At 40.8% G+C, this 144,179-nt stretch overlaps 1 protein-coding gene across 5 annotated transcripts; it reads left to right on the top strand.

Annotated features, from left to right (window-relative positions):
- The first annotated feature begins 28,438 nt into the window (after window positions 1-28,438).
- LOC121673408 (BEN domain-containing protein 5) lies at window positions 28,439-121,749 on the top strand. 5 transcript variants are annotated; one of them, XM_042046693.1, is made up of 6 exons: window positions 28,439-28,459; window positions 104,641-104,774; window positions 106,425-106,800; window positions 112,929-113,077; window positions 117,527-117,740; window positions 121,551-121,749. In XM_042046693.1, exons 2-6 carry the CDS (start codon window positions 104,670-104,672, stop codon window positions 121,709-121,711), a joined length of 1,005 nt encoding a protein of 334 aa, XP_041902627.1. In that variant the 5' UTR covers window positions 28,439-28,459; window positions 104,641-104,669; the 3' UTR covers window positions 121,712-121,749. The 5 variants fall into 5 exon arrangements, with proteins under 5 accessions (XP_041902627.1, XP_041902625.1, XP_041902624.1 ...); XM_042046691.1 differs by lacking the exon at window positions 28,439-28,459 and adding an exon at window positions 90,710-91,010 and having other exon boundaries at window positions 106,425-106,794; XM_042046690.1 differs by lacking the exon at window positions 28,439-28,459 and adding an exon at window positions 90,714-91,010.
- The last annotated feature ends 22,430 nt before the right edge of the window (window positions 121,750-144,179 follow it).

The following is a 144,179-nucleotide window of genomic DNA, read 5'->3' as shown; positions in this document are numbered from 1 at the left end:
CAGGCCTGGAGTACTAATGCTGTCTGATAATCAACTCCCATCTTTCTGCTTTACTGAGCTGCTGTGCAGTTCACTCCATGTAATACATTTTCAGATCATTTGAGGATAGATACTACCCAGAAGCAAAGGACTATGAGAGTATTATCTGGTGCTTTGTATGTCCAAGAAGTGAATTCCATTTCCTGGATCAGACAAAAATGAAACCAATATCTGAGCCACTGTATTATCTATACACAAATTCAGAATGCTCTGATCTCTCACCCTCAGAACATGACACAAGATCTTTCCTTAACTGTTGTGGTATTAAGTTGATTAGAGATATTTTATCTAAGACTATCTCTGGACTCCAAAGCTCAGCAGTTAGAGCTTTTGCCCAGTTTCATTTACTTTAATCCTGCTGTTCCAACAGAACTTCATCAGAGGGTCTTCTCTTTCTCACATTTTGTAGAAAATAGAGCTGAGCTGTAAAAGAGCATTTTATCCCAGCAATTCAACCCCAGTCCAATTCATTTGATTCCAGTCAGAATTGCATTGAACACTGATCAGCAAACATTTCTAAACACTAAGCAGTAAGCAGAAAATACAGCATGAAGTCAACAAAGAGGATGCTTTCCCTGTGCATTGGATCAGAGATTTTTACAGAATTAAACTTTGTGGGTAGGTTCTTCACTCACACCTTTCTTCACACACACCTTTCTTCAGCAAACAAGGAGGAAAAGAAAGAGTATGACAACTGCACAAATGGAGCCAATCAAGTTGAAGAATTATCACAACAGTCTGAGAACTGAAGTGAAACACAGTTTGAAATGAGGTATGAGACCTTCAGCTGGTATAAATCAGCTAATGCTATAACACCTGAAGAGCTGGCCAAACATCCTTGGACTAGGATAGGGTAAAAAATTTTGTGCAGAATTTCCAGCAAACTGTATTTCTTCACAGCAGCTATTATTATGAAAAGGACAATTAAAGGGGAGGAGTGGCATGTTAATATTAATAATATAATATAATGCGATAAATATAAATTAATCCTAGAATATAGGCTATAAATGTTTCATTGCCATGAATCTAAGAAGTAGGATGCATTTCAAGTAGAATGCATAGGAAAAACAATTACACAGATGCATGTACATTATTGCATTGCAAGGAAGTAAATGAAAACCTTAAATTATTACTAAATAGCTACAATACTTTCCCCCCCTTTTTTTTTTTTTGGTTTTTTTTTTGTTTTGTTTCGTCAGGAATAATGACTATGTTTATGTCCCAAAGGAAGGCAAATATGTGTTAGTCAGACTGCTGCTTCAGGACTGAAGTCTATGACAGTATTTTTAATAAAATACAGACTATTTAATATCCGCTTTTTTGTGTCTGCACAACTTATAATTATTGCCATCAGGCGAAAAAGGAGCAGTAGGGGAAAAGAAAACAGTGAAAAAATCTTTCCTCATCACTAAAAAATGGTATGAAAAGATAGGCAGGACATATTAGAGACAGTGCTTGGATTCAAGTGACTGGAGTGAATTGTACAAATACTGTGAGACAGTTAAACCTCAAAAAAGTCTTACAAAACCAGCATTACCTCACAGGAGATGCAGCATTTGTAAGATCTAAAGCCTAAACCAAAACCAGTTGCAGCCTGCAGGCCCCTTTGGAGCCCGGACTGTGCAATTACAGGTACTGCAGACGGTGGAAAGCTGAAGGCACTATTTATTTTTTGGTGGCAGACCAAAAGTACTCACACGGATTTAAAAAAAAAAAGTGCCTCTTATTTGCTTTGGTCTCTGTGTGCCCTCCACAGCACATTCTGTGGTTGCTTGGAAATGGACAGGTTTTCAGAAAACTGACTCCAAGTTCAAGGGCCAAATTCTCTGTTGGCACAACTCCACCAACACTAATGGTGTTAAGCCAGCAGAAAATTTGGCTCAAAATGCTGTCTGATCTACTGGTCTGTCCACAGACTCCAAGAAGCTCAGAAATTTTCAGCACAGTTTAACTCAGGGTAGCTAGAATAGAGTATGGGCTGTGGTTTTTGTCATATGATCAACATTAGAGCTGCTGCAGGGTACGGAGTAGAAACACATTTATCTGTGTAACTAACCATTCCCTGTTGGAGGACTTGGCTCAAATTTGTAGGAGCTATGGAGTCAGGAGTTCAGTGGCCAAATGCTATTTCTATTCCCTTAAAATAGACCCCAGAAAATCCCAGTCCCAGGAGTTCCTTTTTGCTCTGTGGAAGTCTCTTCACATGACATTCCCACTTAGTCCAAACCAAGGCACACTGACAGCGCTGTGGTAGGAGTGGGCAATCTGCAAGATAATCTGCCCTTTCCATTTCAGGTTATATTGCCAGACTAATTTATTTCAGAAATACTGCTTTGCTTCTTTCAGGGTTTTTAAGGAAAATGTTTGTTGGCTCTCAATACTGAGAGATGATTCAACAATTGGTATTTGTCACTTTAGTGTGCATTTTGTTTCCTTTCAGATTGGTTTAATGAGATGGGTTAGCTTCTGTTTCAATTTGATGATCATAAAATGTACTTCTTACATAATTAAAAAAAGAATTTACAAATATATTTTAAAAATGGCCATTTACAGATTTATAGACAGTAACTGGAACCAGTTTAATTGGCTGGCATTGCCTGTTTGCTGGATACAAATGGATATGAACCTCCTTAATGTAGAGTAAACAAGTCCTCCAGTATAACTGACATTGGATATTTACTTGGAGAGACATTCTGATTTCAAAATCATTCTCAACAAATACAGTTGTTTCCAGATAATTGAGACTGCAAGTTGCCACCCATACTGTTTATTTTGTTCTGCCTACAATTTCCTCATCAAAGAATGTTGCCCATCTAGATTGATACCCTTGTCCCAGACCTTTTAGAGAAATCCTGTTTCCTTTCCTGCTTTCAGTGCTGTCCAGCTTTTCAGTTTTATCTAACACTTCTATGAAATCTCTGAGCTCAGTTTTCACAGAAGCAGAATAAAGATTTTTTTTGTGGTTTAGGTTTTGTTTTTTAGTTTTTTGGGGTTTTTTACTTCTACAGCCACAGGCTTAGAACATATTTTATAGAAGCATTGGTAACCCTCTCTCCAACTAAAAGCAGGCACTGCTTCTCTCACAGTGTTCATGCCAATGTGGGCATACACTCCAAAGGCCTCTTTACTAGAAGGACTGATGTGAGAAAAGAAAACTCAGTGGTTTTCACAAGCAAGCCAGAGCTGGCATGCTCCCAACAAATGCTTTCACTGGCGCTGGTGCCCCATAAACACTGAATTCGTTTTCTCATACCAGGCTATTTATGATTCTCATGTGAGGCATGGCAGTCATTCATCTTTCTCACAGGACAAGCAAACAGGGCATGACCAGTACTAACACTGAGCATGTTGTTACCATTACTCAGAAGTAGATTTATTGGCATTGTATCTTTCAAAGTAACAGGAGGTAGCTCAAAGCCTTCCTCCTACAGCAGCTGTTTAGTAAAACTACCCTGCCCTAGTTGCTTTCATATTTTAATCCCAAATCAACCATAGTGGGGTGAAAGAGGAGAAGCAGCACTACAGGGAATACAGAGTTGCATGGACAGCAGTGAGATGGAGAGCTGACTTCATACCTTTCAGATACAGCCAATTTTGTTGACACTCTGTCTAGCGCTACAGGGATCCAATTCTGCATTCCCTCCCTCAGCCAAGGCTGCTCTTTATTTCTGAAACATATCTGTGACTCCAGGAGAACATGCTAATGTGTTGTCTTACTGGGGAGAATTATTCTTGTCTGACCTTATCAATTAGAGTTGGATTTCTTCAGGAATAGATGAAGACAAAAAAAAAAAAGCACATCTACAGGGCACTGTACTCCATCCTGTGCTTGTTGTTTACAAAAGATGAAACTAACAGTCCTTTGGGGGAAATCTGTTTCTCTTATTTTAAGAAAATCCCAGTGACCATTTCAGCTTTGATGCATATCCTGTAAAGTGAGATGGATCCCACGTAGTGTGACTTGCCAGACTGCCATTTTCAAAACATATCTAGAAAGTTCTTCTGCAAACTTAGTGTTTGAGAGAATAGAGATGGCCAAGAAATGCTGAAATCCTACTGGCTTCAGAAGGGCACAAATCCTCAATTTGTATGGTTTTCCTTCAGGTGTTTATCTACCTTTGCCTGCAGCTACACAAACTACAATAACTTTGTGCTAGCATTTGTATTTTACTGATGTCTAGTATCTCCTAGCTCGTTTTCCTAATATTTCTTCTTTTTAGTATAATAACCCAGGAGAAGTTAATTTCGGTTCCAGCACTAAAATTCCATGGTGGAGACACAGAACTTTTGGGTGAAAATGAGAGAATACTTTTGCCCCAAATTAGCTGAAATTCCTGTTCAGTACAATAAAGTCACTTCATCCCTGGATTTCTTGCAGGGGCTTAATTAACAAAGAAGCTTCCCCACCCCAGCCATTATATGGAAAAAAATTAACATTGTGCTTTTCATTGCTCATGAGCTGCTTCCCAGCAGATTGCTTTCTTCGTATACAAGTGCAAGCATCACTAACATCAGGCACACCTAATTCTACTGGTGGAGTTATGGTCTGGTTTTTATCTGTTTCTGGAAGCTGGAGATATACCTGTATGTATGTATTTGTTTGGTTTTATGGTGTACCTCCCTCCTGGGTCAGTCCTGCCTGTTCAGTGTGATGGAGCTGTTTTCTTTTACTTTGTACTTGTTCTTGTGAAAGCAGAATAACATGTGAGGCTCACGTTGAGCATGCATGGACCTGATGACTGGAAGGTTATAGCTCATTCTGTCAGAGTTTACTCCTCTCTCTTGTTCTCCACTGTGACTGAATGTTTTTCCCTCAAAGCCACAGAAGCATCATGACAGATCCACCTTCATATGTCTTTGTCAAAAGTTTTGCTAGTTACTGAGCTTACAAACTTATGCTGTGTTTGTAGCACACCTACATTCTGGTACAGCAGCTTGGGTTTTCCTTTCTTTTGAGGGGAGATTTTTCCAGGTTTTTAAATGACTAACAAATTTTTTGTGCAAGATCTGCTTATGCATCTCAACTTTTCTTCTTGCCTGTGCATCCAAGGAGCACAAAGGAGCCCCTAACCTCAATGCTGAGCAGGTGCCACATGACAGAAGCTCAGCAATTGTTAGATGCTGGTGCTAATGAATACAGGTATCTGGTACAGGCAGCAGTGCTGGATTTCAAGCTGCTGGAGGGTGATGACTTTACAGGCACAGAAAGAAGATCAGAAATTACAAAAACACTTCCATTCCGGACTGTTGCGAAGGACTCTTGTTTCTTTCATGCCTAATTCAAAGAATTTACCTTGTTGGATGTGTGGCAATGCTTGTATCAAGAGTTCTTCCTGTCCCTTCAGGAGTCTCGATCCCTTATATTTCTTCAGATGTGTTCTTCAAGCTTTGTCTTCTCACATACCTGAAGTTAATTGGATTTCAGAGGATAAACAGAACAAAATGTTCAACCCTTAACCTCCTTTTCTTTTCTTATCTCTCGTAGAAGTTATGTCCATTAATGCTAACTGGCTTTCTGATTCAGAAAATCAGCTTTCTGGAATGGTATTATTTACAAGGTTATATTTAGTACCATTTGAAATTCATCTGACTTGTTTTGCTTGTTAGTTCTGCTTATGTAATGTGGTTTAAGTATTTCAAAACTCCTTTTCCTATTTTTAGATTTTTCTTATTCTGTAGCATCTCTTGCTAAAGGGACTTAAACTAGAAATGGACGTTTCTGCCTCCTTTCTTTAATACTGTGTTGAGAATCTTCCTACAAAGATTAAGTTTAAAATACCTAATCCAGAAGGGAGTATCAGCAGCTGGATGGCTCAGGGAAGTAGCTGTCCTCATGTGCCTTCCAGTCTTTACAAAATTTAGGGTGAAATTAATTTCATCTGATGACAAACCATAGTTAAGACCTTGTTTGAGCAGCCAATTTGGCCTCTTTCTAAATTGCTAGTGTGTGCAAGGAAACTCTAAAAGATGATTCACTCTCCCTAAGACATTTATCCAAGAGAAGTAAAAAGATTCATCCTATAGAAGGGATTTCATCTGTCCATTGATATTAACGAGAGACAAGATAGCTAACTTATATTAGATGATTAGTTTCTACATATCCAAGGCTGTGAACTTCAGTAAGTCCTATGACACATGGAATATTTATATACAATACTACAAAAGTTGCTCACAATGCAAATGTGTGCACCATTATGCAAATCAGTGCACCAAATTGCTTCTGAGCAAGAAATACAGCTAAGCTTCACTTGGGCTGCCTCAATAATACCAAGTTTTCGGTGGCTCTGGCATGGCAGCAACTTTCGAGGGAGAAGTATGAGTTGTAGCCTTATCCCAAGCTCAGGAGCTTTAGTCTCCAGTGGACGTTTATCTCTTGCTGAGCATAGCTTTCCACCCATGTAGAGTTCACTGTAAAGATGAACAGAAAAATAAAAGTGTTGATTCCTGAACAATGCTGAAAAATCTTGGCACCTCTGTGTCAAGCCTGAGTGTGCTGAGGCATCTTGAGAGGCTGATCACCTCGGGATGACTGCAGGTGCTGAGGATGGCCCAGAGCAGAGGCCTCTCGTGTGTTCTGAACTGCTCCCCAAATTGCCTTTCCTTGCACTACGAAAATGGAGACTGGCCAGCTAAAAGTGAGCCCCTAAAGCCAGATGCTGTCAGTGCAGCTGGATTCCAGTTCCAACAGCGATTGGATTCATCATTTGGTGTTGCTTGTAGTTTACAATCTAGGGGTACTTTGTGGGTCTTGCTTCCAGATACTTTCTGAAGATGCAGGTCTAGAACCATTTATGTCAAGTGAGAATTTCTCCTGCAGTCTTTAAAGAGGTATAAGGACAATTTATAAAATGTTTATTAAAAGTAGGTGCCTTTTTTCCTTTTTATGCCCAAGAAAATTCTTACTGTTCAATCTCTTTGAGTAAGTATTTTAAAAATAGCCTGGTTGTAATATATTCTATGTGTACTTGGGATCAAATGCAATTTCTTCTTGGAGATTTATATGTAATTATTTTATCCAGGCTCCTTCCCCCTTTAGCAATCTTAACGGTGCCCAAGGTTACTTTAGACCAACATTGATAAAATTCATTCTCTGATTAAAAAAGAGTCTGATATCAAAACTCTATGTACACTGTAGACTTGTATTGTTATAGAGTCCTTATTGTCTTGGGTTCATAGGCTGCAGTCTTTGGAATATTGATTTACTCTACATCTTTCTGTATTCTCTTTCCCTCTCTGCATTTTAAAGAGTGTTCATAAACCATCATTTTATTGATGCCATTTGAATACCAAAAAAATTGCAAATTCTTCTAAAAGCAGTAGATACCAGGAATGCAGCTATTGCTCAAAGAGTTTCTTTAATGTTCCCTGTTTGTTAGCAAAGAAAATAAATAAACCCCCTAGTATTTTGGGATCATCTCTCCTTTGAAACACTTAAAAAATATCATACTATCTGTTCTTGCCATTATATTTATTAGGGAAACCATATAATGTCTAGAACAGGTAGAGCACAGTGTGAGGTTAATTCCTTTAGATGGTAAACTAGTAACTTGCTGAAGATTACACAAGAAGTTCATGGCAAAACCAATAACAGATAACTGGTATTTTAGACATGGTATGATCTGCTGCTGCTATAATGAGCCCAAAGTGTCCTGTGAGGGAACAAGGATATTGTTCAACAGTGAGAAGAAAGAAAAAGCGAGGACTGTTTCTGTTATCTTCTGTCACTAAATCAGGATTCTCTTCAAGCTGCACTGTTATTAAATTTAAATGAAACTAATTATTAGAAACTGCAAGATTTTTTTTTTTCTTGGAATTTAATGAATCTTCACTTAGCCAGCCCCACCCACAAAAGAACAACCACTGTTTTAACAACGCTGGGAAGGAAGCAGTCGAGTGATATTGCAGATTTAAAGTGCAGGATTGAAATTGCAGGTCTGGAATTTTAGCAGACTTCAGCACCACTAATACATTTACTGGGATTTAATGTGTGAGCGCACTAAACACAGAATGTGTGAAAGAATAATTCAGTCACAGAGAAAAGGACCAAACAAAAATATCAAAAAGTTGTTGAATTTCTTAAATGGCCAGCCTCTGCTGAGCTCCCTGTTGAATGGATGAAGTAGGTCATAAAAAATTCCCTTCCTACAACAATGCTCCTACCCAGGGAACTGAAAACTTGCGTCGAAGTGTTTTGTTGCCACTGGACAGATCCATGGAGGGGGAATTAAATGCTGAATGCATTGAGAAAGGGACTGGATGGTCCCACAGTAGTGCAATGCTGCCAGCTGGGCCAGTCACAGCATCTCTGGTTGTTCAGTAGGGCTGTCCCAAGCCCTTGGGACCAAAGCTCTTTCTAGGAAATGATGGCAGGAAGAAGGGGGTGCTGGAAAAACACTGAAAGCAATATTCTAGCAGGCAGAAGGGCTGAGGAAAGCAAGCAGCTATTGTTAGAGAAAGGAGCAACGACAGTCAGCAGGAGACTGAGAAGCACTAATCACTGCTAAATCACTGGAAGATGTCCCCACTAAGCAGAATTGCCACCCCTGCTAACCAGCAGCCATTGACATTAAATATTGTGGAGCTGAGCTTGGCTCTCTCAGAGGCATGCTGATTAAAAATGCCCTGATGAAATGGTGTGTACAGTAAGAAGTGGTACTTAGTATTTTGTCTTCATAATGCTTTAAATTGCTCTGTATCCCCACAAGGTATTTTGCCATTCTCCATTAAAAATGGGCAGCCGAGTTTCAGAAGCACAGAGCTACTGCAGGACTCCACCGACTTCATTTTGGATTTGAGGATGCTCAGATAGTTTTTAAAAGGGCTTGAGTTTACACTGTTTGATAGGCAATAGTGAATTCTTTTTGTTTATCATACCTGTTGTCAAACCCTGACAGTGTCTCTAAGTTAGTCTTAATACTTCTTGCTTAACATAGACTAGAAGTTATATAAAAGACCAGAAACTGTTCCTCCCACATCAGCACGAAATATTATGGTTCATTGTTTTGCCCATGCTGATTTATGATTTCACAGCAGTAGCTCCATTAAGCTCTAGAATGGATTTTCACATCATAAAAGCACACTGTTTTAAAATTCTTTGTATTTTAGGACAATTTAATGAAGTAGTTAAAAATTATTCCAGATTGAAAATGTTTTCTGCAATCAAGAAAAAAAAAATCTGGTATAATATAGTAAAGCAATTTAAAAAAGAAAAAAAAAAAGTAAAGAAATCAAAACAGCTCACTCCTGATCATAGAATCATGCTTCTGAAAAAGAGGAGCTCAGTGGGAGAGTTTTCCTTTTTCTTTCCTACTCTCCCAAATGCTTGTGAAGTGCCCTGCAGTAATGCCACTTTCTTTGTGCATTAGGGAACTTTTAGGGGAAATTGAAAAATAAATAAATAACGGTCTTTTTATGCATTTTGAAGAAGGTCACATTTTGATTTTGCCTGACAAATATTTTGAAATACTGTGGGCCAGGGACAGTCCTTTATCCCAGATATTTCAGGGCTTTTATCTAACATTGCAGTATCCAAAAATCTTTCATGTGAGGTGAATATCTGCAGCAATAGCCATAAATTATTTGAGAGAAATGGAAATTTTCCCTTTTAAGCAACAAGAATTCTTCCTGGGCTAAGATACTGCGGAATGGTCTTGTTTGTTTGTTCCTTTTATTTTTGTTATGTCTTAGACTTGGAGAAGCTTGTGGAGTCCACATGCTGAAGGGGGCATCCAGATCCAGGTACAAAACTTCTCCTTTGAATGGTCCAAGAAAAACCCCTCAGACCCAAAGCAGTATTGACAGTCCTAAGCAGGAGCTGTCTCTCTTCAAAACCACATGTGTTTTATTTCTCTTGAATCTGTAGAGAGCTCCCTGAGGTTTCAAAAGAGAGACAGGGCAGGGGAAAACATCCCTCATCCTCCCCATCACTTGCCTCCCTCACAATGTTATAGAGAGGCTGCCTCGGGAAGAGCAGTGCTGGAAATCAATATTTGATCAGATCTGCTTGTGTTTATGGACATAAAAGAATATTTCATAGAATCACTGAGGTTGGAAGGGACCTTGGGAGATCATCTAATGGATGCTTAATGTCAATAAGTGTTTTCTAATCTGATTGGTCCTCCTCCATATACAGGAAAGGTAACTCTGGCTGCAGGCAATGACAGGGCTGCTGAGGAGCCTGTGACAGCTGCTCCCGCTGGTGCTGGGAGAGAAGCACTGGTTGGCAAGCTCAGCACCCACACTGGCACTGGAATAACTGGGTTAGAGCTCAGTTTTTTGGATCTTACACGATATTCACGTGGGGTGCACAGCAAAATTCTTCTGCCCCAATACCGGGGTTTGTCCTAATGGCTGGCAATGCAGAGAGCAACTGTCCAGGTAATGAATCGAGGTGAAACACAACATGGTAGCCATGATGAGTAATCTTGGTAAAATGGGCACTAATCTTCAGGGTGGTTATTATCACATTACTTTAGTAAGGCCTCTCACCAGCTCTGGAATTCTTGCGCAGCTGCTGTCAGATTTCACAGTCTACAAACACCCAGTTCAGTACCTGGATGTTTGAAAAACATATTTTACTCTTGCGTAAAGCTCTCTTTTCATTATTTATTTATTATTCCTAACTGGAGGGCCTGTTCCAAGAAAGAGATGCATATGCCCACCCCCCAGCATGATTTTGCTATTTTGAGAGCTTGTTGATATGCAGTTTGCAGGTGGCTCAGAAGGTGACTCATGTAGAGTGTTTCTTCTATCTCTAGAAAAGGCCAGTGGCTTCTAACCAGGTTTTGGCTGCATCCCTCACACAGCTGCTCAACCCCAGAGTAATCATTTCATTACTACTGTGCTTATACTCGGAGTACTACTCTGTATTTTGAGATGATACTTGAGATCATTTGTAAGCAGTGAAGACACATAATTAGATATTATTTCTTTTTAGGGATTCATAGTGTTTCTTGTGTATATATTTGCTTACAAGTAATAATTATAGTAGACAGCAATAGTACTCCTGTAGTAGTTAGTCATATTCTAGGTATATTTCTATAAGTACATTACACACTATTGTCTGCCTATATGTTCTCTGCAGTCAAAGCTGCATTGCCAACTTAGGAAGAAACATCCAGTCTGGCTTCAAACTTTCTTGAGTACATTGAAGGAGTAGCTGGAGCAGAATGGATCTGAGAATGGGCTGGAAAACTTGCTAATGTCAGGATAGCATTTCCTCCAACAGGTTACAAATTATACTATTCTGGTGCTCTTGAGAATGGGGAATAATTCATCTTTCAGAGCTATCACTGCATATTTGTTATCAAGTATTGCTATAGATAGGTGATTTCCATAACCCTATTCATACCCCACGGAGTCGAAAACGAGTTTATCAAGGCATCTGTAATGAATATATGAATGCTGTGGGGAGGGGAGAGACAGGACAGTGCTGAAAACAAAGGAAAAAAAGACAAATACTCTAAGCTTTGGATGGTAAAATGCCAAATGATAACAGAATATTACATGTTTTGTTACCAGAGGTTTTCTATGAGTTGCTTAATATTGGGAAAGGGAATAGATAAGCACATGTGAGGGAGCAAGGATGATGAGCAATAAAGCAGAAAATAATAATAAAAAAATGGTTTGAAGAAGCAGAAAGTTGCTTGAAAACTGATTGTATAAAATATGTATAGACACCTTAAGAGATCAAAATGGCTGTTGAAAGTGAAGCTGCAAATAGGAACATTTCAGGGAGGTTTTTCTACAAGCCCAGATTTCCGTGGCTGTTTTCTCATTCCTGTGCCATTGCTGGGGAAAAGGCTGCTGGGTGTCCGGACACTCAGACAGGGCTGCTGTGCCTGCACAGTAAATCCAAAATGTCTGACATGCACTGCTCTGACTGCAGGGAAATAACTGTACATTACAGGCTGCTTTGGAGGATGGGATTGCTTTTTTTCCAATTCATTGAACAAATGTGTTAAAAGAACTAAAATGTGATGCTTTTGTGTTTTACCAAAACTGCAGGGAAATCACATTTTTTCCCCCTTTCTTGTCATCAACATATTTTCTTTATTCATGTAACAGTAGGTGTCATTTTTCTTTAATTATGCCCAGCTATCACATGTTGCTTTTATTTGTTGAGGATGTTAGTTTCAGGGAAAATAATTTAGACAGTTCCATTTTTCAGGCAACAATACACTAAATCCTGTGCTTACAAATTGCAATTAGATAAGAATTCTTCTTTCCACAATCAAATGTGGCAGTTTCTTACTGGAAAGTAATGATGAATCAAACTTGTAGCGTAAAATGGGAAGATCAAAGCATTCAACGAAAATGTAATGAAGAAAATACACTTTTATGGCTTGGCATTTTAAATGTCCTCTGTTATACATCACCGTGGCAGCATACAGTGGTATAAGTCTTTCTTTAGGAATGAATACAGATTAACACAGCCCCATTTTCTCTGCCAGAATTTCCTTCCTCTGATGATGATATTTCTCTTCCCCCCACCACCCCCCACACACATACCCCTCTCTTCCCACCCTCAGACCTAAAAGTATTTTAAACATTTTTAGCCTGTCAACAAGCCTTTGCTAAAGGTTTTTGTAGCCTTTGGTAATGACTTCTAATTTATGTGACTAATTATCACGGGATAAATAGAGATGAGGTGCATTAGGATAAGGCTAATCTGCATGTTTGCTGGAAGCTTGAATGGTGCATTTTATAGAGAAACAAAACTCAGCAACTCAATGAAATTAAGGTTGTGACAAAAGACAGGCAAGTTCCAAATGAAGGCAAACTCTCCTCTTCCTGAGCTGCTGCAGTTGAGTGCGAGAAAGGCACTGATGGCATGTAAAGAAAAGAAGCATCATTCCAGATTCTGGAGGTTATTCGGGTCCGTACTGAAGCCTGGACAGATTTTGCCTATTCTGTTTGTACAGATATATTTTCATACAGAACTGCATCATGGCTTGCCTGTCTTCACCATCCACCTTTTTGCATTTGTGTTGCCTTTATTCTTTAAATCCTAGAGATTACCCATCCCTGCCCACCTCGCTCTGGTTCATGCCACAGGATAAGCAGGCAATGATGTATGTAATTGTGTATACACATACAGCAAAGGACAATCTGAGCACAAAAACTTATCTAACACCTCAGCACTGCACAATGTTCTCCCAGATAGGACAAACTTATGCTGGTAAAAGAGAGAAACAACAAAAGAAAGGTAATACAGCCTTCTTGCTGAGCAGAGCCGTTCAGTTTTCAGTTTTTGAATTTAGAACTTGAATTTAGAACTCCACAACGCTATGTTGTAATGCATAAGTACTTTAGGTAGTTTAGTCTCATTTTCAAAAGTGATTTCAGGTATCAGACCTCTTAGGATGCTTTTCAAAGCCAGTTGCAGGCAGGTCTAGCACTGCTCTAAGGCAGAGGGACTGGGTTCAGCACAGCTCTGCACATTTCAGAGGTCTCAGCAGCTCCTGCCCAGCCTTACAGTTCCAAATAATTTTACAGCTATGGTCGGTTTTCACCTGCCAGGTTAGAGGTGGGCAGTGCTTGATTGTCTCAGATCATGTGGTCATGCTCTCCATCCTTACTGGGCACCTTGTTGAGCTCCTTGAACCTTCTTACTCCAGGATGTTAGAAAAGGCCACAATTCCGGGATGTGCAAAATGTAAAAAAGAAGACTTGTATTTAGGAATGTACCCAAAATGCTGCCTTGCTTGCTGAAATTGCTTTTGGAAACATGATGTCTGACTCTTTTAGGAGCCTACAATGCAGTGCTTAAGACATCCAGAGCTTAGTTGCCCAGAGCAGGGAGAATGACAGATTACTCAATTCCCTTTTCAATTACTTAACCACAGGATCATCATTCTACTTCACTCAAATTGTGGTATATTGATTTCTGTTGTGACTCAAAAGATTTTAATTTTTAATAAAAAGTTACCATGATATTCTCTTTATGTGTATAAATCTAGAATGATCTGCCTTTTTCAGACAGGGTATTTAAATTGAAAGACCCCATAATATCTGTCATGTTTATAAGGACCTTTCCCGAGTTCATGACCAGCACTGCCTTGCTCAATTTCCCCACAGGACAGCAGTAACACAAAAGCCTTTGAGGCCTAGATGAGACAATTATAACATAATGAACTTTTAAATTTCAATAACCCTTACCAAAAGTTTCCAAAAAGCTCCCATTGTAAAAAATTGGAGTTTCAGAATATCAGGTAACATAAATTACAGAGAAGCAAAAGAAAAAAAGTTATCCAAAGCCTTCCCTATCTTTTATCGAGTATATGTATATATTTATGTGACATAAGGCCAAATTAATATGAACGGATCTGGGGTGTCGGTACAATACTATAAAACTTGCCTTAAATTGCCTGTAGGTTGTGCATACTGACCCCAAACGCCATCTTACTGAGAAATGTGGTAACAACTCAGGTGTTCCTTCGTCATCCCAGCCCCCAGGTAATTGCAAATTCAGGTGTAGCACCTCGCCAGTGCAGCCCACACTCAGGGCAGGGCCCCTTCTCAAGCCATCAGCAGCTCTTAGAAACCCGGTGCCCACATAAAAACCTTCTACACCAGCAATCCCAAGAGGGATAAAAAACTTCTAGTTTTTCCATTTGACAGCTTCTATGGAAAAGCTGCACAGTGAAACTTGGCCTGAGGAAATTTCCTGGGGACCTTCTGTACTTTCTGGCACACTTCCCAGGAAGGGACTAATCAGAAAAAGCCATTTTTCACAGTTGTTCTTTGGCCTGTCCTCTGTGACCTATTTTCTTGACTAATCCTGTGATTTTTATCCCAGCCAATGCCAAATTGCTTCTGTTTCTGCCTGCTCCTGGCCAGTTCTATAACTCTTAGGTCCCAGCAAGATTTTGCTCCCAGCAAAACGCAGAATTTTGAGTGGTTCCTCTTGCTCCAAGCACTCTTCAGAATCAAGGAACAGTATAAGTAACTCCAAAATTCAAGAGCAGCAGCATTCTCTGTATTGGTAAAGGAAGACTTTTGGGCAGCTGAGGTCTTCCCTAGAAGATAAAATACAATCAGGCCAGGCCGTGTGTGATATGAGGTTTGTACTCCTGAAAGCAAAGAACCTCTTGTGAAAAGCTTTTCACGATGATCTGCGAAGCTTTTATTTTGTTGCCAAAAGAGGGAGCCCTCACAGAGTTCTCTCTGCTTCAGCAGTAGTTTTACTTTTGGGATCTGCTCTTTGAAAAAGCTTTGAATTTTGTTTTTCTTACAAAATTTGAGGCCTTTTAGGTTTACAATAAGTTTATGGCACAGATAATGTGAGCTGTGATTTTTGCCCCCTTTGATTTCACAATGACCTGATGATATAAAGGGAGAAAATAAGTTTTTCATTTTCATAATTATTCAGCTGGCTATCATTAAGTACACAATACAGTTTCATTAAATTCCATATTTTAGCATTCCAGTGTTAGAAATAATAATTCTGCTAAGCTGGACAGTACTTGCTAGGCACAGAAATTATTTGAAATGGTTCATGATTTTGTGTGTTGTAATTTGGGTTCCACGTTGCCTTCTGTTTATGTGGGCTGGAATTGTCAAAGCTGGTACATGATTCATCTCTTGGCCTCCCCAGAATGATATTTTAATTCCGAAATACTGAATTAATTCCGAAATTCTGAATGCTTGAGATGGGTGAGTAGGATCTCTCCAGTTTGCCTGAAGATATAAAGGGTAAATTAGTGCTGAGTTTATTTGTAATCACTTGTAGAGTGTAATCCAATAAAATTCGGAGGGATTTTAAGAATTATGCAACTTGCTACTAATTTTTACCTGTGGATTAGGTTCGAAGCAGTGAGAAAATACAGGCACTTTTATTAGTATTTATCTGCAGAGGGAAAGCCTTTGTCTCGAGTTCTGCAAGAGACTGCAACAACAAATAATAAGTTTACCAGAGAGACTCGGTGAGTGTTGATTCATGGTTCACCCTTACCTCTTTCTGAGCTTGAACTGGTTGAAGGAAACTCTGGCATGAGAAATTGCAAGTATTTTAGCTGATCTCTGCCATCTTTTCTGAACCTGTACTGTTCCCTAGACTAGTTCCCATTTGAAGAATTTATTTTCGATGTAATGGTTCCTCTGACTCTGTGGCTCCAATGCCCCATTTGGTATTTTCTCTGTTTTGCACAGCAGCTCTCTCTTCCTTTGGGATGTACTCGGAGTGGATATGACAGTCCAGCCTTTCTTATCTCGCCCAAATCAAAGCCAAACTTGCAAAACAAAGCCAATAATTGGGCAGTAGAGTTTAAAAAAATACTTTTATTTGATAATTTGAGATATTTTGCCTTGCTATTTTTTTTTGACACAAAATCAGAGGCTCCAATCTAACCTGTTTTAGTGAGATTTTGATGCTTAGAATCATTTTAAAAAATACATTACTGCTTAAAAAGTATCTGGGTGCATAATTCACTCTTAGGTCAGTTGTTCTTGAAAAATGTCACATCCTTTCTCTTGGCAAGACCTGGAGCATAATATAGAAGGACTGGAAAATCAGAGCAAAATCCCATTCTGAATGCATATTCCTGATTTGTTGTTGATCAATATTGTGCTAGGGTTGCTGTGGGATTATTGTACCCTAATAGTGGCGAGATTCAGAATAAGTGCAAGGAATAGATTGACTCAGATAGGAAGGATCACATTTAGATGATCACTTTTTTTTCTCTTTTCCATTATGTTCTTGTGGTTGTTTTGAACACTATTAGCATTCCCAGTGTTGTACAGAAACACAGGGGAGACTCAGGGCAGGAGATAAGTGGATTGCAATCAAATTACATGATAAAACAGAAAAATAAACCCAGAAATAATTTTAGGCATTTCATTTTAAAAAAAGAACATTCAGAGTTAAGATTGAGATGGCCAAAATGGGTGTTTCTGACATTTTATGGATGTTCTGCATAGGTAGTGTGCCTCCAAATATTGGATGCTCTGATATACCATATGTGCTGCAATTCCTAAGCAATACAGCAGATGTTTTAGGTGATCAATTCAGAACTCACTGGCTTTGTTAAGCTCTCCTCATTCCCAATTTTATATGATGTGAATGTGCCTGTCATCATAAGTAGAGGAACAGTTCCATATTGAAAAATCCGTGCATAATTCAAAGTTGACACAGTAGCAATACTAAAACACTCCCCAGCCTAGAAAATCTCATGTTCCTCAGAGTCCAAAACACCTACTTAGGGAAAGCCATGACCAGCAAAAATCAGCTTTGTGTGGCTTGAATCAAAACTTAACTATTCTTTCGAGTTTAGGTTTATTGTACAAGGCAGATGAAAGCTGACAGTTCTGATTTCTTTGCTGATCAGAGGGCTGGGGGAGCTGGTTTGTTTGCTTATTTTGTTTTCAGAAAAATTTTGTCTTATTTCTGTGTAATCTACTCCAAAGCCATCTTCCTAATGGTACCTTTTTATCTTCTGTTCTCTTAACACTTTGTTCTCTGCTGCCCCTTGCTTTGCCAGCTCCTTGTATGCAAAGTGCCTTTTCTGCCCAAAGATCAGCTTCTCTTTCTTTCTCTTTTTCCTTTCTTTTTCCAAGGAGTTTTTTAACAGTAATCCCCAATGATTTTACTTAGTTTTCTGCTCATGTGGGCTGGAAATCTATTCAGGCTTCATGAAAAAGCTCGTTTGAAAGTACTGATTCTATTGTATTGTCTGAACCGTTTAGTTTATTTATTTGGGGATATAAAAGATGTGAACTCTCATATTTTTTCCAGTTAGAAATTAGCACAGATATATTTCTGATGTCTGACACAGTAGAGAGACTTCTGGAGTGGTCTGTGGGGAATAAACATTCCTCTGGGGAGGCTGGGACTGGAGAGGGCAAAGCTGAGCTGGGCTCCCGTGTCTCCTCCATAACCCAAACCCGCAGGACCGTGGGCAAGGGAGCCACATTTCAGAAGGAAAAATGTTCTCTGTCTGCAGTGCCCAAAAGAAAAATTTAAGCTCACTGAAAACAAGAATGAATCTGACACCTAATTTTGCCACTATAAATTGGAACATTTACATTTGTGTTGGTCTTTCAAACAAAAAAAAAAGAAAAAAAATTTAAAATCCTGAAATATAGCTGTCTGACACAATAGAGTTCAGGCTAAGAACAAGGATAAATTTTCCTGGCATTTTCACCTGTGGAAACTTTGTTCACCTTTCCTGCAGCTGTGAAATTGGTTTGAAATGATGGACTGATGCTTCCTCCTGAGTTATTCTTGACATACCACAGCTTTTTTGCTAACTGAAAAATAGGTACTCTTTGGGGAAGCAAATTGCTTTTCCTAACACAGTGTGTAAATGTTGTTGTAAACATCTAGATAATTAATTTGTAAGGTTAATGCTCAATGGATGCTTGGAAACCTCAGATTTCTTCTAAAAAATGAAGAACATAAATAAGGACAATGGTAGCAATTAAAATACAGAACTATCTATTTCTAAAAAAAAATGGAAACCTCAGAGTGACTCACAAATCACAGGTAAACACCCACATTTCAAATTACCTGGAGAAACATATTTTCTGTGCAGCCCAAAGGACAAGTGCTTTGCAGTATCTCATGACGAAGTTACCACATTCTTGGTTAAATGTTTGTTACATGTGAGCAAATCTCAGCTTCTGTCCTGTGGGGATCTGGTTCTGAGGGGCACGATCTCTCTCCAGTGACTGTCTCACCAGGGGGAACTGGGGAAACTCAGCCTTTGGCTGGACTGAGCCCTGAAGCATCTCCACATTTGTGATGCAAAAAATGGGCAGTTTCATGTTAAAATTGGTTAACAGAGCGTTTGGTTCCCTTCTCTCTTCCACTAGGACCTCATGCTCAAAGCAGTCCCCAGTTTGCCAGTCACCAGCTTTTTCACAAGTGCGTGCTCTGGGTTTTTTAACCACCACCAGATTTACATCAGGTAGCAGATCCCCAGTGAATTGCTTATAGAACAACTGTAAAAGAGAGATAATTTGAACCAGTTAGCAATGAGGCTAATGAAAAGAGGGTTTCAGACCTCTTATCTCTCTTCAGTGGACAGGACAAATGTTGTCCCCTATTTTATTAGTCAGAATAACCCGACATGGAGTGAGGAGAGGAGCAAACTTGTAATATCTGGATGGCCTCATTTTCTCTGATTCTCAGATCTCCATTCCAGGCTGCTCTCAGGCAAACTAATTCAGCTCATTGATTTTGATGAACCAAACTTTTATTTTCTCCTTTAATAAAACATAACATGTTATCGACAACATATATAACTCTCTTCAGCTGCTGTGAATGAAAATTCCCCTGGAATGGTTTTCACACTTTAAAGCACCAGGGTGAAGGATTTGGGCTAAAATGCCAAATTTAAGAACTAAGATAAAACTGTACCAATTGAGATGTGTAGAGTGAAATGCTGCCTTGGTTCTGGTAGCCGTCACTTGACTTTTTTATTTACAATTCTAGAGACACCACCCATAGATTAAACATGAATTACACTAGATACTGTACAAAGGCAGAGTGACCCTGGGAGAGGCTGTAAGGAGTCCCAGAGCCGCCCTGTTAGTTCTAAGGAATTTTGATGGCAGTTGCAGCCTGAATGTACCTTGTTCCACAAGTTCTGTGGCTCAAGATACTCAGTTGCAGGGATTTAGTAATGATTTTAGCACATTTCATAGGAAAGTACAACGACATTACTTCAGAGACAAATGAGAAAGCGATGGGTCTGTTTGGAAAGTCAGATTGTTCTTTTTACCTCCAGAAGAGCCCATGCTCTTTTGTACCATTTGACTTCTCCAGACAGTGCTGTCATGGGCTGTAATTAAACAGGCAGGTTTTGGGAGAATGAAGATTTGGATGCTCTGAATCATTTGTTAAAGTGAACGTGACAAGCTGTGGGCTGGTTCGGGAAAAAAAAATTTTTTTTGGAGCAATAGAAAAACAAACTCATTGCCATGGATTGTGAAAGGAAACAGACTCAAACTGAAATTAGATGAAAAGCTTGAAATTAGATGAGACCAAAATAGTTGGACATATAAATATATGTATTTGTCCATCCATAATAGATTCTAATTTGACTTTTTGCTGCAATTTTTATCATGTTGCCTTGACTTATATACAGTAATCAAGAGACATTACACAATATGTGGAGGTTGGGGAGGGATTTTCAATAATCCTCCTAATTTAAATGTGAAAACATAGAGTTATTCCCCCTTCCCTCCTGCCTGTCCCTATTGCAGAAAAGTCTTTGGCTGTAGTGGTGCTGTGACAGCCCGAGCAGAGCTTGGGAGGCTGGAGTCAGTCACTCTTTCAGTGAAAAATTCTCATGTTTCAGAAATTTTCCCAACATCTTCAGAACCCCAGGTGGTTTTTTTTTCCTTCTCATAGAATTCCCTTTTTTTCCAAAACAGTAATGCCTTTGAACCCAAGCCAGTCTTCTCCCCACCAGTGTGCTGGCTATTCTGGCATGAAGAGAGTTTATTAAACTTAGTATTAGTTGACATGGAGAGAATAGAAAGCTGCTACTAAACTGGTACTAGCTGGTAGCTAAACTGCTTATGCCAGATATGAATTTTGGAACTTTAGTCCCAATTTGAGTAAATATTTATTGAGTTACAGCCAGCAAAAGCAGGTTTGGGAGAAATGATCTGCTGGTTCAGAGCTCAATCTTAAGGTCCAGATGGGCCAGAGCAGGGACATGAGCTCCCAAATTTGTGTTTCCCTTATGATGTAATCACAGGCTCCTACAACTGTATGTTTAGTTTAAAAATAGCCTGTGTTGGGGGTTGATCTGTGCTGTCTGTTATCCAAACCAGCCCATAAACAATGGCTGGTCAGTCAATATCCCATTACTGGTATAGGTAGATATGCTTTGTTTCTAATTACACATTCATTGAACACTGTTGCTTCTCTTCCCCAGACCCCCAACAAATGGTGAACTTTCAAAGTTCATAATTGCTTTCATAAAAGTTGCTCCTTTCCTTTGTGAGCCTTAATGTAAGATAAGAATCACAACTAAAGAATGGCAAGGCTGTGCCTAAAGGGATCTGTGTCAAGGATAGATTTTGGTTGTTAATGGCACTGTGTGGGGTCTGTACAGTTTTCCTGCCCTTGTTTACTCTATTTTTCAAAATAAATAAATTTTAAAGAGAAGGGTTTATTAGTTCCTGCTGCTTACTATGTACTTTAAAACATAATCCGTTGTTTGTGGCATTACAATAATCTCTGTAGGCATTAAGTAATTGATGTCACAAGCACAGGATTATAACCACAGCTCTGCAATTTACATAGTAATACAAGAAACTGTGAAAAACCTGCATGGCAGTGTTTCACCAAAACAAACCCCTTAGAGTGCTGAGTTAAATTGTGGAATGAGTAGATCCTGAACCCTTGCTGTGTAAGTACATTTAAAACATGCACAAACCACGTTTGTTTTAGTGCAGCTAAAACCAGGTTTGATCTCAATGTGGATGTGGGGCCAGGCCATGGAGAAATGGGCCTCTACTCTTCCTTAATTTCTTGCAGGCCCAGAGCTTTTGGGAAAGAGCAGAACAAAGGTATTGGCTATATCATCCCTTCTTTTCCCTCAGACAAGGGGTTTTCTGTTGTCATAGCTTTTATTGGCAAAGTTAAGGACCAGTTAATTCCAAAGCAGTTCCATCCTCCTCCCTTTCTTCCCAGAGATGAGATAGCCTTAACAACTTTTTGTCAAGATTGTTAATATTTATAGTGAACAGAGAGGCGCCTTTTTTTGGATTCCTAGTGGTTCACTGTGAGTCTGGGTACTACTTTATGAGTGCCGTGTATGTAAATAAGGCAACCTATAGATGAAGCACCAGTAGATGTCACTCAAGAATACATGGATGAGACCATGAATTTGTGGGGCCCATAAAGCTGAGAGTGCCCATTGTCAGTGGCCTCACTGGGCAGTCACTGAAGGACCTCAGCCTCCCCTGGCTTGGGCAATGATCTACAGCTTTTGGTAGGAACCTCCTCACCAAGGAGCGGCAACCTTCTACTTCTGCCATAGATACTTCAGGGTGTTTGTACATGTGCTAAAAAAATGGCTTTTCCACCTTTCCTTAACCTTTGTTGTATTAATGTTCATTCTAAATAGCTTTGGAGCACAACAGGGCTGCAAGAACATTATGTGTGAATCTTCTGCTCCTGAGACAAGTAGTTCAAAGGGGAAGAAGGAGAGATCTCAGCTACCTGTTTGGCAGTGCTTTGGGAAAATAGGAAGGTACCATGCATCGTTGGTTTGGGGAAAGAAATAGGCAAGTGTCAGATATTAAGTAGGAGAATATGTGCACTGGAAGAATGAGTAAAGTAGCTTAAAGGTTTGGCACTGTCTTTCATTATTCGGACTTGGTTTTGATTCTAAACCAGAATCGAGTTACCACGTATTGCAGCAATCAAAAATCTGCAGAGGTCACTGTCAAAATGGTTTAAAATGCTCATTATAGTTCTTAGCATGAGCGCTAACATATCCCAAACCACTTTATAAATGTTCTTCCACACCTATATTATCAATAATTGATTCCACAGAGTAGGCTACAGGAGATGCAATTTGCTAAAATCCCAGTCAAGTGTCAACAAGCTGACTGGTTCATTTTATCATGATACCAGGAAACTTTAGCAGCTAATCATAAAGGAAGTACAAAATGTGAGATCTTGTTTCATTATGTGAACAAAAGCCTGTGATTTCAGGATGGAAAGAAAAGATTATTGCTCAGCATAATGTGGAGGGAAAAAAGGCAACTTTAAATCATCAAATTATCCTTTTTTACAGGATTTAAATTAGTAGCTTTTTGGGATCATTATTTAAATCAAGAGTTTCTCTTTGGATGTAACTCTTGCTCTCTGAAGGGAGGTAGCTACAAGTAGTGAAACTTGCATTTGAGGAACTAGGGAGATGTGAAATTCTTACTTTTTTTGCAACACCTTCCTTCATCTAAGCCTTCCTTAGAAAATTCATCCAGATGTCGATCCGCCCTGAATATTTCTTAAACTGTCCAACAGGAGGTGGCAACAAGGAAGGGTGGGATACAGCCTTTAACCTCCCCCTCCTGCACATTGTCCCTCCAATGCAAACCCTGGTGATGCCTGTGGGCAGCCACATTGTGCCACCCAACTGTGCCCAGTTGCACACTTGGGATCTCTCTGATTCTTTTCTGAACCCTGGTTCTTTCATGCCATAATGTGAAAGGACAGATTTCTTAAGCATTGACAATGCAGAGCGTGGCAATACTAAAGGCCAGAGAAACGTGAAATGCACCCTTCAGTACATCCTCAGCTTTATTTTGTGATAAGATGCAATGGTTTCAATTACTCGTGTGTCAACACAGTTTACAGAAAAGAAACAGAAAGTTTTGAAGTCAAAAAGAAAAGCCACTATTAGTGACAACTTGTGGCAAAATTTCCAGGAAAAAAAATACCATCGTGCTCTTCATTTCAATCTTAACCCCTCTGCACAGTAAATTGAAGGTGGTGAGGGACAGACATGTTCAAAATACACTCAGATGAGGGAGAAGAAATCAATAGCAGAGACCAAAATACATTTTGGAAGACAAAGTCCTTGTGAGGTCCCAGAGAGTCAATTCCAGCTTCCTGTGTGGGGGCTGTGGCAGGAGCTGTTAGTGAGTGGCAGCCTGGTTTTGGGTTCACAGCTGCAGCGAAAACTGCCCACAGAGTGAAGGCAGTGAAAGGGCACAAATCCAACAGGAGCTTTCTAGAGCTGAAGCTGGTCTCAGCTCTGGGCTTAGGAATTTCATATGGAGACTCAGAGCAAGGCAGGAATAGGTGGCCTTGGGTTTTAGAAAAACCTCTGCTGGTTCCTGGGATGTGGAAGGCCAGGAAGCTGAAGAAGCTTCCGGCACCATGTGTGGAATCGATCCCTGAATGGCTGCTGCCAGCTCCATCCCCACTTACCTGCCCTGCTGGATGTGGGGGGCTTGGAGATGATGTGCTGGGACAGTACGCAGGGATAAGGATATTTTTTGGATCATGGCTGGAGGAGGAGTAGGAAGATGACTTTATAATTGCTTTTTTATCACTCTTTCTGACTATATTGACTTTATATTTGACACAGCTTTGGCTGGCAAGTAAGGCCCAGATACATTCAGAATTAGATATGACGAGGCTCATTCTTACATGAGAAGAAAATCATCGGTTGCTACAGAAACAGCTCCATATCAGTCTCGTGGGGCATCTTTGCATCTGGCTTTTTTTCCTTCTCTTTTGCTAATCTGTAGATAAAAGTCAAAGCAAGTGCTGCACATCCCACATCTATATAAAAGGTTGGAGGAACTCTGCAGAGAGCAAAGTGTGAAAGAACATCTCCTAGATAAGCTAAACTTAAATGAATGGGTTAATTTACACTCCCCCTGCAATTTTTTTCCTAGTTTTGCAACTCTTGCTAAGTTAATTGAGGTGAAAATTAAATTACGCCAGTCAGCAAATATTTTAAAGACCTCCAAAACAAAGGAGGTACTTAGAAAAGGAGCTACCAAGAAGCAGGAAAAAATCTGAGGGGTGAGTTAGAATCTGTGTCGAGAAAATTGCATCTTGCAATGGAATAATAATCCAGACTCACTTTCAGGCAAGTTGTTTAACTGGATAAATTAAAGAATTAGTTAAAAGTAAGTGTATATTATGGGTGAACAGGGACCATTCTGCACACTGCAAACCAGCTCACCAGCAACGTTCCTCAACCGGTTTTCTAAAATGTCATGAATTCTTGATGCTTGCTAGATTAATATTTATTGAGTGAATCAATGCTTAATTTATTAAAAAATTGCCTTCCTTGTATTTTAATATGATTTATTACTCATCAGTGCTTATTGCATTAATTAAAGATTGTGTTAATTTTGTGGAAGTGAACACGATCTGCTGCAGGTTTGCTCCGAGCCCTGGTGCACTGTAGGGACGGTGCCTCTGGGCAGTGCCAGAGATGGAAACTGCTCCAGGTGGGAAGCAGAATGAATCACCAGTGGCCTCTTCCTGCCCTTGGGATCTCAAACAGCCAGCAGAGTGGAAAAGAGGATGCTGCCCCTTAAGGGCAGGACAGGATTACAGCAACAGCGATACTGTGATGACGCAGGGAATATTTCTGTTTGTCTCTTATAAATTATGGCTGATGCTGTGGGGATCATTTTAGCGTTTCTCATGGAATGCCTTTTTGTCAACGTAGGTGAAATCCAGCCGTAGAGACATGGGAAGCTGTCACCACTTTCCCGACCAGGGACAACAGTCATTGCATTTCAGTGCTCAGATTGTAAGACATTCTTGGGACAGTAGGTTGCCTGAAGATTGGGATGGTCCCAAGCATCTCAGCAGGGGCAGGTGTTTGAGAAGTGGAAAATTCCTAAAGGCAGAACAAAAAAAGCCAGACATCTTGTGAGCTGAGTCTTTCAAGAAATCTGTCAAAACAGGGAGAGGGTGATCATGCTAGAGGGGGGCCACAGCTGCAATTTGCATCTTTCAGCACTGAAGAAAGAAGAAAATATATAAAGCCCCACAGCCACGATTCTTCTGATGAAATTATTTTATTAATGGGTGTGACATTTGTAATGTCTCTCTCTTTAAATTCAAATGCTGCTGTTTTTATAGCTACTCGTAAGTGAGTCTGTCTGGTTTTTTTTTTTTTTAATCCATCTAGTTACTAGGCTGCTTGCATCCAGCTGAGCCCTGGAAACGACAGAGAGCTAGCCCTGAGATCTGAGAGCAGGCTGGAATTTCCACAAAGTGATTGCATCCATAATTAGGGCATTTTTGCATGTTTAAATGCACAATTCTGGAAAGCACTTTACTGTTTGCTTCTCTCCAGGGCTGGGGTGAGTGTACACAAACTTCCCTTGACGAGCTAAATCAGAGAAACCTCTTCAAGGTCCAATGAAGGTCAGAGCTGAGAATTTTTTCCTCCCTCTCTCACCAGGCAGGCAGGAACGACCGAGCTCCAGCCTGGAGCACTTGGGTGGAGCCAGTGCCAAGAACCTGGTGGCATTTCAAATCCCTTGCAGTAGTTAGGTGTTAGATGCAAAAGATCAGTGCTGCTCCACTTGAAGTCAGAGAAATAACTTCAGCTTAAAGTTCAACATATACACAAAGATTTCCTGGATCTGGAGTTAATTTGTTTTTTTCAAGGTCAGCTTGAAGGCAATATTCAAACTGGAAAAAAGTTACAAACTGAACATACTTGTAATAATTTCATTTTATTTCCCATTTGTTTAACCAGTCCTATATGCTTATGTTTTCCTGACGTATCAAGCTAAGCTATTTTGGTTTTTATTTAATGTTTATTTTTACCCCTTTTAATAGACAACTGGGGGCCAGTTGGGCTGCATGCCTTTCTCTCTGTTCCGTATCTTTACATTTTCCAACTTTCTTTGATGCAGGATATTTATATTCCACCTTTTTTCCTAGTAGAGAGGCTTTCATGGAGTATAGGCTTCAGATATATATTTTCTGCTCTAGCTGTTCATTAGATATACAGCATTTGGAGTTCCAGTTGTGCTGAGAAATGTAAGCAAAGCTTTTGGCCCAGTGGGGGCTAAGCTCTGGCATTTCACTGCTTTGTACATATGAATCAGGATTAAGGTGCAGGATCTATATAAAAATTTAGCTCATTAGGAGATGTTTCGTCTCACAGCTCCCACGGGGAAGGCGGGTCCTGTGCTCACACACAGGATTTCTTACTCTGCTTTGCTGCTCCCTGGGAAAGGAGGAGTTCAGCAGATGACACAAAGCAGCAGCAGGATATTCTGCTCCCTTTTACCCTGGCACACCTGGAAAAAGGTTTGGCACACCCTGATCTCAGTATTTTAAACTAAAGCAAATGTGCTCGAGCACACTGCTAAGGTCATGCTCAGAATGACTTAGCAGAGTTAAGAGAACAAGGAGTACCTCTGGAAAAAGAAAGATAGGAATTTTCTCTCAAACATATTTTGTGTTGTGTAAGAGGTAAGGTACTGAAGGCCAGGAAGGTTTCAGAAAATGTGTTTTTTCCAGCCTGACACCCCACTTGGCTTCCCAGCAGGCCAAATTCACTGTTGTGCCCAGCATAGCTCAAGTGTGTTCAGTGGATGACCAGCTGTGTCCATGCACTTCAGCCAGTGAAGCTTTACCACAGAGGAATGATGGGCTTGGAAAGGAGTTTCATCAGTCATGATTTCCAAGGAAGAGCACTCAGGGTAGGGAATACCAGGTCAATGTTTCCTCCTCAAGGACTTTCAGCTGTCACATAGGGAATACAGTGAGTGCAGTGATGAGAATTAGATTAGAAGAAGATCAATAGGGCTGACAATAAATGAAAGTAACACAGACATTATTGAGCAAATTAGGAGAGAGAAATTAAACTGGACAGTATAATCTTCAATACCTGCTAGACACACTGATGTTGGGCAAAGTTAGGGAGAAGACAGTAAGTTGGAAAGTGCCGTGGTGAAGGGGCAGTAACAGTCTGTCCATGAGGTGGGGAAAGCCCTGCTTGTGATGGAAAGCTCTCAGCCCACAGAAAAGCAGAAAAAGATGATAATGGTCCAGGAGTACATGGATTTAAGTGGCAGGCTGTGGAGGGTCAATGGTGGAAAGATCACCTAAGACCGGGAACGTGGAGTAGGCAACAGCGCTGGCTATGTGTTACGGGAAAAGGGAACCTCAGATGTACCCCACCATCACAAAGGCTTTGGTGGGCTAGCTTTTTCCTGGCCAAAAATTTTCCTAACTTTCTCATAGTACCGGTTTGTTTGCCCTGTGAAGGTTTGCAGCCTTTCCAGAAACCAGTCCTCTGCGTAAACTTGATTATTTGCCATATTAACTCCCTGTATTTTGCTGTCTGTACACATATCCAGTGATGATCAAGTCTGGCAAGCTTTTGGGGTGAGGGATATCCAGTGGCAATGAGATCCATGGTCTGACTGAGCTCAGCATGAAAAGAAGCTTTCCTTTTATCAGTCTTGAGTTTGTCTAGATCCTCTTACATGTCTTTGAAAGGTTCACCCCAAGGCGATATAATTGTGTTTGATCACATACAGGCATTGAGTCAGTGATTGATATGAATAAAGAACTTAGAGTTGCTTGTCCTGGTTCCATGTCTTCTTCCCTGTGGAATCAGAAATCACTTTTATAAATATATCAGTCCATCTGTGCTTCCAGCTATCCATTTCAAGTATATGTTCCAAAAAAGAAATAGTAACACTTTATAAGCCCAAATAAAAACACATTAAAAGGATTGAGGAAGGGGTTTTTCTTCCTCATAAAGTACATGTGGATCCCTTCCAAAAGAGTTACTGTGAGCCATGTAACTTGTAATTAATTCTGCTATAAATGTCAGAGCACTTACTTTGCAGGTCTAATCTGACCCACTAAAATTAGTCCCCTTTTAACAATTCCTTTTATAATTTGTTTTTCAGCAGAAACGGCGGCTTGACCTCCTGACAATAACCAGCCCTGGTAAGTGAGCTCTGCCGCGCCGCTCTCTTCTCTTCTCTTAAAGAGATGGTTGTCTAAATGTGTTTTTTCCCTGGTCTCTGACATGCAAAATGAAAACCACTGTTCCCCAGAAAATCTTTCACCTAATAACAAGTGACAGCTATATTGTGCTTGGCAAAGCCCCGGGCACTTATCCGTTCACAGAGCTGCCTCTTCAGACCTTTACTCTATGAATTGGAGTGCTGATATTTCTTTAAGCCTCCTGGGGTTACAGTTAGTGGTATATCTGCAGGGCAGATGCCCTCAAATTCACAAAGTGTGTTCAAGTATCACAGAAATGCAAGCTTGACTTTCCCTGGTGGCAAACGGGAGCAGTTTGGGGAGTCTGGAGATGGTGACACTATGTGTGAGGTGGGAGACATGAGATCCAGGCTCAGGGCAGAGAACCCCAAAGTGGGTCAGAAAATATTTAGGTAGAATTAAAATGCCTTAAACTATCTGCTTCATGATGACTTTTGTCATTTGCCTGTTGAGGAAATAAACCAAAATTTGTTCTTCTTGGGAAAGTGTGGGGCTCTTTGGCAAGAGTGAGTTTCGAAGGTCTCAGCACTGTGGTTGAAATGCAGGTTGGTTCAGTTGTGCTCCTCTGTGATCTCAGCCCTTAAGGCTGGCTGGCTTTAATTTATTTCTATTTGCCTGGCTCACTTTCTTTCCATTAGCTGCTAGAGAAGTTTGCTGCCCATCAGCTTCAGATGAAGCCCTGCTCAAACAGTGCCATATTTTGGGTAACTTTGTTCATTTTTCAGATGTGTGTATGAATTAAGCTTTGAGGTGGGCTTTAACTGGGACTAATGAATTCTGGCCTTAGCTGGTAATAATGTGTTAGCAGAGTGAACAGGTGTTATGGGAAGTGAACAAAATGTGACACACATTTGCTTGGATAACAATTTTGCATCAATAATTGTTCTGACACTCTAAATGTAGATATAATCTGTGACATGGTTTCTCCTTCACTAACCTTGTTAAAATAATAAGAATTAAAATAAGGAGGAGGAACACTTTGTTGGGACAGATGTTTGAGGCTATTGGCAATTGCATCCCATTTTTGCATGTTCACTTTTCATGCAGTTTGCAATTATGTTAATGTATGCTCAGGGCACTTGCTGATAAAAGCAACAATACAGTGTGATACAGCCATTGTCACTATTCTAACTGTAACTTCAAGGACAAACATGGCACATTTTTCATTTTCCACATCTTCAGCATTCCCTGTTTCTACAGGAAAAAGAAAAAAAAAGATCTCTGAAGGTCTTAATCATAGCACACGCTCAGATCTTGGATAAGGGCGCCAAAGTCCACAGACACTTTTTCAATAAGAGAAAAAGAGGATTGGGGACCAGAATGATTTAAAACGAGTCTTTTCTGTAAAATAAACTTATGATACTTTCCTCACAATTTCAGATACAGTATTCACTGTGAAAGGGTTGATTGGGTTGAGTTTGTGCATAGATGTGATCACAGTACGTAGCTGTAGCTTCAGATCTCTGTTTAATAAAGCAATCTACTAAATGAACACAGCAATTAGTTGGAAGCATCTTCAATAACTGTGTATGTAGGCACACTGCACTAAAAGGGTGAAAAGCTTTCTACAATGCTTACCTTTTCTGAAATGCAAGTTTTACCCTTTGATATTTAACCAGAAATCTACAGTAACTGGACACATAGGAAAAAAAAAATAATGCTTGTTCATGATTACATAATAAAGTGCCTATAGTTTTGCTTTCAGTAGAGGCATTTTCAAAAGAAGCTTGGTGCTGGATCAGGTCAAACTTACCAAAGACCCTAAAGCTGAGGTTTTTCAAAGGGGTTGAAAAAGTTAGGCACTCAGTTCCTGGTAGGATTGAAAAATGTCAGCCTGTGATTAAAGGGTCTAGTTTCAGCCCTACAAATACAAAAATAAAATAAAATAAATCATAGCCTTGGGGCTTTTATCTGTCTTTGGAGACTGCTACTTTAAAATATTTAGTTCTTTGAGTCCTAGCTCTAAGATCTGACATTGACAGTCTGCTTTTACAAAAGTCTTGATATCAGTTATGATAGCTGAGATCAGCCATAATCACTGTCAACCCTTAATTTATTGATTCAAATGAGGGGCTGAGCTGTTTAGTTGCACCTGCCAATCCTCTGGGACTTGTTTCTGTTCTCCACCTTGCCGCAGGCAGGCAGCCTTTGCTTCTGGCAGAGGTCACACAGCTTTAGTTAAGAGTTGTGGAAGTCCTCTGCGTCCCACAAGGGGCGTCTGCCACCAAAACACTATTGCTTAATTGTAAGAATAGACAAAGGGCTTCAAAAGTAAAGGTGACCTCTGTGATTTGCACCTCTGTCAAGATGAATATCCTCTCTCTTTCTTGTGTGTGTGTGAAGCTCTTGAACTAGTTTTTCTACCTTTAGTCAAGAATTGATGGTGATCCCTTGCAGGTAGCGCAACAGCTGTTCTCCATGTGCCCCTAAAACAATTTCCAAAAACTGATCAGCCAATTAATGAGATTAATTGCAAGGTAAAATAATGCCATTAATGTAAATTAAGTGTTGCTGAGACTCAGGTGCCAAAACACTTGAAGAGAGTTTGTGGGATCACAGAAAATTAATGTTATCACATTAATAACTGTTATCACACTGCTTCCCATGGCCATGGCTGTTGCATGATTCCTCAGGAATCACCGAAGGGTCAGAATTTGTGCCTGTTTCTTGCTCCTTGAACCACCCCCTGCCTGTGCTGTGCTGAACCCACACCGAGGGTGACCCAGCGCTGCCTCTTGCCCTGCTCCACATGACTTCCAACCCCCAAGCAAAGTGTTCTTGGCTTCCTGAAACCTGGCTGAACAGGTTCTGGGCTTAGAAGCACATCTGCATGTTAAACTGAGCAGGTATAGACCATTAATCTATACCCTGGACTGAGACAAGTCTGGGCAAAAATGAGAAAAATAAAAGAAACAGGAAGAAATACAGATGGTTGGAGCTGCAGCTCCAACTACACGGTTTGTGAGCAACATGCAGTGCTCACCTCTTCCAGCACCCTAATAAAGCAGCTATGGAAAGCTCCACACGCTTCCAACTGGAGGAAGTCTCTGCTTTGCTGTGGATCTCTATAAGCAGCTGGACACAAATGATGCATAAGCTGGGAGCAAGCCAGGCTCCCTCGCGCTCAGATATATTCCTTTGAAGTAACTGACACCCCTGTAAAATGTGGAGGGGAGTTCACTGCTCTGCCTTGCTGCTGAGTAGCTGGAGGAATGTTAAGTTAAATTTATCAATGCTCTCGCCACACTCCTTTCTTCTTGCCCCTTGACATGTGAGGTACAATTAGAGTGCAGCTGTACAGTTCAGGGTGCCCGAGACAGAGCTGATGTGCGCAGTGGGGTGGGGGAAGGATGTTAAAAATTCATTAGGAGCTGGCAGAGACATGCTGGCAGGGAGTGGGACATAATGAGATTTAAGTTTTGGTAATTTAAATTTTCTTTAAACCCAGATTTACCTCTGAATTGGATCCAAAACATTTCCTTAATGCTATTCTAGTTGTCTTTGAGGTTTAGGACCAAAGCTTGAGGTAGTTTAATTTGGCCTTGTTGCACAAAGGAGATGAGGATCTGCCCTTCATTTCTGTGTGATTGTGTTCTAGTAGCACTTTGAGCATGCACATGCAGTCACATCACATTTTGTGGTAACCACTCAATAGCTGCAAATAAGATACCCCTGTTTCCATAGCTTTTCCATGGAGACACAGCTTTTTGCATCTCCTGTCTTTATGATAATAATACAGCTTTCCAATTTCTCTTCTCAGTAAGGTAAGTTCCTCTCCCACTGAAGTATTTTTTAATTATTGATACCATAAATGGAAGTGTGTTGGAAACTATTGGCTTTGAAAATAGCTAACATGTGATATTATCCAAGAACCATCAAGAAAATTCTTTTGAAATTCTCTTTGATTCAGCCATCCTCAGGGCTTTATCCTTCTCTACGAGTCTCTCTACTGCCAATTTAAAATAACATTCTCTTGAAATCAGTGCAGTGTCAGGAGAAATTCATCAGCACCATAGGTGCATGTTTCCCAGATGTATATAAACCTACTACATTTGGCAGCAGTAAATTGATTGCATTTAACAAACCTGGGGTAGTTGAATATTCTGTAGTGTCCAGCTTGGCTACAGTATGGAATATAAAGTAATTTTTTTAAGTTTCTTTCAGCTCTGTTTTAGGTGAAAAAAAGTAAGTGCTGACTCCATAATTCCTGCTTTTTGATGTACTCAGATTTTCCTAATGTGTAAACCACATCAGAGGTTTACATGCAGGGACAGAGTAAAATAATCCTAATCTCCACTGAGATTTGATCAGAAATGTTAATGACTTATGCATGCTTCCTCCTAATATTCAAGCTCTTACACTTTTAAACAGGAAAAAAAGCTTGATTTTAAAAGTATTTATCAGTCTGATCTATGTGGTGAAATATTCTCCCCCCTTTAATATCATCAGTGCTGCATGCTCTAAAAATGTCTCCATTTCATTAATTTGTGATATACTGCTACCCTGAATTCTTTTAAGGTGGCTTTAGCTTCTGCCATACATATTTTACTGGTTTAAATTATAGATATAGGACTGTTGCCTAGTTAATTTCCTCTGGTTAGGAAAATATATTTCTGCTCTTCTGGCATTGCATAAAGTGATATGTGGGATTTGCTATATTTTTTAGCTGATTAAGTTTTGCATTTCTACATATTACTGCTTATGAGACCTCAAGTAAAAGTACGTAAAGGAAGGAGAAGTTTTATAGTATATTTCAAAGTTTCATTTAACTATAAATTCCACCACTAAGCCCTGCTACAAGACTTTTCCATTACCTTCCTGGATAGTCTGGCTATCAACTTCTTTCTAATTGAAGCATGAAAATAATATGAACTCAAAGTCATGAAGCTATGAGACAGGTATTAGTAAAAATGATACCAAGTAATAAAATGTGACAGAAAGTTGTTTGCTGCTAAAACTCAGGGACATTTTTTTTGCAAGTCCTTATTAATTAATAGCACATTGATTTTGGTCTGTGTCAGAGGATGGCATTGAAGATTTTAAACAACCTAACATAACCACTGCTCATGTTTGTTAGTGAGGCTTCACATGCTGTTTTACTTGCAAAGGTGGTGGAGAAAAGAAATTACTTAGAATTCCAGTAATAATTGAGTCTTTTCATGCTCAGTGTATTATTTCCCATATCGCTGAGACACTGGGTATTAATCACCCATTTTCCCACAATAATATGAGATAACTGGGGGAGTCAGAACCTTGTTGCTCAGCAAGGCAATAGACCCCAAATGGTTTGGATGAACACAGAGTACAGAATTTCCCTACCATAAAAATAAAATGTAAATGCTAAAATCTCAGCTCAAAGTGAAATCCCCATGCTATCTGTCTTAGCTGAACCATAAAGCTACAGGAATAAGTTTGTTCCAGACTTGATGAAACTTTAGCAAGATGATTGTACTAACAGAGAGCAGAGAGAAGACGCGGACTCCTTCTCCTTTTTTTGTGCCATTAGGTTAGCTTCAGCTGTCCTGAGGCTAATTAGGAAATTTTACTATATCCAATTTCTCATCTTTACAGTATCTGAAGAGCTGTAAGAATTTCCATTTGCTGTGATAAGGAGAAATAATATTGTTGCTTGTAATTACTCATTCATGCAGATCAGTACCTTCCTAATTCTCAGTTATACTTCTCCATTTGCCAGAATAATAATTGCAGAGAAGCCTGCTACTCACTGAATGGTGCTGCTGTTCCCACTGTCTTTTCCCTTCCCTCACACCATGTCCCAAGAGAATAAGTTCTCCCTGATCCTTCTGCCTGTCCCCTGACCTATCCCCCACCTGTGTCCCCAAACATCACCCACATCCATCTCAAATATCCCAGTTTTGAGTTCTACTGAAATGACACTTTTTTTGATTCAATAATGAAACCAGAACTTTATCCCCATTAGGTTGTAGAACGTTTACTCTTAGTAAGTCTGTTTCATCCCCACCTTTGCATTTAAAAAAGTGACCTTTTTTTGGATACATGTAGAAGAAGTGATATTTGCAAAGTCAAAATAAGACTGCAGAGAAGATATTCTAAAGGCTAATCCATTACTTTTGAAGAAAAATATCAAGCTTTTCCACAATCCCTTATTATTATTCTGGGTCACCCTGGTGTTTCCATGCACCTTGGCATGTCCCTTTAATTGGATCCTTACATGGGAAGGTCCAGCACAGTTGCATTGAAAGCTGACATTTCTAACTAACTGACCTTTTCAGGCCCAGTGACACTCCTATAATGATTATCCTCTAGCATTGTTTGGACACAATACCACATACTTCACAGCACATAAAGAATATGTTCTTTGAGAACTATTCAAAATGCCCAATCTCAAGTTAGCAAAATGAGAAAATTGGGTGCAAACATTCATCAGAGTGTTATTGTGCAGGTATCGATTTGAATGCCCTTTCATTTCTCTGGGAAAAAGTGTTGTATTATAGAGCTCTAAATTAACTTCTGTTCTGTTTTTTTCCCCCAGTAAGTATAAAAAGGTCAAATTCATTCATAAGGCTGAATAGATTTGCAGGATATAAGCAATAAGATAGCAATCAACCTTCAAATAACCTTTAAAGAGACAGTATCTTTTCTTATGAACAGTAATTGATCTGCTCATTAAGTCACCAGGTACTCTTCGGGGCTCACCTGGGCAGAAATGTGTAAGACCTGTGACGAAAGGATGTCAGCTACAGCCAAACAAGAACAAATCCCCATGTGGAAATCTAAACATTTTACAGGTTTTGAGGGGTGTAAAGTTGATGAGAGGATTGATATTGCAATGTGAATTCCTTGACTTTACTGTTATAAGGGTGAGTGGAAAAGACATAGAAAAGATCTCGAAGTGTGAATTCGGTATTTGTGAGGATGACAACTGTAGCATGTTCATACCTGTCTGACACCTGGATACATCTTCAACTTCCCTTTTCGATTTAGTGGCTAATGTGGGAGGGTGACCACTGCCTCTGGTCAGTCCATGGAAAGGGGGTGCAGATATAGGGGACCCTCTGCTATGCATGGCATATAGCTGGGTCTTGTTCTGCTAAATTCGGTCAGATTGTCAAATAATGGCTTTCTGTGCATCATGAGGGCTTTGGGGATGGGTGTGTGGGTTAATCATCTCTGCCTACACAGACATAAAACCCGTGTCCAAGTTGTTGCAGCACTGACTCCCTGGGTGCTGCCTCCTGTCACCTCCCCTCCTGGGCTGTGGCTCTGCAGCTCCTCCTGTGTAAGCAGGAGCTGCTGAAGGGCTGCTGGAAACTTCTTCAAGGCAACAGTATCTAGCCAGAGCGTCACTCAAAGTGCCAGGATTGCCAATTTAAGACAGCAATCAGAAGATTAGTGTTCTGACCATGTCCATATTTCATTTCTGCATGTAAATCCAAGTTATGTTTTTAGTATTATTTTTATGAATTGCACATAGGCTGAGGACTATCTGTGCATAATTGATTACAGTGAGTTGTCTTGGCTCTTATCTTTGATCAGAATTTTCAGAAGCAGCAAGTATCCCAGGTGACAAGGCTTTTTATGCTGTAAATGTTTGCACACAATGCTTTCTGTTTTACTTCACAATGTGCAGAATGAGCATCTCGCTCATTTAGAGGGACTGAAAATGAGCAAGTCTGTGCACAGGTGTATTGTTCTCCTCCTTTTGTGTAAGCTCAGGGAAAACTTAAAACAGTAACTTTTTTTTCTCATAAACCCCTTATTTCTTCAGTATCAGATGTTTTCAGAAAAGATGGAAAGCATTCTTCCTTTTTAATGAAATTTTAATTTTCAAGGTCACCTGTCACTCTTCACTTAGGCACATTTCTTCTTGCTGAGTGACCTGAACAAGACTAAGTGGAAATCAGTGTATTAAATATCTAGAAAGCAGCAGAGGATTATATTGACACTACAAAATAGAACACAGTGCAGAAATGCATGAGCCAGCAGAGCCCTGAACAGCAGAGCTGCACTGCAGACTCACCAGTGTGGGGCCAGATGCCTCCAAGCCCCGTTACTTGGGTGCTGTGCCACAGACAGATAACCCCAAGTCCTTTTTTTCACTGGCTTTAGAGTGCTGTCATTCCAGCACAGCTGAATTGCACCTGGGCCTGAATCTTAGCTTGTGACTTCTTTTTAATCCAGCCAGGCACATGCAGCAACTGTGCTTCACTCCTATTTTAGCAGCATCCACGTACCCCAGACCACAGGGGTGTCATCCTGCTGGATGCAGTGACACCAAGCTGCTCCTGAATAGTTGGCAACTTAAGTAGACAAAGCTCAGGGCAGTGGATGGGAAACATGGAAAGAGAATGTCAAAAATAAAATATAGTTTTCATAGAACTGTGTCTCTGCTCCCCCTTTCCTCCAATCTCTGATGTAACAGAAAATGGCAAAAACAGTGGTGATTATACAGCAACAATAAGTGGGGCTGAGGAAGAGGGGAGCTGGAACTGCACAAAGGACTTTTCCTAAGCTCATTTGTTTCTAAGGATTGCCAGTAGGCTCATTTCTTTGTATGCAGAACATTTCTGTTAAAGCAGGCAGCCAAGGTCACAGGGAAACCCACAAGAAAGGATAACCCAGAGCCCTTATTATTATTTTGAGCTTGTAACAAAGGAATTTTTTGTAGAGATTTGAATGGGAAAGGTGTGCTGGTTCTATGAATTCAGAATGAATTTAGGTTGAATGGGGAAGGTGTGCTGGTTCTGTGAATTCAGACTGTAAGTGCAGCATGAGCCATGATGGAAAAGTGACTTTTTCATCACATAGCTCAGTGCAGTATTGGAGGGAATCATTTGAGCTGCTGCTAAATGAGATAATGTGAGGACTGTTAGGCAGTGGTATCACTGCAGTGTCCTTAAGGAGCGGGTTAAAGGAAGGTGAAATACTGTTTTAACACCACGGTCTGCTCCTGACATTGCAGGAGGTGTGGTGTCTGCACAAGACCCTGCACTGGACTGCAAAGATGCTGTGGGTGCCAGGACAGAGAGTGCTGCCAGAGGAGCCATGCAGAGGAGGGGAAGGGGCACAAGGCTGAGAGGGTAAGGGGGAGGAAACATAAACTGGAGAGTTGCATTTCTGGGCCATAGGAATCAAAATGAAAGTAAGTGTTTTCAAAATACCTAGGAGACAGCAGGAGATTGTGTTATTCTTGATGCTTTATTATATTACCTGCCCTGTTGCACAAGGAAGGAAGGAAGGAAGGAAGGAAGGATTATCCATGGAGACCCTGATTTTCCTGCTCATCCTCTGGGGAGCCTCGCAGTGATCAAATGCAAAATTCTGCTGTGCTGCTGCCCATCCCCTGTGCTGAACCCACCTTCCTTCCAGGAGCTGTGAGGGTGTAGGGCCTGTGGCTGGATGCAAAAGGAACCTTCACTTAGACCTGCTGCACATTTTCTTTGGGATCTGATCCAGAGCACTTAAATTGCAGCTGACTTGGCCCAAACCCCTAATTCTTGTCAAAGGTTGGGCAAACCTGACAGCGAGAGCGACTTCACACTGATCCTGGACTGAACCCCCTCGTTCCAGCAGACGGACTCGAGTTTTATTATCTGAGCACTCAAATATCTTTCGATATACTGGAAAACTTTCCTAAATGGTCTCACTTGGGCTCTGGGCTGCACCACCAGCAGCAGCACAGCCAAGCAAGGCGTTCCCACCTCCGGGGGACACCTCTGCCACGGCGCTGATTTTCACACCGGCTGCGTGGCCACTTGTGGCATCCCAACAAATGCCTCTGGAAGCAGGAGCCGTGGTGTTTGCACCCAGCACGAGCACAGCTGCCATGTAGCAGTGCTGCTGCTGATAAATACAAACCGTGCAGGTGTCAGGCTGTGCTGGGAGCGAGCTCTCCCCGCAGCCCGGGCGGCTCTGCCGCGGCGCTCAGGAATTAACTGCAGGGGTATTACTCTCTCAAGGCTTTGTGTTATAGTTCTGTTTTCTTCACCTTTAACCCCACAATGGATTATGACCATACTTTCTGTTATAACTAAATGCTCTTCTGTCCTTTGACAAAACAGATTTGTGTCTTTTCATAGCTTTCTGTAGAGGGCTAATAATACATGGGAAAGCTTTACTGCCCACAGGAGACTTTGCCTGGCTGTAATAATAAGAAATGCTGTTGAAAAGTCATGATCAATGTTAATTCAGTTATTTTTCATTTTCTCTTTTTTTATAATGAAATCTTCTACTTTATGCATTTTATCCAGTGCTACCCTATGAATTGCTTGTTGGAGAGAGGGGTCATTGGTTATAAAAATGAGTTCTTGCTGTTTGTCCTCATACGAAAATAACAGCAATATTTTGAAATGATTAATTTAAGGGAGGGAAAAAAAAAGTGGAATCTGGGATGTACAAAAGATGTAAATATTGTTTTCCAGGTTTTATGGTTCCCAGATGCCTCCTCTAATTGCATAGCTAACCCTGAGTTTATTAAGTTATTTTCCAGAGTCAAACTCATTTGTAAACATGTCAGAATAAAAACTAAATTTAAAAAACAAAACCTTTGGATTAGAATTCTGGAGTGATAAACAAACTAATTTAGAATGTATTTGCATGTAATTTACATGTGCCAAAATAGGATTGCATGTGGTTAGTAAATACAGGTCTTGAATCTATTTAACATTACAGAATAGCACAGAAGAAATTAATTGTAGCTCAAAAAAAAAAAGGTTAAAATAATAAAAAGATGGCTTAAAATGGCCCATGTTTGAATGTGATTCAATGTATAGAAACTGGTGAGGAGAGATAAGCACGTAGGGAAAGCTGTAAATTCTAGCAGCAACATCTGTAGTAGTTAGAATACTGTGTTTTATAGCAGTTCCTTACCTCCCCCCACGGACATTACTATGGCATGCAGCATATTTATTATTCACTTTCTGCAAGAGATGTTTGCCTAGCACAGCCTTAAAAATAAAGTCTGTTTCCTTTCTTTTAATATTCACTTACTCAAAGATGATGTGAGCTTCCATTTGAAGCCTCTTGGCCAGTTTGACCTGTAGGCTTTGGCTCAAGATAACAATTTATAATTATATGGGTTATTACAGTGGATCCATCAGCAGCTGAATCCTTTGCTGGGTGCAGTCTCCCTCGGGAACTTGAATCCTTCATGTTTTTTCCACATGAAATGCATCACAGAATCATCTAATGGCTTGCACTGGGAGGGACAGTAAAAATCATCGTGTGCAGGGAGGCCAGCCCTTCCCTAGATCAGGTCCCTCAGGGCCCCATATATGTCAAGAGCCATGTGGAGCACATGGTACCATCCCATCTCTGCCTGTTGTTCCCAAAATATGCAGGCTAGAGGGAAATATCATCTGTGGAGACCTGAGTCAGAGGGAGTGACAACAGCCATGAGACTTAACAGGTCTTGCTTTGGCTCCTTGGCCTCTGCTCCTGCTGTCAGTGCTGAGACATATTTGTATTCTGGGCTTTGGGATTAAAGCAGCCATGTTTGGAGGGAAGAGGAAATACTCTCTGGATAGGAAGGGATTGAGTAAATGCAAATGTGAGCACTGAGTTTAATAGTACTGAATTGCATTGCTGGAGTTCTGGGGGGAAGAATGCTTTATTTATTATAAAAAAGATCTGTAATGCATGTTTTCAGGCTTGTCTTCAAATGCCGCGGAATATTCCTTTCTATATTCACAGAAGAGCAGCCTGGAGCTTAAAAGTGGCAGCAAAGTGGCCCTGCAATCTTTGCTATAAGAGGGTCTGTAGCACTGGTCAGTGTCCAATCTCACTTTTCTTCAGATTTTGCTGAGAGTAAGCAGAAATGTACGCATTTCTCCTCTGAATCCTGGGATTTTTTCCTCCACTGGCTTAATTTAATATATTTTATTTAATTTTTAGAAAAAGGAGAGGAAAAAGGAGAGTAAGGAAAAGCAGACTTTATGGTATAGGAGGCAGAGCTTTGTGGTGTCTTTGATATTCAGCATTTTGTTTGAGTGCCATGGAAGAATATTATCGAGGAGGACCAGATGTCAGGAAACTTTCCATACATTTTTCAGGTCATAATACCTCTATTTCAATGTGCAGATAAATGTTTCTAAATATTTTCTTGTACTTCTTATCATTTCATCTCTAGAAGAAATTAATCGTAGCTTGAAGAAAAGGGGTTTATTTCCCACTTGGCTATGAGCCATTTTGTATATCTGCTTTAAATGTTAATTATTAATTAGGATACAATCTATTTAAATCTATTTAGCTGTCCATTTCTTCCAAAGAAGGCAGCTGGACGAAACAAGAAACATGCATCATTATAGAGATGATAAATTAGCCTCTTATCCCAGGAGAAGACAGTTCCTCAACACCAAGGTTGAGATATACCAGGGAGTGGAGGAGCCTCCCAGCCTTGTCCACTTGGTGCTGGGTACAGAGGGTGAGGATACCAAGATGGCTTTTACAATTAAATTATTGGTAGTAAAGGAGCATCCTTCCTGTAACTTTCATTCTAACAGAGTTATTGTTGCTGGGGAATGGACTTAGTAGGAGGTTGAGTGTTTTTAAGTTGTATTGGAAAGCGAAAAGCTGAAAAAGCAATAGCAGGTGATTAAAAAACAAGTTCCAACAAGTAACAAAAAGCTTTTGCACGTATCCCAAGTGAGGCAGATCCCTTACATGAGCATCAGTGAAGCTGCAGCACGTGTATGTCTTGCAAAATCTGAATGAATTTGCTGTTTTGGGAGAGTGAAGTTGGGATATGTATCTTTATAGAAATGAATGGCTTCTTGACAGAAAATATGTCATGGTTACCTTTATCAACTGAGTCCTGAAGATGAAATGTGAGGCTGGCAATTAGCACCAATGACCAGCTGTGAAAACAGGAGTTTCTCTCATTGCTTTTAATTATATTTTTGTTCAAATATTTACATGTTTTATCTCTTATTTATTGCAAACTTTATATCAACAGCAAAGGAGACACTTTGGATTAAATTTTGTATATTTGTGTATTTAGGTCTTTCTTTATTTGCCAAGTTAAATGCAAAACAGAGCCCTTGTTTATATGAACAGTATCTATATGGACTTATCTATATGAACAGTTGAAAAGCTGGGCACTAGATTGCAGAGCTCATCAGTGTAGCTTCAAACCTCACCCAGCAAACAGCTGAATGACTTTGGAAATCTGCAGCGTGTTCCTGAAACTTTAAACGATACCATTGTGTCACCTGAGGCAGCTCTGTGGGTCACAGATCAATGGCTGGGAAAGCCAGAACATTTTCTCCCATGTTTTATCTGTATCCACTGTTCATGGATGATCAGTTCCAGAAAGAAACACTCTGTCCATGCTGGTGTTACCTTCAAAAATTGCCCCACTGGAGCACAGACACACAGCCCAGCTCAGATGCACGTGCAGGTGCTGTAGAATTACAAATATGTTTGTGGATGTGACAATAATATGGCTTTGTTTTTCTTTAATTTTGTTTTGTTGTAACTGAAACTGTCGTGTGCTCTTGTGACACAGAGAAGACAGATGCAATTGAGCTTTTGCTCTGTCCAGGACTTGGGCAGGCAGCTCAGGCAGATGGTCCATTTGGATCCAAAGCCAGAATACTGGCATATTCCTGATTTCCTTAAAATGTGGCTGGCAAGAGCAACGTTCAGCTGTGATGGACTTACCTTGGACAAAGAAATCCAGAGAGGCACTCACTGCTCACAGCATTGCATTTCACTACAGAGAAACTAAAAGCTCCTTAAGATAAAATGGATGCTGTGCCCCAAACTTCTGTGCAGTTGTCTTGACCTGAGGAGTTTTTACCCCCCAGGAGTGCCATCCCAGAGCCTCTGCAAACATCGGCTCAGAGCACAAAAGCAGTCAAAAAGGCAGAGTGTTTGATATCAGCAAAACTAAAGAACGAATTAGGTGTACAATGCACTGCTCACAAAATAGGTGGCAGAGCCAGCAGAGGTACTTGGAAAGACAATGAGGATAATCAGTAAAATGACTTCATCTGAAAAGAAATCAAGTAGAACTATGATTATTTTTTTCCTGTAGGATCTGCCACTAGTGAGAATGGAGCTTGAACTGAGTTTCTAAAGTTTATGGGGTTTTTTTCTTAGTTAAAGATGCTGCATCCACTCTTGCATAACTGTATTTTGAACCACGTGATGGTGGATAAATACAGCAATAAATGCAAGTTACTACTCGCCCAAGGATCATGGCAACTTTATTTTCATTAAGGGAGAAGAGAAGGCTGTTCTATGGTGTGCTTGAGAAGGACTAAATTCTCACAGCTGTAGAAGTTTCTTAGCAAATATTTGAACAGAAGTATTTTTTGATACTTTTTCTGTGTGGGTTTTTTTGTGGTTTTTTTTTTTTGGTAAGAAAATGTATTAATTTTATATCTCCAAAGCCACATCCCTTGACATGAAAGAAAACAAATTTAGCTAAAAATCCGTTCTGGTTCAGTGATACAATGAAGAAAGCATTTAAAATTATTAGCAAATGTTTAGTCTTAATGGGAATAGGGGACATAAATAGCTTTCAAGTAGAAATAGGAGAAGGGGAAAAAAAGAAAATAAAAGACATGAAGGAAAAATCCATGTGGGCAAAAGTAAAAGTTCTAGTTTAGTATATTTTCTGGGATCTCTGTTATTCTAAATAAGCTAAAACTCAGGTTTTAGTTCATAATGATGATGCTCAAAAGGCAGATGTGCCTGGTAAAAGTTTATTTTAGTTTCTGTCTTGGGGTGAAATGCTTTCAAGTCCAGCAATAACAGAGAGGGATTTTGTTAGGGATAAATACTCTTAAATCAGGAGTACAGGAGGAGCTGGGATCACCTCAGACCCAATGCTCTTCTAAATGAATGTGTCTTGGATATGGGGGGATGCCATTTTATTGTGCAAATACTCAGAAAGGCAGCTTGTGTGACTCAGGTTAGCACAGACTGGTATTTTGACAACAACCCCCAGGAAACTAATTAAAAGATTGATAGAGGTTTAGTTAGCAAAAGTTAAATGCTAATGAAAGGCAGTCAGTGTTTCATGAGGAAAAGGATTTGTCAAACAATGCATTTTGGCCTTTGAGTATATCACAAATATGGTTGATGAAGCTGCATAAACTTTTTAAGGTGTTCAATTTAGTGCCTTACAACTTTTTAAAATATAGAATGCATTAAATAGGTTAAAGATCAGTCAACTGGCACATCTCACACATCACTCATCATGGGGGAACCTCACTTGAATGGGGCTCTCTTTAATGGGTTCCTTTCACGGTAGTGGGCCCAATGTGACCTCTAATGATGATTTGTCGGTGATTAAAACATCACTGTTGAGTGGTAAAGAAGATGTAGAAAGGTTTGTCACAGAGTGCAACCTTGATCTCTTGATTGGCTGGATCCTTCACACGAAACAATGCATTTCAGCATAGAAAAAGCCCCTAGACTTCTGCTTCTTAAAGCCAGGAATGCAGCCAAAGCCTGTTTGATGGAGCAATATTGACCAAAAGAATTTGGGATTGTGTTTGTCTAGTAATTAAGTTGGATGAAGCCTGTAAAAAAAGATATTCAAATGATTTTATTTTTTTTTTCTGGAATACACACAGGGACATAGAATGGATCGGAATGTCAACCTCAAAATATTTTATACCTCAACACGTGGTATTCTGGTGTCCTCTTACAAAGAAAAGGCACTGAAGTATTGGAATTTGAGAAAGCAGTTTAAATTATAAGATTTTAAACTCAGTTTAGGTCATCAAAAGTGAGACAGGGATGATGGTGTGATATGCATTTTGAAGGTAGTCTCTGAGCCTACTGATAGCATGTGTGTATTTGTTTTTTAAAACAGACCATTTCCAAATCACATATGTAATTTGCCTTTTGTAGAGCAGCCTTTTGTGCACGTGTGTGTTTGTGCTACACAAATGGGAGAGCTACAATCCAAGGTTTTAATGGAAATTATGTTCCTGGGCACACAAAAATAAGAGGTCAATTTGCAAGCAAGAATATAATTACAGCAAAGAACTGTGAGAAGATATTTTGTGTATCTCTTACAATCAGGACAGGACCAGAATCCCATGGCAACAGGCAAAGGTCTTCTGTATGGCTTGATATGGACTTTAAAGCACAGCATTTACAGTAATCTGAACTGCACTGGGTGGTGCATGAGATGGACTGGTGTTCTCCAAGGCTGCTTGAAATTATATGGACTTGTTGTGGAGGGATGAAATCATTGCTTGCCTGGGTTTAGAATCAAGTAGGTAAATAATTTACTGCTTTGTTTTGCTCAGAATCTCTCTACAGTGCTCAGACAGTGTCGAAATGGGCAGAGCATCAGAGATGGATTTCTGGGAAGATCTGCCCTTTAGTCAGAGGATATAAACATATCCAAGTGCTACAAGGGTGTGATCACAGCGAAGAGTTATGCCAGTGGAGAGCACTAGAGTTAGAAAAGCTACCAAGGAGAAGTGGTAACAGTCAGAGTTTAACAGAATATGTGACGTTTTAGAATAAAGTCTGTAGTTTCAACACAAGAGCAGAGCTCACAAGTCAACTCTCAAACACTGTATTTTTTCCTGACTTCAACGTGACCAATTACACCACGTAAACCAGTTAAAACATTTCATGCCGTGCTAAGCAAGAAAGACAGAGACAAGAGAACAGGGGAGTAAAGCACAAAAATTCATCTGCTGAAGTTAATAATTCTACATGGACAAATGAGATGATGCTTAGAGACCCCCAAAAATGGCTGGATCAGGCATAGCATTGAGCAGTCTACCAGAAATGACATTTCTGTTGTACTTCCCTCCTCTTCCACTTTGAGTGTCCAGTGTGATGAACCACCCCTGGAAGTCTTTGGGCTACATTGCAATGTCCCAGAAAAGAAAAACCTGTTGGAAGCATGGAGAATAAGGAGTGAACAGAGCAGATATGCTTCTGAAAAAACCCCATATTACTCTTATTTTAGAGGTGGAACTCTGACGGCATCTCACAAAAAAGAACAAACTGGAAGTTGGGAGCTCACACTGCTAAAATGGTAACATGGAAGAAAGTCACTTGCATGGGGTTGAAGATTACTTTTCCACTTTGCTTTCTATTTGGGTGGTTGGAAGTATGTGTTTGCCCTTAACAAGGCAAAAAAATTTAATGGCTTTATATTGTTTGGAGTGGAGTGAGTGCCTGCAGGCTTGCTTGATGAGCAAAGTGACATCCTGAGGAAACGTACAGCAAATTGCAAAGAAAATCCTTATTAGTAGTGGCAGTTACCTCCTGGAGTAAGATTGCTTTGAAATCCCTGTAAGGATAGTGCTCTCCTCATTCAGCCAACTTGAGAAATAAGAGCATTTCTTAGGAGTTCATATTCAAGTTGTGGTGGAGGTAATAGAATTTAACTTTCAGATTCAAAACAATTAAAGCAATGTACTGAAAATCACTGTGCCTGAGAGATTTACTTTAAAAGTTACACATACAGCCCTTTTCTATTGTAAATGCAATAAAAAAGCTGGGTTTTTTGTGCACATCCTTAGAGCAGTTATGAAGAGCAACTGGAATTCAAAGATTGGGGATGCTCCCAAAGAATGAGAGCATTCATTCCGGGAATCCCTGTTTTTTCTCAGCTCGGCAACCCAGAAAATCATTTCGATCCATCCTCTGCCATACTCTGGAATGTGACAGGGAGAATGTTGAGATAATCTGGACTATTTGACAACAGCAATGTGAAGCAGCAGACATGTTATTTTGCAAAGTGTTTTAAAAAAAGAAAAATAAAAAGAAGTCATATGTGAACAGTGTAATAACAGCCTTGACAAGAATCAGAACAACCTGCAGTATTTGTTTTATTTCCCATCACCCACTACTTATGTCACTGCAACAAGAAGTGAAAAGTACCAAAATGTTCATTCCTCTTTGCCCCATGCAACTGAAATATCTGAAAATATTTACTTTGAGCATCAAAGAAACTCTGGAGTGGAGACAATTGAGATAAATACTCAGAGCTAATCCCAACTCCTGTTGCTCCAACTGTGTTTAGATTAACAAATTATGTGGACTGACAGAATTGGATTTTTGGAGCAGAACATTTGGCACTGAAGACACGATTGTACCTATTCTGTGCATTCCTGAGGTTTTCCCATTGGATCATCTCTAGTCTGCTCCTGTGGCTGGAATGCCTGTTGGTGATTGGAGCACATCTTCTAATTTAATTTCATCCAAGGAGAATCCATTTTGTGTGCTTCAGGATTGCTCTGTGATGTGAACCAAAGCATGAGGTGCACAGATACTCAGATGACAGGCTTCAAAACTTAAAATGCATAGGATGTCATGTGGAGGAAATAAATGTTTCATTAACTTACTAGTTGTCAAACATGTTTCTCCCAAATTATTTTTAACTCAGGGCACCACCAAAATGCACTCAAATTGAATTGGCCTGGGTATTGTTTAATTTAGTGAGAGAAAAATTGCTGTTAACAAAGTAAAATAGCAGCTGTTATTATAATGCATCATGTGGAAAGGAAAGGCAAGCCTCTAAGTATTTGCTGGTTTAAGTTTTGAACAGTATTTAGTAGTTGTGATCTTTACTGCTGGAAGGTTGGACTTCTGCATTTGATAAGCAAAATGGTGTTGCCATTAAATGTGAAACCATTCAGAAATGCTAATTAATACTTGTCTTAATGAAATATGTGCTCATGTCCTGAATTCTTTTACCTGGAAGTATATTCTACTATTTTACCATTTTTAAAGGGCCAATAATAATCAGAATAGACAAATGACATGAGAATAAGAAGCTCACTAGCCTTCTAGGAATTTACACATTGCTACCCTGCAATGTGGCTGCAAGCCTTGAAAGTTGGATGCAATATTTAAGGCTTCAGCCTGCCATGAGATCTGTATGGTAATAGCCTGTTGTGGGTGGATCCTTGAGCATCCAGAAGCAGTCTCCCTTCTTAAAACTGGCAAAACAGGATTTTAAATTTTTTTTTTTTTTAGTTTTCTGATTTGAATTAATATCACACTTTTATATGCTGTATTTGCTATAGCCTAGTATGAAAACTATGAAGAATTGTCACACTTTGTGCACCAGGGCTTGATACACAGTGCCCCAGCATACTATAACTCTCCACTGCCAAATGCATTTTCCTTCTTGGGAAAGGATTGACATGGGTTGGTGCTGGAAAAGAGGCAATAGGTGGAGATTGTTCCCTAAAGTTAATGCTTTGTTTTTGTGGAACTCACAGTAATCAATTGATCTCACTTCGAGAACAATTTGAATAGTATCCTTGATACTATCTTGGCTTCTTCTCTGTGAATTATTTTTAGAGGTTTCCCTTTTATGAAGCACTTTTTTCTCTTCTCCCCTTGAACTTGTACAAATTCTTACTGAACAGCGTGAAGATATTTTTTGTTTTGCCTGCAATGGGGGAAATGGTCAAAAATTTTACCAGGGAGTGGATTGCATATAATGAAAAATGGGGGGTTTTACGCTGTGTTATCCATTCATCTGTTTAGTTTTGGTTCCCGAAATGATCTGTAAGGAGAGAATGTAGTTGACAGAAGCCTGAAGTAAAGCCAAATGAGAGATTGATTTACCCCAGAAATACTGCTCTGTTAAGCAGATTTGTTTGTATGACTTCTCACTTGGTAGCAGTCTTTTGCTAGTTGGTATAAACAAGGGCCAGCTTCCAGGGTTACTCTGTGTTTGTATAAGGGCTCTAGACTTTTACACACTGGATATCAGCTCTTAGAGTGTGAAGGCCTTATTCAATGACACACCAAAGTCACTATCTTCTCAAAAAACTGGTACATTAAAAACCTCTGAGAACATTTCTTCCGTTTCATTACAGCATTGGTCTTTTCTTCTCAGTGGCAGACTTGAAAAATTTGACAGGGTAACCTAACACTCCCAGCACGGTGTTAGAAGAAAGATGCTCCTGTGCATAAGAAATAGAAATAACATTACATAAACCACACTTCTTATCCATAATTCTTCTGGGGTCTGGGTTATTCTTCGAATTTTAATGGAGAGTATGCTGAATGCTGACAATTAAATTATGGCTACCTTCGTAATGTCTCTTCTAGGCTCTGTTAGTAAAATACGCCCTCTGGTTCTTCTCTTATTGTTGAATGGATTTGGAGAAAGCCAAGCAGTCCAGAAATTTCCAGCAGCAGAGTTTGGTGTGTTCATGCCCAGAAAAGACACAACGAGGCCCTGTCAGGCCAAGCATGTCCCAGTGTGCCTCCACTCCTCCCCTGAAGGAGACAAGCTGGAGGAGGAAGAGGACAATCCAGCCTTTGTGCCCATTCAGCCCCTGGCCTTTTCCCCCAAGGCTTTCAGCAAGGGTGTTAATTACCGTCAATTGTGACAGCCAGCAGTAGGACCTGTGCCACAAAAGCATTTGCTGAACTACTCTGCCAGCAAACAGCTCACAGATGGACATGACTTTCATTCGCTACCAACCTGGGCTCTGAAGTCATGGTGGGCCTGAAAAAGTTGTCTAATTTATTGCTATTCCCCATGGACTCTGCACCCCTCTCATATTCCTTTGTTTTAGAAGAAATACTGGAAGGCTGAAGTTCACGTTTCATTTTGTCAGTCTCAGTCCTTTCCTTCCCTGTGGCAGACTGCTCTGTAAGTGCTTCAGTATTGATGAGGATATTTTCTCAAAAGCATCTGAGGCTTCTGTTTCTCAGGGATCAAAGGAAGGAATAATCTGGATTTTTGCAAGTGGATACATGACAACATTGATGCCATATCATCAGTGAATTGCAGAGTTAATGTGCTTCATCTGCTTCAGAGGCTATTCTAATACTAATGTGCTTTTACGCCTTAAAAACGTCCATGACCTAAATACAAACAGGAAATACAGTATGATTTTGCTATTTTGTTGTTGAGAGATGCAAGGTTTTCTGGCCTACCCTGGATTTTCATGTCCTAGTTTAGCTTCACTCTTGTCCATTTTATTTTCTCTTTACTGTTTTCTGCAATCTCTGGCACTATCATTTCAATCCATTGATTCTTTGGGATCACCAGATACGGAGGTCTCATTTGTACTCCTCTCCACCTGTTTGAATGGCAATCAGAGACCCCAGCTGCCAAGCCCTGCAATATTCTGCTCATTTGAGGACTGTGGTTGGCATCAATGCAGATTTCATTTAGTTATGCTGGCAGCTTTCACACTGCCACTGGGCTTGCTATAGGTGCAGACACAAGTGTTTTGGTCATTTATTCCTTTTACATAGTCTAAAAACATGTTAAAAATGTGCCCAGGCAAGTTGTTCCTCCATCCAAATTTCCTTTATTAAAAAGGCATGCCATTTCAAGGTGGAGGCAGGCAATCGTGCTCCTCACTTGGCATCACGTCCTCGTGCTGGCGGAGATGTTTGTGCTGCCCTTGGCATTGCTCATCTCTGTTTTTCTCTCTCACTCTTGGGGTGGCTTTGGCAGCTGCACGGGCCAGATGCAAAGCTCTCGCCTCTTTTCCAGCAAGAGACATGTGAGGTCTGTGTAAAAAGCTTTCTAGCAGAGGCTCTGCTTTGCTTCCCCAAGGTTTGCTCCTCACCCTCTCTTCGTGTACCCTCTTCTGATCCACAAACAAGCGTGAGGAATTCAGCTGCACGGGGTGGGGGTTTGGAGAGAAAGCAGCTCACCTAAGGCACACAAAGAGCCCTGTTAGTACCTGTGTCTGCTCCATTTCTGAGGTATAAACAGTTACTTTGACATTTAATGAATTTGTCATCTTATATCTTGGAAGCACAGTAGCACCATGCACTCCTTTAGAATAAGCAGTTCTCTTAGCAGAAAGATTAATAATGCCTGCTTGCAGCTACAGGTTTCCTGATCTTTAATAAGTAGTGAGCTCATACTACAAATTTTCCCCTGATGAAGACACTTTAATAGTCTCTTTCTCCTTGAACGGTCTGCCTGTTTTCATTAAAAGTGAAGAAACCTCTGATTTTGCAGGCTACTACCCTTTGTCTAAGAGCTTGAAATTGTTCAACAGGTTCAACAGTAAGAGTAAGCATGCATACTCCAGGCCAAAAAAAAAAAAAAAAAAAACCTAATAGGAAATACAGTTTTCTTTAATCTGTCAAAATAGGCAGGAAAAATTCAAACAGGAATGCTGCTTCTGACCTCTGCCAAGCTGACACTGTCCTGGAGCATTTGTGCTGGCAAAGAGCAATGCTCTTCAATGATTTCTCTCCAATACTAATTATTGCTAAATGTTCCTCTTGCTAACAAATAATAAAGATCCACCTTCAGAAGATTTTGACAAAGTTAGTGAATTTGGCAGCCTAACACTTTATTTTAGGATATTTTACTTAAATAACCATGAAAAGTGCTGTCTTCACTCACTGTACCTGTGAAACTTTATGCTCCCACTAGAATTCAGCACTTAAAATTCATTTATAAAGCCATGCCTTAGTGGCAAAGGAGATATAGCTGGCCAGCAGGTCCCCTAGTCTTGCATGGGGAGAGCATTTGGAAAAGTGGGGAGTTTTCTGCAAGCCTGATGGTTGTTTCTCTTCCGAGCATAAGAAAGACTTGGTGGTTGTTCTTTTCTGTCTGTAAAATGACTTCTTGTTTTGACACTTGGGATTTGGGTTGTTGGAAATCTTTTCACGTTAAAGCTGGTTATTCACAAATGCTAATGGTGGTAATATTAGCAGTATAGTTTGTAGCTTGTCACTTCACGATCTCAGTCTTTATGCAAGAATCAGGGATTTTTCATATCTTATGATTAACTGGCAGAGATACACAACTCCCACGGTGTCACTCAGTGTCACATTCAGGAACAGGCTGTGGGAGTCATGGCCTCTGTCCCAGACCTCTACCCAGCAAATGGTGTCACAGGAGTATGTTTCTGCTCTTTCCACATCCATCTTTGTAAAGATTTTTGCTGCACCTTACCTGCTGCATTTTTGTAGTTGCAGACATTTATAAGCCCATCACAGAAGCACTCAAGTGTCATAGAACTAAATGGAAGGCAAAACCTTAACTCTAAATAAATAGTGCATACTCAACACCATCTGCTTTACCATTAGAATTGTCGCTCATGCTGAAGTTTTGATGAAAAACTGATTTTTATCAAGAAGATTCCTCACGGGATCAAAACTGCTGTCACAGAAAGGTCAGATCCAGGATGCTTCACCTAAGGATGCTGGCCAGAAAGATGACCTGATGGACCATTAGGTGGAGCAGTGTGTCCAGAGTGTCCAGGGACCTTCACCACTTGCATCAGAAGGCTGCCATGGGGCATGCTGGGCAGCTGGGTTGGATGGTGATCAAGGAACATTTAATTTAGGGCAGTACTTTTACCACACATAAAGATCACAAGAAAATCGAGCCATTGTGTTTGACGTCCTGAGGTTGCCGAGTTGCTACATCACCAAGGACTTCATAGTTAATAACCAGCACTTCAGCTTGCACCTGGAATGAGACTGGCAGCCAGCAGGAGCCCAAGAGCAGGTGCAATATGCTCTTGTCCATTTACTCATCCTCTGTGGCAGGCAGCCATCTCCTGCACCAGCTGAAGCTGCCAGATGTCCTTCAGGTCAGTCCCACATCACACGCACTGCAGCAGTCAAGAGTTTTACTTGCTGCTTGCTTTTGTTGACTGTTCCTGCTAGGGTCACTACCTGAGCCCGTCAGTAAAAAAAACTCCCAGTATAATTCTGTGTGCATCCTAGGGAATGCCCTCAGGATAAAGAGGACCTGTTTTGAGTTGAAGTCTCCTATTGCATGTTAAATTTTTATTTTTCTCCATCTGATGAGATAGCACATTAGCTATCATTGATGTCTATTTAGATTATTATCTTTAGTGAATCATTTGCTCATTGTGCATTTTATCCATAGGAACAGTACACTTCCCTTTATCAAGAAGGGAATTTCCCTTAAGTCCTTTCAAAACCATATGTTACATTCTGTAATTATTAACTTCTTCTCTTTGTCTTAACCACCAAGCCCAGCAGTGCTCCCTTCCCAGCTGAACTGGCAGGACTCGTGGTGTGACACTCCACTGTCATTCAGCTCGGGTGTTTTCTCCAATGGCAGCAGTAAGCTCAGGTAACATTCCAGCCTGAGCTGCCTGTACTCACAGGTTATGATTTTCTGAGATGACCTCAGATTGTGGTGTTTGCCCGCTTCAAGAGACAGTGAAGAACATCAAACATGTCCTCATAAGCATCATAAATTTTTATTTACAGTTCTAAATGAGGTACACGTTTAAATGTTTTATGGGCAGGAAGCAGTATTGATCACTGGTTGACATTTTTAAGAGAAACTATTACCACAAGTTGAAATTGGCCACTCTTCCTACACCAAGCAAATTGGAGTAATGTCTGTTTATAAGAAACAAAGAAAAGAACGGAGACTATTGAGTGACCAATTTTGCATTACTATTTAATGGTGTTTGCATTATTTGTCACAGTAATCCTGCATATCCTGATTTCTAACAATTTTCCTCTTTTATTTTGACTCTTTTTCAAATTGCTACTGAAAGGGGAGAGTTAAGGTTGCCTTGTGTGCTGTGTAATTCTCTACTAGCTACTAGCCTTAATTTGTGTTTTTCTGGCCTTTTAGTGCTTGATTTTGTGGTGAAGTTTTGTTTCGTTTGTTTTTTGTTTGTTTCCTTTAATTGTTTGGAGGTTTGTTTTGGGCTTTTTTAATAGCTGTGCAAGTTGTTGCAAGGTTTGTTTGCCCTCAAACTCTTAAACTCTACTTTTTTTTTTCTTTATGATAATATGAAGTGTTTTCTCTGATGGCAACAATGCCCCTTTTCGTGTAGTCTCAGGTTTAAAGTGTATCAGGCTTGAGTGTATTTGTTTGTACTTTAATAATATGCACATCCCCTCTGTGCCAATGCTGCTGTTTCCCTGACGGTAACCAAGAATCCTCACTCACCAATCCTTCTCTCCTCTTAAATGTCACAGCTGTCAGCAAAGGAGTGATGTAAAAAATATTAGAACAACATTTTCTAGATTCTTCTGCGATCTGCTGCTACTTTTTCTCACGCAGCAAGTGATGGGAATCATTCAGCAGGGACAGCTTGGAAAATGATAGCAGCTGAGTAAATCTGACTCGTAGAACTAAATATCATGGATCAAATGGGCTTGTGCCAAACTTTCCCACTGGATTTAATGTAAGACTCTGACCCTTGTAGTATTACAAAAGTGGGTCAAATTTTCTGTGCTTGTACAGTAGGTCTTTTGACATTTTGCCAATGCCAGTATGCACTATCAAAGGTTTTATCATCAGTTGCCAAAGAGATAACTACAAGTTTTGAATTCCAATAAAGAGTGTAATTGAATGTCCTGCATCTCAAGAAAATAAAAGGGGGGAATGGATCACAGTGCATGTTACACCTCTGTGCTGCCATGAGGAAGTTTGGCACTGAGGCACGGCTGGAATCGAGATGGCAAAGATGAAAACATTCAAGATGAGAATTTTATCCTTGTGGATTAGGATATATTTCAATGCCCTCTCAGACCTCCGTACTGCTAGTCTGAGGCTGTGCTGTTGTGTCCAGGATTTGCAGGTGGGCTGCACTGGAAATATGGGATGTGGCTCAAAAGGGAGCTTTTCTTCTCTCTTTTCTCCCCTCAAGTACTAGTGGCCAAGTCCTGATCTTGGCCATTCGCCTCTCACTCTTTACTCCCCTAATTTTAATTACAGAGATTTTGTGATCCTTCTGTTTCTTTCCTTTTTGTTGGTTGGTTGCAGTCCCCAGCCCTAAAGATCCAATGCCCGTTTTTCCCGAAGTAGTAATGGTTCTCTTCTCTGCAGCCCCTCTAGTGAGGCACAGCTGATGAAATTTGTATTGCAGCAGTCTGGCTTTCACCTGACCATGAGCCTGCGTCTTTCCATCTTTTCCATCTTGCCTGCTCTGTCTCAGAGCCTCTACAAGTTTGAGAACCTGGAGTTCTCAGCACAGTCACTTTTTCCCCTTCCCATATTAGTGGCATGACAGCTTGTCATCAGAGGAATATTTATAGTGTTGTGAACTGCTTCACAGCCTCAGGTAGGGGACAGGAAAACCGAGGGCTAAGGATAAACCAGCTCTGGGTGTCCATCATCCACTGCAGGTCTCAGTTCATCCAAGGCAACAGTCAAGCGATGCCAGGGGTACAGGGCAGCTTAATGGTGTGACAGCCAATGTTGCAACTGTAGAAGCTTGACTTTTTTCCAAAATGAAACAAAGTCGAGTCTTCTAAAATGGCGGTAATCCTCCTTGTATTACCAGGGTGATACTGGAGGGATCATTTATCCGCGGGTGTGCTGGGTAACCTCAGACTGGTTGCACGCCAGACCCAGCCTCCCTTCCAGTTCCTATAACTCTTGATTCTGGCAGCACAGAAGTTAATAGTTTAGGAAAATTTTGCCTTTTTAATAATTAAGTCTGTAGAAGGTAGAAATCAACAGTACAGTGCGTTTTCCCAGCAGAGACCGTAAATTAATTAGGAGCAATTTGCTGTCAGAAACAATTTCCATAATTTTAAGTAAAAAAGCAGAAAACCCGTTTTTATACTGAAGTGATTTAACTCCTGTGATGATGAATTATGTGCAATTGCAATTTACCTGCTCCTGGCTCCTGGTACCCAGAACGAGGTGGGTGAGAATCAGGTGGTGGTTTCTACTTCTGGGGCAGAATTTCTGAGAGTGATGCCCTCTCTCCCTGCCATTCAGATCTTGACCTTTTCATAACAGAATTGTCTTGGACACTTGCAAATTCCTGTCAGGAGATAATGAACAAATTGCAGTGCTAATCGAACACAGGCCTTTTGTAGGCTTTTGCCTGATAGTCATGCACCAAAGGTCACAGTCTAACTAATGAGGGCTTTGGGTGATACCTACACAATATGTGAGCTTTTCTGAAAGGCCAAAATTTATGGGTGCCACTTGGGGACAATTCAGCTATCACAAGCATCTTAGAAGTACAGGAAGGGATGATCCATCCATCACTAAAACCCCATTATTGGACTTAAACACTCAGCCTAATATGCATAATTGCCAGACCTTGGGCTCCTCAAAAAGGCCTCAGTGTCATTATGACAGATCCTCCTCCCTGTTTACTGGGAAGCATGAACATGAGATAGTCCATTGTGGCATTTAGTATTTCAGGCCATCAGGATTTTAGGGTGATTTGCAGATATCAAGTCACTGTGATCCTGATTTAAATGAAGGGAACATTTGCAGAATCATAAATTTGTCCTGTGAAGTCTGTTATGTGAATACCTTTCTGCAGCTGATAAGCATTAAAAAATTTACTGCTTCACACTTGCATTTTTTCCTTTTTTTTTTTTTTGGTGGCCTTTTCAGGTGTGAATATATTTATTAGTCCTTTCGTTCTTTGCTGATGTACAATTAAAGCAGTCTGACCTCTAGCTGCTGAAGGTTTCACCAAAATACATCATGGAAACTGTGCCTTCCAGAGCAATGGAATCTGCTTTATCATTAGTTCTTGCTTTAAAGTGACATGTGCACTTGATTACAACTGCTCCAAAATATGCAGGAGTTATAGGCTAGAGATGAAAGACAGTGGAAGATAAATTAGGGTACCATCCTCAAAATCTCCAAGTTACCTGCAGAATTTTAAGCTGGCCTGGAGCACATTAACGCAGCAATGCTGCTCAGCCCCTTGCGCGGGCTGCTGGCACCAGATCTCAGCCTCAGCAATGGCATTTGGGCTGGTCTCCCTCTGTTCCCGTTGCACACAGCTCGGTGCCATTCCCTGGCACACCAAGGTCTGGGGGATTGCCATGTGCAGCTCCACAGCTGCTGCATTTCGGAGCTGGGCGAAGAGATCCCCGCATAGAGTTGATCTCTCAGTTTGGCTCGCACTCTGGGATTCTGTGGGATGGAAGGTGCGACAGAAATGGATGCTATATAAATATTTTTGAGATCTAGAAATACAGGCTACAGAAAAAGCTCGGCTCAGAACTGACAGCGTAATCAGAATCTGCATTTCACACCACAGCAACGGCGCCTTGTGCGACATCGTCTGCTCAGCACTACCCAGCACCTCTGTACCCTTCCAGGTCTTCAAGAGAACGATGAGATGTGAGGTTCATTAGTCTGTGTATTCCTGTTCTTCCATATTTACTGAAAAATAGCTTTTCTTTTTTTCCTGCTAAATGATTACCTTTAAATTGTTTACCTACTGATTCAAACCCCCAGCAGATGAGAATTTCTGTTTCAGCACTGCAATTCTTGCTGAATGTCTGGGTAGCTCATAGAACTGCTGAAAGGCTTTGAAGACACCCTCTCCTGGTCATCCACTGAATGCACTAATTTATTTTTAAATGAGCTTGCAAGGCCTATTTGTGTTATGTGTATGTTTATTTAAGGATACATTTGGAAATTAGTGCTCATTTGAACTTAGAGTCTGAGACAGTGACGTGAGACATCTCTTTCAAATTATCTCAGCATGTGCATCAGATGCCAGGTCCAGGTAAGCTGTGCTGGATTTGATAAGTTTGGACACACTGGTCCATGCAGTGAGAATCATCGTGTGTAACAGGCTTTGCACGTTGCCACCAAGATCAAAAGCTGAATGACTCCAGGGTCTGTCTGTCCTTAAAGCTTTGGTTTGGGTTGGGAATTTTTGTCATCCAGTCTGTCAGTGAGTTTTTGTTCTGAGTCACTTTGCAATCTCCCCTCCAAGTGAATCCTGCAGCCGCTGCTTGTCCTGCTCACAGTGACAGCACCTGAAAGACCAGATGTGAGATGTGTTGAATGATGGGCATGACTCAGTTACAGCAGGAGGCATGAGAAAAAATCAGAGAGATTTTTGCACTTTGCTTCACATCTTCTACTTTGTGGCACCTTGCACTTTTGAGGGAAATTGCCTGCTATGAACTACACAGCCCATTTCAAAACACACAGTCAGCTCTTTCCCACATAACATCCAGCATAAACCCTCAGAATTCCCCTTGTGTGCATAACTTGAGTCAAAGAGAATCAACTGTTATTTTGGCAAGGTGTACACTGGCCAGGGCATGATCTTGTTTCAAAATAAATATATAAAACCAACACGAAATCATGAAGAATCTGTGCATCTGTCCCACACAGCATGGGTGCATTAGGTATGACAGAGCCTCTCAGAGAATCTAGACACTATTTAAAAATAAATGTATGCTGTGTTGGGCACGTAATACATTAATGATTATAATTTGGACCACTTGGGCATTGCTTGGATATGGTCTCTCTACATCTTCAAAGCATTCAGCTGGTCTGACTCCTTACGGCGTCCTTTGTTATTGAAAGTCATGAAAAAACCAGTTTAACAGGAAAATCTGTCTCTTCTGCATTCACCCTCCCCTTCAAGGTCTTCCTCTCAGTCTTGCAAGTGGATGTGCTACACCAGAGCTGTTGTTAGATTAAAAATTTTTGGGTTTAATCTGAATTTCTAGTTAAAGGTCTCTTTAGCCAGAATGGGTTGAGCTACTAGACCAGTAGGTGACTTAGGATAAAAAATTTGATTGCTTTTTGCCAGAATTAGGCCAGGATTTGGACAGTTCCTTGTGTCCCAGACCTGCCCTCTGCAAACTGCTGTTTCCCCATCCTTGTCATGCTCCTGGTCCTGGATATAAGGATGGCTGCACCACTGGGCTTCTCTGGGCTGCCCTTCCTTGAGCTGAGTGCAACATGTCAGAGCTACTACACCTCATCTGCTATTCCCAAATGCTTGCCTTACCTGTAAGCACAGATTCCTATATTTACTCCATGTGAACAATGACTGTTTTGTAGGGGATGTTTTGATGCATCCTAATCTGGATACAGTCTTGACATAATGTTGCTGCAGCCTTTTAGCAAACAACTGCTGAAGAGCTTCAGAAGAAACTTCTGAAGGAGATTTGTCAGGGCACAGTCCTGAGCCTGCTGAAGAACAGTAAATCACTCCTAAAACTCCCCATTGACAAGTCAAGATAATAATAAACCCTGTTGTCCTCACAGCTGTTAATTCTCTTTCTGGAAGGTGAGGGTTTTGTTGGTTTTGTTTGTTACCTTCTTCTACATAAGTCTTCCTACTAAGCATCTGAAAATATTGTTGCCATGGGATAGGAGACAGCTTCACACCTCAGGCCACCAGGAACACACTGATCTCTGATGCAGAGGTACGGGAAGAAATGTGTGAACTCTTGCAACGTGAGGGTGTTAAACTTTATCAAATGGACTCTCCTGGAACCTCTTGGAGACCTGCTGCTATCCATCATTACAGAAATTATTTCCATCTGATTTTTCAAGTGGTTGCTCCAGTGGGATTCAGGCAGTAGGGCCCTGTGATGGTTCCACCTGAATATGCCTTGAAACACCGTGGGTATTGGTTTCCTATATGGACAGTGCTTTTGTGCATAATAATGTTAAATATAATGTGTTCTTAGCCTTGTCATATAACTAAGAATAGAATTTAGTTAAAATAATTCCCAGACTGTGAAGATCATTGGAACTAGCACTTTTGTGGCCGGGAGGGAGACTCAGTGAAGGCAAACCATGAACTCAGCAGTGTTCTATATATTAAATGTTTTGTAAAAGCTTGGAGCTAGGGGAACAAATAATCCAAGTAAATGAGTAAAATTCCTTGTGTTACTTGCAGGGGGAGGAGATACAGTTTGGCTTGGATCCAAGAAAGTGTTTAAAAGCATGTTAAACTTTAATGAAGTAAATAGTCTCATCTCTGTGGTGCAGAACATTTAGGCTTAATTTTAGGCACATGCTTAAATTCTTTGCCAAATTGGGGTCTAAAAAAGAGTTGTGCTTTTGCATTTGAGAAGCAGGGATGATATCACATGACTTCTATATTTAATCACAACTACTGAAGGCAGCTGGGATTTTGAATACAGAATATTTAAAGCAAACTGTTCTTGATCAATCCATAGAGAAATACTCAGAGGGAGGAAAAAATATATACAGTAAATTTGAATAATGAACAGTTTTGAGGAAATTGCAATCTGCTTGCAGACATTTGGAGAGCAGAAAAGAAGCTAAATTTGTTGAGTAAGTTACTTGCTGTGATCTATTCTCTTGGCTCTAATTAGAGAGAAGTGAGCAGTAAGGGAACCCAGAAAATGAGACTGCTGTGGACTGAAGTGCCCAAAGAGAAGGGTTTAAGTTGGAAGGGTTTTTTTAAGCGGATTCTTTTCCCCCAAGTATTCTTTAAATAGGAGCAGAAACTCTATAAACAATCAGCTTTGATGCTTGACAAATACGACAGACAACATTTGTGTTTTCTTTGGAATTCAAATATTTAAGTTTACTATAGGAGTTAACTCTGTCAGTTAACAGCTGACAGCTTCGTCATTTTTTAGTGTTATGGTTCATTATGATATCACCAAAGTCTTCATTGGCTACTTCAGCTCAGACTTGCTCATTAGCAGCCTTTATATTACAATGCAGCAAATCATTCTGCCTTTGAAAACCTTACATGACTGATGGCTGCTCTGTGAAACACTGAAATATAACAACTGCCACTGTTGTTTCTTCCAAACAAAGCTTCCAGACATCAGATGGAAGGTCAAATCCGGAAACGTTAAATTCAAACACTTCCCTGATCAGGCTGCCCCTTACTTTGAAGCAGCTCCACAGTGACAGTCTCTCCACACAACAAAACTCATTCTTTGTAGTAACAGGAAAACTCATTTGTGGAGGGCAGAACTTTCTCAGGCTGGTGGTGAAACAAATCCATAGGAGTGCAAGACTATCACATCTCTGTCTGCTCCAAGCTGAGGTCACATTTCTTTAGCCCTATTTTCTTTAGTACAAAATATAGAGGGGCAGTGTTTGTTTATTAAAAAACCCAAAAAACAAAAACCCCAAAAATCCAAAACCAATCACCCTGCAAAGTAATTAAGAGCATAAATGGAACCTCTTCTCTCTTATCACCAGTATTGTGGGGGTTGGAACTAGATGATCATTAAGGTCCCTTCCACTCTAAGATTCTATGATTAGCAACCCATTGTAACCAATGTAAACTCAGCTTTTGGATCTTTTTGGCATGGCTCTTGTACTAGGGAGGAGAGTTAGAAGCTCCTACTTTGAAAATGGGATGTGCTCATAGCCCCAAGTTACTCTACACTTTTTAAAAACCAAGCAGTATTTTTACCATGTTTTTTATCTTTCCTGTGCACTTGAAGTGTACATGGAGGGCTGAGTGCTGTTTAAATGTTTCCATATCTGCTTTTAAATATAACTTCCATTCCAAATTTCCGTAGTGTGTAGTTTTTCGTTTGGTTGGGTTTTTTTTTGGTGATTGCTGAATCACCATTTGGAATTCTCATGCATAAGTCCTTATAAATGTTTTTTTTGTACGTGATTGCAGAACATGTGTCTTAATATTGCAGCTGGGTAAAAACACAGCTGAAACAGTTTCTCCCCCATGCATTTACAACACAAAAATCCTCTGCCTGGAATTCCTAGAGATCCTTCAGATTTGTCACAAGCAGAACTGATAGACTTTGGTTCAATAGTTTTCTGTTAGTCAGTTTCTAGCAGAGGAAGTGGTGTCCACTCTAGATTGAACAGTCTTAGGCAGTGAATGCCAGCACCTCATTCCTTTCTATTTTTTTTCTCTCCACCAATGACATTCTTGTTCGTGCCGCTGAGATCCATGTTTTTCCCCCTTGATTTCATTCATTCTATTGTAGCCTTGCAGGATTGTTCTCAGGGTAGAACAGCTTGTTGAAAGGTGTTTATAATAACAATTACACCTACTCCAATGACTAAAGTGTAATCTTTATCTTAATCAAAAAAAAAAAAAAAAGGCAGGGCAGGGCAGAAAAAAAATATATACATCACAAACTACTCCAAAGTTCTGCTTGAGTTATTTTTCAATTACAGCAGGTGAAGCAGAATGAAATTGTTACAGCCATTTATTGATTGTGTTACTATCCATTAAGGTACCACAGAAGAAGTCCATCATATGTGTAACAACTTAACTATTTAAAATAACAAAGGCTTCCTATTGTTTCCCTTTTTTGCCATTATCCTGACAAATACATTCTTACTTCCATGCTGGAAATCAAATTCAGGAATCATAATGAAGAAATTCCATATTCAAGGTGACATTATTTCTTCTCCTAGCTATTGAAATTCTTCAGATTTCCATTGAAAAATAACTGAAGCAGAACAAAGGTAATGAAATATATTAATTATATTAATGATGTTTTACTGAAACTGGCTGCTTCCTAAAGAGAGGGCATATATAACTGTAAGGAGAGATTCTATCAGTAGGTAGGCGATTAACAGGTAATGCTGTCACAGGAGCAATTTTAGCTGCCATGAACTATTCAGCCGCCTGAATGACAAACCCTTTTGAAGTTTTGTGGTGAAGAGCAAAGTTTGTCATCTCTTCCAAGGTGGGTGGCTGCTCTGTGCTGGGGAGGGAGCCAGTGGAATTGTGCGGTGAAGGGCAGATTTAGTGAGTGATGTAGATGTTGGTGAGAGCAGGCTGGAGGTGGGCTCTCAATCCAGCAGCAAACTGGGTGTTAAACTGGAGCTTGCAGGTGATCCTGATGACTGGATACCAGCACCCAGCAGCAATAAATACTGATGTGTCATTGCAGCTAAAGGCAGTAGCTGATGTCCAGTGTGTGATGAAGAACCACATGGTCTTGAGCTGCTAAAACTTCCCTCTAAATAGTCTTGTGTTTAATAATCTCTGCATCTTATCCCAGCCCACTGGGAAAGGTTTTCTGGACCTGTTTGGGACTGTGGCAAAAATGGAAGCGCACAGAGAAGGGAAGTTATTCACGTGGCAAGGAGAAATCCTGCCCTCGGCAATGCCAGCCGGTGCTGCTCAGGGAGAGGGATGGGAGAGCAGGGCTGTGCACAGCATCACTTCTCCTTGTAGGCTCTAGCAGCATGTTCTACACAGGACCAAACCACAGACATGTGGGGTGCTCAGTTTGTTTCATGTTCATTTTCATGAGTTCTTGCTTTCACCCACATACCAGCTTAAATTTCCTACTCATAAGAGAAACACAACCTTAGGAAAATGAAGTTGACAGATAAGACCCCTATTCTGCTTCCACCAATGCTAGCAAAGAAATTACTGAGACAGGAGCCAGAGCCCTTTTCTCCACAGTACTGATCATGTCTTAACCTTGCTGCCACTTCTCTTCCCATTTTCAGTTGTCAGATCACTCTTCCCCAGCACTGATAATCTCGTGGTATTGCAACAGCTGCTAACATGAAAAATCCACTGCCTGTTGCTGTAACCACAACTTCTCTCTTTGAACCTATTCACTACACATAAGCTTCAAGTTTCTTACAGCTTCCTTCAAGTAAATTAGACTTTCTATTTTGAGTGCCCGTGTAAAGACAAAGCAAGGCTGGCATTCATGGCTTTCTTGTACAGTTATTTCTATCCTAAAATCCCTAACGACCATTTTTGGGGTTTCAAATCACCGTAAAGTTTTGTTGCCAATTCCTGTGTCCTGCCCCACCGTCACTGCAAGTTTGTGCTCTTGCAGCTCTCAGATGTCTTTTATTTGACTTGTACAGTAAATACCTGTCAGAGCCCTGAAATTGTTTCATCCAACAAACCCCTTGATCTCCATAACTGATGCTGAAATGCTCGATATGAATACCAGTTGTGTGTGTCAGTGTGCTTTAGGATCAGCTTGAGCAGTGTTTTTGTAGGGGAGTGCTCCTGCCCTTGAGCAGTCTGGTCGAGGGTGCACTGAGCAAAAAAGGAGCTGCACATCAGGACTGGGTTAACATTCACTGGCCTTTGTGCTTTCAGATGTCTGGGGTATTTCCTTTCTGAGCATATAAAAAGGCTGACAATAAATATAAAACGCCTTAAAACATTACTGTGCACATACGTTATTTCCTAATATATCTCTAGAGCAGTTAGGCACAAAGGGCACCTGTACAGCCATCTCTGGGTCTCCCATAAGTGCAGTGCAGGTATTTCTGAGTTACCTGGTGATGAAGCAATAGGCCACAGATCTCCTTGTTTCACTGAACAAGCAGATACCACACGACTGTGTTGTGTGGTTGCACGTCAGGGGTTAATTTTGTTCTCCAGGCACATTTGGGAGTGTGTTCAGGCAGCACACAAAGTGAAGGCTGGGAATCAAAGCAAGCAGGCTACCTCCTCCCACAGATCTAGCAGCAGAATTTAGGAGCTGAACGATGCAACATGTGCATAAAAGCTTGATAATGTTTTTAAAACATATCACTTGAAATATGTTAACGCATATGTTCCGTCATTTAGAACTCTTTCATAATACATCATTTGGCCCTTTAGCTTTACACCCAGCTCATTATGGCTCATGTGCAAAGAGAAACATTCTCAAAAATTTCTCCTGGTCTTTCCCCAACACTAGCATGACCTTTCTTTCCCACCTTGTGCAGTCCCTTTTTTCTCTTGGCATCTCACTTTCCAGCTCTTTCTGAGCCATTTCCAGTCTGGTGGCAGTTTATCCCACCAGTGTTTCAAGCGTGGCTGAAAGCTGCAGGCTGCCTACAGGAGGAGTCAGCTCGTTGTCATTTCAAAAGTTTAAAGGTTTCCCACAGTTCAAATTTGCCTGATTGTCTTTCTGTGAATAATTGGTTCTTTTGAAGCATCAGGTTATTTTTTTATTATTATTTATTTGTATCAAGATTAGATAAACAGGATAACAGAATGGCATTTTTAAAGAAATTGTTGTGAAACAGGCAGATTTCATGTTAGTTTTACAAAAAGGTTTAAATTCAGGTAAGAGTGTACATGCACATGCTCAAGACCTATGTGTCATTTTAATTCCTCAGTCCTGGTATGATAATAAGCCAATAGGCAGAATGGCATTTTCATTAAAATTCTGCAGGAGAAGCAGACATATCATTGCACAGAAGTTCCTTGGATAAGGCAAGGTAATGCTTTTTGTACCATATTTTCAGTTAAATAAAATATGTCCTTTACACAGGACTGTAAATTGTCCTTGAGCACACCTCCAGGTGGAATTCCCTCCTCTTCCCAAGGATCACACACCACAGGCTGCCACTGAGCCCTTCATGTGGGCACACTTATTACAATGCTGATTTTGTAAAGTTGCCAGCCACTCAGGTGTATAGATTCCTCAAATCAGGCTCTTTCCTGACTTCTGAATTTTATACAGTTTTGCTCTCAATACTTCCCTTTCAAGGTCAAAAGCAATTTCTGCACTTCTAGGAATGTTCTACTTGCAGGAATTTTTGATGTTCCTGTAGTTCATGATTTTTACTAGAAATTCATTTGTCTCAGCAGATAGGGGATGATCAGATGATACTGAGCAATACCCACAGGGAGCTGCCTTCCTAATCTGTCTTGTTTTGCATAAAGTGGGGTAGAAATTTCTGTTTTAATTATCACTGTTAGATGACTTCCCTCTGCACGAGGGTCCCAAAGCCTGGGTCAGGAGATTTTGAAATACCAGCTGCTGATCATGGGGAGAAGAACTGTGCTCCTCACTTACTCTCTTGAACATCTGAGAGGTGCCCGTTGGTGTTACCTGGTACAGAAATATGAGAATCCAGGGAAGAAAGAACTATGGTACCCCATGGAATGAACCAGTAGCGTTAAAAAGTTGAAAATTGGATTGAAATAGGAAAGAAGCTTCCACAAAAAAAACACCTTTTTTTTTTGTGGTGAGCAGTCGGTTTTCAGAGTTTGGACCTCTCTAGGTTTGCCTTTCCTTTTGTTTCCAAATCAACAATACTGATGTGTTGGTTTTTTTTAACTTACATTTCCCTTTCCCCACATTCCTTTCTTGCTGCTCACCTTTAGTTGCTGCATATTCTAAGGGTATGTGAACAGCCAGAAAATGCAAATGGAACTCAGACTGGTAAACTTGTAATTTTTTAGAAGTTTTATGTTTAAATAGCTCAAAAATCTGCCTCATAGTGCCTTCTCTGTGCTGTTTAAACTAAAATACAGAAAATACCTCAATTCTTGAAGTAAATTAAGTCTATATTTTGGTAAGCTGGTAAGCACGTCAGCTTATTCCTTTTTTCCCCCACAACATATGGGGCTTTCTGTTTATTGTCTTTCCCTAATTTTCAGTATTTTCTTTTGAGCTTTTGTCAGCAAAGGCATACGCTCCCCTCTGTGGTTTGTACTTCTTCAGAAAAACAGTAGGTGAACTTGAGTAATTTCCTTTTGCGAGAATGTATTCGGTTTGAGAGTTTAGGTGAATTATATTCTGCTGATTAGCGAGGCAAGTGCTGTGCTCCATCTGCTAGAGAATGGGAATGGGATATTTATAACGTGATGGATGTTACTGTTGGGTGGGTTTGCAGTGCTCCGTAGGACTGAGCGATTCGCTCGGGCTGTGGGCTGCTCCCTGGGTTTGTTTCAAAGAGGACGTGCTGACTTGGGGAGGGGGAGTGCTACTGCAGGAGTGGGGCTTTGTGCAAGGACCACAATTAATGTACTCAGCAACAGCAGCAAAGTCAAGGCATGCTACCCTTATCAACAAGAAATTCAGGAAAAGAAATGATTTCCCAGTCATATGGGACTATTCAAGGTTAGGTTATTTTATTTTTCCCTCAGAGCAATTAGAGAACGTGCATATGAAATTCCTTCTGTGCTCATTGTGCATAACAGGATGTTTTTATTGTCCTAGTTTTCTCTGAATTTCCCATCTATATTTGTATAAATCCTCTAGATTTTACACCTTTCCCCATCCCAGGAATGGGTAGGTGTTTCAGTGCTGCAGAAATGCTTGGTGCTGTTGTTAGGGTGGCTTTACCAAATGCATTCCTTTATTTCAGTATGTGGAATGAACACTTGAAAACTCTACTGTTCACTGCTTAACACACTTTTCCTTCCAATATGACCAGAGCAACTACTTTGCAGCCCACAGAGATTACATAGTTAAATAAACTAAGAAGACTCAAAAAGCCCCCCAAACTCAGAACTAATTACAGTGGAATTGCACAAGGATGTCTTAGTACTGAACCATGCTGAAATCTGCTGCTCTTTAAAAGTCAAAGGAACATATCCTGCTCTGAAGTAAGGAACTTGTTTTTCTTAAGGTCATACAAAACAAAGCATAGTATTTGAACAAATGTCAGAATAATGTCTGTAATGAAATATACTATTTACTCGCCTTCAGCATTTGAACTGTGATAAATCTGGAAAGGAAATCAACAGTTACTGCTCTTTTTAAATAGTCCTTTTAATATTACAAGTAAGTTTGCATTGCTGGGCTCATGTGTACTTTAATGATTCCTGGAAGTACGATGACTTGGCCCAAAGGAAAGCACAAACCTCCTACTTTATATTGTGTGAATTAAATGCAGCTAATTAAAGAGTAGGAAAATTAAAAAGAATTAGGCGAAATAAAAGCACTACTGTAAAGCTTTTATTAAACACTTATACAGTGATAAAGAATGTGCAGGAAAAAATGAACCACTGATTCATTTCTGAGAGCTGCTGACTGCAGCTTCCTGGCTGGGGAGTGAGGCACCATCTTTCATGTCTTACCTATCCTGAGTCAGAGCTCACGCAGGTTTGGCCCCCTGGGCATTCAGAAAGGTGTTGTGTATGAAATGATCCAATCTGAAAGTGGGATTCCATGTGCCACACAACAGAATGTCCCCCTTCAAAGGTGGAACAAGCTATGTACTGACAATGTGATGGATAATACATGTGCTCTGCCACTTTGGCTGATGGTAAATGAACATTTGCTCTCTTCTCAGTGAAAGTTAAGATCTCATAACCCACCCAGATGCCACTGAGGTGAGTGGAAACAGGAAGAGAACCTACATGGGAATAATAAATAAAGGTACACAATGCCAGAGAATTTAATGATGATTAAATTTCCAAGCAGAGGAGGTTACACTTCACTCATTCTGAATTTTCAAAACGTGTTTGCCTCTGTCATTTATTTCTCTGGACTAATACTGATGTACTTTCTTGGAAAAGTATTTTTAAGAGGTTATTTGCATGAAGGATGTGTGGGCATAGTCATGCTCAGATTAAGGGCTGGCAAGGAGCTGATGGACAGATGTGCCTGGGGTCTAAAAGACCGAGAAGACAGTGACCTGCTGGGTAAGAGCAGCACATTGGGTGCTGCTGCGGGGAGTCAAACACCCCAGTTTGATTTGGATGCCAAGGAACTTCATTCAGAAGTCAGGTGTTACCTAACAATCAGGAGAGGCTTTTTATTTTCCTGGAGATGTGAGAGTACAAGCTCGGAGGAGACAGTACCTGGGCAAAGTAGAGGTGAAGAACACTGATGTTGAAGTCTTTGTGGTGTGGCATTTCAGATAGACAGTTGCTTTCAGAGTAGTTACTGGGAAAGATGGAGGGGGAAAATGTATTAAGACTTGCTACCATCTGTTCCTCTGAGAAATGGGAAAAGGAAAAGCGACAGAGGACACAGCAGATCTCAGGATTCTATATAATAAACAAATTATTCTATATAATAAAGCAAATAAATAGGGGAAGATGTGTTAAAGTAGATGAAGCCAAATCTGACTTGATGAAGTTGAGAGAAAACATGGAATGATGCTAAGTTTGAAATATTTTTTAATGATATAAAACCTAAATATTTCAGTTTTTGAAAACAAAATCTAGTATTATTATCCTCAGGACACCTCACTCTTAAATTCTTTAAATTTTTTTTTGTCTTCATTTGTTTGTTGCAACTCGGAAATAAAATTCTTGTGATGCCAACATTTTAAATGCTATGGGAATCTTGGATGGCATCCAGCTTTTGCTGCTTTTATTGCGCCGTGGGTCCCACAAAAGGGCTATATTGCTCTTCCAACACAGTATGGGTTTTATGAACAAAAATTCTGTCTCCTGGCTTTGTTAGTGAGTTGGGAGTTTTCCCGAAGTGTTTGTCTGTTTTTTACACACCCAGCAGAACTCTGGATTTCCTGGGATGAGGATGACCACTCTGAAGGGGGCTGATGCCAGGGATAACAATGTCCAAGAGTGGGCTTGGTGCTCACGGTGAAACACACACCAGGAAATATCACACAATGCACTAGTTTTATATATTTAGGTTCATTTTCTGTTCTTGCTTATGCCTTCATATCTGTTATTTTCAGGTCATTTAAATAAGAGACATGTGGTGGGACTCTATCATTTAAGCAAAATTGGTATTCTGCCATCCATGAAATTGCATGGACACCTTCAACTTATCCCAAAGTGCAAATTATGTGTATTTCTCTCCCTTAAAAAGTCAATGTGAATAAATGCTTAAAAATATGGGTCACAAAAAAAAAAAAAAAAAAAAAAACCAAAACCAAACCAAAAAAACCCCAAAACAACAACAAAAAAACACATTAAAAAGGTTCTTTTATATTTTCCCCTCCAGAGTTCATTTTGGTTTTGCCAGCTTTTCTCTCCCTCCTTCACAGCAAATATACTGAGTTGGATTATTGTTGACTAAATAAAAGGAATAGTTGACACATCTGACAGCAATTTATTGTTTCAGTCCACAGGCTTATATTCCTCCTGTTTGCTGCTGCTGGAGCAACCTCTCTCATATGAGGCACACCTGCCCTTCCCACGGGAGCAAGCCTGGGATGCATTCTCAGCCTGTGACTGGTGTGACCACATTGCTGAGTAGTCTTTAACTCTGCTGCCTGCAAAGCCCAGCAGTGTTCAGAGGAGCCTGTTTAACTCCTCTGCCCGATGGTTCTGTGACAATACCATGCTGCAGGATGTGCATGGCCGTGTAGCACAGCGATCTATTAGGGTTTGCTGCAGGCAAAATACAGGAGCAAACATCTCTCTGTCACACTTTTGGTCTCCCCTGAAATGCCAGGTGTCTGGGCTCAGCAATACACAGTGTAATTCTGGAATTTTGCAAGAAGAGTGTAACTGGAAGTTGTTTCCTTTGTGTTAGCACCTTTATGTTATCCTAACCAGAGACTGTGCCACAAAGCCTCGGACAGTTCTCCCAGGAGATTCCTGGATTGCTGTCTGGTCCAACCCAAGCCAAGGAAACACACACCGTGCTCGGGGAATGCTTCTGTAACCTCGAGGGACAGACGCTCCCCATCCCCATCTGCAGTCTCAGGTCAGAGCAGCCTACTGGTGTCTGAACTAAACTGACCCTGCTGAACTAAGAGGTCCATTGCTTCTACCCCTTCCACAACACAGAATAAATCATTTCCTTCTTTTTCCACAACAGGTTTTAAACATCTGAAGTTTGCTTTTTTTAAGATCAAACAACATCACTCCTTCCAGCCATTCCCCGTGTGTCACCCCTGTACAAGTCCTTGCTCTGCCCTGGACTCCCTGCACAACAATTTCTTCACTGCTCCTGCTAAGGCCGTATAAAAGCTGAACACAGTGGGCAGATCAAATCCTGTATTTCATCTTTGCCTCATTTGTAAAGTCTGATGCTGTTGACTTGTGTTGAGTTTCTGATTTAAGATATGTCACAGTTTCTTACAAAATCTCTCTCTCAGGTCATCTTCTAGCTTGTATTTGTTCAGTTAGGTATTCCTAATGTATAACCTTGTCCTTATTGATCTGCCACCATTTTTTCATCAGGCTCTTTCTCCAATTTGTCATGCTCATTCTGAATTTTAATCCTCTCCTACAACATTTTTTGGTGGTATTTTCAGCTTGATACCAGTGAAAGAATCCCTGAAAATGATGAAGGGGGAGGAACAGGATACTCAGTCTGGATGACTTATTTCCTAATTCTGTAATTTATTATGAATTGTTTGGTGTCTATGAAAGGCTGTTAGTAAGCTGATTCCTATATGATCAGTATGTATACCTATTATTTCCTAAGGTACATTGTTTATGAAATATTGAACTGTTATGAAAAATTATAAAACATTGAAGCTAAGGATGGCAAAAATTGGCAAAATACTGGTATGGATAGACATTCTGAGTTCAGAAGTCTGAGCAATCAGAATAACACTGTCTGTTTGCAAGCCTGGAGAGCAGTGAGAGCAGTTAAAGCTTACAGAAAGGTTAGTCCCCAACTTCAAATTTTCATTACTATTTGAAAGATGGTGAACATTCGCATTTTAATCTGGAGTAACAGCAGCTTGGCTCCCCAAGATAAGAAGATAGTAATTCAATTAGTTAATGTGTGTGTCTCCACTTAGAAATACTAGCCTAGTTTTTAATGATGTAGCACCTTCCTTCATTTCTTCATGTAAGGTGACTTGCAGACTTGTTCCTGCCTGCAGGGTCAAGATGTAAAATGGGATCTTTTAATAATCCCAAAAGGCAGGACCTGCCTGCTCTATGCCATCTAGGAAATCTTGATTTGCTCTTCTGGGTCTGCTCCAGGTCTTGAAGTTGGTGCAAGTTGGATTAGATTTTAACAAGGTAGAATAAGATGAATACATAACAAGACCTGATCCCGTCCTTATGTCGATTGAATGTGCTGTAGTTGTTCCAAGCCTCCTTGCTTCACTAGCTTTTCAAACGGCTGTTCACATACTGTTGGCTAAAAATGAATGAGGAAAAATACATTTCCTTACTGGTTGTGCCTGAATTTATGACTATTGAGCCTCCAACTTCCAGTTATGATCTGTCTCATATATGTAATAACACATTTTCTGTAGGTGATGAGGTTGCTGTAACTTGTGATGAAGTGCAGGCAGCAGTTTGGTTTATTTTGTAATGCTTCTTTGTGTGTACCTGAAAATGGGTCATTTTTCTCCTGCAAGAATCACAACAGGTATCTCTGCAGGGGGACAGGCAGCAGCTGAACCGCACAGGGAAGGAGGGATGCTGCCGTTAGCTTTACTCCGATTAAACCATTGCTGCAGCTGGAACAAACCTTCCCAGATTCAGGCTCTAGGCTCATCAGGTAGAAATTGTTCCCAGGAATAAATAAAAATGGTGATGATGAAGATTGCCTCTAACAGACACAGAGGGGGAGTGGAAATTTGTCACTTATGGGTTCTGCTCTGGGGATGGCAGAGATTGTTTCTTTGTGTGACCTTTATAACAAGAAGTGTCAGACTTCATCCTGTATGTATCAGACTAGTGTGACATTGGATATTAATCCTGATGGAAAAGGATTATGTGATTTTCACAGGCACTCAGATAGATTATCCTTTCTGGCCTGGCTGGAAGGTAGCAAGAGTCCCGTTCTGCAGATGCTGGCTGGGAGCAGAGTGTTCCCAGGAGAGCCGTACCAGAATAACCAAGCATGAGCAGCAGCTCTGGCTACTGAACTTTCTTTTCATTTTCCATTAATTTCTGTCGTTCAGATGTGTTGCTTTGAGGACTTGGCCCTTTGACAGGGGCAGTGGTGTGGATGGAAATGGTGCAGACTTTGAGAAGTCTCTCTGTTAACAAGCTCTTTGAAACACTGAGTGAAAATACCTGAAGGAACTCCTGGAGTAACATTGCATTTAAAAAGATGTCCTTTTACCTTGTTTCCAGCTGCCCATTCTAAGATTGAAGCTCTGCCCAGTATTTTGGCAAATAATATTTCGTCCTTAGGTCTGGACACAATGGATAATTTTGATGTTTCACAGTATCATGTCAAGCCCTGAAATCTCTGCTGGGTTTCACACTGGATAATAAGAGAACCAGTCATGTTTGGCTGGTTTGGTACTCACTTCCCACTGCATCTCTCCCAGGGATCCTGATCCCACCCCTCCAAGTTACCTCACTGAACTCCCCTATGTTGTCCCACAGAAAATGTTCCTTCAGGAAGGGGATGGAATATCTGCCCTTGCTTGCAGGAAAAAAATCAGCTTGTTGCTGCTATAAGGTATTATGGCACTATTGCTTCTGGGGCTGAGGGGTCTTGACCATCTGTCTGAAAGGTGTTTGCTGTATGGAAGCTGTTCCCCAGCTTCTCCAGGCAAAAAGCAGGGGTTTGGGTAAGGGATTAAAGGGCTGGACCCTTCTCACCAGCTGCACCAGGCTGTACTGGAGCAGTGATATGGGACAGATCTGCATGGGGTAAACTGGTGTCACTTCAGCCCCTTCCTGGAGTATCAATTTACGGTAGCTGAATCATCTGAAATACAAATATATTGGGGTTTATTTTTTTGTTTTGTTTTAAATTACAATAAAAGCTGCAGTTGCACAAAAAGCCTTTTTGGGAAGTGGCTAAAGCCATAGGCTTGCACTGAGACACTGCAGCCTGTGACCTCTTGCTGAAGCCCATATAATTTACATCACTTTCTTTTTCTTCTTTGGTGTTTATAGACTCAAGCATTAAAAAAATACATGAGCAAATTTATATTTTAAGCTCTTCTATATTTGCCTCCTGACTTCTGAGAAATTTCATACAGAGACTATTTTCCCAGACCTTCCAGAATCATACTCTTTCTGAAGTAGGTAAGGTCAGCGTCTCCTCAAAAATATACATTTTTCCCTGATGCCTTCGCAGGAATCTCACAGACTGGACACCTGGTTTCAGACAAGCTAAGAAAAGAAAAATGAGAAAAAAAATCCCTCTCTCTCTCTGATGTGAAAGCAGAACCATTTGCACGCTGTGTCAGTAGCTTCTGCTCGTTAGACCTGCAAACTTTCCAGTGAAAAATGATCTGAAAATAAATGTGCAGTGAGTCATTTTTTTCCTTCCCCGAGTTACACCTTTAATTAATCTCAATCAGGTTACAAAATCCATTTTTACTCAGATTTAAAAAGCATGCACTCTGACAAATAAATCTTGTACCAAGTGTACAGTGTTTGTGATTGTTCCTGCTCAAGACCTGTCAGCAAATGTATCATTACTAATTGCCCAAGTTCCAACAAATCAAAACACTCTAGTTCTATGTTAAGGAAGGAGTTGAGCCCTTAAATTACTGGATCAGCTTTAAACTGCTTTAGTGCATCACATGGGGGCATGTCAGCTTCAATTCAGAAGTAATAATCCAAAGAGTTGTCAATAATTGAGGACAGTGTATGTAGGCTTATTTATTTTAATCCAGTTAGTCTTGTTCTTTTGATTTGGTTTGGTTTTATTTTTTCCTTTATCCTCAAATCCCTTTTGGACCTAAGAGACCAGTATATAAGCAGCAGGTGAAGGTCATTAAAAAAATCAGTCTATTTACTTCGATGAAATCCAGGCTCAACTCAGGATATTTTATGCAAATTACAAACAAAACCAAAAAACAACCTGATGATAGAAATGTGAGTCAGATGTTGTGTTTTATTACAAAAAGTGCAACTATTCCAGCTCCCTTGTCTCTGCAGGAGGGCTTTATATTTCATGATCCAAGCTTGCTGTGAGCACTCCCCATTTGCAGCCTTGTTGTGTTCTGGGCTGTTGCCATTCCTGGGTTTGTACCTGTCAGGATCCCAAGCTTATGGAAACTCATGTTGCTGCAAAGTGAAGAGTAAGAACCCTTTAAATGCAGTGTTACAATTATTCTGAACTACCTTAAGATCTCAATTAATCCCTTTCTCATTCAGATTATTCTTAAAAAAAAAAAAATTGAAGACAATCGTTCATTCCTTCTCTTAAAAGGGATGTTTGTGGTTCAAGTTGTATTTTGCAGTAATTTAAAAATATTTTTGTCTTCGTTGTTTTTATATATTTGCCAGACATACTTGTCTCTGGTGTGTCATCCCAAAGTTGCTGTGCATGGACTGTGTAATCCCAAAGACCCCCATCTCTCAGTAATTGACTAATAGCCTTTAAAAAATCACTTTGGGAAGTATAAGATTTTCAAAATAATGTCAGCAATATTTACATAGCCTGCAATTGAAGGTATATCTTTAATATTAAACAGGCAGGAATTTATTCTGGAAAACTAAGGGAAAGCAGCCCTGTGTGGTGTCACACTGCTGGGAAGGCTCTCATTCCCACTGGGCATACCAAGAGCCTTAACGCAAACCTGAGAATAGTCAGCAGCCCCTTTCTCAGTTACACTGCTGTAAAAATAGTCACCCAGACCAGCAACCAGAAATTTGACCTTATAATGCTCTACACTAAAGCTAATCATTGTTACACTAATCTTGCTTTCTTGCTTTATTCTGTCCCTGGATCATTGCATGCTAATGCTGAGTTTTTAGGGATGCTTTTATTGCATGTGGAAGGATATGAGTTGGCCAGCACCAGGGACTGCAGCAAGAACTCTCCCTAAACTCAGGCCTTTACTAATACAGGGGCATAGGAGGAGAGAGAGTTGCTTTATTTTGGGTGGGGATGAAAAGAGGTTGATTTTAACATTGTGGATATTTATCAGAGGAAATGATTTTTAACGTGTCTTAGAATTCTTACCTGTCCATGATATAGAATAGACATAGAGTAAATAAAAGGAGATAAATATTCAGGCCATGCCATTGCTGAGTGACAGTTGATGCTTTCAGTGGATTTTATGTACCCATCAATGATAACCTGCAAATAATTCATTATAGTGTGCCTTCTGAAATGATGAGACTTTGTTAAGCAACATTCAGCTAATGAAACAGCACACCTTAGGCAAAACACCTCCAACATGTGCCACTCATTGCTGCCAAAGACTAAAATCACTCTCTACAAATGAGACAAGTGAAAGGCAGTTACATGTTATGCCAGGGAACAGAGTTTTCCTTTCAATTCAAGGGCATTCCAGCTCAGGGTGCTCACTACATGAGCTACTTTTATATGATATTCGTAAGGTTGCTTCATTGCATGACTCACATCACAGACTCACTTGCCAAACCGGCACAAGATCAGGAACCCGACTCTTGGCTGTAATCAGGGAGTTTTATGAGACTTTTTGTGGACGTCACCTTCTGTATGCTGCCTTTGGAGCAACAGCTACTACCAAAGTGCAATGGATTGGCTAAGAGTCACTCCTCCTGCTGCTCACAACTAAGCCTCTTGCTCTTTGAATCCTTTTATTGCTTCCCCATCTTTTCGATATTAGCGCTGAGCCTTCTGTCCCTGCTGGCTAAATCCCACCTAATCCAAATCTTGTCTTTAGTACATCTCTGCTATTATCTCCTGTATCCCTTCTATGTCATGTACCCCTCCCATCTCAACTTCACCATCATTAAAAGACAAATACCCGATGCCTTCTTGACTCAGCTTCCCAAATTTTGTCTTCCTTCTTTAAGCTTCTTTCTGAGGGAGACCACTACCTGTTCTTGCACCTCTTACCTGCGTCATCTCACAGCCAGCCTGCTGTCCCAACCTGATTCTCAAGTCTGAAAGCATCAACCCTCTAAATCTCAGTCTGCAAAAGCATGGTCAGATAGAAAATGTTGTGGTCTGAATATCTTTGTTAGTCATATATGTGAATCAGAGCTTTTTGTCCGGCCATGTGAGTTTCTGGTAGCTTCAGTGGGCTTACTCATGATAGCAAATGCTACATTCAATAGTAGGCATTTGCAGGATCATCCTCTGTGATTGTAATCCCTTTTGGATGGGGAATGTGTCAGCATTTTATAAAGGGACGTAAAGATACGTGTGGCCTGTACAAAGTCTCCATAATTAATGTTGCTCCATCAGTTGATTACAGGAATTTACAGGCTGCGCCATTATAATACAATAGCCTGTTGGAGTTTAACGTTTACGAAGAAAGGATAGGAAGAAAAAGGAGGAAATTTGTGTCAAATGTTCCTTGATGTGGAAGCTCTTTCTGTGGATATAATGTCTATCTGTTTAGGGGTCCTGTTAGCAATAGAGAGATATCCCTGTGGAGTTGTTTGTTTTTTCCTAAATTCTAACTTGTGTCTCAGACTTGCATTTTCCCCAGTCTCTGTATATCATATTTGGGATTTATGAGTTATTTCTCTGTGAACTCTGTGTGAGCATCACATTGTTGAACTGTTTGACAGATTGAAAGAAACCAAGAATGAAGCTCAGAGGATGACAATTCTCCCTTACGCAATCTAGAAAACAATTCTCTAAAATATTACATCACCTGCTGGCAGCTGTAGGTTTGCCTGCCTGCTAATTTACTATCACAAGTGTTCCAGAATCCTTTGTAATCCAGCCATTGCTATTTATATTCGTAATGATTTATTTAAGTTCTCTGTATATGTCAGCATAAAGTCATCAAAAAAAGCAAAATGAAGATTAGCTGGCTGGAAGCACACAGAATGGAGAAGAATAACCCAACAATGGAATTGAGATAGAGCTTAGACACAGTAAATAACTAAAAAAAAATAAAGGGCAATCGCTTTATTTTCAACTCATCATATAGGAGCCAGAGCCTGTGATTTTGGCACCAGGCAGTTCCCATCACAGGCTATTAAGAGCAGGGAAACAGGTGTCTGGTGGCCAGGGAAGGAAATGAGAAGCCGTGACACCTGAATTGAGATCATAGACCTGCTCCTGCCTTTGTGTCTGGGGAAAAGGCATTAACTGCTTGATGCCTCAGTTCCTCAGCCGGCTGTAGTGGCACCCAACTCTCAGCTGTTAAAACTTTTAACTTATTTATAAGATGGTTTTTTTTTCTATAGAGAACTGTAATGATGCAAGGCAACTTTATTATGTTCAGTGGAAAATGTGAAGTTAAGAAAAAACACTGAAGGATTGTGTAGTGGAGCGCAACACTTTTTAGAGCTGAGTCTCTAGGTCATTCTGAGGCAGGGATTTGAGTGGTGTCCCTTAGGATTTGCTGTTATACATGCTGAAATGATCAATCAAGGATAAAAAATGGACTGTTCTCATCTCATAGATCATTTCACAGTGAAACAGTTAAACTCCTGGCTGCTTTCTGAAAAACAGAGATCTGCATTAATAAGGTGACCTTATCAGAGCCACCCCTGGGGGGAAGGGAGGGAGAAAAAAGGTTGTAGAAAGAAAGCGAATCCTATTGTTAATCTTTTTTTCAGGGAGACTTGGATACCTGAATGCAAATTACTTTATATTTAAATTGTGTGAAAGCACAAAAGGTTTATGTCTACAATTGACAGTTATTTCATTAGCTGACTCGTGCAGCCTTGCAAATGGTTTCTAGTGTGAACTTTCCTTGGATTTGTTTTCTTTGTTCTTAGCAGATCTTGCAACGGTGATCATTTTGATTAATGTATTCAGAGCTCTGTTTTACTCCTGATTCATGTTTTTTGCAGCAGTCAGTGTTCTGGCCTGGGTAAGGTGAGACTGTGACGTGGCTTTAGTTTTCCTCCAGTAGTGTCGATCTGATGGGCTGTTCTCCAGCTGGAGAGGAACATGGAGGCTGCTGTAATGTATTTTGCATGGTAGTGACCCCAAACACGAGTTAAAGCAGGTTTTAATCATCAGATGTAGGATTTTTGTAGCCACATCCCACTGTGACAGCAGATGGGTGCTGTGCATGGGCTCTGTGGGGCTGGAGTATCATCTTTGTGTCTCTCTGAGCCTCTCAGGGTTGGGTATGCTGGCTTTGGGCCTCTGTTCAGATGGGTTTGTGGCTCAGAGTGGTTCACTACACCCCAAAATTAGAATTTCTGTTCCTGTTTGTTTAAAAAAGCTACCACATAAGCTCAGGTATTAATCTGGGGGCGAAGGAGAAGGTGTAGGTTAAAACTTACCCTTATCTTGCTTCAGGCACACCAATACCACATGTCCAGTCTGTGCTACATATTTGAGGAACCAATAATCACTTCAGGAGGGAAGGGTCCTTCCTACCCCTAAATCGATGGATGATCTCTCTCTCATCTGGAGGTGCTGGCCTTCCATTGACCCAAAAGATGAGCTTCACCAAGACACTCAAGTTTTACTAAGTCAAGTTTTAGGGTAGATCCTGTCAATCCAGCCTCCTGGTCTGGACTGAACAGCATCATCAAGGTTTACACACTAATGTAAAAAACCAGTCACAGGTTTTGCTCGATTAATTGTCCCAGATACACATCGATCTGCTGGCAAGCTGCCAGAGGCGTGCAAGCTCTTACTATCCTTTCCCTCCTTTCTTCTTTATTTCTTTTACTCAGACTACATTTTTCTTCTTTTCAGAACTTTTTGGCATTAGTTGCTGCAATCAATCTGCCATTCCCCGCTGACGCCTCTTATTGCATTGGTTTCTTCAAACTCTTTCATCGGCGCCTCCAGCATTACACATCTCTCTTCAATCCGCGCCAGGCTCCGAGTCCTAAAATACAAACACCTCAGGGACCTGTGCCTGAGTTCCTTCACAAGTCACTTGTCTCCATTACCCTCCCTGAGAGTCACAGTTTCAGGAATCATGGTGAGATCCCAGGACAAAACACTTGAGATACCAAGGCAGGGCTTCAACAGTAAAACCAGAAAACGTTCAGGCCCAACCACCTCTATAAAACATCACTTTGAAACTGCTCTTCATATGCAGGGGAAGTGCACTCATCAGAATGGTTTTTACTTCCTCATTAATATTTTCAAGCCATTTCCCATTTTTATATGAAATCCAACACACAAAGGGTTTTCTGAGAACTGTTTGTGAAAATAGGAAACTTGGGGTTTTTTGGGCTCAGAGCCTTGAATTTTTTATCTTGATTTTACATGGTCAACTACAGGAAAAAGAAAGAAAAGGTTTTCATGTGTCTATAAGGGAGGCTCTGACAGAAAACAGTGGAAAGGTAGATTAATTTCTGCTGCACAAGTCTAAGTATTTTCCCTGTTCTCTCTTCTGCTTCACAGCAATAAATATAATAGGATTTTTTCAGCCTTTATTCTTGGACTTACTTCTTAATAGACGTTTAATTTAAAAAAGTGAAAGACAAAAGCCGGGATAGACAGGAATGAGTATCAGGGAAGAACAGGGACACTTGAAACTCAAGGGAAAGGGAAAAACAGAATAACTCAAGTTATGTCAAGATTTGTTCATTTTCTTTTAAACTGTACTTGGAAGCAAAAATCTTTAGACAAATATTTGTGGATAAAATTCCACCTAACTGCTTTTTCACACAAGATTCTCACAAATCATTAGTCTGGTCCATAACTGGATAGCTCTTCCAGCTGATCTGGCAAAAAATATTCTGATCTCTTTGTCCGTGATAATAATACTGAAATCAAATAGGTGCTCAACATGCAAAATATTAGAGAAACACTTTCTTCTGCTTAATTCTGCTTTACATATTTTTTTATGATAAATGGTGGACTTTCTGAACACTGTGACAGAGAGCTGTAACTTGTGAACAACAATTTCAATGTTTTGGGTTGACATTTAGCTTAATGTATGAAACCCATGTCCTTGCTGTCACGAAATCTCCATTTTCCCACTTTTACAATATTGTTGGCATATGTTTCCAGCTGTCTGTTGCTGACAAAGAATTGCTTGTGATTATCTGATGCTGAGCTGTTCTGCTCTGTTTTTGTGGTTTTAATCTCTCCAACAATACCTGAACACGCTGTGCAGATCGTGATTATTGGGGCAGAATACAGTCGTCTCTGAAATTTATTGTCCCACACAGAAAATTGGCAATCCTTAGGATCTTTATATCTGGATTGAATGCGAACTGCCCTTCTTTCTGATTTCATAATTTAACATTGCAGACTGTTGACTTATTGACTACAGCGTTAGCATTTTCCAGATTGGCAGACAAATTGCCTTGTAGGAGTGTCTATGCATATTTATACATCATCCAAAGGTTAAACGATAGAATACATTTTAATTGCCTAGAGATAACTTGGCAAATTATATCGCTGGTACCAAAATTTCTAAACTTAAAAGATGAAAGTTACACACTGAAACCCATATTTTTTTCCAAGTAAATAAACCACTCAGCAATACTGATTACTAACAGTCTTCCACTGATGTTAATTAAATAGCATCTCAAAGACATAGCTGCCATTTTAGGCAAAATTTTAAGACAGAGGGAACTCTAGTTTTCTTCTTAGTCTTCCAAAGCATGCCATTTATATTGATCTTGCTATTTGAGAAAGGACCACAATCAAATAAACCCCAAAATGCAAAACAATTAAAGTGAGGCATTCATATCTAAACATTTTTTTCACTTCCATTTGTCTTAAAATCTGAAGGTTTCAGAAACTAAATCCCTGAAGAAGCTAAAATATGTCATGTGTTGCAAGAGCACCAGATACACTCACTGAGAATATTTTTCAGAGAAAACATAACCTTGGAGCTATTTGACTATTTAAGAGTAAGTCTAATTGCTACTTATATTTTTTACTTCCCACTTCAGCAACACTTTTCTCTCTAGCATACAGACCCCTAAAGAAATTACTGAGCAATAACAAGTGTTCTGCAAATTTGCTGATATACAGTGACTGCTCTTACGTATGTGCTCTTAAAATAAGGTCCTGCACATGGATTGGGGCAATCCAAGGCACAAATACAGGCTGGGCAGAGAATGGATTAAGAGCACCTCTGAAGAGAAGGACTTGAGGGTATTGGTTAATGAGAAGCTCAACATGACCCAGCCATGTGTGCCTGCAGCCCAGAAAGCCAAACCTATCAAGAGCAGCGTGGTCAGCAGGTCGAGGGAGGTGATTTTAGATAATCTTTAAGGTTCCTTCCAACCCAAACCATCCTGGGATTCTATGAACACAAGTAAGTTCAAAGTAGTTTGCTCTCAGTGGAAGAAACACATGACCTTGCAGTAGCTTGGTTACTTGCTGTGCTTTTACCTTTACAAGTGACCAGTAAGAACTCATGTGGAGTGTAATACTTTGAGCATGAGACGGGGAGACAGATGCATTCCTCTCCTGGGGGTTTTGACTAGAGGAAATTATGTGTGTTTAGGTGAAGAAAATGATTTTACAAGTGGATGTGCAGAGTGGGAGGGCTGAACCCCTTCAGGCAGATGGGAGAACCAAAGCCAGGCACCTCACTTGCCAGGCAAGGGTCCCAGCGAGGAGCTTGTCAGTGAAAAATGGGAGACATCACTGTGATGTCCTCCTGGTCTTATTGGTGGGTTTTGAAAGAAATCTCCCTTGGCCTATGTTTGGAAAGGAGTTTTATATCTGCACCTACCAGGGGTGAGAATTTCAGGCTGTTAAAAGTGAGATGGAGGTGTGTTTTTTCAATCTTTGCTCCAGAACAAGATGGGAGTTACAACACTGTGCTCCTCGGGTTCTGTGGATGGGGTTTTGGCAGCTTCCACACTGAGGACAGATGGTATTTGAGATCTTGTTCTGAGACAGCCCTGCAGGATAAGCAATAACTCTGTGGGATTTCTTGGACTGTAAAGCTGCATATAGGCATCTGAGGTCCACTGGAGACCTTGCTAGGTCCAACCTCTCTTTGAGTTCATTTGGCTACATGATCTGAGGGCAAGAATGGCTATTGTCCTTATTCTTTTGGTTAACAGAGTCTAAAAAAACCCAAAACAAACTAAACCCATGACAGCTGTCAGGAGTGATTTCAGTGAGTTTTGGAGAGACCATGAAAATACCCTTGGGGTGCTGGTCAACAGGGGCTGAACATGAGCCAACTGTGCCCAGGGGGGCATGAAGCCAAGGGCACCTGGCCTGTACCAGCAACAGTGTGGCCAGCAGTGACTGTCCCCCTGTGCTGGGCACTGGTGAGGCCACACCTCGAATGCTGTGTCCAGTTCTGAGCCCCTCATGACAAGACAGACATTGAGGGCCTGGAGTGAGTCCAGGGAAGGGCAACACAGCTGGGGCAGGGTCTGGAGCACTAGTCTGGTGGCAAGCAGCTGAGGGAGCTGGAGGGGCTCAGCCTGGAGAAAAGAAGGTTCAGGAGTGACTTTAGCAATCCCTAAAACTCCCAAAAAATAAAGGAGATTGTAGCTGGGGGGGTTGGTCACTCCTCCCAAGTAACAAGCAATAGAACAAGAGCAAACAGCCTCAAGCTGCACCAGAGAAGGCTTAGACTGGGTATTAGGAAAAAATTCTTCCCTGAAAGGGTTGTTAAGCCCTGGAACTGGCTGCCAAAGGAAGTGGTGAGTCACCATCCCTGGAGGTATGTAAAAGAGGTGTGGATGTGGTGCTCAGGGATATGGCTTAGTGGTGGGCTTGGCAGCGCTGGGCTAATGGTTGGAATTGATGATTTTAAGGGTCTTTTCCAACCTAAATGATTCCATGATTCTGTGATTCTAGATAGTGCCTCCAGGTCAGAGGCAGGACAGATAATGGTGTCTACTGAACTCTCATTACTTGTTAAGAAATGTGTCAATTCATCACTTCTCATCACTGAAAATTTATCTAAAGCACTATTAGCTTATTTCCCAATCAGTTAACTATTGAAGCAGAATCTTGAGCTACTGCACTGGGCTGATTCCTTTTAGCCCTTTAACAAAATTCAGACTTCCTTTGCTTCGTGGGTTTTCCTCTCTTGCATTTTTGGATAAAAACTGAAGGTTGCCTTATATTTATGTTCCCTAAATACTGTGATATATTCTCAGTAGTGCCACCTTTTACTTCTAGTAAAATCCCCACCTATCTTATCTTTTCTATTTGATTACCTCTTATACATACTGGTAAATAATGAGAGGGAATTTGGAAAATATAGGCCATTTGGAAGAAATTCTGTGTGTATCATAAAGATTACAGAAATATTTACAGCTCCCAAAGAGTCAATCTCCAGTCCAACATTTAATATAGGGATGGACACAAGCCCTGTTCACTCTCGCTGTTCTGGAAGGACTGGTTTTGCAATATTGTCTGTCTTCAGAACAGTAAAACTACTTCTGATGAATTTATCAAAGTTTGTATGCTGCAGTGCCCCAGACACTTTCTTATTTTCTTGACATTATTTTTTCATCAGTTTGGACTGTGTAGTATATGCAGACAGTGCATGTTCCACATATTGGATTGCTGTGTTTTTGCATACAAACCTTGTAAAGGAAAAGAAATAGCAGACTGTGTGTACAAGCATCAAAATCTGATTATATGCAGGATTCTAATCATAATATCACACCATCCTCACTGAAAAGCGTTGCAAGAATATTCCAATTCATATTCTGAATGGTGTGTTTCTCTGCAGTTGTCTTGCAGAATTCTTATTCCTACCAGGAGAAAATCAGTATACTGAACTGAATAAAAATGTATACATTAAATTGCTTATTCAAATGTCCACCTTTGATGTTTGCAGGGAATTTGAGCAGGAAGCAATATAACCTGAGCTTTGTTTTATTGATACAAGAGGCTAATGTGAGTTCCAAAACAGGAAAGAATGAGAAGTTGCTTAATACGCTGGAAATGTGGAAAAAATGTAGATTTCAGTTATTAGCTTTCACAGCTGTATTTGCATAGAAATATACTAACGGCTGGGTGACATTTCATGCATGAACTTGATAGCACATCCTTAAAAATATTCATGTTAGAAGAGTACTTAAAGGGAACCCCAGCTCGAACATTCCAGTCTTTGTTTAAAAAAACCAAAACTCTTGCTTTCCCTAGGGTATTCCAGTGCAAGGTATTTCTTTATGAAACAAAGCTTTCTTTGTTATGTGGAATTCTGGGACAGCCTAGGAAGAGCCCTTCTTCCTGATCACACTTTAAAAAAGATCCTGATTCCCCTGAATGTTAAATAATATTGCACAATAGATGTTGCTCAGGCTTTTGTGGAAAATACCAGCAAAGCAAGAAGCCCCTTGAGGTTTCAAACACCTCTTGGATTATCAGTTTCCTATGCCATTTTGTATTTTGAGGGAACACCTTCCTTGTAAGTGAGACAAAGATGAATGCCAATCATCTATGCTGCGTGAGATAAAAGGAGTTATTCTGCTTTGAAAAACTGAAAGAATTCTTGGAAAGGTCTATCACAGTTACCCCCTTGTAAGAATTTTTGGGAGCTGGGTCACAGCAACTCCTTCCAGTTCACATTTGCTTGTTATGGGGTGTTGGTTTTGTTGTTGTTTTTTAATTCACCTACTAGAGCAAACCAGGTGCAGCTTCATTTGTAACTCATAAAGGATGTCTGGTTTTACTTAGAGTGGAGAGGTTCAGAGAGCATAGTGAAGGATTTTAGATCAGGGAGCACTTTCACTTGCCAGCAGTTTCAGCATTCATTTTCTGTTCTTTTAATTTAAACATGATTATTAACAACACACAGCTGAGGAAGGCACTTTTCTGAAATATTCTGAGGATTATTCCTGCTCCATTATCTCCCTTTCACCTTCCACAACAGGATTTTATGTGCTCATGCTAGTTGATGTTCTTCAGAAGAGCAGCTGCTCCATCTCTGATTGTGACTTTCATTAGAAGTAGAAAACTCTACCTTCTGAAGTAGTGAGATGTGAGCACTAAGTCCTGGGAACATTTTCTAAAAACTCACTTTATACTGAAATATAACCAGCCTTGAAAGGGATTAGAAGGAATATGACAGGAGTATGAATTAAAAAGGACTGCGTCATGAAAACATCTCTTTAAGAAGTTTTGACTCTGTCATCACTCAATCCCATTCCTGCAGCTGCTGATTGTCCAGAACCTTCCAAAACAGCAAGAAGCATCTCTGGAGCCTGTCCAGACTCTTCCTAAAATCAGATTTCTAAAGGAACGGGGGACTATGTGGAGGTACCTTTCTGGAAAAAATGCGGTCCTGCATTTTTAGTAGCTGACCTCCTTTCCTTCTGTGTCTATCCCACATTACTTGTGTGAACCTCTCAAGCAGCATAGATCTCTGCAGAAAAGGGCTGCAGGATCATTTTCCCTGTCAGTATGACAGATAAATGCTGGTTCAAGACAGAACAGTGCTTTACAGACATGAAAATAGAAAACCAAAATGATAATATTATGAAAAAGGGTCATTAATACTATCTTACTTAGAGGATCTGTCTAAACCATAACATAATCACAGGCAGTATCTAGTAATGATATTTTACACTGAAGCCCAAAGGTTACAAAAAAACTTTAGTCTTTGCCAAAAGAAAGTCACTTTTTCATCTGAAGTACAAAAGGAATCAAATTTTTGTGGTGGTGCAAAATCTATGTATGTAAAGCTACTTTTAGAGTCATATTAGTAAAACACCTGTCAAAAGACAGGGGAAAGTCTGGTTTATAAAACGAAAGGGCAAATCTCGAATAAAATTTCCAGTTAGAGTGAAAATATATAGGCTGAAGCCATCAGTGGATGGTAACAGCAATAAAGATCATTTGGGCTGCACGAGCAATGCCATCTCTAGAGCAGTTTTTGCAGACGGTGGCAATGGCACCTGAAGGACGCGTTTTACAGGTGAGTCCATGCACGAGTCAGCTCACAGAGAGCCTTCCCTACTTTCCTCTCAGGAAAGGAGTTTATAGCATGGAAAACAGCACAGTGCCTGAGTGCAGAAGGTGGCATTTAGCAAGATCTGGAATGGTGTACATCAGGGTAGGAGCTGAAAGCCACGATGTTTGAGAGTCATTTGCAGCTCCCAGACAAGGCTGGGTGAGGGTGGGGGAATTGCTGCTCTCACTGAGGAGAGATGGTGCCGACTGGCAGCGTCTCCTGGTTCCTGTTGACTTTCTGTGGGCACGTTTAACCTGTAATTTGGAAAAGGAAAATACAGTCTGGCACACATTCCTGAAGGGTTGCCAGTCCCAGATCTATCCATTGCATAGCCTGCCAGAATGGGATAGATAAGTACCTTACAGACCAGTATCCACAGCAACAGAGACTGGAATTTTATATTTTTAATACATATAAGAACCCAAAGAAAATAATTACTTTTTCATTTTCCAATTTTATAATAGTAATAATGACCTTTAGGTCAGGAATTTTCAGCAGTTAATGACTGTCTGGCTTTTTCTTTGGTCCTCAGTTCCTCCAGCCAGTCATTAACAGTGAGAAAAGTGCCTTCTCCTGTGGTCACTTTGGCTTAATCATTACCTTTTCATGCTACAGAATGCACCAGCTGGGAAATAAGTGTCTCCTATGCGGATGGATCCATAAAGTGTTCCTTGGGTTTCATTTCTTTGAAAGAATATTCTGTGAGGGTGTGAGAGTTTACTGTAAAAGATGATTGAGTATTATCCACAGCCCTGAGAAAAGTTAGATCACTCTGAGGAATTGGGGCTGAGGATGGTTTAAGGCCATAGATTTCAAAAGATTAAATCTTCAGAATTTATTTGTGTAATCTAGGTTCCCTTACTCTTCGTAACGGAGTGCTTCAGAATTATATATGGACACATATTTTCTTATCCATCTTCTAGGATCACACAGGAACAGGACCTCTTTTTTTCTGTTGTTGTTTGTATTTTTATATGTAATCACTGTGACACTGAAAGCACAGTGTAGCAACAGTGTCTTGAGAGTTAAAACTTACTTTAAAATACAAAGGGGAACAGCCCTCTGGAGTGCTTACCCTGCTCTGTCTGGATAGTAGACTCCCTCCTTCCAACCACCCTCTCTCTCAAAACACCTAGAAGCTGTACATGACTTTGTCCAGAGGGAGATTCATTTATACATGGAAATGTCTTTGTCTTGAACTTCATTGTAAGATCAAAAATGTGAACCATGGAATGGAGTTATCTTCTGACCACTCTACTGATCATATTCTTGCTAAAAACCAACCAGATTGTGAGTATATTGTATGCCTGGACATACATAAACCTTTGAAGAGTCTTCAGTTGTTGTGCACCGTTAGTTGAGTTCTTCTTTAACCTCTATGACTTTTAATGCCATTTTTCCAGTATGGTGTTACTTTTAAAACTGTGAACATATCTTTCCTACAAGGTATATTTAAGCTTGAAAACAACTGTGTAAGAACTGCAGAACTCGGAGGACAAATAAATCCACAAGAAAACAATAGTTTTCTAAGCCACATATTCAATGTCTAGGGATTTCTAGTAATAGTCCAATGTATGGCTACTGCTGAATAGTCAGGTAGTAGTGAAGCACCTCCACTGGAACAGTAAAAGAACATGGGAATTTCTTCATTAGTAGATTTAAAGTCAATATGGTGTCCTTTGAGAACTTGGTACTAAATATGGAACAATGTGAATGACAAGCCTAATTTTAGTGTTTTGCTGTGAAAAGAGATTTAGCACCTGCATAACTTTTACTGGAACTCTTAGCTTTTCATTTTGTATCTTTAAGTGAAAACACAGCGTGTACATTAAAGCTGAGGGCATCAACTTTTGCTTCAACATTTTTTTACTTTTCAAGAAAAATAACACCAGCAAAACATAAGTAGTGTTCCAAGAAAGAGCCACTCAGGAGTCCCACAAGGGCTGGGACTGTGATTTGTGGTTTCTCCACTCTTGGAATGATAATATTACTTTCTAAGCTGAGGCTTCATTTGCATTTTGAAAGTACAACAATTTACTTCTCAGCAGCGCTGTGCTGTTTCTAAAAGGCTGGACTGGCTCGAGGATTTAAATCCAGTGAGGTTCCAGTAATTCCCTTAACAATGAGTTTAAAAATCCACACCTTTAAAATAGCTCTGCACCTTTAAACCTCAAGCTCAACTCCATGTTAAAGCAGCTGGCTAACCATTAGTAGAAATGGGAAAGGTCCAAAAGACAGGAGTGACAAGTGACTTGTGTTTCATTTGGTGCTTTAATGGTTTTTTTCCTCAGCTTCACAGCTAACCAGTGCAGATTATTTATAGATTTTAAAGCCAGAAATTAACACTGTTCCTTGTAGGCAGAGGAGAAATGTATGGGATCATTATTAATTCTTTAGCATTATAATGCCTTCTGGCTCAATGTGTGTGCAAGGGACCAAGAGTAAACATGCATTTATCATCCTGACCCTTATCTGTTCCCAAAAACGTCCTTCAGTGGAGAACTGTGAAACAGCCTGCCTAAAAGATTTGAGACCTTCTATTTTTTTGCTTTTGATACAAAGACCTTTACAGTCTTTGCTGTAATTGAACATTCAAATGTAAAATATTGCAAATACCAGTTTAGAGTGTTTCTTTTCCCTGAAAAAACGCCAACCAACCAACCAGCCAAAAAACTCACTATGGTGCTAGCTGCCTTCACATGAAGTCTTTTGGTTTTCTTTCATTGGGACAAATTACCCAGGCCTCCTTGGTACTCAAAGACATCTCTCCCCTTCCAACTAAACCTAATTTTTGAGTCCTGAGCTTCTCTTTGTTTCCCATTATTTCCACTTTTACCCTTTTTCTGAGTTCCTTTCTCTTGACAGCAGCCTTGCACCCCACTAATAGAATTCAGCTGTGGAGGGAATGCACTCCTGGCAGGAGGCAGTGTACCCAATCCCTCACTGCCCACTGAACTTAGCAGGACAAAACTGTCCTTCGCATAATTTTACCAGTGTCCATGGAGTAATTCCAGCAATCAGCCTGTCCTGTTGTCTCTCTGCCGCTCCCTGTACCCCACTGAAACACGAGGTAGAGGAGACAGCAGTGCTACAGCAGCTGTTATTGTTTGATCAGGAACACAGTCCTTGCTGGAATTTCATTTCCCTTGCAGACGTGCTACTAGAATACATTTGTCATCCATACTTTGTAGCAGACTTATATTTGCCTGTAATTACACACCAGTCTGGCAATACTTTATTGTTAACATAAAGTACTGCCATTTAAATCCCCCATCTTAAACGGAAGTATTTGCAAAACTCTGTAATTGCTAAAATAATAAAGCTGCCATTACTGTATGGGAAGTTTACAGCTTGTTGCTGAAATACTTACATTGGCTTAACTACACCTGTATGGATTCCTTATGTTTTCATGTGCTGTTTAAGATACATTTCTGCTGGGCACAACCAAATGTTTGTGGCCCTTTCACAGAATGGCTGAGGTTGGAAGAGGCCTCAGGAGCTCACCTTATACAGCCCCTGCTCAAGGGGCTGCCCAGGACCATATCCAGATGCTTTTGAGTTATCTCCAAGGATGAAAACCCCACAAGCTCTCTGGGAACCTGTGCCAGTGCTCGGTCAAAACTGAATTTCATGTTTTCCAGCTTGTGGTCTGTCCCCATGTATGAGGAAGTCTATAAAAGATAACCAGGAAAAACAAGTACAGTGCGGTTTTACCCAGTGCAATGGGCACAGATAGTACTACAAACGCCTAGGGATATGAAAAACAGAAAAGACAATGTGTTTTGGTTTCATTTTGTGTTGGTTTTTCGCAAACAAAAAACTGGTGATGCCCCTCTCTCGTACTCATTCTGTGATTTTTTTTTTTTTTTAAATTTTTATTTTTACTTTAAACAGTTCTCCACATATGATTGTTCTGTTCTTAAGTCTGGTTGGGTAAAGCAGACCTCAGGACTAGAAACAGCAGTAAGAGTTTGCTCTGAACCATAAGCAATGTTGCCACGTTACGCTTTTCATACATGAAGCTCAAAACATCCATATTCGGTATCTAAGAGTCTGCAAAGGCTTGGGAATTTGTGCTAAAATTTGTGCCGTCTCTAACCCTTGTTCTGACACACCTGCACAGCATTTTTCAGCTCTCTGTGCTCTTTTGGGGGAGGATGAGGGAGCTTTGTGCTCTTCCAGCAATCCCTAGGGCACGAAATGATGGAGTGCAGGTGGTTCTGCATTACCAGGAGGACCTTCAGGTAAAAACTGATGCTCAAGTCCTGTTGCCAAGTGGCAGATGAGTGTGGGGTTCTGTGTTGTGTTGTCTGGCCAGGAAGGATCTGCTCTCCTGGCTCAGGTCCCTCCTGCTGCCGCTTTTCCCTGCACTCGCTGGCCCTGTCCTGGCCCTCGGAACAAATCTCACTGTGTGTCACTCCTCTTGCTTCCCCTCTAAAGGTGACCACCAAGTTGAACAGAGGGATGGAGCACTCCTCCAATGAGGAAAGACTGAGAGAATTGCGATTGTTCAGCCTGAAAAAGTCTTAAGGGTAACCTAATTGTGGCCTTGCAGCACCTGAAAGGAACTTAAAAGAAAAGATGGGGAGAGACTATTACAAGAGCATGTAGTGACAGGACAAAGGGAAACAGCTTCAGGTTTAAAGAGTAGCTTTAGACTGGATACTAGAAAAAAATTCCTTAGGGTGGTCAGGGTGGTGAGGCCCTGGTACAGGTTTGTCCAGGGAAGTCATGCACTCCCCATTCCTGGAACTGTTCAAGGACAGCTTGGAGGAACCTGGTCCAGTGGAAGGTGTCCCTGCCCATGGCAGCAGGGCTGGAACACGATGATCTTTAAGGTCTCTTCCAACACAAGCCACTCCACGATTCTCTGGAACAAAACCTATTTCTGCGGCACACGTGTACGGTGTTCGCAACCTGGGGGCAAAAAGAGCTTCCCGAGGCCTTTCCTGGGGCCGAGCTTGAGCAAGGCCGAGGGTCGGGATCGAGGAGCCGGGACCCGTCCCGCGGGCACAGGTGCCGGGGCAGTGCGGGCTGTGTGCCCTGCGGGGCGGTGCGGGGCCGTGCAGGCTGTGTGCCCTGCGGGGCGGTGCGGATCCGTGCGGGGCCGTGCGGGCTGTGTGCCCTGCGGATCCGTGCGGATCCGTGCGGGGCGATGGCTGCGCCGGGCACCGAGCGGGGCCGGGGCCGCGGCCGCTCCCGCTCCCCCCGCCCGGGCCCGCCCCGCTCGCGTCGCTCCGCGCTGGATTGCTCGCGCCTGGCCGGCGCCGTCTGGGGCCCGGCGGGCGGCGCGGCCAGGCCCGCTCAGCCGAGCGCAGAGGCGGCCGCAGGAACAATACGGCGGCGGGCGCGGAGCCGCGCGGCCGCCCCGCACCATGTACGCGTTCGTGCGGTTCCTGGAGGACAACGTGTGCTACGCGCTGCCCGTGTCCCGCGTGAGGGACTTCAGCCCCACCTCCCAGCAGGACTTCGACAACCAGAAGGTCTACACCGTGTACCGCAACCCCGAGGAGGCGGCGGACGAGGACGACGAGAGCCCCGGCGAGTGGGGCGACCGCCTGCTGCTGCACAAGGCCCAGATCCTGGCGCTGGCAGGTGAGGGCGGGCCGGGCCGCAGGTCTGGGGGGGGCCCGATGCCGCCCCCTCCCCGCTGAGGGAGGGTGGGAGGGGAGGGGGCGGCTCGGGGGGGGGGGGGGCCGGGGCGGGGGGGGGGGGGCCCCCCCCGGGGGCCCCCGGGCGGGGGGGGGGGGCCCAAGGGTCGATTTCCAAAATAACCGCGAGCCCCGTGATGCCCTCCGTGATACCCGGGAAGGGGACCGTGGAAACATAACAAAAAAAAAAAAAAAAAAAAAGAAAAAAAGTTGAGATTTTCGTCCACGGCTTATTTATAGTGCACGGAGTCATTTGTGTACCTTTGCAGTTCTTGCCAAATTTGAGGGGTGCTGTTTTGTGTCCGCTTTGTTAGTTTAAGTGACTTCATAAATTGGAAGGCAGTAGTGGAAACCAGACCTCCAGGTACTGCTCTTGTTAAGCGTGGGCTTGCTGCATTTGGTTTGTTTCATGTTTAAAGATAACAAATGTTTCCACGCTAAGCGGACCAATTAAAGCGTACACTAAAGAAAGAACCCCCTATTTTGGCCATTCGAAGGAGTTCAGCCCTTGTGAGATAGTACTGTTGTTACATTGTCCCTAGACAGTGACTCTTTGGCGGAGTGTTTCCTTGAAGACTTTGCGTAGTTTTCTTGCTGCCATAGTCATAGTTGACATGGAAAGGAAGTTCGGTGGTTGGAGCAAATTGCTGGTTAGTGTGGATTTGCCCAATGGGCTTTTGAAGGACAGCAATGACCATTTGAAATGTCAGCCTGGGTAGCAAAGAGGACACTGGGTTCTCATCCTGACTTTTCCACTTTGGGAGAAGTACTGGTTATGTCTGTTTCCTCGAATATGGAATGGGCTTAAAAACTCTTTTGTTTAGTATTGAGCTCTTGGAAGGCAGTGCTGAATTCTGATATCTAAATAGAGTAACTTGGTGTTAAAGTCATGCAAAACTGTTATTTCTCTAATTTTACTTTTGAAAGTTAACAGTTCCTAAGCCAGTTTAGCCTGGTGGTGGTCCAGTTTGTCCCTGGCTCAGCCAATCACTTTTGCCATTATCCTGTTTCTAGTATTGGCCATAAACTGATACCCCAAAAGAACAAGGAACAGCCAAACATGAGTTTCTCTGTAACGCTTTTCCAGTTTCTGAGTATTTGCAACTCCAGAAGTTCGGGAGAACTTAACAGTTAGGCAGTCCAGCAGAGGAGTGGAGTCTCCTGCTAAGTTTTTGTTGTGCTGTGCCAGCCCACGTTTTGTCTGTCCTGTGTGTGGCAGAGGAGTGCATGTGAAGTGTTTCTTGCAGGTTTCCTGTCAGATCCATGGAAGACAACGATCTCAGCATCCAGGGTTTGCATGGCCTCTTCCCAAAGGCGGCATCCCATTGGACTCCACCTTCCTCTGTCCCAGTGGGGAACTGCAGCAGCAGTGCCCTTTCAGTTCCTCGTGTCCATCTCAACACAGCTGAAGTTCTTCAGAGAGATACCTAGAAATAGACACTTGGGTCACATGTTGAACCAGGTTGCCTCAGTTTTCCAGCAGGAAGTGCTTCTTTCTGCCAATTCCCTTGTTCCAGGCAGAGCCTGTGTCTACCCAAGACGTGCTCTCCTGAATTCTTCTGTACAGTTTCTCTTTGTTTCGTGTCTCTTGAACCAGAACAAACCAATATATGCTGTTTCCTCCAGAGAACAGGACTTGTTACCTGTATTAGTGATTTGCTCTAATTGCTCTCCAGAGATTCCAATTTCTGCAGGAAGCTCTCCTGTTGAGCCAGGAACACAAGGAAACACACAGCTATCTTTATTACAGCTGTCACATCTCAATATTCTGACTAGATCTGTGTTTTGCATGCTTGGAAAACTTCTCACCTGAACACCAAATGAATCCTTCTGTGCTTCTTTCCATGCTGCACCATGTAAAAATACCTTAGGTGAATTCAACAGAAGTTGTATACAAAGGGTTGCTTACTTCTAAAGTTGTCATTTCTCCCCAAAATGTTAATATTGGTGTTTGTTTTTATTGTGGTTAAAAAACTTTGGAGAAAAAACTTGGTCTTGCATGAAGACATCATAGCACAATTTTTGCTTTATAGTGACCAACTCAGATTAAGATAAGTTTTTATGGCAAACATTGCAAGTGTTATGTTATACAAATTGCTTATTTAGTTAAAAATAATTTCACAAGTCTGCAATAACCTTTCACATACCAGTACAGAACTTTTAATTCTAAAGGTTTCCAGCCTATCTTAGTAATAAGGTAAATAATGTATATAAAGTTGCTTTTATATTTAAAATATACATAGTTGATTTTGAATTTTTCGGAAGGAACCCTTAACTGCACAAATCATACATCAATGACTAAAGATTTACTGCCTTGGTCCAAGAATTCTCTGTTAGGAACAGGTTTCAGGATCAAATTTAGGCTACAGATATTAAATTAAACAAACAACAAAGAAGGAATAAAAAGGGAAAATGGCTTTTTTTAAGCCTGTTCTTTTACAGTTTGAATGGTGACCAATTTTCTTCCACTTACCAAGGCTGCTCAAGTAAGAAAAGTTCTAGCTTTTTATATATATTTTCATGATCAAACACTCTCCATGCAGTGGAAATTAATCATAGTTTGAGAAGCAGATCCATTTGTTTTTCCTTTCTAGCAACTTAAAAAAAAAAGGAGAAGAGAAAGAACACAGATACAAGACCCATATTAATGTCCTTTTTTTTTTTTTCTTTTGAAAATAGTTTTTCTTTCCTATTATGTCTGAAGAAATTTAGATACCTTTCAACCTTCTACCCTTGTAATTTAGGAATTCACACAGGCCTAAGTACAGGTTTATGCCCATAATACATAGCTTTATTGGAGCATTGGTTGTGTCAAGAGTTCATAAAACAATTGTCCTCCTTTGAGAGAGTCTAGAAGCAATTCTTTGATCCTTTGTGGTGAGGTTGGATGGTTGGAAGGCAATGCAGTTGTGAGGGATATTGTTGCTGCAGAGCAGAGAGAGCTGCTGAAAAGGCATCCTAAGTTTAAAAAGGAAAAATAAAAGAGGGAAGTGTGTTGGGACATGCTCAGAGCATCAAGTAACTGTGAGAGACTTGGTGTGTTGTGGACATAAATGCTGTTGTCTTTTATTCTGTGGTGAGTAGTATGTGATAGTGTTAGAGAAGAGTGGTAGATGAGCTCTGAGCAGCTGTGCCTTCCCTTGTGTCCCTCTGTGCGTGGCTGGGAACTGCTGAGACTGCTGGGATGTGCTGGCCTGGGAACCTTCCACTTTTTCAGAAGTTAGCCAAAGACTAGGTTGACCTGACTCAGTTCTAGACCTTCCAGCCACAGAAGGTACATGAAAGTGAATGTCTTGTGCCTTAACAAGTTCACCGTTTGGGTACCAGCAGCTGATGCTATGTAGTAATAAAGGAATAATTTTACTTGCCTCTTGAATGGAAAATAGAAGTCAGCAGACTGGAGTTTGACTACAGAGCAGTTTCTTGAGGTGACGTTAGCTGGTCTGTCTTGTTGAGAATATAAAAATAGCAGGCAGCTTTCCAGGAAGAGTTTGAGTCTGTCTTTCTGATCATCCACACCCTTCCTTTTTCTTCTTTTCTGTCCTCTCCTCAAAATTCTCCAAAGCTGTTTTTTCTGGTCCCTCTTCTTTGCACACTTATGCCACTTGCAGCTTTTCCACACTTGTCCAGTAGTCACTGGCAGAATGTTGTCTGTGAGCATATGCACCTTATAGGAGCATGGCCTTTAGATGACTCCACTGGAGCTTTTTCTTTCTTTTCAAAGTGATGAATATTAGGTGGAATGAACTGAGTTTCAGGGACTTCTAAAAGTTCCCTACTTCAGGCTATGTTTGTTAACAAGTTGATAATGACTCTCTTCTCCTAGGAGGTGTTCTTTCCTGACTACAGTAAATAATTGTGCTCTCTAGCTGCTGCCCTCAACATTTCCCACGCACACTATCATAGCAAACATATCTCCATCAGATTCTCATCAGCAATTCCTTAGCTGCCACAGCAAATGTGTCAATACCTGTGTGCATCCCTGTAATTTCTTGCCCCTTTATAAAATGTTATGCTCCACTTTTTATTGGAGTAGGTTAGGTGATTTGGTTTTTTTTTAGTTTTAAGAGCCTGTGCAGCTCACGGTGGGATAAGTTATTGTGTATTTCAGAAGGATGTAAAATCTCTATTCATAGAAAAAATTTAAATTGTTTCTAGGACTGAGTTTTGAGTAAGGTTAAGAATGTTTCAGCTTCTTACTGCGTATCCAAGCTTCTTTGCTATGGATCATTCATGGAGGAAAGACCCTTTGTCAAATTCTGGAATAGGTGAAAAATGTGCAATACAAGATTTTTGATTATATCAAGAATTTACAAAATTCAGGTCAGGAAGTTGTCTTGATGCGTAATATTTAAGTCCAAGCTTTTATTGGTATTTCTGTAATCTTGGGCTTCTCCATGGATTTTCTCCTTGCATCATTCCAACAGCTTGGGGAGTTGGAGTACATAAAGCAGGTCATAGCCGTGGCCGTTGTACCCATGTTCCCTCCCATGTTCCTGCTCACTCCGTGTGTCCCATTTCCTTTCCCAGGGCAGTCAGTAGGGTGAATGAACCATTGTGGTAGGAGGGACAGCTGACTTTTTGTTCCCAGGAATCTCTGGGTCTGTCCCTTATCAGCATAAGTTGGATGGTGTGCAACAGGGACCTGGGCAGAAATGGCACCAGGAAAGAAGTCAAAGCACCTGCAGCTGCATCTCAGGTGATCCCAAGGGTTGCCCTGAGTAAAGAAGTGCCAGGAAGAGGCTGTGGGAAACCTCCCAGTCCTGGTAGTGGTTCCTCACAGGCTCTTTTTAATGTATTTGATTTTTCCTGGGCTGCTTTGGGAGTACTTGGGAAGAGCTTTGGTGTCACTGCCCTTGAGCAGCAAGTCCAGCTGTCCCTAATGGTGGTGTCACCTCCTGTGCCTGTGCATCAGGTCTTGCCATGCCAAGGGCCCACTCCAGTTGTTGACAGGAACTAAGCTCAGCAGTTTAGGCAGTGCTGAAGTAACCTTGCTCATAATAGCTTTTTTTTTTTTTTTTTTTTTTTTTTAATTTTTACTGTGATATTTGACGTGCATGGCCTACTTTGTCACATACTTAGCTGATGTGCTACTGCTGTGTTACCTTCTCAGCAGGTAAAAGAGCTGGCTGTAGGCAGAGGTTCAGCAAATCATTTTGTATAACAGAGTAACTAACTACTTCACACTCCTAAATATAGTCCTGAACACAAGTGTGGCAGTATTCATGAAAAATATTTAAAGCTAGATTTCACACTCATTTTGTATTTGATCCATTTCTGGTTTATTTTTAACTCATGTAAGATGAAGGGTGGAGTTTTTTTTCCCTTTTTCTAAATCCTAGTGTAGGAGCATACGTGAGATATGAAGGACTTGTACAAAGGCACAATTTTGTGGGGTCTTTTGGGTGTAGTTTCTGTTTGTTTAGTGTTGGAGTCTTAGTATGCCACATTGACACAAAGCTTAAATGGCAGCAGCAAAAAGATTTTGGAACTTTTAAAACTGTAGCTGCTAAGTAGTGGTTTGGAGTAACCCTTATGAGAGTGGTGATGTCATCAGCAGGCTAAAATGCCAGTAAAAATTAATATAAAAGCTGGGATTTTTCTGTGGAAGAAGATGTTGCACTTACATTTAATTTCTTCCTTTCCTGTATTACCCTGCTTATTCTGAATGTACATTGTTTGTTTGTTTGTTTGTTTGTCTTTAACCCTTCTCAACTGACCTGCTTGTTCCTCAGTCACATTTGCTTTTTGCTTCACCTTAATAGTCAGAAGTCATCATCTAATTTATTTTTATAACATAAAGACATACAGGTGACCTACACTATTGTTTTTCTTGGTCTTAGTACCTTATGTTGCACCACTTAACACTAGTTATGCTTGTAAATGTTGTATAAGCTTAGCTAGCGTACAGTAAAAACATGAACTTCAGAATTTTAACAAAATTGTCTTCAAAGATAATATGGTTATGGTAGCTATGGTAACTAAAACTAATTAAAATATGCTAAAATTTGCAGGGGAGTGAAAAAGGAGAAAAATGTAAGTTAATGTTTTTGTTTTCATAATTTAACAGTAAAATATTTTTTTTCCAGTCTATTGTGTAAGTGCCAGTCAGTCAATTATATGCGTTTTTAAAGAATTCCTTTAGAAATAGTAGAGGCTGAACCACATTGTAATTTTTGTATGTAAACTGAAAAAATGCATAAATCTACCCACTATTTCCATAGTAAGCTTATTCCTTGGGCAGAAATACTTGTGGAGGCTTCCTTGAGTGATCTCTGTAGGCTTCTGCTTTATCTGCTGGACAGCTTGTGGGCAGCATCTCTGTGGCTTTGTGGCCTGTGTGATCATGAAATCATCACAGGGTTTGGTCCTAATATAATTGTACAGTCTAATACAGATGGACTGGTGAGGGCAGCCAGATTGATGAATTGTAGCTGTCATTGAGACTGATGATCTCTTTGAATGAACTTTTGAACTTCTGAAGAAATATATAGCATTTGCTATAAAAGATTTTTTGTGAAGTATTTATCATGTTCCAGTTTTTGAAAAGTAATTTCCATAGTTAGGTTTCATGTGTAGGTGCAGAAGAAAGATTTAAAGGATGGTAAAGGATGGCATTTTCACATCCTGCTTGTTTTCAGGGTTTCTTTTTAATTTAATGGTAATGCTGTACTAGTGTACTTGTTTCAGAAAGGATTAAGAGAGTTGTTTGGTAAGAGCTGTAATCCTTTGTGTTTGACATGTGCAGAGTATTGTACAAATACTAACAATCCGTACAACACTTCAGTGGGCTAGATGGGGACAGTAAGATGAAAAGTTTGAATTATTCAAGGTCAGTATTTAAGTAAATATTGGATCCAAGATTAAAACTGTCCTCAGTCTTGTAGAGAGCATGATTTCCTGTTTCTCAGCATAGTCTTTTCTTAACTTGATTGTCCAGCTCCATCTGTTTGTGCTGCAGCCAAGTTCTAGTACCACTAAAAGTTAAATGAAAGGCAGAGTTTTGCTGACAAAGAATGACGACTGTTTTTAGTTGTATTAGTTTGAGTCATGTTGCCTTTGGTTAATTATTTTTGATGAGACTTTGTGTTCACTTCTGAACTGAAAAATAGATTTCATATTAATAATGGAAATTAAGGAAGAAAATACATGTAAGTTTTTCTTGCAGCACAGGTCTGACATATCTGGGCTGATATTCAAGACTGTAGATCTGAACAATCTGCTGATGAGTGAGCACATGAAAAAGGAGAATGTTAGAAAATACTTGAGTTTCTTCATGTGCACTAGAAATTTGACTACAAATAGGTGGCCATATCAATAGCTCTCACTCCTACCAGAATTAAACTGGGTATCTCATTGACACCTCAACATTATTTGCTTCAGTAGCTGGCATGATAGGTTTTTTTTAGTTTTCGTTTGTTTTGGGTTTTGTGAGAGCAGCAGCAAGTCCATGCTCTGTGCATTTACTCGTATTAAATATTAATGGACAAGAGCCAGTCTTGATCTAGGACTTCAGAGAGAATTTAAGAGGTTTATGTAATCTGTGCTCTGCTTCTGTAGGATTTTGGCTCCTTAATCTTTCTCTCCCTTCTTTAGTGCCTTTGTACAAAGCAGGTGTGGCTTTCTCTCCATCATCAGTGAGCACTCTTGGTTCAGGCTCCTGGCACATCATCCTTCTTACCCATCATCTCTAAACCTGTCAAGCAGTGGTTTAGGACCTTTCTATCTTGCTTTTCCCCAGTTTGATTAAGAATTATTTTCACTCTGTTTCCAATTCTTTAGACTTTATTGAAATTCACTTCACAAGATTTAGCAGGCTTTTGGGCCAGTTCCTCAAGTGCATGTCTTCACCTTCCTGTGCTTATCGGCCCTGCCTGTCACACTGCTGCTTGATGTGTTGTTCTTCCCTGACTTCTTTGCTCACTCTTCTTTATGCTCTGAAGACAACCTTCCAGTCACTTATTTGTGTGTTGCTGTCATTTTCTCTTTCTGGCAAAGTGCTGCAGAACTGCTTAGTTCTTCAGTTTTTGGGAGTGATACAAGCCCAGATTATGGCATCTCTCAGCTCTGCCTTTTTATTGCTAACTTTTCTCACTTATATTTTTTTGTCAGCTTCCCTTTCTGACACCCTTAGCAGAAAACTTTTTCAGCTTATGCTTAGGATGTCCCAACATATTTTCCTACAATTTTTGTCCATTTATCTTGAATTTGAAGTCAAGAGGAGGAATAATCTCGTTTATCATTCCCAACCCAAAATCTGGCTGTCTCTTACATGCTCCTCATCTGCTTTGTTGCTTACACTCATCTCTACCTTTCTGTCCAACTAAATATACTTCTGAAGTGCTTTCACTGTGCCCAGTGTTTATTTATGGAATCTTTTTCTCTGTCCTTCCAACAAAGCTCTCTTCTAGTCTTAAAAAAAAAAAAAAAAAAAGCAAAACAGTATAGTAAATTTTACTATCCAAATCCTGAATTGACTGTGCCAGCACCTGCTTGACCCTCTTTTGCACATTCTTCCCTTTTTTAGCTGCATTGAGTTTGGTGGCACCTGTCCTCTTCAAATGACTGCTGCATTTCCACTGCTGTCTGTTGCCCTGTGTTTGTTACTGTCATTCTCAGTTTCTTCTTTGGTAGTGGTTGTAATCTCAGTGTACTCCTAGATCAGACATGTTTTATATGAGGCACACTTCTTTTTGCTTTGTATCCTGAATATCTTCTGAGCCTGCAGGATCATTACATTTTCTGAAATCTTCTTCCTGTTCAAGTCCTCCTTTAATGTGTGCATTAAATTAAGTAAGAAAGTAATTTATATTTCTTTTTTTTTTCCCAGCTTCAAATAAGCTAGGTGGGGTTTTTTTTTTATTATTATTATTATTATCATGCTGTTTTCCTTCTCAGTCACAGCAGTATTGAATATTGTTTATTTGTGTGTAAGTGGCACTTAGGAATCCATGCCCTGTTGTGCTTGGTGTGTTTGCTTTAAAACACCACATACACCTTTGGTTATGGGATCTGTGCTTTGGTTCTTTTGCATCTTTTACTTCTTCTGACCTGTAACCAGTGCACAGCCTGCAAAGGCAGGTGAACTTAGCTCCTCTGTAGGAGCAACCTGACTGAATCAGTAGCAAACCAGTTCAGTGCAGCAGTGTGTGGGGAATCTTGTGCAGGTGTTGTCCATATGTGCTGGGTACATGCCTGGAAATGGGAAGGCTGATGGTAAGTTTTTTCATCTGTCAGCATATCATTTTTCACAAGGAGTGGAATTTTTTTGAAGGCTTAGGGGAAGGACGAATTCTGTTCAAGGTTCTTTCATTTTATTACTGTAAGATTTATAGCATTGCCAAGCCCCTTCTTTGGACTGATACCAGACCTGCCATCCCTCATCCATTTGGAGTGCAGATCGCTCTTCCTTTATTTTTCCAGCTTTTATTCCAAAGATGGAAAAAAAAATCAGCATTTGAACTCTTTTTTGAAGGGATTAGTTTGTTCAGTCCTTATTTCTAAATTAGAAAGTAAGGAGTGCTTTAAGGAGACTTTAAGATTTTCATAGTTTTATTTTACATCCCACAATAGGGTTTTCAGTTTTAGAGCACTAACATATTTCTCCTTGGATTTAACCAAATCCCTGCCCTGTTGAAGTTGCTTTCTCTGCCTCAGTTCCCTGCCCCTCTAGACTTGAAGCTGTTACCTATTGGTCTGGATCCACCTATCCTGACACTGAAATGAGGGCCTCATTGAAGAAAGCATTCCAGGATCAGTTTATCATTTGCTAGTTGATAGATTCTCTAATGCAGGGTTGCTTTTTTGGCTTTTCTTTCTTTGAGCACTGCTGAGGCCAAAAATCTCCCCAGGCACTTTTTTTCTGACGGCCTGTTCAGCTTTGGGAGAAGCCTGGATGGGGAGAGACGCTGTCACGTGCCCTGGCTCTTGAGGCCTGCGCTTCACTATGGTGAGGAGTTGACTGCCAAGATCTCTCCAAGTCTGACCTTTTCTTGGAGTACAGTTATTTCCAGCATGCTTTACTCTTTATCTTGAATCACAGAATACCAGGTTCTCTGTGAACAAAAGCAATTTTTCCTAATATACGTGTCTTTCAGAATGTCCCTTCCTAAAGAACAGAGGGAATCCATTCTTGTATCGAGCATCCACCCTGCATATTTTGTTACAAGTACCTAATTAAGTATGTTAAGTGCTAGTTCTCAGTAATTGATATCACTGAACTCATTGCATATCTAAGGAAAACCATAGACACAACTTTATAACAAGCTGATCATAGCCACCTAGGGGAAGGTGTAATTTTTAACTTCTAGTAAGGTTTAAATGGCTGGGAACAAAGTCCAGATAAGTGATTTGGGTCATTTCAAAATGAGGCTCTGAGCTACAATGCTTTTAGGCTGCCCCTCTCTCTCTTCTGTAGCCCCAGGCACTGAATTGCAGCTTGTCCATATATTTGGTTCCTATCCTGGTTTTCTTCTGGCTCAAAATCACAGGTGTGTTGTTTTTTGCTGGATTTTTATTTCGTACCTATCTTTTGTTTGATGGCACAACAGCAGACAGAGAATCCTAAGGAGAACTGCTTATAAATGCATGTTCATGTTTCTCCTACCCTTCCCCCATGTCTCCACTCTCTCCCTCCCACCCCTTCCCAAATTCCATTAATATTAACAGAACAAGAGCCAGAACTCCAGCATTAATCTCAAATTCAGAATGAGATTTTTCTGGCTCTGTCTGCAGCTAATGCAGAAGACAACAGAGGTTAGAAATGCACTTAAAAAAAAAAAGAACAAAAGGCCTTTTCATATTCAACACACTGAATGGATTGTGTTAGGTAGAAATAAGCTTTCAAAGACCAGAGCATATGTAAAAAAATATTAAATGTATTGTTGTTGGAAGGCAGAGGAACATTTATTTGCTTACTGATTACATTTAAAGTTCCTGAGCTTTAACTTACATAAACTCATTGTTTCTTCAAATTTTGTGTGTGGAGAAAAGAGTTCCTTTTTTCAGCTTACTGGTTCATGTATAGATAAGCAGTAAAACCAAAAAGTCAAATGAACAGAAAGAGAACTGTGTTGATAGTTACATGCCAGCAATGTACAAACTAAGCATTTGTAAGGAGATGTATAAACAAACTTCAAAACCAGTGAAATTTTGCAAACATAGATTTCATAGGCAAACTGGAATTGAGTGGAGAGTGAAGAGAATGAAGAATTCAGATAATTTGCATTTGTTTTCTTTGACCCCAAACTAAGTATTTTCTTTCATTTTCAGTGTTAAGTGCACAGAATGTGTTATTAACCTTTATGAATTGACTTTAAAAGCCAAAATCAAAGATAAATATTACTGTTCTTCTAAATAGTTTTTGTTTGAATGTTGGTTTATTCACTGCAAAGTATTCGCTGACTTCTGTAGTCTGCACAGGCACGTACTCCTCTGTGACCCCTGTCTGTGGTTGCTCCAAGAGTCACTTTTCCCCGCCATGGGAAGGATGGCTCATGTCCCTGTCTACTCAGTGTGGGGTTCTGGCTTCTGGTGACCTCAGCGAGCTGTCAGCAGACAACTTTGTTAACTCTGTCAAGTAATGGATTGTGTCCATCTGGTTGTGAAGCCAAGGGTTATTTCAGAGGATAGAAACTGATCTGAATTCTTCAAATAGAGGAGGTCATCTGCATGTCCTGTGGAAGGTGCTTTGGCAAAGCAGTCTGGAGCAGTTGGCTCTGCAGTATCCATGTGCTGCTCTTCCTCCAAGGAATTGAAAGAACATATTTTAGCAAAGGATTCCTCAATCTAGCCAGTACCCTGAAATACATGAACACAGAAAAAGTTGGTGGTTTTCTTTTTTTGCCCCATTCAATATGGATTCATTTATTCTTAAATTCCAAGAAAATACCAATACCCATCAGTCTATCCTTTAGTCTGGAAGTTTGTGTTATTTGGGTTTTTTTGGGAAGGGCTCCCTTATTTTCTTCTCATCTCTTTGGCATTAGAATTTGCTTATCTCACTTTTCTGATGAATCTACATTTTCCAAATAAATGAAAACATAGGGGTTTATTTTTCAAAACTGAAACGGTTGGATTGCCTTTTTGTTTGACTGGGATAAGCATCCACAATGCTCTGGGGAATGGAGAATGATCTAAAATAAGCCTAGCTGTTTTTTGTTGTTTATCTGTTTCTTTTTGCATCTGTCTTAGTATTTATTGCTACCATCTGCGTTTCATTTCAGGTTGTCTAATGTCTTACTCTGCATGTTCTTTGCCTATTCTTTTTACATAGCCTTGGGCTGTAATATCACCATTTGCCTACAAGAGATCCATTTCTATCTGTAACAAAATGAATTGCATTCATCTGTGTAATTCATTTCTAATGAATGCCTTGCTCCTCATTAAACAGTGATTTACCTTTGTTTCCCTTTCCTACACTGTCAACACAAACCATTTTGAGGTCCTGTGGAGAGATGCTAATTTGAGGAAGCAAAAGTCAATGCAACTAAGCACTCACAGGGGCCATTCTCCTTGGCAGTTTCAAAAATATTCATGGGACACTTTGCAGAATACAATTTGCAGGTGGATAAGAAGACTCAGAATGTTTTCCTGTTCATAATCTCTCAGTGTACGAAGACAATGCTTGACAGTTTAAATGCATTTCTCCTTGACACTCTCAGGAACAGGGGAATCTTTTCAGACCTTGTCTGTTCTACAAGAATTTTACCTGTCACAGGCACATTTTGGGAGACTGTACTCTTGGTTCACTACCCCTCTCTACCTTTTCAGGAATATTAAAATATTTTCAATGTATTTTCAGATTAATATTTTTAAATACCTAATTTTGAGATATGTCAAAATGTTACAGACTTGAAAATGTTTTGCTTCAATTTTTTAATGAGATGCAAAGATTCATATAAATATTTATTGGCTTTGCCAATAGTATCTAAAGGAAAAGGACGAATACTATTAATTCATGAAATAGGGGTTGTGCAGTAATTTTGTTACAGATTTGGTTCTTATGCAACTTTTGTGTAATGCACTTTGAAGCTCTCCAGCAACATTCCTTTTTCCAGCCCTTTGCAGAACAGCAGAGTCTGCCATGTGTGCAAATAGATCTGTGCTGCTGACAGATGATGCTTAGAGTACGGGGTGAATTACCAAGTTTATTTTCACTTTAACCCTAAGCAGAGTTTGAACTGCAGCAGTGGATTATGAATATGAAAATACCAGTGGTAAACATAATATAAAGCAATACAGATGGTTTTCAGGAAGTTTGATTTACAGCCTCTTCAGCTCTTACTTTGGTGATAGTACAAGCCACTCTCTGACACCTTTGATCACTTGAATTTAGCTTGTCATTTTTCAGTATTTATTCGTGTGTTGGGGCAGATTGATCCCTGATTGAAACTCTGGAACTGCCAGTGGGCATCAGTGGATTTACACCATGGACTAATTTGATCATGGTATTATGAGGGGATTGGATCGTGGGAGGCTGGGGTTTTGTAACTGGTCTTGTCTAAGTCATGTAGTATTTGGAAGTAAAAAAGCTGATTAATGTAACAAAATCTTACTTTTAATATGCATTTTAGAGGACAAAACTGACCTTGAGAACAGTGTGATGCAGAAGAAAATTAAAATCCCCAAACTCTCTCTCAATCACATAGAAGAAGCTGGGGAGGTTACAGATTATGGGGAAGAAGATGTGGAGCTTAGACACAGTAAGGTACTGAAGTCTTTCTGGTTTTGTTTTTTTTTCTTCCTTTCCTTTTTTTAATCTTTTTTTGCAAGTGCTTCGGGCATATTACAAACGTCTTAGTTTAAGAATTCCAGGCTTGCTTTTGATCCCCTTAAAACATTGTGTTTGGTGAAATTGGGTCACATTGTATGTGGGGGTGGGGTATAGGTTTTCAAAACCTGACTTAAGTGCAATCAAACGTTCTCCTGTGTATACTGTCTGCACAGTGTAACAGCCATCTGAGATTGGTGGAACAATGCTCTTCCACTTTGGCCCAGAATGCCTTAAAAGTCACCAGTACCTGACAGTACCAGCTGTTCTTGGTGGCACTTGTGACATACTGTTCACTGCTTGTTTGGAATTGGAGGGGGTGCTCTGAGACTGCCCAAATACAGCAGTGACTGACAAGAAGAATTGACAGGAATGTATCACTCCATTATAACTCCCAGCTGCCTTTTTAGGTTCAAATGCCAGAAACCCACTATGGAAATGTATTTATTTTTTGATATAAAATTATTTCTTTAAAAGTCTGCCAACCTTCAGAGTAAGATATTGCTCTATGGCTTCATGTGTCTTGCAGCTGCAGGAGTGATATTAGTACATTTCCTTGTGGTGGGCCAGCTGTTTTTTTAATTGTTAAAATTTTTTTAGAACATGAATGCCGCAGGTGTAACATCAGATAATTTTGTTTTCTGCCACATTACTCATGGATATCGTGGTATGGGAATTTGATAGTGTCAGCTTCTCACTTCTAATCTGCGAGCTGCATTTGCTTTCCTTGGAGTTGCTTGGAAATTCAAATGCCTTTTGATATTTGGCCAGTAAAGCTTAGTGACTTTACCTGTACTGTCACATATCAATCCCACTATCCAGGCCCCAGGAAAGTGGTGTGATTTAATTTGTAGGGTTTGTGCGGATGACTGAAGGTAAAATTCCACTGAGAGTTCCCAGGACCTGAAGCCTCTGCAATGCAGCACTAATATAGAAGGAATCAGTTGATAAGGAAGATGAGGCTGGATGATACATTCTGTCTCCAGCTTTAGTGTTTTCAAATCCCTTTCAGTGTTTGCTGATAGCGTTAGTCACTTGCATCAGGCAGTTGGGTGGACATGCTGTAGGGAGAGTCAGAGAAGGTTTTGTCTCCCAAAGTGTGGGAAGGACAAGCCCTCAGTTCACAGAACAGCTTTGTGCCTGTGGTGCTTTCACCTGTGATGTCGTCACAGGTGATAAATGGAGCACACAGTTGGTTCTTTCTCTTGCTTATCAGAAAATCAATTGCTGTCAGAAATCTGAATGTTAAGGGTAAACTTTAAAGAAAAAGAGATTTAGATCCACTTTTTAAAAAAGAAATTAATGATACGGAATCAGGTGACCCATGTACACTGCTTTGTAAGTGTTGCACGAATGCCCTTAACTGCCTCAGAAGTTTGTACATGCATTTAGCTGAGTTACAACTGCATGTTAGTTATGATGTATATTATATCCATAAGAATCTGCTAGGCAAAATATTTTTGCAGACTGTCTTTGTCTCGGTTTTTTGGAAAACAAGAATATTAACAGTTCCCAAGACTGTAGAATTTTGATTTTATTTTGTCTTGCTGCTCTCCTAATTTATTTATTTTTTATTGTAACGTGCAGAGACAAGATGGGAGGAAACAAAGTGAAGGTACACACAAAAGCATTGAAGCAGTTGTTGCTCGCCTTGAAAAACAGAACGGGATGAGTCTCAGTAATACTTCCAGCCCTGAGGAGGCTTTTATGGAGACTACAGAAGGCATGAACAATATGGACGATGCTGTAGTTCCTCGGATTCTCTATGAGGAATTGCTGAGGAGTTACCAGCAGCAACAGGAAGAAATGAGACACATTCAACAGGAGCTTGAGAGAACACGGAGACAGCTTGTGCAACAGGCAAAGAAGCTAAAGGAGTATGGGGCACTCGTGTCAGAAATGAAAGAGCTCAGAGACTTGAACAGGAGGCTCCAGGATGTACTGCTCCTAAGACTAGGTAGTGGTAAGTGCCGGACTTAAGTGGGACTAGTTTGAATGCATTTTGCAAGTGTGATCAATAGTAATGGAGACATATTTGAAGAATAACGGTGGTTGTTAAACTGGACATTGAATGTTAAAAGGGTTTTCTGCCGTGGCTGTACAATACGTGTCGAATTTGTATGCTATGTACGTCTGGGGTTTTCTTTAAAAACTAGAGGTCTTTGTGCTGGTATGGCTGAATCAGAGTTCCATTTTAAGCAGCTGTATTAAAAAGAGTCTCTGACCTTCCAATATATGCTGAAAAAGTTAATAAAGCATCATCTGCAAAATATACCAATATGTTACAGTTAAAAAAAAAAAAAAAGAAAAGGCGCTGGAACAAATAGTTGGGCTAAAACTAATTTATCCTTTGCAGTTAGGGATTTTGTTTATTGTTATGTGACTATGTTACCTTCCATTTTCTGACTCCTCTTCCCACTAGTAGCTTATTAGAATGTGATATATTCCTGAACTTCTAGCAGTGGCTTTAAACAGCCGTGCTATTTGAAAAACAATGCATTGTTAAAGCGTAATTAAAAAAACTTTATATTAGTGTCCCGTTTATCAACGCTTGTTACAAAATGCAGGTTTGTGTAATTTGGATTTCAATTTTAAATATCTTGGGTCAATTGCTCCTTTGTTTGGGTTTATAACAATTATTTAAGCATTATGTTGGAATAAATGGGAAAAAAGACAAAATAAAAAGTTCATCCTTTTTATTGAAGATGGTACCTTTGGAATACCTTCAAAAATTCGACAGATTACATTTATTTGCTATTAGAATGTGGTACTGGTGTGTTGAAGATTTGCTCGGTGACTGAAACTTGGTTGAAATCTGTGCATCCAACCCTTAGCATGCCATTCTTACGTCTGCCTTTGTGTATCTGGAAACTTAATTTTTGCATGTCAATTGGATATTGGCTCTTCTCCTGGACTGGAACGAGTGCATGCAATTTGCATGTGGGTCTGAGTTACCCTCACGTACAGAGCTGGACCTGGGAGAGCATGTGCCTGTGCTGTAGCATGTGTTAAGGTGTGCCCACACCCTTGGAGCCAGGTTCTTGGAGTGTCCCACAACCTAAACGGAGTGTCTGATTGTGAATGCTCATCACTGTTACACTGTGCATAATTAAAATGTCGTTACTTACCATAAACATTCTAGTTAACTTTCTAAATAAAACTAAATAGGCAAGGTTGCCACAGCCTGGGAAACACGATGTGGTTGGCAGGAGATTCCACTGAGCTTTCTAAAATTTTCCTTGGATGGAAAGATGTTTCTTCATCTGCAAGTAGTTAGCTGGAATTTATGGGAATGGAGCACGAGCCAGATGTTGGTAGGCAATGGGGCTGAACAGTGTAAAGTACCAATTTAGTTTGTAGACTTGACAGCAATTGGAGTGGTGAGACCAGCAGTGAAATGAAGACAGCTACTGCATTCTGTCTTGTTTCTTTAAGAAAAAGAAGATGTGTTTTTTACTTGAGCCAAAAAAAGAAACCTTAGGAAAAAAATGAAAAAAAAAAAGAGGAAAAGAAGCCCTGGAAAAAAATACTGACTCTAAATATGGGCATGAATTTTCATTGTATCAGTCTGACAACTGAAAACAGATCCCAATTACATTGAAGACAAGTTCTTGAAATTTAATCACATACCTGGAAAAATATCAGCTATAGGACACTTCCAAAAAAAAAAAAAAATCCCTTATTATTACTTGTAAGGAACATTTGTTGGTAACAAAGGTAGAATTTGGCTGTGCTGGCTGTGTCCTTCACAGGGTTTGTATTTCCCAAGACTCAGTGTATTAACTGTTGCTTACTCTGTTGCTTTTCCTTGTAGTCTCATTCACAGCAGAGAAACAACCATGTTCTAAAAAGATCAATACAAAACTTACGAATAATTAGCAAGGGAGACATCTTCAGCATGTTATAAATTAGAGAGTCTGATGACAGTATGAAAAAGTGCTACTTTTAATCAAGAATAGATCTGAAAAGATTTTTTTAGTCTTCCTTACTTTTCCAGCTATAAATGAGGTATGTTTGGGTATGTGAATAATCTCTGGAAATTGTTCTGAAAATAAATTACATCCTGAATTCATCTGCAGTTGCAGTGATCTCTTAAACCTAGAGTTTCAAATTACATGTAATTTATGTTACACTGCACTTCTAGCAGGCTGGACTTAATGCAAACTAATTGCATTTCTATTTCACCTTAGAGACTTGTGATTTCTTTGCATGAGATGACAGCTGGTTTGTGCTGATGAATTGCAGCTGTGGGAAATGTGTGCCTGTTGCCATTTTAAACTTGCAGATCAGATATAGAACAGCCTCTTGAGCTAACGTGCAGTCAAGTAGTCAGTCTCCTAATTTCCCATCAATGTGTTGAATTCAGTGAAGAGCTGGAAGTCAATGGATTCTACTTGAGACTCAGGCCTTCAGCTCTGCTGCTACACTGCAGCCACTCTTGTGGCAGGAGTGAGGAGGTTCTTCTTCCTCATGGTGACACCGAATTGCTCTTTGTCACAAAAGAGCCTTGGAGGCAGCTTTGGCAGATGACAGTAGTGAAATCAGTACTGATCCATGGAGAAATGCTTAATACCTTCTTTATGATTTTAGTATGTTATTTCCCAGCAGATCCCTTCCCAGAGGAGGCAGGCATTTCACCAGGGCTCTAGGGACCAGAGCTGTGGAAAAATGTGATGATTGTTGTGGAAAAGGTTATGGTGTCCCTCTTGAGCTCCTGGAATAAAGTGTGCAGCCTCTTGCCTTGCCCACTTGGGGAACTGGAACCCCAGCAGTTGTAGGGCTTTGCAGTTTGTTTTGTTGCACCTGAAAACACTAATTGGCCCTCTTTTTATCAGTAGAGGGTAGGATGATTTAAAGAATTAATAACTGACTCTCCCCTCTGTGGACTTTATATAGCCCTTGGATTGCAAAAGAAGAATTTCAATAACTTCTTAAAAAAATAATTGTCTGCCGGGCAAGATCTGTGTAGTTTCCTGTGGCTGGAAATATGGTCAGCAGTACTGAAGTTGTATAGGGATAATGCTTGGGTGTTTTTAGCTCCCTGATAATTTCTTCATTTTCATGTTACGTTGCTGAGAATTAGTGTTGCTCCAAAGTCAGGGAGTATATTCACATTCCTTCAGAAACATTGATTCATCAGCACGTGCACACAGACCCCCAAGGTTTTATTTTTAATCCCAGTTCAATTTCAGTGATCCAGTTTATAGTGTCTTGGGACTGACACCAGAGTAGGGAGAATGAAATGGGATTTGTGTCTTACCACATGTCAAGAATTACTGCTTTTCAGCTTTTCTAGATTTGTTTGGCTTTTGGATGTTAAAAAAAAATTTTAAAGGCCCAAGGTTTCTGTCAAGTACAGAAAGTACCGATATTACCACTTGTCATTGTCAGACTTGTGTTGTTTTCTTTCAAATTCTGGTAGACCATGTAGAAAAACTTGCTGCTTACAAATGTATGCTGACCACTTGACCAATCAATTTATTTTAACTTTCTTAGTAATTTTTGGAGTAGCATGTAGTCTAAGACACATTTTTGAGGAAAAGGGATGGCAAAGGGAAGCCTTCTACCTCTTCATCCTGATCTGAACTTGCTAGCCTTTCGGATATTATGAAAAAACTTCAGTTAGAAGGAGAAAGATTTTGCAATAAAACATTTGTTTCCTTCTTGCATTCCGAAAATCGCCTATTTTTTTTTTCCCTGATCCTTATTACGTAAGTGCTGTCATTGTTAAGCCTTTAGATAGAGGTATATATTTTTATATATCCCATTCATCATCTTTAAAATAAGATGCAGAGCACCAGAGCTGCAGAGAGGGGGAACTTGGAGTGTAGTGCATGGGGCACACAGCTCTCGTTAGCAGGCAGGCAGGAGTGCAGGTCGCATGTGCAATTCACAGCATGCGGGGTTGAAAACACAGAGTTTAGTGGTTGGTAGAAGTGGCTGTAGAGCCTGCCTGGTTAGAGACAGGTTTCTGTTTGGGAATCAAAAATCAGGATATAAAAAAGATATTTTAAAGGCTTTCTTTTGGTGACTTCTAAGCAAGTAGTAAAGCATGAATTGCAGCAGAGGTATTCTGGCCTGTGAGAGCTGTGGTTTCTGTGGACTTTAATCAGCTTTTTTCTTGGGAAAGTCCTGGAAACCAAATTCCAGCTGTGTCAATATATGACTAAAAACAGTAAAAGACTTCTAAATAGGGACTAGCAAAAGTGTTTAAACTGAAATAAACGTTTCCTGCTAGGAAGAAGGTGGTTATACTTAGGTGTCTTCCTCGAAGTGACTTTCAAAGTGTAAGAAAATAGCCCTTTGTTGAAGGATGTTTTCTTAAAGTAGCAGCTTCAGAGATGACGTCCTAAGGTCCCACTGGCAATTACACCCCTGCAGCTGCTTGTTCAGGTGTGCCCATGCTGTGGGCAGGCTTTGGGTTTTTAACCGGTCTGGATCTTCTCCCAGTCTGAATCAGCCTTACAGTCTCAAGCTTAGGAAGTTTAGTTTGTCTTGGCTTTACTGTTGTATATTCATGGTACTAGAGGTGCTTACTAAGATCACTATGAAATTATAATGCAAATGGGATGTTTTTGTGATTTCTCTGTTTGCATTCTGCTTGCATTGGGGCTGGCTCTTAAGACCCTCTTGTTGGTGGCACTGCAGTGTAGGATTGTCTGAGTTGCCAAGACAACTTTCAGTCGTTGCAGAGCGTGGAGTGGCAGCCAGCTGAGAACATTTAGCCGGCTATGTAGGTGTGGAGTAAGCTATAGGATAAATGTCAAATGCTGACAACGGAGGAAGCACTGCTATCGCTGTATAATAATCTCTAAATGAAACTGCACAAAGTGGGAGGGATGAATGCACAGGAACTATTTAAGATGTGTGACTAAGACCTGAGTTGTGGTGCCAGCGTGACTTGCAGAGTTGGATCAGTTCAAGGCTGAGTCTGTGTGCGCAAACACTGAGCAGGGAGCTGAAGGGTGACCTGATGATTGAATTGTCACTGGCTGAAGATGTCAGGGTTGGGTTGCACAGTGGTGCAGTGCTCTCAGCACCAGCCTGATGCAATCTAGCACTGACAAGTGGGTGAGTTTATCCTTAGGGTTCTGGACATGGGGTATTTCCATGGTGTCCAGAGTCTAAGCTGGAAACCTTGCTGTGCTGTTGAGCCACCGGCCCTGCATGAAACTTCAGTGCCTGCTGGAGCTTCTTGGGATCCTAGAGCCAGACATCACAGGGCACTGATAGGCTTGGGGCCATAGCCTAGACTTCTGGTGGAACCCCTGCAATGAATGGAGTCATGAAATCCAGTTCACAAATTATTTTTAGTTTGTTCTTCTATCTTTTTAGGAACACTTTATAACTTGGATCTGGAAAAGAAAAGTTGATGACTGACAAAATAATTATCTTCCTTTGAAGTCTCAAACATATGCTTAGTAGTATTCCATTGTTTAATCTGTGCATAATTTTTGTTGATTACATTAAAAATAAAAATCAGTGTTGGATGGATTGGACAATCAAAGTTCTAATTTATGTGGGTTTTTTTAACCTTTGATATTCTTTCTGTGCATGACACTTTAGCATAAGTAGCCTGTTTCCTTCATAGCATTTCTGCAGATCCTCACTATTTTTATACACCTCTATTATATCTAAAGAGATTTCAGATTTCTATAAAATTTGTAATTCTATGTGGTGTGGATAATTTATGTAATTATCACAGTAAATTATGCAGATTCCTATGCAACTATATAGCAATTCTTATTTGAAGAATTACTATTGTTGCTTTTGTTTTATAATTTCAGTGTCATTTTAACATAATTTCCTTAGTGTGCATTGGAGAAATCTTACCCATATCTATAATTGTCCTTATGCCTTAAGAATAAAATTAAACACTTAAATTAAAATTAAACATTTTAATGTTTATAAGGCAGGAATACTTATCCTGCTGTTACGTATTGATGTTCAGAAGTAGGATTTTGGTTTAGATTACTTCTAACTTTAAAATGAGCATGACTAATGTGTTATTTTATGCTAATCATGGGTCATGAAGGGATTGATTTCATGTTCTCTGGGATAGCAGACAGCTCTCTTTTCTTAACTGTCTAGGACCTGCCATTGAGGTTGAAAAAGTAAAACCTGAATCAATTGAGCCTGAACCTGAGGTACAGAAGACCTTCAATGAGGAAGCAAATACATCAACATACTACCCTGCCCCTGTTCCAGTAATGGACAAGTATATTCTCGAGAATGGAAAGGTATTTTATGTTAAATATAGCATGAATAATGTGTAAATGTCCATCAGGTGATGTTCTTGTGGAATTTTCATGATTTTGCATGGTAGCAGCTTATCCAAGCTTCCTCAGTTTTCATGAAGGTGTGCTGTTATGCTGAGGAAAATTGTGAAGTTACACAGGTATGGAGAGCATAGAAAAATATCTTCAGTGGTGGGAGCATTGAATGCTGTGCAACATGAGGCATTTATTAAATATGCATGCAGAGGCAGATTGACATAGTCTTCAGTTAGTGACATCCATAAATACACCAAATATTGACCAAAGTCGGTAGCCCTCACTATAAAGTTACATGAGTCTACTTAACCAAAATACTTTTTCTTAAAAGGTTTTTAATTTTTACAATGTGCTGTAGTCATGTTGCAGAGAAGCCCTCATGTTTGGTTTGAAGTGGAGTGCAGGAGGTAATTATGAACCCTGGAGTGAAAATGGGCTCCCTTGGTGCTGGTAGGAGCATTGCCACTGAATTGAGCTGACGTAGTGCTACTTTCCAGAGACTTTTGTGAAGCTGGTGAAACACCATCTAGCTCTAGTTTGCCAGAATCTGACTGAGAGCTTTTCAGGTTTCAGCATGTTTAACACATTAACTGCTCATCTACCTAGGCCTGCTTTTACAGCTGTTTCCATTATCATTAAATAACTGTGATGTTTCTTTATACAAAACTATAAGTCCTTCAGAACTGCCTGTGCAGATCCTGTTTCTTGGTGTATATATGCATTTGGTACTCTAATCTGAGAAACCTTAGGGAGGAAACATCCATTCCAGCTTTGCCATACAGTGGAGTTACTGATGGAATAGCATGAAACTGCATTCTCAGATTTGTGTTAAAAGATTGACTGCACAATGTCTGTCCTTCTTGAAGATGAATTCAACATAATCGTTGAGGACAGAATGTACATGAAAAATAGTAGAATCTTGACAGTGACAGGTATTTGGTTCAGATAGCTTTTCTTGCCTAATATATTTAAAGATGTCATTTGCTTGATTATTTTGTGTATATTTGTGCAATGAAAACTTCAGGTGTATTATTGCGTGAGTTTCCTTTACCTCCTTCTCTTCCACTTAAGGTCTGTGGGATAGGGCACATCCTTTAGTAGTTGTATACAGCTTTTCCTGTACCCTTTTTTCATCTGTCAGCTTCTTGGCACTTCTTTTGCTGAAGTTTTCTCTGTCTTTACAGATATTAGTATCTCTTTAATTTTCTTTTTGTAATTTTGGTTCTTGGTTGGCCTATTTACTGGGGCTACAGCCAGCTCAGATGCCAGAAATGTGAACTAACAATGTATTTGGAGTGTTGGAGGGTAGTTTTCTTCAGTTTTCCTTATTTATGGCTTTATTTCAGTATTCCTTTATTGATATGCACCACTAGAGTAGTTGAAATACTTTTTTACAAATCTTACCCTTTGTGGCACCAGATTTGATCTTAGTAGGATTCTTTCAAAGCAGATAAATCTCTTCCCTCCAGAGGGAAAACTGAGTTACTGAGAAAGAGCCTATGGCATTCATTTAAAGAAAAGAAAGAAGAGGGGGAAAAAAAAGAAAAAAAGCCCAGAGTTCATCTTCTGAGCCACGTTTTAGATCTATTGCAGATGTTAGCACAGCCACGCTGCTGCGCGTTGCTTTGAATTCGCTGCTGTCTCTGCTGCATTGTGCTTGAAGGTTGATCTGCAGTTGCTGAAATTGGGAGTAAATTTCCCATTGATTTCATCAAGACAAGAGTCTGGCTCATGGGGCAGCTCTTCAGCAAGAAGGGAATGTCTTCTGAGTGTGGAGTACAGTGAGCTTCCCAGAGCTTTGGGACTGATAGGAAACAGTGCTGGGCCTGTTGTAGAGAGGTAAACTGAGACACGGGCAGATTGAATTCTGCACCATAACAGCGCTAGAAATAGAAAAAGGGAGACGTAAGATTGCTGTGGCTGTGGCTGTCTGTCACATAGTTGCTGTTGCCATAGGTGTTTCATACCAGCAATTGCTTTTTTAATAAATGGCGCATGTTAAAAGAAGAGATGATCTGTCTGAAGCATAAATATTAAAAATACTTCCTGTAACCTGTTCTTTTCTTTTGAGTAACTTCAAGCTAATGAATAATGTAGTATCTTAAGAGACTAAATAATCTTTGGCAAAGGCAAACCCTAATTTTGGCAGAGGGGAATCAGATTTTTGATCAAATACAACTGTCTCTACAACTGACGTAATACAGACACCCAAAACTTGATATGTCACAACATTCCTAATCTTAGTGATTTTCTAGGTAACTTTCAGACATTTTCCCTGAAAACTTTACCAAGATCTAACCAGAAATAACTGAATTAAAAAATGTACTGTGGTTAGTTCCTGAGTACAGACTGCTCACTCCTGATTGAAGTTGCTTTACAAAATATGTAGAAAGCACCAAAAGAGTGTGCCTTTTTAAAATCATTTATGAAGAGGCTCAACAACAGAGAAAAAGGGAAAAAAAAAGGAGTGTTTGTATTGTGGTTATTACTAGTTTAATTTCTGTCCATGCAGACCTGTGAAAAGCTTCTTAGAATCCCTTTAGTGTAGAAGATTCTGCAGGAGAGGCAGCTTGCTGTATGGTTTTATGCCTTAAGGAAGGTGGAGTTTTAATTTTTTTTTATAACATAGCTTGTAGCCAAACCATTCATATTACTCTATTTAAGTTTTTAAACATCTAGTTGCTTTTGAAGGATGCCGTTGTAATAAAAAATTTCTTGAGGTTATAGTCCTCGTTAATAATTAAAGCAGGTTTCCATTTAAAGGAAAAATGGTATTCAGTTGAATACAGGCAGTAAAATTATGGGTATATAAAATTTTACAGTAGCTTTGTCCAATTTTCATTGCATTTAATGGGACTTCAGTGATACTGCTCAGATTTGTATGGGAGAGTTTATGTAAAGCCAGATGAAATGAGTAAAACCACAGAAAACTAAGGGCACAACAGTTTAGGCAAACAGAGCCTTCTGATGCAGTTTTGCCATGGGATTTTGTTGATGGGATTTTTTTTTAACCATAAGGGGGCAGAAAGTTTTTTGTAAGTGTTAATGTTACAGAAAGACCCCCCCACTGGACCAGATCTAATCAAAGGTAAAATTTGGATATGTAGCAGTCCGACTGATAGATCTGCTTGGTATGTTGCGCTTGTCCAGATTGTCTGAAGGTCTGAAGGTAAGTGCAGTGAGCTCTGATCAGCAGTTGGGAGGTGCAGGTCACACCTTAGCTTGTTATGATGATGAGAAAGTGTGTGTCCCACTGAATGAAGTTCATCACCACGTGAACAAAGCTTGCTGTGTGCAGAGGTAGTTCAGGAGTCTGCACTGTACTCCAGAAACTGGAGCACAGACATACAGGGTACAAAGCATTTGTGGTTCCATGCAGGGCACAGGGCCAGCGTGTGCATTCTGGTTGCTCTGGTGTCAGAGTTGTGCTGGTTACTTGTAGAGTTACGTCCTTGCTGTTGCTTGAAGGTGTCCTGAGCGTGAGGACTATCAGCTCAAACACGTAGTGGCAGCCTTAGGATGGTGCTCGGATTCTTGTCCTGCATTTGGCTTAAGACTGGAGCACTGGGAATCTTGGGGTAGAGACATAGGGGTAGCCCTGTGGGAGACAAGCCAGCACAGTCAAGACTAATAAGCAAAACTGGACTTGAGCATCTTCCTTTTGGAGACTCCAATGGCTTCACACTGCATTTCCCAGTACCCATATTATCCTGCTTTACTACTTCAGTGAAATACCTCGACTTCCCATTGCTTGGATAATGGAAGGTTTATGATGTTGCTGCAATGGGTCATTGCCTAACCACAAAGCAGTATTCATGTGGTACGTTGATTGTACATGATAGACACACTTTGTGTTAGAATTGGAAGTTTTACAAAGCTTCCAAACTCTCCTGACTTATATTGAAATTGGAGCTCTCAAAAGCCTTTCTTCCCTTCCAGTTACTTCAAACAATCAGGCTGGGTTTTGCCAACAGGTACAGAATACAACTTAGGGAGTAATTCCCTCTCTACTGCCTCCGGAATATGCTTTGGGTAAAGTCTGTTTTAGCCAAGGGGAAGCGTTTCATCTTGCTCCTGAATTAGGCTGGTGCAACTGCTTGGTTTATATGCTGTGCATAAATTTATAATACTGAATGTGTTCACCGTTTCCTTCTTCAATCTCTGTTCCTGACCACAGTCTTTCAGGAGAGAGGTTATGTGGGGGGGAAAAGTAGAGATTACTAAAAGGAAATATATATTGAGGTTGACTTGAACTCCTTGACCCACAAAGTTGGAGAACTTTCAGAGTTAGGCAAAATGGATTTGTTCAGCCCTAATTACTGTTATTTTAGTTCCTAATATTAATGTTCCTACAGCACTTGGATACTGTTGTGTGCTACATACCATAGATAAGTTGTTATTATTACTACCTTCTAGGTCCATCTTGGCAGTGGAATTTGGGTAGATGAGGAGAAATGGCACCAGCTGCAAGTAACACAAGGAGATTCAAAGTATACAAAAAATCTAGCGGTTATGATTTGGGGAACAGATGTTCTCAAGAACAGAAGTGTCACAGGAGTTGCAACCAAAAAAAAGAAAGATGCCGTTCCCAAGCCACCTCTCTCACCTCACAAATTAAGCATTGTCAGAGGTAGGTTATTTGAAAACTTTTGCTTCCTGCTTTGGAGTTTAACCATTAATCACCGAGTTGAAAGATGCTTCTTTTCAGCTCATTTAAAATTAACTGATTAAAAACTGTAATTCAGGTTGCTATTGCATTGTGAAGTGCATACGTACCCAGGAACAGTAAAACACATTGCAATAGCTGTGCACAGTGCAGGCCTCCACAGCTGAAGAGTTGTACATTGACTTCAGTAAGGTTTGAGAAGATGATCACTTTAGACCACTTGCAGGGTAGGACTCTGAGCCTGGAGAACAACATGTTGTTCTAGAATTCATTTATAAACATGATGATTTTTTTAAAGTGCATATATTCCTTTAAACAAGACTGAGAGTAGCTTTACCACATTCTTTCATCCAGAACATAACCAGCTCTGGCATGAGGCACAGAAACCATTATAGCTGTGACTATAAAAATATGCATACCTTCAAAGGCAAGAAAGAATAGTTTTACCCTTTTAAGTGGAGAAAATGGAAATAGTAAAAATTAATTGTTGCACTTGATTTGGAATTTGGACAGGAGGTGTAAATCGCTGACCTCATCTGGTAGGGAAAATTGCAATGACACTTTCAGTAACTGCAAGCCTGAGTCCATGTGTGTAGTACCTTGAGAAAGAGAAAGCCTTCTCCTTTATTTAAACTGAATGGTGAATTTCAGTCCCTTTGTATCATCATGCCTGTGTTGCATCATTTCTGTCTCTCTTGGTATTTCAGGCTTCTTTTTAAGTCAGAACTGAGTTGGTTCCTCATGGAATACATACTGAAATTGGATTTTTAGGTTTTGTGTCCATACTAAATTGTAGTAGGGTTGAAAGAAATCTCCCCATTTGGTAGAGCTTCATTATTCTGCATTTCCTGTTCTTAGTTGCTCTTAACTGTGAACTCATAAAGAGGCGTTGTAATCTGCCATGAAAGTACCATGTTTGGAGTAAGAAATACGATTCCTCTGAGTGTGTGCGTGTGTCTGTGTCTGTGTTGTGTGGGGAAAAGTTGGAAACTTATCTCCGTACTGTCATCTTTCTTAGTTTATAAGAAATGAGTAAAATACATGGGTTTTTTTTACTAATCTGCTTCAAGGTTATATGTGGATGTGGAAGCTGTTCCATGCTGATTTTCTAGTTCTGTCTGGGGCCTTTGGTACAATCCTTACACATGTAGCTGAGTAATGATGTACTGGCCACATAAGGAATCCACTCTGTGGCGGTGGCTCCCCTTGTCAGCTCCAGATGGGAAGCAGAATTGGTTGCCCTGGTGTGTGCTTACAAGCACGCAGCAAACAGGGGTTATTTTCCACTGGCCCATTGCAAAGTGGTTTCCAGTTTCCCTCCTGGAGGCTCTTGCTCCTCAGCACTGCTGGCGAGGTTGCTTCTGTGAGAATTTCCTCTTCTACTTCTGTCAGGGCTATTCTGTGTTGCTTGAGCCATTTAGATGACAGCTTTCTTCAAATTTCCCTTGTTTTGACTACAGTGAGTTTGGACGTCTGCTCCAACAGGTACATGGTGAGAGGCAGATGGGGCCCTTCCCTTTCTTCTCTTCCATACCTTTACACTCACCAGCAATTCAGCCCTTCCCTATTGCCTCATTTTTCTGTGTTTTCTGTCATACTTCTGGTTCCAGCCTCAACCCTCATTTGAATTCCACTGTTACATGCCCTGGTTTTCCATGTTCCTCTTTTTAGTGTTTCTTTCACCTTGTCTCTGACTCCCCTTTGTTAGACTCCAGCCTGTACAGTCTCCTCTTGAACCAGTTAAACTGCACGGCCAGTGTTGCAGGTGTCAGGCTGCCCATAGCAGTGGGACAGCGTAGCTCATAACCATGATTTTCCATGTTGTCACGTCCTTTGCATTTGCGTCAGTGTTAGCAGGTCTTGCCCCGTGATGGAGAAAGCAAAGCAAAACAAAACAATGACCAGCAAGGGGACAAATAGGTGAAATATGAGGGAGTTTTCAAATGATTTGGATCAGGCATCACAAAAAGTAGTGAAGCTCCTGGTTAGCCTTTGAGGTCTACTTGAATCTTTGGTATTTAGCAGTACAAAGGGATGCCTGTGTGCTCCTGTAAAGCCAAAAGACAAAGGAGCAGAACCCCCAAAGTACTCTTTGAAGCCCTAAGCCAGTATCCTTATGCAAGTAATAAACTACTATTTCTGCACCCCCATCACAGAAATTGGAAGAGATGGAGAGGAAAAACTGTGGGCAAGGATCTGTCTGGGTCCCATGGACTTTTAAAATTACAGCTTTTGAATGAGTGCTGTCAAGTGATTCTTTGCTTGACTTTGTGGCTAAATGAGCAACACAGTCTTTCATTGGGAGTTCACCTTACTGGGTGTATCTGCCTGGGAGTGTTCCTGACACTGCTGTAGGGCCAGCTTATGTCCTGCAAACACATTGGCTTTCTTCAGGCTCTCAGTGATGTGCCTCTTCTTAGGTGTCGTATTTCTAATCATAGTTTACTGCTGATCAGCATTTCAGCTATCAGGCTGCATGCTGGTTAATTTCATTTATTTTGTATTCAGTACGTCTTACAACATAAAATTCACATTGCTTTAGATGTTCTCATCATTCTGTGGACACAGACTAACTTATTTAAAATAGATTTTTGAACGACAACATTAGCTCTTAATGTGTCTGATATCTCTATAGCTTCTTTAAAATCCCCACTGTGTAGTATGTAATAAAGAAATGATAAAAAGTATGATGGATGTGCACTGTTATAAACCTTGTTAATGCAAAATAACCTTTTATAAAACTTCTCAGAGGTTTCCAAATGAACTACAAAGCATGCATAGTACTTAATTTTCATAACTTTTTAATATGGTGCATTAGAAATGTTGTAAACCATGTTAATTAAGCAATAATCTCTATGGCTTTCTGTATGTGAAGCAATAAACAGCTAATGGAATAGATCACTAGGCAGAGCAGAACAGAGTTTGTTTAACCAGTCTGGGAAGGCTACACAACAAAATACATCGGTCTGTTCATGAAAACCAAAAAACCCCAAACCTCTTGTCACTAAGGAGTTGTGTGTGTTGCACCACTTCAGATTTCAGTGACCTCTGCAGCATTCTGGCACCAAACTACCCATCTGGGAAGAAAAATTATCTCAGCTTTCACTGCCCACATGGCTTTTGCAGTGCTATCACTTGCTTTTTGTATTCCAGATAACGTGTATTTCACAAAGTGTATTTATTGTTCAAACATGCAAGGAGATGGCTATTGTCCTGAATAATCCGCTAGTAAAAGTGAAATATGCCCAGGGACAGGGCAGCTGATAAAGACACGGACATTAACGAATGTGGAAGAGATGTAAAAAATGAAATAAATGGGTTAAAGTGTTCTCCTGCTGGTTACTGCTTCTCTTCCTAAGCATTATCATTTCCATACCCTCTGGAAGGGGTGCAGGTGGGAGTGACTGTGCACACAGCTCTGGTGAGACAGTCCACCTGGGAAGAGACTAAACCTGCTGTGGAGATTCAGACAAATGCAGGAGTCAGGCAGGCAAGACTGGCACTGTAAAAGGTTGGGTTTAGCCTTGTTTCTGTATGGGAAGCCTATTAATGTAGTCACAGCATAACTGGAAGTTGGTCATGCCACTGATTCAAGCCTGGTGACAAATCTTGACTTTAACAAGATAGCTGGTGAATCAAAGAAAGCTGCTCTTGTCTTGCAACAAATATACACAGTGCTTACTCACTGCTGTCTCTTGAGTAGTTAGCCCAACTCAGGGCTATATTGTTTTCTAAAAATATCCTAATGACTCTTTCCTTCTTTTCTCTCCCCAGAATGTTTGTATGATAGAATAGCACAAGAAACTGTGGATGAAACTGAAATTGCACAGAGACTCTCCAAAGTCAACAAGTACATCTGTGAAAAAATCATGGATATCAATAAATCATGTAAAAATGAAGAAAGGAGGGAAATTGCAAAGTACAATTTGCAATAAATTTTGGATTTTTAATAAAGTCTTAGTGTTTTACCTAAGTGTTGTTTTTTGATTTGTGTGGCATTTTTGCTGATGGGAGAAGCTGACTTGAAGCGTTGCTCTCTTCCTATAACTGATGCGTTTTTTGAGCAGCTCTGTCATGGTGTAAACTGCTTTTAAGTAATGTAAGATATATTGTAAGTTCACTCACAATGAAAACTGAAGTTTCCAAGGTTTCTCCAGCAAGTTGCAGTTTGGTACCTGCGGCTGTACATAGGTTGTGATTCTGCGGACACCGACACATTTGCCCTACGTTGAGTTTTACTGGAGTTAGTGGATCTGAGCTGCAGTAAAACATCTGCTTAGAAGGAAGAACTGTACAAAATCCACTTTGCTATTGAAAAGGGTTTTATTGTATTTTACAAAGTGTTTTTTCTGAAGTTTCAATTGTTTGTTTTTATAAATCTTTGTTTTGATCTCTAACAATATATTTGATCAAAAATACACAAAGAACGTTTCTTTTTCAATTATCTTGTAGGTAGATCATTCTTACCATCACAGTTTAAAAAGAAAACAAATCAACCAATAAACAACAAAGAACCCAAAGCTGTAATTTGTAAAATCATCATAATTCATTTTAATAAATACGTCTAAAAGCAGTTCTTTTTCAGGGACCAAGACACTTCAGATTTCTGGTTGTGGTACAAAGCTCTTCAGTGTGTCCATACTATTGTTCTTGAAATACTATCTTTTTAGTGTATTTGTATTTTCAAACAATTTTAAAATTGCCATGCTATGGCAAGATTATGTACAGTAGAAAATTTAGTACCATTTTGTCTGAGTCCATAATTTAACAATAGACACTTTTAGCACAAATTTTAATTACAAATAAAAATAATTTTCTACATTGAAGTTAGACTTGCGATGAAAAGTTTTTAGAAATAATTCGTCATCTGAACTATACCTTATTGTCTGTAAGTGAAACAAAATAACCTGAAGTCTCTCTTCATGAAGGATTTAGAGATAACTTGAGGTCTGGGTTGATGAATTTTGAGCGTTTGTTATATTATTGATCTTGATTAACCTTCCATTTATTCTGTGCTCACAGATGCCATTATCTGCCTTTCAGGCTGCCTGTTCCTGAGTGTCAGGATTTGTTTCTTTTCTACCACTGCAATTCTGTTTCCTGTAGCTTTGAAAGACATCCTATTTCTTCTGACCATCCTGTAGCACTGGTTCACCCTGACATGAAGCCTCTTTCAGTGTCCTGTAAATGTAGATAGTTTGGAAAGGAACAGGCAGCTGGGGTGGACTCGCCATGCCTGGAAGTATTTAAATGATGTGTAGATGTGGCACTTGGGGATGTGGTTTAGTGGTGGAATTGGCAGTGCTGGGTGAATGGCTGGACTTGATGATCTTAAAGGTATTTTCTAACCTAAATGGTTCCATAATTCTTTAAAGGGCTGGGGTGGGTGAAGAAGAAGAGGAGGGGGGAGGAGGAAGTGTGCTAGAACTGCCATGCCTCTCTTGGAAGAGATGAGAAAAACACCGGGTTGTTTCTTCCTGTACGTCACCTGTATGTAAATAATATCTTAACTCAGGGTGTGTTTTCTTTATGCTTTCTAAAGTCCACTTTCACAGTTGCCTTGCACCAGCCTAATGCTGCACTGCCAAACAGGAACACCCACTTTCACCACATTCCTGTCCCTTCCCTTAACCCTGCATTTGTGATTGCACAGGTGTGTCAGATCCCAGTGATTTCCAGGGTCCATTTCACAACAGCTGCTTCCCATAGGATGGAGCCCAAGCTTTCCTGGTGAGGGAGGGAAGGAGCAGGAGCGTCTTTTATCAGTGTCTTATGTGTGCCCTGAAGTTTCTTTGAACAGCCTCCCTTGTCTCCTGCTAATATCAAAAGTGTTCTTAGGTAGTGTTTAATGAAGTGCATAAATGTTTATGCTTCCCAATTTGGGATGCTAAATAGCAAATTAGTGTTTAAAATGTCAATGCATGTATCCTTTTATTAATTAAAAAGAACAAAACAGAGATAACACTGAAGAAACATTTAAACAGCAAGTTCCCACTTCTCAAGCAGGCTTGTGAATGTACAGGGGGTTCTTTTTAAGTGATACTAAGGCAACCCACTATTTTGGGGAGAATGTCCATAATTTCCTCAGTCTTTTATGGCTTTAGTACTAATGTGTTTCCATTGTAACAGATTCTTTAATGAGAAGATCACGCTGTACTACTTAGAAGATAAGCCTATTTGAGACAGCATTTTATGAAACCTGGAAAAAGCAGATTAGAATTTAATTGGAGTTAGCACTCCAGCCTGGTCCCAAAAATCAGAGGTGTTAATTCTTTCTGCAAAACCAGCATCACCTTTGTAAGGCTCCTTGACATGCTCGTCCCATCAGATGTTAATACTGCATTTTGCTGAAGAATTTAAATGTTGTCCTTGGGCAAGGTGTCTTGGAAGGCTTCAATAAGTTTTTTCCTGGAGATTTCATCAGCTCAGGTTAGTTTCTATTTGAGTTCAATACGGGCATTTCGGTGGCACAAAAAAGTTCAGTTCCCTTTGAAATGTAGTGCCAATGGGGGCTAAGAAATGTGTCCATTGGACTGGACAAGTGGCATTTAATGTGTCACTTGAAACTTTGTTGAGTCACGTTAAAGGAATAGGACATATTAAAGGCAGAACACCTCTTTATTATATTACAACTTGAATTAAATCTTTGGATACTGGAAATAAGTTTTTGCTAAGAATAAGCAATTTTTGCACATTGTGGTTATGTGGCAGCGTGCTGGGGGCTCTGCGGAGGGTAATGGGAGTGCGAATAACATTTTATACTTCTATTTGGTCATTACTCATTTCCCTCCCCATGAGCCGGTATCAAGGTTGTACAATTGCTTCCCTATGTTTGAAGGAGGGAAATAGGCTGCAGTTACGTGTTCCAGCAATGCCCAAGAAAAATAGGAACTTTAATGGGGTGTGCTTTTCTGCGTTGCAATACTGATGTATAAATTAACTGTGAGTTTCATTTCATTTTCCTACACTGCATTTATGGCCAGGGCTGTTCTTGTTGGTACATTAATTCTTCCATAATCGTGCCTGCCTGTACATAGTTTGCTTTGTTCATATTGCATCTGCTGTGAATCTCCCATAGGAAACTTTATAGAAAATAGTCCCTACTGACTTCTTCCTACTCTAGGGTAACTTCATACATGTACCTCATGAGAAACAGGAGGGAGTTTTGGCAGAAAATGAAGTAGGTTTTATTACACCCTGTAATACCCCTCGTTCGTCATTCTAAGGTCTGTGCTGTGCAATTACCTCATACTGTAAACCTGGATTTCTAAGGATCAGAAAGACACAGATTTAAGAGGAAGTGACTGTTTACTCTTTTTTTAATCAAAGCAGGAAGGAGGTATTACTGTTATATGAATAATCTGATCTTCTGTTGCCACACATTGCTGCTGTAATTTGTGATATTCATGATCTGATCCATATTAAAGTGCCTCTGGCACACTTGCAAGGAAGCAAGATTAGTGTTAACAAAAAGGGCTTTATTTTCTATCAGTGATTTTGTAAGGGATGTGAGCTGTTGTGTTAAAGGAAAGAATCCTACCAAGGACTTTAATACCTGAGTCAGGAAGTCTGGCCACTCAATTCAAAAAAGAAAGCTTGTATTTATTAGAGAGGGGGAAAGATTGTTAGTTTCTGCTGTTCCAGAACAGATTTGGATTTCCTGATGCTTTATAGAGATGGGAGGGTTTTTTTTAAATAGTAAAATAGTTATGTCAAAGTTGAACTCTAAGTAGGAATTCAAGGCTGCGTTGGCTAGCTGTTGTTGGCTGTCAAAAGCAGGTGCATTCTCCCTGTGGGAGGTCACTTCTTTGCACCCTACCTTTGATGTTGTATCTGAGAGATTACTGTGATGCCGCTTTGTTGTCTTAAGCAGAGATTATTGTCCTCTTGAAAGTTTTAAGTAGCAATAAATTGAATTTTTTGGGATTTAGTGAAATTGTGAAGATAATTCTACTTCCTACTTCCAGAATCTATAGACTGTTAAAAAATTAAAGCTAAGTGCAGGTCATTGTTAAAATGATACAATCTTGATGCAGACCCTCAGAGGAGTGAGAATTGTGTGAGCTGGGAACATTGTGTATTAGCTGTAGCTTCACTGTGTGTTAGCTGTGTTCATAGCTCTTCAGAACACCAAATCTGGCTGGTTTCAGAAAGGGAAAGCAAGGTTGTGTCACATGGAGCTGTACTAAGGATTATTTCAATATTCCATCTTTTTGACATGAGAATAACCAGTCTTGTGAAAGAGACAGACACAACTTGTGCTTCCTCAGAATGAGGTGGCAGCTTTCTCCATACTCTTGGAAATATTTGTGATTCTGTGTGTGCCTTTAGTCTCGGATTGATGAAGTCATAACATCAATTGCTCTGACTTTATTGGTGTCATTTTTTTCATCATAACAGTGTGGAACTCTGAAGTGATTCATACAACACCGAGGCAATAAAAGTGTTATGAAGTGCAATCATTGCATGTTTCATGCTCAATAGCTAATTTTTAATTTCACCATCTTGGATATTTTTTCATCCCCTCAGGGTTCCTAAACAGGAAAAGAGAATCATTTGGACTTGGAAAACAGGAACAGTGATTCAAAAAGGAATTAATTTATGTGGTTGTTCATTTGTTTTACAATTATTTCTCCTGTTTATGTTTGAACAATAACTTCCATTCCGTGCGTCAGATGCCCCCTTGTCCTGCAGTGAAATCATGGTCCTGTGGCTGTGAGATCATTTGTTTACTATAAAGAAGAAAATACCTCACTTATGGCATCAGATGAAGTTATATTATGGCTGGATCAGAACAAAGGTGAAAGTGAGTCTGGGAGGGGAGGAAGAAGCTGAGCCTGAAGGATTTTTTTCTGTGCTGCCTTCTGGCTAGAAAACTTCTTCCTACAAAGGAAATTGTTTCCTCCACATTTAGCAGAATATCAACTTTATGTTCCTTGTTTATTGGTAGTAAAGCCTTAATGGAACTAAAGTCTTTATGGATATGTATGTTTATTGCATCAGGCTACCTACTGTCATGCTGAATTTTGGTCTTTGGTGATTTGAAATTAAAGAGTTGCAGAAAATTTCCTGAACAACCCAAGAGAGGGGTAGGCTGGGGGTGACTTAGCTTTTACTGTAGTGTAATAATTGCTGAAAGTTCTGCGAAATAGAAGATAAGAAACGATGTGTGTTGGTGCTTGTGTATCCTTTATAGTTGGCATGAGCTTTCATGCTTTTGGAGTGGAGAGGGGTGCAGGTTTCACGGGACAGGCTGATTATCAGAATTGGCTGTGAACACCCTTTGGTGAGCGATGTCCTGGGACAGCAGCAGAGGGAATGTGCCTTGATAGTGCCATATCACACTGGTACCAGCCCCTTCTGCAGGAGACTCAGATGAAAAAGCTTCCGTGGGAATTTCACATTCTTTCATACTCAAATATATCTTTAATGTCTGCCCAAATGTTTATGTAAATCTTACTGAATTGTAGTTTAGTTAAAAAAAAATGTACTTTCATGTGTTTCCCGTTTTTCTTGCATTAACCGGGTATCAGTGTTCTGGGAGATATCTTTCTCCATGTTTAAGTTGGGGTATTAAGCCACTGATGCTTGAAAATAGTCCATTTGGACATTTTGGATTTGTGAGCCAGATGAACTATGGTTTTACCTTTCCTTACAGAGGCCTCTGCAGGATTTATGGAAGTATCTTTAGAGAATAATTCTCAAAATGTGTAGGATGGGAGGTGGATGGGTCAAAGCATTGCTTCCAAGTTAATGTTCTGTGTTTTCATTTCATTAAGAGTCTTAGCTTATGAAAAACTAAAACTCTGTGAAGTAGGATTTTGCTTTTTTTTCCCTGCACTTTATATTAAAATTCTTTGACACTCGTTGGTTTCTTTGCGTTTGCAAGGGCACTTTCATCTTCCAGGACCCATTTCTGCTTTTTGCTGTAGATCCTTACAGGAATAAGCAATCAAGCGTGTGGAATTTGGGGTTAAACAAGGCTGAAGGTGCTGTTGTAGGATCATCTCTGCTTTGGAGGACAATGCAAGGAGCCACCCTTGGGAAGGACAGCCTCGAGGGTTGGCTTCTTTTTAGGTATTGTCCCCTAATGCAGCTCATCCAACAAAGGTTGTTTATTGCCACACTGGTGAATATGTGAAACTTCCACTCTGTGGCTTTCCTGAACTTACAGAGTAGCTGAGATTCACTCATCCAGCCTAATATGGAGGAGTATCCTAAGTCTGATGGTGCAGGAAGCCAAGGAAGAGGTTGTGGAGGGGTCACATAGGCCTTTTCCCCTTTCCCACAGAGTATGTGCAGGTTAGGTGAAGTCAGTAGCTGAACAGCAAAATCCCAAGAAGTTTTAACTGGCATTTAAGGTTTCAATCAGTGAGAAATTTTATTAATTAAAAAAGTCCAATCACTCTTAATGTTCCCAGAATCTAACCTTTAACAAGTAGCAAAATCAGCATTTTCTTCTGCAGCCAAGGACCTCTCTCTGGTGCATGTACACAGCTGTATGTGTACAGATGTGATGTGCCGGTTTTCGGTGTAAATCTGTCTGTGCCATGTAAATCCACAACTTGATAATGTTCCTGATGGTGCCCAGCCCTGCCTGTTTTCCTGGTCTTCCTTTCTCAGTGCTGTTCCTTCTGCAAATGGGAGTCTGTCCTCTGTGTCTGCCTCAGAGGGATGAGACGGGAGCGTTTCATGATTCCTGCCTTGCAGATTGTCAGCAGGGCTCTGAAGTGAAATACCTGCTTGTTATTCCTGGGGGTGACTGACACAGAACCAGAGCATTTCCTTGGGAGATCTGGTAGTGCTGCTGTCACCGTAAGGCAGACTTTGCCATTCAGGGACTTCACACAGCAGCATTTTCTTGGGTTTTTTTCTTGCACTGCCAATGCTTAGACGGTAGCAAAGAAAATTTCACTCTTATGTGAAGGTCTTGAAGTGGTAAGATGGAATAAGTAAATCTTTCAGCACTATCTCTTAAAAACATTCATTTCTCAGAAGTTCCCCTGCTTTTGCAGAGGGTCAGTGGCCTGGAAGTTTCCCACCTAATGGCAGTGCTCAGGTGAGTGGCAGAAAGCACTGGGCACTTTGACAGATTTATTCTGATCTATGGCTTTAATCTGCCCTCTGTTACTTCCTTTTCCCAGCTGCTGTGTGAAAACAGTCACCTGGTGAACTGGGGAAGAAAGAGCCGTTTCCAGTTCTATGATCTAAGTGTGGTTCTTGGTAAGGACGTTTTTAGCTGTGCCTAAAGCTGTGCAGGCTGTGGCAGCTGCTGGGCCATTACATGAGCTGGTGTGGCTCCCTGCAGAACACATCACAAAACTTAGTTCAGCTGCTCCCTTGAAGAGAAGCCTTGGCTGGACCACAGCAATGCTGTTCAGAATATCAAGCATTCTTGAAAATCCATCAAAGTGTGAAATCCATCTTTTCCTTGAGTAGTTTATTCCAGTGCTTAGCGCTACCCTTACTGCTTGACTTGTGCCTTACTTCTCAGTGAGTTTTTCTGGCTTAACTTCTTATTTCTGGTTCTTGATTTGCCTGTCTTAATATCTTCCCCCAGTATTTCTGCAGCTCATGAACACCTCAATAGACTGAGTGCCTTCACTCTCCTACCACCACAGATTTTCTAGGTCATGACTAACTCATTTTTGTAATACTTTTCCTTTATGTCTACCCAAACGCATTTTAATTTTGTGGAAATACTTTCTATAGAAGTGTTTGGTTTAGTTAATGTGATACGATCTGGTGGTTTAGGACACATATCACTTTGTATTAGAATGTGTTATACAATAGTAATTTCATTTTGTGGGCCAACCTTAATTTAATTTTCTGGAAAAAACCCCTGATATTACTTGATTCTTAACCACTCGGTGTCCCAGTGTATTTCCCTTTTTACGCTATTACTACGTATAGCTCTGTCCTGGAAATATTGTTCTTCAAATCACTGTTTATCTCTACTACACTTTCCTCTTTGACTCTGCACTACTCACATGCCAGTGAGGAGACAGAGCACGTTCTTGCTGCTTTTCCAGCTGCTTATTCCTGTACTCACAGCTGGGCCAGGCAGGTGGGTGATGGAGTCCAACCGGGCTGTGAAGGGCAGCAGGTGAACAGAGTTTCACAGAAAATAGGACACTGAAGTAATAAAACTTAGAAGAAAGGGAAGCCAGAGCCATTTTACTCCTGTGGAATGTATCTTCCAGATGCTTGCAGAGTTTCCTTGGTTGAGGATGCCTTTGAATTGCCAAAGGATGGTGAAGAGATATCACCATTATGCTGTGATACATTCTCAGAACTGGGTAGGATATCCTTAGGGAGAAACTTCAACTTTTGTGGAATTACTTCACTCTGGAGCCTCCAACCAAATCCTATGAAGGCATCAGACCTGACAGAAGAGCTTGCTGTGCATCAGCCCTTGCTGTGTCTGCTGTGATAAATTAAAGGTTGCTTTGGGTAGGACTTACACACATTTTGTTTGAACATTCCTGCTAAATGATTAATATCCTCTCTTGACCTCACAGATAAGATGAGGAACTGCCAAGTTTCTCCACTGAGATGGTTTAATGAAAATTGTTCTTTGCCAGAATTTTGAAGGTCAAAACCAGCTTAAATATGTAAACAGATATTCTATCAAGGTAAAGTAAAAAAACTTACAATTAATCTCTTCTAGGAAGTCGCTTCCTTCCTTTGAGAATTTTGAATAGTACCAGACAAGGTTCTTCTAAATTTCCTTCATCGTCTCTCTGAAGATTCCCTGTTAATTAACTTAGCCATTTATAAGTGTTATGAAATCATGTTATTGACTTATTTCTATCTGTAAATGCACCAGGAAATTTGTGTACTGCACCCTTTGAAAAGTAATTAATGTTTCACTCCTAAATGCCTATTGATATTTTTGGGCTTCCTATTGATTTGAAATTAGTATCTCTGCCAATTTAAAGCTCACATGCTGGTCTGTCCAGCTTTCAAAGAATGGACAGGACAGCATTGCTGAGCTGATCTAGTTAAAATGATGACTCTCATCCGATGACCTCAAAAAAAAAAAAAACTGGCAAAGTTCTGCCTAGTCTGGGCTTCCTCCCTCTCTGGGGCTGGTGGAAGGTGGCCCTTTCCCACCTGCTTTGGGAGGGGTTGTGTAGGTTTTAACTAGCTAGTGACTTAATGATGGGAGGAGTAAGATCAGAGCAATTTAAGTGCATGTTGTAATACCAAGGGTAGAAACCAGTTGATGCCCTTATCCCAGTGCTGCAGGATTATTAAACACTCTGGGCAAGGCCTTGGTGATGTTTTGCAGGGTTATGGGTGGTGCAGAAGTTGCTCTCGAGGTCTCCTTGTTTACCTGACTGATCCGATTTCCTGTTCTGGAGCTCAGGTAGAACCTGTACCTGAGAGGTTTCACCTCTGTGGTGCAAGATGTTGCTGGATTTTCATCCTTCGTGTGTGAGAAATCTGCTTCTCATCAATGCCTGACCTGTGCTGAGATGCAGAGAGCCCCACTGGCTCTACTCCCGAGGGCAGCTCAGCTGCAGCAGCTGATCAGGCTGCAGAGTGTGGTAAATGCACCCAGGGTGCGTGGTACTTTGTGAGCAGCCCCTCTCGCCCACACCTCAGGCATGGCACCTTCTCTTCCTTGAGCAAGGAATATACAGGCAATTCTGCAGAATTTTGGGATCTTTTATTGCTGAGTAATAAACCCATTTCTGGTCTGGGAAACAAACTTTAGTGGAGTTTTTTAACAGAGGGATGCTTTATTGGCCAGTATTGCCTCTGCTCTGCATGTGAGAATCACCTACTTGCACTGTCAGGTACCCCGAATGTAATTACTGGAAGAATCAGATATGGTATGATTAAAGGAATTCATATTTGTTATTCAAGGGTTTTCTCTGTATTAAATACTTCAGCAAAATTTCAGTAACCGGTGACCTCTTTTGAGAAGTGACTCATTGCATTTTAAAGGCTTTATAACCAAGTCATCCCTTCTTGTCAGGGACATGGAAGATGAATAGATCGTTCCTGCCTGCGATTTCCAGTCTCAGGGGAAGTCCCTTTTTACTGCCTGTGGTGATGCTCAGCTGCATCACCACTTTTAATTGCCTGCAGGCTCCTGCAGGACTGTGTGTGTCCCCTTTGGCATGACCTACATCCTTGCAGAGCCGTGAATCCCTCGGCACTGGTTAGTGGAGCCTGAGCACAGGATAGGAAGTCCTGTTGTTGCTAATCCCTCGCTGTCTCCCAGTGCTGGAAGCTATGTGACAATCTCTTGTTTGCCTAAATTCATCTGACATTATTTTGCCTGTAGAAGGATACAAATGAATTTTCTGTATTAAAGATGATGATAGAAAATGTGAGTGGTGTCATGAGCATTATGGATACTGGGTGTGTTATTACACTGAAACCCAGAGAAGGATGTGTTAAAAAGAGCACCTTATCAAGTCAGGAATTCATACATCATCATATATATGTGGTTTTTCTTGAAAGAGGGAATAAACAGTGAAATAATCATTCCAGCTGTAGCCTGGATTGCCTTGCTGCAGGTCAAATCAAACTGCATGAATATGTCAGATAGTTCAGTTTAATTTGGAAGGCTTGGGCTAGTGGAGGAGTGAGATGATGATATTTCGGGTGAGTTAAAGTAAACATTACAGTCTGCTACGAAAGGAAGCATTTATAAGATGTAAGGTCTTCTTGCTCATTTTGGAAAGTCCTCCAAGAATACCTGTTCCATCATTCTGTAGCACTGGAAGTGTCTGGACCTGCTGCTGGACTGGTAACATGGGATTGAAGTTACTGGTCCTGTGCTGTTGAAGTCCCAATGTTCCACAGGTTCATCTGTTCCAGTTTTGCTTTCTCTACACAATGGCAGATAAAGTGAGAACATTGTTCTCCAGGACTTGATTATTTTGTTTCCCCCCACCCAGCTTCCAGTTTGAATTTATTCATGAGCAGCAGTCTATTTATTTGTTCTTGAGCAAATGTTGCTGCCAAGTTTGAGCAGCTTTTTTTCCTATCTTTGAAGAGTTTATGTGAGATCATATCCACTTTACCTTTGCTAGGCTGACCTGTCTTTTAAATTTTTCTTGGGAGATACACTCACCAATTCATCTGCTGTTATCCTGCTCTGTGTCTCCTGCACTTGTCTGATCTTTCTCCATCAGTGATGCTTTTGTGCTGAGTTTTATCTTGGGTGGTAACAGTACATTTTACAGAGACATTATCTTTCCAGAAATGCCTTTCTCTAGAAATATCTTCATGGCTTTGTCATGCTGAGGGCTCATAATTCAGCTGCAATCAATGGCTCTGCTGAGGTTGTTATCCTTCCTTTGAGTTAATGTATACCAGACTTCCTATCACTGTAGGAACTTGCTGTCAAACTTAATCTCACCTCCATTATTCCGCTTCTGAAAGTCATCTGGAGGGATCTCTACTTCCCATCTGATATTTGTCTGTTGCCACATCATACTGATATTACCTCCCAGTATGGTGCCATTAGTTTGTCTCTCTCAGGTCTGTCCTTAACCAGTGCATAAATGAAAAATGCCTTTGCTTTTATATAGATTTGTACCCATTCTAAAACTCTTTGTAAACATTTAATGAAGCCTCATGTTTTCCCAGTGGGGCAGGTAGTTTTCCTTCCACTAAATGACTGATAGTTCTCAGAAACAGGGAGCTGGTGACTTGTTCAGCATCATGCCTTTAGTCCGAAATGAGCACTGATGACACAATCCCAAGTCCTCTGCTCTAGAAGTGAAATAACACTGTATGCTCTTTATCAGGAAGCCATCCAAAGGCTTTTATAAAATGGGGAATGTCAGTGCAAACTTGAGGCTGGGATCTGGAAAGCCTTCTGGAAGATAAATGTAATGGGAACTGACTTTTCAAGGTTCTTGGGTAACTTCAAACAGTGAAGCCTGGATATTCTAGCCACTGATATTTTGATGGATCTGATTTCTTTGGGTACTGTACCTGCACTTCTCCTGGACACTGTTGCAATACCAGACTGAGCTTCATCATTGTTTTTCTTTATGTATTTATTAAAGATGAGTAGCTCAGTTGAGCTGATAGTATGTAATGCCACACTCATCTGTATTTGCTGTTTCAGTGGCACTTACCTTGAGGACTCGTGGCAAGATGCATTTTGAACTTTCTAACTCTTGAGCTGCATGCACGGTATCTCTGAAAAAGCCCTCCCCAAATGTCCATGTTGCTCCCTGATGCCCCCAATTCTACTTGTTGTTGTGTTTATTGTGCAGATTAATCTCGAAGCATGGAGTGATTGTGAGCTTAAGCAATAATGTGGAGTGAAATCTCCTCGGTAACCGAGTTACAGGGAGCACATTCCTGAGAAAGCGATCGCTGAGCTTTGCATCCGGCTGTGTAACACGGCACCTCCCTGGTAGCCGGGATTAGTCTAATTCCCCCTGCTGCCTCAGCACCGCCTTCCCTTGCTTCACTTCTCCGGGATCCCACACACCATACATGTTCCCACAGAAGCTGCCCCTTTGGGATTTGCACACGGGTTTACCTGTCCATCCTCTGCAGCCGCCCTCCTGCCCCCAGGCCAGGGAGGAAGCTCAGCTGGAAGCTTCCTAACTTTAAAAAAAAAAAAAAACAAAACCCCACCAAAACTGGGCAAATTACCTTTTGTTTTTTTGTTTTGGGTACAGGGTAAGACTATACCAGTTGTGTACAAAGGCTGAGAAGAGCATTTAGCGCCAGATAGGATAATCTTTTGATGACAGAGGTTCAAATTTTCAGTTAAATTGTTGCAGCTAAGCAAATCATAGCTTTGTGTTTGTGTGTGAGAGCAACTGGTCTACAGCGGCTGCAAACCTAAACCCTCTCTCCGTAAGCAAAAGAAGTCAAACTACCCCAGGGTTTTGCTGTGGAAGTGCACAAAAGGTGTCACTGTGGCTCCCACATGGCCAGAACAGGATTCTGACTGCTGCTGTGGCTGAGCTGGATGCCAAGGTTTAGAGTGAATTGTGTTGCAGGGTTTCCCCTGGCAAAAAGTGGGTTTTTTTTCCTCATTTCCCATTGTTTCACTCGAAACCAGAAAAGCCCCAAATTAGCTCTGTTTGTGGGAATACACAGAATCACATACCTGTGCTGGTTCACAGGTCCTTGGGCAATGAAAACCTGACAGGAGGGTGCATCTTTTGTTTTTTAACTCTCTGCATCACATTCCAAAGGCATAATTGAATCCTGAACCCCTATCTGAGGATCTTGTTGCATGCACTGATCTCTGCATGTTCTCAACGGTTCCGCCACCGCCCTGACCAGCCCTCGGCGTGGGATGTGGTGCAGAGCAGCTCCAAATTCCTATTACAGGCAACGGGAACCTTTCCAATGGGTCACAAACCAAGCCTACGGGGAAGGAATCTGCCCTCTGCACAGTAGCAGAACTATTGCTCAGGCTCAGGGCAGATACAGTGAGTGCGAGGTGGCCTTGAGAGGAAGTTTCTGTGGTGACATATCCTAGTATGGGCTGTTTGCATAGCTGGGCACTGTAAAGAGGATTTCTTAGGAGCAGCTTTTAATCTTCGCCGATGTGGAGGTGTGCAAACACTGTTCTGACATCAATCACGCTGACGACACGTGTACACAGAGTAGCAGTCACTCCTTAAATATGGGAATCACAAATACGTGCTGACAGAAAAATATATTTGAGCAGTTTCCAGTGCGTGCTGTAATAACTAAACCAGGCATTGTATTCCACAGAGCTGCATGCTTTAAATGCCTAACAGTGGAGAACAACCCAAAGTGAATCGCAGTAATGGAAGAGGAAGTGTTTACATCTCTCAAAACATTCTGTACAATAATCATTCCTTCTTTATAAATTTGATTTTGGCAAATTTGAATCCAAATGAGATGAGGTTTGAAACGTGGGCTTTCACGGGAAGGTACAGCTTGGTATGTAATCTTTTGCAGGTGGCTGTTATTAGTTTATTATTTGTATTTCCATATTGCTTAGCAACCCCCGTCCTGGACCAGGACCTCACTGCTGTGAGTGCTCTGCTAACATTGATGGAATGGGTGGCTGCTGCCTGGGAGAATGCACTGTTTTGTAGTGAAGCCAAAAGCAAACTAATGGTTTCTCATTCTGTCCTCTCCAAATGAGAAATGACGAGGCCCAGCTGATATTTAGCGATGGGATTATAACTCTTGAATTACTGAGTCAACACAAATATTTGGGGGCCCTGTCAAGCATGCAGGCTCAAGTGGGTGTAGTTTTCTCATGTTCTGTGTCCTGATGGCCAAAGCAGGGAGAGCAGGCTCCGAGAGTGGGGCAGGCTGGATTGCTGCTCCCTGGATAACCATTTGCCGACAGAGCTGCTCATGCGAGCAAATAACTACTCATGCTTTGCGCCTCCCTGCAATTAAAGAGGAGCAGCCTACCCTGCATTGCTAAGCCCTTACTAATGCCTCCTGTGCCAGTGGCACAGCACCTGGATCCCTCTGACAGCCCGTGCACACCACGCTTCGTGCTTTCGCTCAGGGAGTTATGTAAGTCAACATTTGCGGAGCTGTACCCGAGTCCTCAACTAACCTCTCAAGCAGAGATGTCCTGATGTTTCAAGGGTTTGTAGAAAGCAGTAATACCTCCTTTTGAGAGCTGGAAAGTTGGGAAAAGTAGACTAACTTTTAGTCTTGAAGTCCTTTCATCAGCAAATTCCACACAGCTCTGGCCCAGCTGTGCCTGAGTGCTTGGGAGCAGGGATTTGCTGCTGCTGAGCAAAGAGGAGCCACTGATCATTGGCAGCTTGTGTTTGATAATCATGGCCAAGCTCTTAAATGGTGAAGTTCATAGCTGTGCTTCAAACCCTCCTCTCACCCTGCAGCAGCCCTGCCTGCCTTGCACAGCAGTACAGTCCCCCTTTAGACAGGAAACCTGATTGTCTGGCACTGGAAGGGGGTTTGGGCACTAAACTGGTAAAAACTAAAACTTGAACAGTGTTTAAATGTGTGTGTGGGGGGGGTCCTTTGGAGATGTCTCCAGTGCTGTACTAGGGTGTGTTTGGCTCGGAAGTGGTGAGAATAATTTTCTGCTCCATGACAGTGGCCAGATGCCACCCAGGCCCAGGCCATGGCCAAGGCTCTGCACAGCTGTCTTGAGACATTGGTGGTTTGCATGTGGTGGCATTTTTTAATAGCAGATCCTTGTGCCCGGAGTCACACGGGGGAACCATGTGAAATGCCTTTGCATGGAGAGGTTAAAAACAACTTATGTTAATTCTGGACTCCAGCCAAAGTTACCCAGCTGTTTAGCTGAGAGTGGGAGCAGACGGACTAAAGAAAGGACACTCGCAATTAAAATGTCACTCTCTGGAGAGACAGAGAGAGAAAGGGGTGGCCATCAATGAAACCAAAGTGATGCAGGCTTGACTACAGGGAAAGGGCTTGGGAGGAGGTGGCCAGAATGTGAACACTGTGGGCATGTGCTCAGTTTCCCCCCAGGTGCCCTGGGAGATGAGGCAAGCCTTCCTGTGACGTTCTGGTGGGTGCTGGGATGCTTGTGGTAGCAAAGGACACCCTGAGCTTTGGTTGCTGGAGTTGTGTGGCTGCAGTGTCACTAATTGAACTTTATGTTGGTGACTAAGGATGACAAATACCTGATGCAGAATTTACCTTTGTTTCAGGGAAGCAGTGGCACGTAAAATTTTTTTTAAAGATGTTCCATGTATGTTGGTTCCCAAAGCCATGAGCTTCTATATTTCATTTCACCAGATATGGTACTAATTGGCTCGTCTGAGACTGACGTTTCGTACACAGCCCTTCTTAATTTCTAAATATCGTCCTGTTCATAGGTCAGTTATTGCTCTATAAATGCCAAATATTTGGACTCTGAATGCAATGGCCCATGCTTCTAGTTTGAGTCTTCTCCAGCTTTATTCTTCCTTCCTCCTTTCTGCCCACAAAATTCACATCGCTGCACAGGAGCACGTTTTGTTGTGTACTTCCCCTTTCAGTGCTTTAACAAGCTGAGCAAACTTGCTGAGCAAACTCTCTACCCAAATACAAAGAAATTCATCTTTGAACTTTCCCAGCAGAAAGATGGAAACTGGTGAAATGTTCATTTGGATCAGTCTTCTCTGTCAATAGCTGGTTCTGCTGAGAGCTTTCCAGTGCCTGGCTCCTTCAGTCGCTGTTTTCACAGTGGCTGTGACACGAGTGCTGTCCTAAACAAATGACATCCTTTCAACCTTGATGTCACTGCCAGTGGTTGAAAATCCAAACCACCTATTTTTCTGAGTTTGCCTGACTTTGTTCCACCTGATATGACACTGATAGTGTTAGCTTGGCTGGAATGCAAATGAAATGGTGTCACGTGCAAGCCAGTCCAAAAGGTCAAAGGAAGGAAAGTTTAATATCAGTTTAGGGGAAAAAAAACAACAAACATAATTTCATTTTCTATCTTTATAGGCCTCCAAATCGTCCATGATAGTGATGTAAACCAGCAGACATCAATCTTTTCCCTAACAAAAAAGAAGCATAGGTTGTCAAAAGTAATTTACCTTTTAAAGGATCCTGAAGTGTGAAAACATAAGTCCTTTACACAGGAATAGAGATGAACAAAAGGTAGGAAATATTTTTCATAGATGCCTGATGAAGTCTGATTCTTTGTGGCCTCATCAGATTTTTTTAATGAGAAAAAAAGGGTAATTTCAAGCTCCAAACCCAGCTTAACTGTGAAATGATACAAAAAAATTGTATCTATCTTTCTGAATGACGGGGAAAAATAATCTTCCTGTAAAATAATCTAAAAGTGATGGTTATTCTGTGCTTGTGTGCTCACAGCTCACAAAACCCTTTCAGAAAAGAACTTGCCTTCCTTTCACCAGGGACCTGGAAATGGAGAAGTTTTGTGGCAAAGGTTTCTTAAACTCGTTGCCTTGGTTGCTTCCAGAGCTGTGAATCCCATTCCTCCTTCCTCCCGATGTAGTTTCCTGTCCATGGGAAAAAAATCTGATCAATTCTATACACAGCCTGTGTTGGTAGTTTCCTCTTTCAGAGTGTTTCATTCCTATTAAAAAAAATGCTTTCCACTTCTGTTCTCATGCTTTGCTTTAAATTGCAAGTAATGTGTACAGATGTGCTACGTGAAAAGCAGTGTCTTTAGAAAAATAGAGACTTAAACAACATGTAGGTTTAACTTGGGCTGGAGAGGCAATGATACATCACTCTTCTACCCTACCTGAAATGCAAAGTTAAAGCAAATTTCTGTTTGCTGCCAGTTTGTTTGTTTTCTTTCATTTTTGTTATTAGAAATTAAAGCACTAGCCCCAGACTTAAAGTTTTTTTTTCCCCCAACAAACTTTCATGCTGCCCAAAGCCTTCCCCTATTGTAAGACTAATTAAATCCCCTGGTACCTTCAATTACTGCAATTTGTGGAGATTTCTGTTTTTCTGCACGTCTGGAATCACCAGAGACAGACATTTCTGCCTTTGTATGTACAAGAGCAAATGACTGGAGTCAGAAGCCGATCAGTCTAATGCCATCTGACAGTGGGTGTGTGGGATTTTACAGCACTGAAACCAGTGAACTGTTCAAAGTTGCTGCACCAGTTTAGAGCTTACAGAGCCGGAATAACCTTGTGGAAGTTGGGACATGCCTCCCTAAGAGGGGAGGTGCTGCCCAGCGTTGCCTCTCTGGGGTCGGCACCTCACAGCTGCGGCTGGATCCGGGAGCAGGGAGGGAGTGGAGGAGGAAGGGATCTGTGGCTATGGCTTCCCTGTGGCTGCCAGCTTTGCCCTGCTGCTGGCCACATCTTTCAGGGGGGTAGTTTTCACTCTGGTGCTGGGAGTTGGTGAATATTTGCCAGATGTGGGGTATAGGGGCTCCCCCGTTTTCAGTTGTGGGAGTGGACAGAACTCTTTCCTCGACACTGTGCTGGCTCTGGTGTCACTTTTCCCAGATGTCAGCTGAGATAACACCTCTGTCCTGCACAGTTCTGTAGGAATGGCTGTCCCCTCGCATGCTGCTTGGAAAACACAGTAACATGGTTTGCTCATGTAGGGAAAAATTTTTCATGCCTTTCACTGTCTGTGTGGCCTTTTGATATTAATAGCTGACAGAGTTCCACTTCTTAGCATTTTTTATCTGCTTTGTATGTGCCATTTGTTATCTCTTTTGTATATGACAACAGTGTAAGGCTTTTGTTGTACAGATTTTTAATAAAAAAAGCCAAAATATTTAAAAGCTAAAGAGGATATTACTTTTCCCGTGGAGTATGCAACCTCCTTTTGGTAGCCCAGACCTTTAATAAAGTGTTTTGTAAGCCAGGCACTGTATTCAGAAAGCATTTAAATGTTTGGTGGTGGGCCTGTTTCTTTGTAACAGATGAGCATTTTACTCTCAGAGACACAGTGAGAAACAGTTATAACTACAGACAGTGCTGACACACAACATTCAGCCTTTGATTCAGTCCTGAGCTCTTTCAGAACCCCGGTGCTTGGGTCTGGTGTGCGGCTTCCTTCTGTCGGAAGGGTTGAGGGGCAGAGGAGGCACGGGAGGTGGGAAGGTGTGGCTGTGGGGTGGGGCACCATGGCAGAAGAGAGCCCCATCCTTTATCCCGGATCCTGGTGCGCTGGGGGCTGAGCAGACACCTCCTGCCAGAGCTGCTGTTGCTGCAGAGGTTTCGCATCTGATGGGAGGTACGGCCCAAGAGGCAGAGGAAGGAGGCTCCTCGGCCAGGAAGGGTTGGGGTTATCGGGGACCCAAGCCCTCAGCAGCAGTTCCAGCACTGCCAGCCGTACCTCTGGCACCGTTCTCGGAGGTCTCCTGATGGTTTGGAGAGGCTTTGAAGGCGGAGGCGCGACCCCGGCCCTTGAGGCTGTGGGGAAGGACAGGCCGGGCCGGCGGCTGCTGAGCGCTGAACTCTGGCCAACTCGTCTTTCTCACTCGGCTGTTTGTCTTAGAGGCCCTGGGCTAGAACATTGCTGTGGCATTTCACCTCCTGGCCCGCAGCCCATCGCGATGCCGGTGTCTACCCTTGCATAACTGAGCCGTGTTATGAATGACTGGAGAAAGTGCCATTACAGATCTGCTGCTGCCGGGGGCACTCCCCAAAACAACTCACAACAACACCCTGTGTCTAAAAAAAACCAGGCACTGCATGAATTCGCAGAGCCCTCGGTATGCTGATGTTACAGCAAGATTTGGTGTTGCATGTAACCCACTTACAGCCTGGGAATGTTTTCAGTTTTGCTTTTTTTCACCTAGAGATCCATGCTTTCCCCTGCACTCTCCATTTTTAAAAAGGAAAGAAAATCAAAAGGCACAAAAAGAAGGCTTCTCTATAGCTGTGGATTACGTCCTTGCATAAATCCCACTGTCACTATGATTTTCACGTTGGCCTGCTCTTGCGTGTCTTTGTTATTTTGCCTTTCTGTGGGGCATTCCCAGTTCTCACACTCCCTGCCCTTAGCAGCTGAGGTGGCTCTAATGCACACCCATCTTCGTGCACCTCTGTCTCTGTTTCCTTACTGATGATCTTCGGGAAAGTGCCTTCGTTTTACAGACAGAAAATAATGAACAGGAAGGAAATCATGAACTTGAAAGGAGAAGTGTTGAAACTGCTCCTAGTGAAAGTTTTTCCAGCAGCATAGCTCTGATTCAGCCACAGCGACAGAAAGGACCTGCCAGTGGGAGAGCTAGAAAGTGTTCTTCCTTTGCAAACAAGCTGCTGAAACTCCTCGCTGCAGTGTGTTTATGCCCTCTCTGAGGGACAGGCATCTGTTCACGTAACCCTGGGCGCTGATCAGAAGTCTGAACCTGCTTACCAGCCGTGCTCCGGGAGGGCTGCGAGGGAGCGGCGCGGAGCTCGGTGTGCTGCCCGGCACTCGCTGAGCTCCTCGAGGGCTTCACCTGGGCCTGCTGCCTGAGCTCCGTGCTCAGGGCAGTGTGGGGTGCCCTGCCCGGACCTCATCCCTGCGAGGTGTGGCAGCAGGGTGTGAGAAATGAGACAACTCTTAAAAAGATTAATTTATTGAAAACAGAAAAATTGAAAAATTACAGAAATCAGAAAAATATAAAAATTCGGGATCCTATGGCTCAGTAGATGGTATGCCCCAGGAGCGCAGGGATATGAGATCTTCTGGCTGAGACAGCACTAGACCTCAGGTAGAGAAAAAGAACTTGCAGTGCTGGGCTGACTTTTAAAAAAATTACCAAAAGCCCCTTAAAAGGGGTAAGGCTTTGAATGCCCAGCACCGATGTCTCCCACAGCTAGTCTGGAGAGAGCAAGAGGGGAAAAGAGAAGAGAGCCCGCCTCTCGGCTTCGTCCTTTTTATAGTTTTTGCTCCGCCCCCCGTCTGCCCATAGCCCGCCCACAGCCCGCCCCTTCGGTCCAAAGCGATTGGTGCTTTCCCTTTGATGGATCATCTCTGTCTACCAATGGCTTATCGTTGTCGGGGGGGGGGGGGTGGTATCAGTTTTTGATAAGGGAATACAATACCTTCATTAAAATTCAGGTATTCAGGCTGCCATGGAACTTGCCTGCAGAGTAATGGCTCTGTAGCTAAAAATAGCTGCTGGCTATTAAGACTGGGTGGGGGTTTTGGCCTTGGAATCAAAATGCAAGTGAAACACCTACAAAAAGTATTAAAATACATCCAACACACCTCAAAACACTTGTAAAAGTATACAGTAAACACAGGAAAGGTAACTCTTATGGTGTGTAGGTGGTTTGAAGTTTGAGAAGGGGCAAGTTTGTGATTTTTAACTGGGAAAATTTTAACTGGGAAGGGTGCAACTCTATTAATAAACTACTTTAAACAAATGAAAACACTGATAATGGAACTGGATTTTTGTACCTGGGCTGATGGGTTTATTGTAACATTCAATTTTAAAATAATTAACTCAAAATTAATTAATTAAAGCACTTAATATGCAAAGACCAAGCACAAATAGGGATTTCATGTATGACAAGGGTATGGACAGCTCCAAGGAGCTGGCAGCAGCCCAGTGCGAGCCGCTGGATCCAGTGTAAGAGCTGCATGTAGCCCCCCGTTGGTGACAGTCTCTCTTATCTCGCAGCACTGCTCCTGAACAAAATGATGCACTGCTGAAACATCCCCCCCATGCACCTTTTTTCTACAAGATGCCCATTTTTTGCATCTTTTAAGCTTCAAGTAGTGTGGCGTTATCAAGATTTAGCAGACACATCACATGTGCTGAAGGATTTAGAGCACGGGCTGTAATCTAAGTGCTGCACCTCAAGTTAGTAATTTGCTAATTAGCACCTATCCTTGGCACAGGCTTCTGGTTAGTGAGGAAATCCCATAACCTTTCTGCCTGGAATTGCTCTTTAAACAGGGATTCTAATCTTCATGGACCCTGATGGTTGTGCTGTGCCGATTCACTAGTTAATATTTTCAAAGCACTTTGAAGATGAAAAATGCTGAGTATTATTGGCCTTTTATCTAAAAAAGACATTTTAAAACATGGAGCTACAGAAAGATCTGCATAAATTAACACGTGTTGATTATGCTCTATCTTTCCTTTTCATCTGAATGTATTAAGTAGCAAGAGAACTGTGAGAATTTGTATCTTTCCTTTTCATCTGAATTTATTAAACAGTAAAAGGACTCTGTGAATTAGTAATCTAATTTGAACATCAAACCAAAAGCAAAATTCTTCCTAATCCATCTTGTGGATCTCTCACCAGCAGTAGTTTTCTTCCATATCTCAGGTTCAGAGTGAAATTTCAGACTCAGGTCTTGATACTTTCTGGACTGATGAGACTTCAATAAAGAATTAATTTTCCAGTTCAGCCTGGAGGGTCAGTAAGAACTCCACTTTGCAGTGAAAAAAATGATGAGCATCAGTCAAACCCAAGTTGCTCACCCAAATCAGTAACATTGAACCAGGCAGTTTTCAGTGATTTTGGGAGGGATCTCTGCTTCAGAAACTCTTGTGATTTTCTTGCCATTTAACAGAGTAACATTAGTCCAGTCATTTGAATGTTTTTCTTCAGTAAATGTGCATGCTAATGACAACTTTTTGTACTTTGTGACATTTAATTCACTCTTGCAAGATCTTTTCAATTGTGAAGTGCAAGATAGTATTACATCGTGATTTGTTAATTTTTTTTGCTTCCAAAATGTGAATTTCTGGAGAAATAGATATTGCTAATTTTAATAGAGGGTATATAGCACAAAAACTAGTGAAGGATTCTGTCTTGGCTTCATGATTTGAGACAAGTTGCAACTGAAAAATCTTTTTTCCCTCTCCAATTTCCAATTCCAGGGTGAAGGGAGTTACAGATGAAAATTATTGAGAAATTTTAAAACTTCAGCATGATAGAGTACACCAAGATGTGGGGAGTGGAGACAGGCTCCTGAAGAGCTGGGAGAGGAAAGGCAAAATCCCAGCTACTTAGGGAGAAGGTCCAGAAGTCAGGA

This window comes from Corvus kubaryi, unplaced genomic scaffold (genome assembly GCF_017639235.1).
Source record: "Corvus kubaryi isolate FWS band 111438036 unplaced genomic scaffold, C.kubaryi_AGA036_p1.0 65400, whole genome shotgun sequence".
Taxonomy (NCBI): Eukaryota; Metazoa; Chordata; class Aves; order Passeriformes; family Corvidae; genus Corvus; species Corvus kubaryi.
The sequence above is the reverse complement of the archived record's forward strand: the minus strand, read 5'-3'. Positions and strand labels throughout refer to the sequence as shown.

Excerpts from the sequence above, each read along its gene's own strand:
- LOC121673408 (XM_042046690.1), top strand. The coding sequence starts at position 90,791 with ATGTACGCGTTCGTGCGGTTCCTGGAGGACAACGTGTGCTACGCGCTG. Across the intron at positions 91,011-104,640 it reads CCAGATCCTGGCGCTGGCAG|AGGACAAAACTGACCTTGAG; the intron begins GTGAGGGCGGGC and ends TATGCATTTTAG. Across the intron at positions 117,741-121,550 it reads CAAATTAAGCATTGTCAGAG|AATGTTTGTATGATAGAATA; the intron begins GTAGGTTATTTG and ends TTCTCTCCCCAG.